Source organism: Drosophila persimilis, unplaced genomic scaffold (genome assembly GCF_003286085.1).
Source record: "Drosophila persimilis strain 14011-0111.01,24,50 unplaced genomic scaffold, DperRS2 tig00000232-arrow-arrow-pilon, whole genome shotgun sequence".
In the NCBI taxonomy this organism is placed as follows: Eukaryota; Metazoa; Arthropoda; class Insecta; order Diptera; family Drosophilidae; genus Drosophila; species Drosophila persimilis.
Window position 1 is genome coordinate 280515 of NW_020825307.1, and position 116598 is coordinate 397112.

General features: G+C 46.0%; 10 protein-coding genes and 1 pseudogene across 10 annotated transcripts; 4 read left to right on the forward strand and 7 right to left on the reverse strand.

Annotated features, from left to right (window-relative positions):
• The first annotated feature begins 8593 nt into the window (after window positions 1–8593).
• LOC6600077 (potassium voltage-gated channel protein eag) lies at window positions 8594–46039 on the forward strand. The gene is made up of 16 exons (XM_026989291.1): window positions 8594–8672; window positions 25809–25929; window positions 30318–30430; window positions 32585–32716; window positions 33245–33351; window positions 33409–33552; window positions 35469–35565; window positions 35639–35985; window positions 36055–36210; window positions 36309–36381; window positions 37361–37560; window positions 39969–40221; window positions 40304–40728; window positions 42761–43048; window positions 43484–43501; window positions 44780–46039. Exons 1-16 carry the CDS (start codon window positions 8594–8596, stop codon window positions 46037–46039), a joined length of 3813 nt encoding a protein of 1270 aa, XP_026845092.1.
• Window positions 46040–51024: 4985 nt separating this feature from the next.
• LOC6600075 lies at window positions 51025–52467 on the reverse strand (annotated as a pseudogene).
• A 3587-nt stretch (window positions 52468–56054) lies between these two features.
• On the forward strand, window positions 56055–57724 carry LOC6600073 (myosin heavy chain, embryonic smooth muscle isoform). The gene has a single exon (XM_026989332.1). The coding sequence runs from the start codon at window positions 56161–56163 to the stop codon at window positions 57646–57648; it is 1488 nt and encodes a 495-aa protein (XP_026845133.1). The 5' UTR covers window positions 56055–56160; the 3' UTR covers window positions 57649–57724.
• Window positions 57725–57959: 235 nt separating this feature from the next.
• Window positions 57960–62359, reverse strand: LOC6600072 (branched-chain-amino-acid aminotransferase, cytosolic). The gene is made up of 6 exons (XM_002025160.2): window positions 61988–62359; window positions 60210–60629; window positions 59673–59903; window positions 59297–59603; window positions 59075–59229; window positions 57960–59000 (listed from the first exon to the last, which is right to left on the reverse strand). Exons 1-6 carry the CDS (start codon window positions 62015–62017, stop codon window positions 58812–58814), a joined length of 1332 nt encoding a protein of 443 aa, XP_002025196.1. The 5' UTR covers window positions 62018–62359; the 3' UTR covers window positions 57960–58811.
• Window positions 62360–70784: 8425 nt separating this feature from the next.
• On the reverse strand, window positions 70785–71823 carry LOC6600071 (mpv17-like protein 2). Its single transcript, XM_002025159.2, has one exon. The coding sequence runs from the start codon at window positions 71622–71624 to the stop codon at window positions 70905–70907; it is 720 nt and encodes a 239-aa protein (XP_002025195.1). The 5' UTR covers window positions 71625–71823; the 3' UTR covers window positions 70785–70904.
• A 344-nt stretch (window positions 71824–72167) lies between these two features.
• Window positions 72168–73660, forward strand: LOC6600070 (protein yippee). Its single transcript, XM_002025158.2, has 4 exons — window positions 72168–72334; window positions 72503–72725; window positions 72816–72975; window positions 73043–73660. The coding sequence occupies exons 2-4, from the start codon at window positions 72608–72610 to the stop codon at window positions 73128–73130; spliced, it is 366 nt and encodes a 121-aa protein (XP_002025194.1). The 5' UTR covers window positions 72168–72334; window positions 72503–72607; the 3' UTR covers window positions 73131–73660.
• Window positions 73661–73688: 28 nt separating this feature from the next.
• On the reverse strand, window positions 73689–74343 carry LOC6600069 (mitochondrial import inner membrane translocase subunit Tim9). The gene is made up of 3 exons (XM_002025157.2): window positions 74240–74343; window positions 74018–74113; window positions 73689–73947 (listed from the first exon to the last, which is right to left on the reverse strand). The coding sequence occupies exons 1-3, from the start codon at window positions 74297–74299 to the stop codon at window positions 73819–73821; spliced, it is 285 nt and encodes a 94-aa protein (XP_002025193.1). The 5' UTR covers window positions 74300–74343; the 3' UTR covers window positions 73689–73818.
• An 834-nt stretch (window positions 74344–75177) lies between these two features.
• LOC6600067 (RNA-binding protein 1) lies at window positions 75178–79633 on the forward strand. The gene is made up of 2 exons (XM_026989316.1): window positions 75178–75700; window positions 79546–79633. The coding sequence occupies exons 1-2, from the start codon at window positions 75303–75305 to the stop codon at window positions 79631–79633; spliced, it is 486 nt and encodes a 161-aa protein (XP_026845117.1). The 5' UTR covers window positions 75178–75302.
• Window positions 79634–82705: 3072 nt separating this feature from the next.
• Window positions 82706–91325, reverse strand: LOC6604509 (alanine aminotransferase 1). Its single transcript, XM_026989325.1, has 7 exons — window positions 91138–91325; window positions 87698–88025; window positions 87466–87604; window positions 84175–84264; window positions 83832–84094; window positions 82947–83770; window positions 82706–82869 (listed from the first exon to the last, which is right to left on the reverse strand). The coding sequence occupies exons 2-7, from the start codon at window positions 88015–88017 to the stop codon at window positions 82721–82723; spliced, it is 1785 nt and encodes a 594-aa protein (XP_026845126.1). The 5' UTR covers window positions 88018–88025; window positions 91138–91325; the 3' UTR covers window positions 82706–82720.
• A 1800-nt stretch (window positions 91326–93125) lies between these two features.
• LOC113565934 (doublesex- and mab-3-related transcription factor 2) lies at window positions 93126–94589 on the reverse strand. The gene is made up of 2 exons (XM_026989293.1): window positions 94124–94589; window positions 93126–93427 (listed from the first exon to the last, which is right to left on the reverse strand). Exons 1-2 carry the CDS (start codon window positions 94587–94589, stop codon window positions 93126–93128), a joined length of 768 nt encoding a protein of 255 aa, XP_026845094.1.
• A 1499-nt stretch (window positions 94590–96088) lies between these two features.
• Window positions 96089–102839, reverse strand: LOC6600068. Its single transcript, XM_026989322.1, has 6 exons — window positions 102823–102839; window positions 100051–100316; window positions 98764–99992; window positions 98566–98710; window positions 97891–98235; window positions 96089–97837 (listed from the first exon to the last, which is right to left on the reverse strand). The coding sequence occupies exons 2-6, from the start codon at window positions 100252–100254 to the stop codon at window positions 97448–97450; spliced, it is 2313 nt and encodes a 770-aa protein (XP_026845123.1). The 5' UTR covers window positions 100255–100316; window positions 102823–102839; the 3' UTR covers window positions 96089–97447.
• Between the last annotated feature and the right edge of the window lie 13759 nt (window positions 102840–116598).

Consider the following 116598-nt stretch of genomic DNA (forward strand, 5'->3'; position numbering starts at 1 on the left):
AAAAAGAAAACAAGAAACAAAGAGAAAATCCATAAAGTGATAGGAATATGTAGCTTTTTAATTTGGAACTATAATTTGTATTCATATACCTATTTTTATGATCTATTGCTGAGCTGAATGTTTATTTTCTATCGGAACGATGCATCGTTTGCAGCATTCAATGAATCGATAGTTGCGATTATCGATGGTCGCTCATCGCGTTGCACATGCGCTCTTCATCTGGGCCTAGGCCTAGAGAGAGAATAGACTATCAAGGATTATACAGCATATACTCGCCTGTAGAGAGGTATATCCTCATGCAGCTGCGAGACAGTGCCAGTGACAGTGTGCATTCTCTTTGGGCCGAAATGCTCCTCTTCAAGGAATGTCGAAGCCGAAAATAGACATTCTTTTTTGCACTTGTCTCGGTTTGGCTCTGTTCTCTCTTGGGTCTTGGGCTAATGAAATGGCTGGGCTGCCCTACTTTGCCTGCCAGTCCAAGGCGCCAAGGCCCCAACTTGGCACGCAAAAGCCAGGCCCAAGAACAGAGCCCAGGGCATGGGCTGACGACTTGGCAAAATCAAGGTTAAGTATATGTATTTATGCGCATATACAAGTAAAGCTGTCTTCCATGCACACTCGCACAAACTCGGATACTTCCCCAGAAGTGGGTCTTTATAGAGCTACAGGAGACACCACTCAGGGCGGCTTGGGGCGGGTGTTCTTGCTGTTCTTTGCTCCAACAGGAAATGCCAATCAATTAGCCCAACCCAGGCCATTCCCATCCCAGTCCCCAGTCCCCAGTCCCCAGCCCAAGGCCTTCGCCTTCGTATTTTTGTATCTGGTCTGGGCCTGGATCCTGTCCTGATTTGGTTCCGACCTGACTTGGGTCTTTGACCACAGCTGATTGCACTCGCTTTGTCGCTTTGGCGACTCTTTAGCTTTTGGTATACATTTCCATTCGCGACCCTCTTTCGGCTGATGAAGTGGACACGAAAACAATTTATACGCCGGGCTTTGACGGCTCCGCCTGGTTTACTTACGAATCCTGTCCGTTTTCCCCCAAGAGAAAAGAAAGCCAGGTAGCCGCAGGAAATTCACTCAACAAAGGCCTAATGTCCTTTTCATTAGTTACAGTGGATTCAGTAATAGATTCGCACTGGCATTCATTCTTGAATATATTAATCAAGATATTCCATTTCCAAAAACATCTTCAAAGCTTTCGAAACGTTTTAATTTCCACAAACGATTCCTGATCCAAGAATCGAGCTACATATATATACATATATCTGTATGTTCCTTTGCATTTATTTCCATAATTTCGATTATAAGCATTATAATCCATTCATATCTCTGTCTCTGTCTCTGTCTCTGTCTCCCCCTGTCTCATAATATGAATCTTACATGATATAGACATCTTCTACAGGAAAAATTACAATATGATTTGTATTACGCTGCCCTCTCCCCGTCCCACTGCCACCCCTCCGATCCGGAACCCCATGCGAGTATTAGCCATCCCCCAAGAGAGGCGGCTCATCGTGCTTCTCCAGCCCAGAGTCCATTGTACTGTGCCCATCGAATCCTTGGTCTGTTCTTCGTCTGCCGAAGGGTCTGGGAAAGGTAGTGGATCCCACTCCCTTCTCTGATGCCACCCTCCGGTCGGTCGGGGGCCTATTGTCCCCCTGAGCTTTGTTTTCTGCTTGCTGTTTTTCTTTCCATTCTTTTCTATTCTCTGGTTTTTTTTTCGCCTATTTTTCCACCAATCTCCCCCTTTTGTTTGGTTTTCCTCTGCATTTGTGTTTGTGTAATTGTTGCAACAATTGTGCTTTCCGAATAGGATAGAAAACCAGAAGCAGAGCCACATGCATAGCCAACGTTGAATCGACGGGGGTTTTGGGAGCCGGGGGTGTGGGGGTTTGGGGGACGGGCGCACGGTTGTTATATGAGAGACAGCAGGGTGATGGCGGGGGCGTGCACGGTAATGTTTTTCCCACAGAGCGTAAAATTTGTTGTCAAAGCGAATATCGGGGAAAAATGCCAGGCAGGTCCCCGTCTATCCAGCTCTTTTATTTCATGGGAATGCCATGGAATGCAATACCCTGAACGGGTCGAATGGGTCCCGTTCGACCCTTCACGAAAAACGCATTTAATGATATGTCAAAAACATCAAGAGGGGCATCCCGGAACAGATCTGTCCCAGAGTGGAAACATGGCGATGACCACAAGTAATTGGCAGACTCAAACTGAACTTTTGTTGCACTGGAATTTTCCTGCCACTGCCCCCAGCAGCAGCAGCGGCATTTCCCGCTTAGATTTTCCTCCTTTTTCACATCCACAGGGCCCAAAAAATGGAGTGGATACGGATACGGTTACCAAAGCCAATGGCAAAAAGTTTATAAATTTTTTAAAAGTCCACAATGGTAGAAAGTATCCAAAGGTGAGACCAACACACACACACACACACACACACAGAGAGAGAGAGAGAGAAAAGGTAGGGGATGATCCGGGAAGGTGGGAGCTTCAGACTCTATGTGGTGGAGGGTGGATGGTGGCTGGTGGCTGGTGGATGGGGCGGCTTCATTTTCTTGATGACACCATCTCATTAATAATGCCAGAGCTCTATTAATATTTGAAGCCAAAACGCAGCACACCGGAAATTAAATCCAAATGATAGAAAGCATGATGGAAAGGGACAGCAGGATGCCTAAATTCCCTTCAATTCGCCCTTTATCCAGCTCTTAAAATTATGCAATCAGTATGAATCGTTGCTGTACCACTCGAGTGCGAGTATTACGGGTATAATCGTACTTCTACCTCCACTACAGTTATCTGTAAAATTGTAGCTACTAATTCTTGAAAATGCAAAAAGTCTCCTAAAAGAGAGGCGGGTCGAATTCTTCTACCAAATATTACTGAGTATTTCACTGATAATATTCATCATTTATTAAATTCATCTCGATCAGGAATGCCATTTGCTCTCACGAGTTCTCTGTGCCTGGGCCATTCGAAACGAAAGTGTCCTTTCACTTATGGGAATGCAAAGCAAATCGCATTACATGGAATGCGCCCCGCTTTACTCCTTCTGTATGTACACACCGTCTCATTCCGGTCTGATGAAAAACGATTCGATGGGATCAGCTGTCGGGGGCCCCAAGGGAGGCCAACCCGTAACGCAACCCTACCGTCGTGCAGCTGCCTCTTGCCCCCTGATACGTTCGTGTTAATTTTTATGACGTACTTGAAGCGAGCCATAAAAAGAGCTCCGCCAAACCAGATGGGAGGACTGGGGGCCGAGAGCTTAGAGCTGCAACATATTAAAATGTATAGTCGCCTCCAAGCCCCAGTCTCTGGTTCATCAGCGCTTTGTGGGGCAAGGTGAGCGTCATCCTGTGGCATCGTTTGTCCTGTTATGTTCTCCGCTCTCCCTGCCACCTTCCTGGCCCGTGTGCGGTCGGTCACTCGCTCGACAACGTCAGCAGTCCAAATCCAAAGTAGTTGCCGCTGCTGCACTGACGCTGGGGTCCTTAGTCCTTGGTCCTTGCCACACACACACCCATCAGAACTCCACTCGGAGGAGCAGGAGTACCAGGCCGACCCTACCCGACACCGGCACCGACCCCGACCCGGCCAGGCTTGTGGCAAGTGTGTCAAGCCCTTGGCGGGGGAGGCCACTGCCGTTATTAAGGGATGCTGCGGCTGAATGGGGGCAGGGGGCGAGGCGAGGCAATATGCCATTTGTTATACATTTTATATTTATTATAAAATAGGCGACTGCCGAGAGGCTCGACTCTTTTGCCCCTCTTCTATATCTTTGTTTATGTATACTTCTTTGCTCTCCACATTCGGGCCTGTGACGTCAGCAATAATGTCCCCCACTCTATGAAAAACGAGTGCCACTATTGCCGATCAATTTTCTCGTAGAAGAATGGAGGAGAAGAAGTCGAGAAGAACCCAGTCCCCGTACAGTGTCTCCCCCACAGAGAGTGTCATTCTTCATTTACAGTCGTCTCGGGGGAGGTACAGTGCGTTTCGAACATGAGTGCCAGTGCTGGTGGAGCCATGGAATGAGCTGCGAGGGCACAAGGAGAGTGTTTCAGCAGAGACGGAGGATGCAGTTGTTTAGCCCTTAGCTGGGGTTGGCCACTGCCACATTTGAATCGCACTCAACAAGCTAAAAATATCCGAGATTGACGTAGGGCTTTGGAAACATTACAACACACCAACACACCAACACAACAACACAACAACACAGCAACAAAACAATACTACAACGAGATGTGTGTGAATGTCCCTGACTATGACTGCTCAGATGCGTACACACCCGTACGAGTAGCCAAGGAGAGCCAGGAGAGTACAGGACCTGCACGATTCTAAACTGGCATGAATACGAGTATAAGTATTACGAAAGAGAAGATTACTTCGATTGGTGCCACACAAACACACACACACCAGCAGATGCCGATGTGGCTCTAAAAGATTCGTTCCACACATCCCCAATATTTTCTTTCGCCTTCGGACTTTGGACTCTGATAGTATATCCTTTTGCAGTTCATTAGTGCTCCATCAAGTAGAGAGGACTCTGGCTATGGCTCTGACTGTGGGTTAGCCATAAATTAGTCTCCATTATTGTGCATCCATGGAGCTGTAACTTGCAGTTAATTACGAGGATATGCATTACCAGAGGCAGAGAGAGAGGGAGAGGTTGATGTTTAGGTTGAGGGAAGACCAAGAGAACAAGGAAACTTGTGTCGGGATAAACCAAGGAATAAATGAATGCAGCAGCATTGTTCGGAAAGTTTCTACGGAAATTCACCCCATTCTACGAGTTCCGAGAACGCTGTCCTTCCATCCCCAACTGGGCCACTGGGGCAGCTCCTCGATCTACTGTCCCGCGTGCTGTGGTCCTTCTGCTTCCACTCCTACTCCTGCTGGTGCTGCTGTTCCTCCGTAGCCACGCATTAAAGCCGGAAAATTCATAAATGCCTGAGAGCGTTTCTCGTTTAGGTCGGAGTGTGCTGCCTCTAATAAGCACTTACTGCAGCAACATGGATGGCAGCATGGATGGCAGCCAGGACTCTGCAGCAGGCACAAAGAAGCTGTCTTGGCTGTAGCTAGAATTTTAATGAAATTAAAGATTACTGAGCTCAGCCATCTGAGGCGAGCGAGGCAAGCGACGCAGGCGAGTGGGGCAAGTGAGGCAACTGTCGAGTGGCAGCATCCAAAGGGGTTTCGCTTCTCCGCACAGAGCAACAGTTGGGGTGGCGGTGGGGGGAGCCAGTAGAGTTTTCCGAGGAAAACTTTTACAGCGTTCACTTTCGAAGAAGAAATTTAAAATGTCTAATGTTACCTCGGATAATTGCACTCGTACTATGGGTGGAATGATGGAATTCATGCAAGATTAAACCTTGCGCACACGAGTACTCCCCTCCAATGGATAGCCAAATTATTAATATTTTAACATACAATAAAATACAGTCATGCTCCCATGAATAATCGTTCCGTTTGCTGTAGATCTTAGAGCAGTTTCTGAGGAGAAAGCCGGATGACTTTTTTATAAATACCTTTGAAATGAAATGTGCTTCACTTGCAAGGATATCATTCGTTTGAATTATATTTCGAAGTGAATATTACATGGGATGTTTGGATGCCACAATTACGGACCATGGCACTAATATCCCAATTATGTTTTTAGTTCTGTTGACATTGGTGACCCCGACGTAATTCTGTTGAAGGCCAGGCTCTCAATGTGGGGACTATTTCTCAATAAATAACATAAATATCATATCAAAAACATAGTGGTGCAGTCTTACGTGAATCTTTTTAATTGTTTGCTATGGTGACCCCGACGTGATCCCGTCCAAGCCCTAGATTTAAGGCTGTGCTTGGATCTGCTTCTGCTCTAATACTTTAGGTGTCTTTTTTCTACTCCTCTTGAGGCTTGATGTAAATTCTAATTTACTCTCGTTCCCGTCTAAGGCTCTTCTAATTTGTAAGCCACCACTCTATCCATTCTATTCACTTACTGATCCTTCGCTTTCATTTCTTATCCTTCCCATCTATCCCTCTAATTATGCTTCTTCTGAAGCCTCATTTCTGTGCCACCTTCGTTTGCTGAATCTGCTTATTTGGTTCTCGTATATCTGGCTGATTCTGCTCCAGTTGCTTTTGAATCCTGCTCCTGCACCTTGCAATTAGTGCGTCTTACGCTTGGCTGCACCGTGCTTCATTGCTCGAAACTGACTTTGTTCTCGTGTCTTCGGTGCGTAGTGAATCTGTCGATGCAGTCTGTCATCCGTCCTCAGTTTTCAGTCCTCAGTCTTGTACTCAAGAGCTTCGCAGCTGCCATTAATAATTGCTGTGTATTCAGGCATTCCCAGAATGTAGCCCAAGCCCAACTCCAAACCAATGCCTCAGTGTAGATGGTACATTGATTGTTCAGTTAGGTTTCCTAATTGGCAATACGAGAGCTGGATAATTGACATCTCTAATTGCCGGCAGGTTGACTGCTGCCTATCCGCTTTCCATGTGCAGTTCACAAAGGTGGCATAAAGGAGTGTTCAATTGGGATTGTGATGGGTATGCGGGGGATTCCGAAGGTTCGAGTGGGAATAACCACTTGATAAGGCCAATTTATGCTTTATTGTTTTGTGCTTAAGCCAATCGTAAGCTCTTTTCGCTCTCTCTTTATCCAATATCCTGTATGGGTCTCAGTTACCTCTGATCCGTGCAGGAAATATTACGTATACGATACAGTGTACAGTGTACAGTGTACAAAGGAGTGTTTGCCATAATTAATTACAACAGTAGCCAGAATATCGCTAAAATCAATAGATTTACTGGTTACGGGGGCAGGAAAGGTTGAGTGGAATCAGGGACCGAATAAGCTTGTGGCTGCAACAATGCAGCATACAAACGTGCACTAAATGTTTACATAAATTGAATTATAAGCCCCATTTGACAGCACTTTGCGTTTTGCACTGCATTTCGACAACGAAAACCATAATGGCACAGGAACTTGAGCCGGACTTATCGCCAAATCCATTTAATGTCGCTCAATTAAAAAGGCAATATGATCAATTAGGCGATAACGATTGGGCCCCAGCCCCAGCTTCACATTAGCTTTAATTTTCCACTTGATTAAACTGCTTATATCACAATGTAATTAATTTTCCACTTGTGACAGTATCTGATGCTGTCCTAATGGGATTCAACTTTCATTAGAGTAGGATTTCTCCGTTCAAAGGCTTAAATATAGAAGGTCCAGGACTTAATAATTGGAGGGCGTGGCCGTAAAACCACGAGTAGTGTGTCAAACAATGCAGTACCTACTCGTACGTGTGTGTGCATGTATGCACTGAGAGCGTAATTGGGTTGAGCGCGACCGCAGATCATCTAAGAGCATTCGAATAGACGTTGTGAGAAGAGATTATGTTCTGAACAGCATCGGTTGTAGGCAGAACAAGGCATGCACGAGGTATCGAGCTTTCATCGATAGATATTCTGATTTGTTTACAAATCATATGTAATCATATCGCTTAATATATCCATCATTCAGTTAATACATATATGTACAATGGTGTCGAGTTTACTTAGCTCAAATCTTCCTCCCAGGCCAATGCCAGTCCGTCCGAAAGTGCCTCAGTAGAACAGGGATTCTCGTATTAAGGCGAGTAACGAGTAGCGAGTACCACGACGAGTACGAGTATTTCCGACTTCTCAGAGTTTTCCAAGATATGACCGAATCGGAATGCCACTTTCAGACATCACTGGCCCTGTTCCGCCTTTATTTCCGGGTGCGGCCACGAATCGAAAGCTCTCCGAAAACCATGCAGTAATATTAATATGAGTTCTTTCAGTAAATTCCGCTTGCCAGTCGTTTTCCCAACTTTTTTCAATTTTAATCTGGAAACATAATGAATTTTTCTAATGCTGTATCGTACCTCTTCTTTTCTCTCTCTGTTTTACTTGCAGTGCCATATGCAACCGATAAGACTGTGTGATTGGTCAAGTGGTGAACAGCTCCGACAGCGGCGGATTAAAGTTGCGGAGGTTCCCGTCCCCGTCGTCGTCGCCGCCCAGCGATTATCGAGTCATTGAGTGAGACGTGAGACGTAAGGAGCGAGAATTGGGAACGAGACCATCGAAATGGCGGTCGGCCGGGGCAGCAGTGTTGCGGCGATGCCCAGCGATGTCGTCGTTGCCCCCTCGGACAACTGCTGAAGCAGGAGCACAGAAGCTGATGAGGCGCCACACCGATCAATAGCAATCGAACATCAATTGATCCAGCTGACGAGCGGACGAGCGAGCGCACTGCGACGACCATCCTCCATCCAGCCATCGAGCCAAAGGATATCCGCACTCGCACTCGCATTCGCAGTCGCAGTCGGAGTCAGCGTCGCATCGGACCTTCTATCCATCAGCTGACAACTGTCACCCGTCATCCGTCATCCGTCAACTGTCAGAGCGACTCGCCGGGCGACTAGGCGACTCGGCGAAGACCAGTCCAACTGTCATCGGCCGAAGCGGAAGAGCAGCGGACCCGGCCAGCACGGGACAGGACAGTGTCGGTACAGTGTCGAGCAGTGCCGGCGCAGCGTAGCGTGTAGGCGGCAAAATGCCTGGCGGACGACGTGGACTGGTTGCGCCGCAAAACACATTCCTCGAGAACATCATCCGGCGCTCCAACTCGCAGCGTGAGTACCCCTAGGCTTTGGCCTTTAATTTCTCTACAAAATATTCCAGTTGGGAGACTTTATTTGCCAATCGATAAAGGCTAATTCACAATTAAATCACAAGGATGGCTGCTTCAACTACGAGTATACGAGAGTATAAGTGCTACCCGCTGTCGAATGCACAATGTTCTCGTACTCGTTGGGTGCCTAAGACTGGTTTCGGTTATCGAATAATGTCAATTATTCAAAAAAATACAATTCTGCACGCTTTCACGTATCCAATTATCGTTTCTCGGTTACCTGGCAATGCTGTTTCCATTGCCAGCCCGCAGGCAGGAGGACTGGGGAGGCAGCAGATAGCAGGGGGAGTGCCAGCAGGAGGCTGCAGGAGGAGTGAGAGCGGGTGGCGGAGATGTGTGAAATGAATTTTCCGTTAAGTTGTCAGTGCGAACAGGAAGCTTGGATTCTCTGGTACTGGAAGGGATGGGGCCAACAGCTGGTGTGGCATGCGTCCATGCATGTGCTGTGTGACGAGATGGGGGCAAAGACTCTCCGATTGCTATAAATAGAACAATCGCAAGCCCACCAAACCACCGAACCACTAACCACTGACTGACTGACTGACTGACTGACTGACTGACTGACTGGCAGACAATCAAAGGAATGTCCGTGCTGCAACATTGAATTTTCGGGTCTTTCGGCAATAGAGGCTAGGCTAGGTCTTTCAATTAGGGAAGGGGCAACCCGCTTTGGCCCAGTGAGTGGGTTCGCCTTTGAGGCCAATTGTGGCTTGGGTCCGGGACTGGGACTGGGTCTGGCAAATACCTAATTCGAATGCGATAGGCCCTCTGCATTCAATCAATCGGTTGGCTTGCACAGCTTTCACCGGGAAAACACGCAACAGGCAGAAGCAACATTACGGGGCAGAAGCAACATGAGCTCATACATTGTCCACGAGCACGGGCAAACAAGTCAGTGGACACATGCCAACCATGTCCTGCAGCACACATGGCCATGGACTGCCATGGAGTGCAGTAACTACGGGATAATTAACAAATCAGACTCCACCAACCTCTCCCATCTCCACTCTTTCGCTGCTCCTGCCCCATTTCGGGGTTTGGTCTGGGTCTGGCAACATTTTTCGGAACCAGACGACGGTCGAGTGCTCATACGGAAGCTAAAGAGCTTATTAGTCGAGGGACAGACAGGGTGACAAGTGAAAGGAATGCAATCGCACAGACGGCGGGAGAAGCAGATGCAGATACAGATGCAGATACAGATGCAGATACAGATGCAGATACAGATGCAGATACAGATGCCGTTAGAGAGAGAAACAGATAGGGAGACGGGCAGGCAACTGGATTGTCAAACAAATTGATGCATAAGTGTCGCCTGGCCAGCAAATAAACGGACCAAACTGCAACCAGTCAGAGCCAGTAGACCCCCAAAGGAGCCATCAAAAGTTGAAAGACAAATGGTTATGGGAGACTGGAATGGGAGGCTAAAGCTCCACCATCGATCACTTAATGAACCCCAATGATGGTCTGGGATCGACGGGACCTCCGGCTTCACCTCGTTTGATATTTAATCAGTATAGGCACTGCTGAACTGCTGCTAATAGTTTTAATTGAACTCGTTTCAAGGCAGGGTGTGGTGAAAGGCTTCCAGTTCGATTGAGTGGCTCTGTAAGCCCAGATCTGTGGTTCGATTCGGTTCATTTAGTTTCTTGAGCCTCCCATAAGCTCCTTTTGAGTCAATTCCCCTTCAACTCCCAGGGAACGGTGAACAATGGCCACAATACTCGATACTCGATCGATTGGGGTAGACCCAAATGAGGATTGCCAGCTGAGACTTGACAGTTGACAGTTGCCACTCTTTCTCTCATACTCTCTATACTCTAATGGGCATAGATTTCATATGCTCCTGCACGAGTCCTCCAGCTCGCTCGAGCTGTCGAAAGCGGATTACTCTGAACAGCAGCCGAATGAGAAGACATAAAGCCTTTTCCAAAAGGATTTCGTTTGGCAGGCAAAATGAAGGGAAAAGTAAAAGAACAGCAGGGACAGGGACATGGACAAGGACAGGGCCACAGCAGGGCAAGGGGAACTGAAATGAGCCAGCTTTTAGCTAGCTGCTGGGACTGGCCTGCTCCGCATGGAAATGTGAGAGCGTAAAGTGAAAATGCCATAAAGGAAATGCACACAGGCGGAGGAGAATGGAAAATGCCGAGTGCCGGGTACCGGGTACCGGGTACCGGGTGTCGGGTGTCGGGTGTCGGGACCTGAATGTGTAAGTGTATCATATTAAGGCGGGAAAATTGCGTTTATACTTTCAGGCCCAGGAACAGAATGCAAATGGTTGGGGGAATGGCAAAGGGAAGGGCAAAATGGGTCGTCAGGTGAAGCAATAGATTCTAATGTGATTTTCATGCCAAGCACAAATACAAAAGTCGAATGAAATGCGGGATACGGGCAGAGGCTGAAGTGGAACAGGTAAAAGCTGCGGGGGAAGCAGTAAAGTGGAGGCTGGAGCAGAGGATTGTAGAGCAGCCATAGACGGAGCTCAGGGAATGCCCAAAAAGTGCGGGGGCATCACTTAAATATTTATAGCCGTCTCTCGCTTGCTCCAAAACTCCCTCCCATATCGTCTCATACACCAGAATACCATCCCTCGGATACGGTCTCAAAGTCCGATGCGTCGATGGGCAGGGATATTTTTATTATTTCTATAACCGCACTAGCCTCTGCCTGTCGCATACGACTATCTTTAAGTCAACACAAATCCATGCTCTCATATACTTCTCAAATAATTTTTAAACAAGGTGCCGCAGCAGCAATTAGTAAAATCTAAAAAATGTGGTGAAGGAAACGAAGACTCAACTCGGCGTCCAGCATTTTGATGGCCTTGGATGCCATTGTATCCTGTAGATTCTGTAGTTAAGCAAACAGCCAACAGATAAATCTAAGATATAGCCACAACAGTGAATAAAGGCTAAACAACTAAATATACCCGATACTCAAAAAGAGTATAGGGGTATATTAGCTTTGTGGTGAAAATGTAACGTCCAGAAGGAAGCGTTTCCGACCCCATAAAGTAGCCTCATAAAAGTGAAGTCTACACAGACGACGAAAATCTGTGGCATCCACAATTTTGAAACGGATCGGATCGGATTTGACCAGATCGAAATATTATTATAGCCAAAAATAGCAAATCAATTTACAGTGGCCACGCAGTGCCCGTCGACACGTTCAGACTGATTTTCTGTCTCTCTCGCACGCACTCTTTGTCGTATCGTGCAATGTTAGCGCCGTCTGGCGGAGGAGAGCCATACTGACTATGTATCGGGTATAAATATAGAGCTGTTCCACGTCGTTTTTTTTTTTTTTTGGAAAATATATTTTTGGTGCTATTTTTTCGAATGATGTATCTTCAACATCGTTTAAAATTTTACCCAATTATTGTTTTTATTTTCTATATTTTATTTTATACTATTTAATATTTTATTCTTTTTTTACTTTTTATATTAAGCTCATTCGCACGGGACATGGATATGGCGCACGGGTTACTAAAAATATATTCATAAAAAATATTCATAAAAATATACCGTTAGCCAAGATTGAACAATTTTTCTGGTATTTTTGTACAGATGGTGGAAGAACTTTTACCATGTATCATCTTTCGATTAGAAGATTTATTATTATATACAAAGTTGAAAAATAAAAACACAGATAAGATAGTTAAGTTTCAAATTAATATCGGTACGAAATTATATGGAAATGTGTGTGTTTTATTGGGTTTTGTTACCCCGATTGTGATTCAAACTCGAGCACACGACCTGCCACAGGATGGATTCTGTATTCCAGATTCTGAATAGTGTTCAAGCGAGCGGAGGCACGTGGCAGATATTTTAGAATTTGGTCATCCTACAAGCCTACTTGTAGATTTCCTTCATATTTTCTCCCTCCAATTTTATCCGATTTGAGGCGAGGATTATCCTTCGCAAATGCGCAACTTTTCGACTCAAATATACGAGTAAGTGTGCGAGTATGTATGAGTACTTGCATTTATTTAAGGTAACACTTGAAATGAGAATGCTAGTGCATAATGGCTGCTAGCTTTCTGCCACCTGGTGGCCGGCTTTCTGTCGGATAAACTTCCAGTTAGCGTTACTTCGGACAATCGTTCATTGTCGAAATGCAATGCTACTCCTTTGGGGAGTGTATCTGTATCTGTATCTGTATCAGTATCCCATCCCATGCATACTTCCTGCATGGACATTGAGGAATGGGCCCATGGAATATTCAAGTATTTCCTCATTTATCTTCTGAGTTTCGCTATTTTCTCTCTTTTCACTGTCTGCTGTTCTGCTGCTCTGCTGTTCATTTGCATAAACCAATCGCATGCTGAAGGCAGCACGGGGCAGACACGAGACTCTGATAAGTAGACCCTCCAAAAAGGCCCCCATCTCGAGTCGTTTCGCTGTCCTATGGAGCCATACATTCCGGCCTGTTTGCTTTGCGTCGATGGGTCGATGGCTGCCTCGAAGTGTTTTCCCCCGCCCCACCGTTTTTCCCCAATTTGCGCCATTTCGTTAACCAAAAATTGACCAAAGACACTGGAAAGTGGCAAGCCAAGCCCGAATGGAAAGGGAAAGGGAAAAGGAAAAGGAAAGAACACGAAATGGAAGAATGGAAGGAAGGCAGGAAACGACTTGGGCAGATTTTTTAATTAGTTGACTTTAAGCCTGTCCTGTCCTGTCCTGTCCCCTGTCCCCTGTCGGGGCAACCCCTTTCGGCCCCCGATCGATTGGTCCGCAAGTTGCAAATAGGCAAAAATTTGTGTGTTGTCCTTGTTTGGCAACAAACTCATTAAAATTGAAGGAAAATCCCTCCCCTTCCGCCGTCGTAACAGAGGAAAACGACCGAAAGCCAAAATCCACAAAAATCCCGCCTGGTCCGATGGCAGGCACTTTTTTTTCCAGTAGCTTATCTGCGGCGGAGGCACACTGAGGGAGACGGCAAGAGATTGTCATCCCTCTCCGGCGCTTGTGGCTGTTGCTATGTTTTTCTGCCCTTGTTTGCCTTTTTTGGGGCTTGTCACTTTTGCGGTTTGCTTCGCACGTTTATCTCGAGTGCACATTGCTCTGCCGCTGCCTATGCCCCACTTTGGCCCACTCTGCTTTGACCTTTAGGCGCTCGCAGCAGCTCGACACTTGGCGTGTGCTGTTTGATCTTCGTCGGCAGGCCAGAGCCAGAGCCAGAGCCAAAGCCAAAGCCAAACAACATTAGCAAGAACAACACGAACAAGAGACAGCAGGACAACATGGCAGGAGGACATCACGGTGAGCCACTGGATGGATCGAAGCTTCAGATACCCCTCACGAGGCTAAAGGCTTTATCTTGATCTTAAGAGAACGTATATATGGATCTGCTTCGATCCAGCCCCAAGGGATAGGAGTCCCATCCTGACTGATGGGCGGGCCATGGATATCTCCATCCATTGATGCTGATTGGGATATTCATGGGTACCTACTTTCCAGGGTCGAATGGTCTTGCCTTTCTATGTGTGTGCGAGGTGCGAGGGTATCCAAAGTGGCCAAATACCAGGCCGTGGGCAGGCCACTCATCTTTTGGCTTTGAAGTTGACTTTCTGCTCCCTGCAAGGAGAGTGTTTTCCCTGTCGTTGACAATTGATTACGCATACGCCGCGTGGCCCGCAAAAAAAGTGCGTTCGATATCCATCATTGGATGGATGTGTTTGTCTAGGTCAACGCTGTGCGCTTTGGGATGGCTTTCGATAACTGAATAAGCGATGAATCAGCAATCAGCAGGAAGCCAAGGAAAGCCGAGGGAGCCCGACAGAAGCTGAATAGAAGTGGGATGAAAGCAGCGACAGCTGCCAGCGAAGAGAGCATCTGCTTCGTCGATTGGCTGCAGATAGTCGAAATACTTGAGAGACTGAGAGGCATGGAATGGCACTGAATACAGTTGGATAGATTGAAGGCATAAATGGAAGAGCACAAGAAGGATCCTCCGCGGAGGAACTGCCACAGGAAGAGTCTCGAATATACGAGTAGGCATTTACCGCATCAGAATCCCCGGAACAGCAATGTCAACCCAACAGGCATTATTATCCATTACACATACTGGTGTACACAGATGCGCAAGCCACGGAATTCCTGCCACATGCAACAAGCCACAACGCAGCATAATGGCCAGGTCGGGGCAGGGCATGGCAGGGAAAGGGCAGGCCAGGGCAGGCCAGGGCACGCCCCCGCAGGCCAATCGGTTAACAATTGCAATTATGCACAATCATAGTCTGCTGTCAGACGCCACCGACCCACCGCACCACCGACCCACCGCACCACCGACCCACTGAACCACGCTCGACGATTTTTCCCTGCTTTTCCGGCCGTGTTTATTATTGATTTTCATTTTTCATTTCATTCTTTTTTTGCCCTCCGTGTGCACACCCTTGCCCTTCCAGAGTGTGCGGGTATGCCGTTTCCGATCTGACACTTGGCCTCCGACCATGGCAAGCCAGTGTTTCAGTTTAAAGCCTAAAGGCCTTCAGTTCTTTGCGAAATGTGCACCGAATCGATTGATACAATGATTGATGCTCCAAAGTGCGTGTTTCGACTTAAGCTAGTAATCCGTGAATGAAGCCTTTGGAGAGTAATCCTTTGCAGGTCTTTTAGGCCACTGGGCACACGAAAAGGATGACCTACCTTCGCCTGGTCGAAGCTAAAGGCATATTTATACCTTGGAGTTGGAGGGAAATTGCAATAATAATTTCCATTTATATATTCTTGAAAGAACATTCGATTTCTATGAGTCCCAACCAGCCTTCGTTTTAGCAAGGGTATCAAAGGGTCGGCCATCGAGGCTATTCTTCCCTGATGTTTGTCGTTTGTTCGTGTAAATTAACGTCGAACAGGGGGCCAGGGGCAGGCGTGGGGGTGGTAAAAGGGCAAGGACGTGGGGAAGCGCGGAGGAAGTGGAATCCGGAGAGGGGGGTTTGTTTTGCCATTAAATTTATTGATTTTGGCCCAGTCCCCCCTCCTCGTTATCTGGCTCTGTTCCCATTTGTTACCTTTTGCCGCCTTTGCCTTTGCCTTTGCCTCTACCTTTTGCTTTTGCATTTGCTCTTGATTTTTCTCTGCTCTGCTTGCGTACTCAGTTCTGCGACACTTAACATTTGTCATTGTTTGCTGGGTTTCTGGTTGCTGGGTTGCTGTTTGTTGCTGCTCCAGTTTTGGATACCCTGGCAAGGGGCATTACTTGTTCGACTCGGACGCACAAGTGAGTGCTGCAGAACAGAATGCTCGAAATTCAAAGGGCCAGAGGTCTCTCCGTTGAGCAGGAGTTCCTCTTCGTAGTTCCAGAAGCTCTTCGCTGAATGGACTGGATCTAAGGTACTAGGCCGTGCTAACATCCCTTGGCGATCGCGTTTAAGGGAGGAGAAGAGTATAATCGAGGCCGGTTTTCCTTTCTGTTCGTCAAGCTCTGGCTCTGGCTGTTGTTGCGTCTTTGACCCGTTTTTTTGTGGCCGGAAATGCGCGAATGCACCCCATTACTCACCGGCCTCTGCGGCCTCTTCGCCTTAAGGTTGGGTGCCTTATCGCCGCTTGCCGCTTGCCGCTGGTCGGCGGCCACTTTTCGGGGACGGACAGCGAGAAGGTCAAAGTGGCGTGGCACCCTCAGAATTATCCAATGCAAAGCGAAAGCGAAAGGAAAGGCAATGGCAGTCATAAGAATAATCTGCCCTGACCTGCTGGAGGCGGCTCCACTCGAATCGACCTGGACTGTGTGGCCTGTTGACACCGACACGAACACGAACCTGTACTCGGACTCGGACTCGGATTCGGACTCTGACTTTGGCGTGCGGCATTAAATCAAAGCAAAAACAGAGGAAGAGAAGGGAAAAATAAACAAAGGGGGAGGCGGGAAAACTAAAATAAATATGAAAAGCAAACAATGTTGTTGTGGGAGGGAGGCGGAGGCGGAGATTTCGTGTCATTCGGCTATTGTGTGGCTCCCAGGTAAAGTGCGAGTATATTTCGCGCATTAATCATACGCCATGTTGTCGCAATGGGCTCTCGGGCTGTCGGGCTGTCGGAGCGGCCCTTCCAGCTCCAGGCCAAGCGTAATCATAACAATCAGGCCGCCAATCAACGCCCCACAAAAAGGAGTGAAGTGCTAGGATACCAAAGGACAGCGAGGAGAGTATACAACAGGCATATATAGCACCTAAGCAATGTTCCTCAATCGTGCAATAAATTTAATATATAGATATAATGTTCTCGGACATTTTTCGTTCTTTGGTGGAAACCAACGATTGATGGAAGCTCTCCTTATTGGTCCGCTCTCATAAACTAAAAGGTCTTTCGGCTAATGCGTGGTTCCCAGGTAAAGTGCGAGTATATTTCGCGCATTCATCATACGCCGTGTTGTCGCAATGGGCTCTCGGGCTCTATTCAATTAATGGGTACTCACAGGTCGAGGCCCTCTGCTCTGTGGGCTATTCTACGCCTCCTCTGATGCTTGGCCACCTCTTGGTTCTCCTTCTTGTTCTCCCTCTGCCTCTTCTTCTAGCTCTGAGCTACTTCTTGAATACTTTTTGGTGCTCGCGTGCAGCTCTGACCTTTGCGATGGAAATTCCACAGAAATCAATGCTCAACTCGAGGGGTTTCAATGCCATTGGACGCCGCCTGACCATCCCGACCAGCTGGCGATAATTGTAACCCCAATTTGGGCACCTGTGCCAGCCACCAGCCAGCAGCCCCTCCGGCTCAAAACTTGCGTAATACATGATTTTCCTCCATGATTTTCTCAGGCCATTCCTTCATCTTTGTGTCATCTTTACTCTCGGATATGCCATACACATATTTCCCAATATTATCAACATGTGAACAGAGCCAAAGCGTTTTAATTAGGCCCCAACGTGAAGCTACAGGCAAGAGAGGACGGAGACAGGGCAAGAAACACTGGGCAGAGACATAGACTAGTGGCACCAGTCAAACGACACTTAGCATTAAGTAAAAGGCCATTTAAGAATGGTCAGCGATTGGGGAATGGGTAAAGCGCAGGCCAGGGCAGGGCTGAGCACGGCAGGGCTGGGTCCAAGTCCAAGTTTCACTGTTGGCCCCAGTCAAATTGGATTAAGTTGTTGTACTCGTAGTTTCTCCTTTGTTCGCTGTGCTCCCACTGCACAATGTATGTATCTGTATCTGTATCTGTGTCTGTGTCTGTGTCTGTTGGTCTGCCTCTGGCCAGGTGGGGGATAGACCAGCATAAGAGCGACCTTTGGTGACCGAATGTTGTCGACCTACAGCTCCCATCTGCGGGGCAAACATCTGCAAACATGTTTTAAAATGATGTTGGCTTATCTGAAAATATCTGGTCTTATCTCTTCATCTTCTCTGAGTATTCCAACAAATCTTCTCATTAAATATTCATCTGTTTTTCCATTGTCTAATTTTAAGAGCAACTTATCAAATGGCAAGCTTGTAATATTGTTTAGATACAAAGATAGATATGGAGACTTATGAATAGAATAAGTCGTAGATAAATGGTGGGAAAAATGATTAAGTTTAAGACGGTAAAGCGATAAATGGATAGATATATAGGTAGATAAAAATAGCGATGGAAAAGAGGATTAATAACAAGAAACAAACAAAGATAAATCTCATCATAAAAGATACATTGTAAATGAGATATGTAGATATAGAGAGATGGATGATTTGTCCATTTCAGAAGGATAGATTCAAATTGGATTCATACATCGATATATCATCAGAAAGATATAGAGTTTGATGGATAGGTACATACTCGTTTATTGAGCGATACACAAGCCGAGATAGATGGACTTATGACTAGAAAAATAGAGTTCTAAACATCCGTGGATATCGTTAAAAGGGTGAAAGTTAATGCAAAAGATTTGCCAAGACTTTGGCAAGGGTGTTCGAGAAGACCCTCCACAGGGACAATGTTGCCAAGGAGCAAGCCAAGGGATTGTTGGGAATATATAGCGAAAGAAGCATTGGGAGCATTCGTTAGAACCGATGGATGCTCCATCGTTGGCTCAATTCAATCGCGTGCTAAGCAGCGTTCGCTTTCTTTCTGTCTCTATGTGTTCTCTCTTTTGCTACCCCACTAGTCGCTGTGTGGCTAATTTGCTTTTTTTATCAATAAAAAGTGTAGCACGCTTTTTGGGGCCACTCGCAGCACGCAACGCGTCCAAAATGCAAAAGAGAGGCGACAACAGAGAGAGAGAAGCACACACAAAAACGCACACACACACACATATGTACATGTGGATGTATGTTTTTATATGTGTATATTTTAAACTAAAACTCGATCTTGCACTTGGCGAGCCAAAAGAAAAGTTGGCAGCAGTTTTGGGGCCGACCGACTTTGTTGCTGGGCGGGGACCAAAAGTTTACGCAATCAACTTTTTCGCAATTTTTTCTCAAACCCCCCCCCCCCCCCCCCTTTCCCCAACACACATACACACACACGCAGAGACACAGGGAGAACGGAAGAGAGAGTTGGGAGAGGAAATGACGATGTCGACGAGCAAAACTTAAATGTGGCATCAGCAAAAGCGAGTCGTCGCTGCGAGGCGGAGCGTGGCAAACCAATGGCGCCAACAGCTCTTCAAGTGTGTGTCTGTGTGTGTGTGTGTGTGTGTGTTTGTGGGTTGACCAACTCTCACACATAGCGATACATATACATGTACAGATACAGATACAGATACAGTCAGGGTATGTGGAAAGGAAAGTCTACAAAATGCTGGAAACATTTTTAAGCAAAATAATATTGAAATGACTGAATCGGACCGCGCGGCATGCCCCGCGAGCAAAATTAAATCAACCGTCTGTGGTGTCAACGGAGATGGTGGGGACCGGTTTACTGGTGGGACTTGGCGGACTTGGCACGAACACACCATTGACCTTGAAGTCAAATGTCCACAAAGCAGTCGCAGAACATGGAAAACAATCAAAACAGGTGTGAGGGAGGAAATGGAAATGGAACGGAACGGAACGGAACGGAACAGGCAACGGAAATGGCACGGCGCATATCGAGGGATCTGGGGATATAATTTAACCTTAATGTGCCACTGATCCTGGGCTCAATTGATGGCTGAAACCGTTCTCGCCCTCTCCCTTTTTGGTTTCGTTCGAGTACGAGCCGAATATTGAATATTCCGCTCATCCGAAAGTGCTGATGGGTGCTTTGGGTAGAAGGTGTCACCATTGTCATGCGCTCATGAATCTCTGAAATGCAGACACCAGCAGAACCATTGATCGGCTTGTTCATTGGCACAGATCCAGAGGCAAACCTTTGCCAGAAGTCCATTCGTTCGGAATTGTTTGTCGGTTCAATCCGCAAAGACAGAAACATATACGTCTCTCTCTCTCTCTCTCTCTCTCTCTCTCTTTCCGTCCCTATCTCTCTGGTTCTCTGACTGTGGAGCTGTAAGGCGTGTGGTTCAGTGGTTCAGTGGTTGGATCGCTGCTTCACACTTAATTATGCAAATTTAATAACAAATGCCAAGTGGCGCACACAGAGCGAGAAAGGGAGACGCACGGGGAGGGCTCCATGAGGTATATTATAAATGCCATTATGCGACAAGTGGCAGCGAGGACGGAAGAGGGAGTGGAAGCGGGAGCGGGAGCGGGAGCGGTAGCGGGAGGGTTGGCCGTGGAGCGAGACTGAAGGATGCGAAAATAGGATGATTTGTATGAAACTTTGTTGCAATTCTTTTAAAGCATGCCCCAAGGAGTCGTAGCAGCACTAACAAGGCTGCCTAATCAACGCGGTTTGTCCCCAACTGCTCTCCGTGCCACCCTTTTCCCCTTTTGTCTCTGTCTCTGCCCGGTCTCTCGTTGTCTCCGTGCATTCTCCATTTTCCATCTGGCGCTAATGTAATTAAATCGCAATGCTGACAGGGCCGCGCCTCTTTTTCACTTTTCGGACAATGGAATTTATGCACTCGACTGTTCCTAAAAGGGCGGCTGTCTGATGGCTGTCGGGGGGGGGGGGGGAATGGTTGAAAGAGAAAGGATTAAAGGGGTGGGGGGTGGCAGGGTGGCCAGAGCGCAGAAAAATGACATTGGCCATCTGGCAATCTGTGGCCTAATAGCAGCCCCAAAGGGCAGGGCTGGAACGGGCAGGGAGGGGGCTGGGCCGGGAACATTAGGTGTGCATAAGGGATAATTGCAAGGACCGTTATGCCGCCTCAACCGTATAACGGTCGCCATTCACACTAATGTCATAAAAAGCCCCCTGTCGAGTGTGCCTAGTGTGCCTAGTGTGCTAGTGTGTGTGTGTGTGTGTGTGTGTGTATGTGTGGGACAAACTCCGAACAAAAGCAACGACAAAAACGACAACGAAAATGGCAAATGCAAAAACCACAAAACAATAATGGAAAAAATAGCCGGAGATAAAGACACAGGGCGAGAGCGACAGAGACAGAGACTGAGAGTGAGAGTGAGAGTGAGAGAGAGAGACAGAGCAGAGATTAGGGAGATTGAGGGGAAGGCAAAAGTAACCGAGCAGGAGAGGCCGTGCACAGTGGTTCCACCTGTGACAAAATCTCTCTCCTTCTCTTTTCTCTCTCTTGCGAATACGATAGCCTCCTACGCTGTGATAGGAGTGTGTAATAGACCCCAAAGAGAGGGGAATACAGCAATATGGGGTACCGAATTCGGGGCTTCTGAAGATAACATTTTTAGAGCTTGAGATCATAGTTTTTGGAGCAGAGATCTGGTCAAATTTGATAAAAGAAGCTAATAGTTGCTCACTTTCAGAGCTCTAATGGTTTTTTCTATCAGCTAAATGGCTTTAAAATCGAATTACCTGCAAGTGGCCCATGACTCGTTTTTAGAGAATTATTTGCAGGGGTTTCCAGGCGGTCCGAGATCCATTTAGTCCAAGGTCCAAAGTTGATAGCCCTTCCATCCCAATCCGTTTGATAGCCACCGCTTTGGTACCACTGTGCGGCGGCCAGGCGGAAATGAAAGTTTTGCAAAAATTGCAACCACATTTGCATGTGTATAAGTGGGTCCCGGGCCCTGTGTGTGTGAGTGTGAGGGTGCCAGTGCCAGTGCCAGAGGGGGCAGTGCCAGAGGGGGCAGTGCCATTGTGAGAGAGTGGTGGTTGCTTCATGGTGTATTTAGTTAATGGACTAGTTTCGTTCTATCCTTCGGAGGAGGTCCCCCTCCCCGTTCCCGTCTCCGCACCCACGGGCGCGCCCCACCCAGGCCAAGGCCTCTAGCAAATCCACTTAGGTGGACTCTTCTCGGGCTGCTGCGGTCTACCGCACACATCCAAATCAATCAACGACAGAAGAACAAAAACAGTAACTTTTCCATTTTTTGGTCAGCTTACAGCTGTAAATGTTGCACGGCTAATTGGCAATGGAGGAAGGAGGGGGGCCCAGGAGAAAGGCCACCATTCAGCGGTGCTGCGCCATCAATCATCGAGGAACATGGGGGACCGCCTGCCGCGCACACACCCCAGACGCCCCCAGAACCGAGAGCTGAGAACCCAGAACCCAGAACCCAGATTCCAAGTCCTTATTTTGTTTTCCACCTATTAATATTTTAGGTTGAGTTGTCGACTAGCCGCAAATTGCCAAAGGAAATGAGTGCTCGATACTCGATCCTGATTGTCTCTGGCTTGCCTTTTGCATTTTGGCTTTTGTCTGCTCGCAGCTGGGGCTCGGTTTTCAAATCAAATCAAACCCCAAGCCAAACCAAAAAATCATTAATTAAAATCTAGCTTTCCTTTGCCGTCCCTTACCCTGCGATGTGAGGGACGGTCGTAAGTGTCAACGTTGACATTTATAATACATCATCCATAATCGAGAGCTCATAAATGATTGGGCAATCAGGCAATCAGGGCGGTGGGGCGGTGGGGCGGTGGGGCGGCGGGGCAGTGGGGCGGCGGCAAGTGCTGCTGTCGGACATCCATCGGTATTCCGGCCACGGGAATGCTCGCTGGCGGTGTGGCTGTGGCTGGCTGTCAATCATCCACACACATATATGATATATGTTTACACAGGAATATATTGATGCTTGACTTCTCTGAGTTATGGACATATTCAAGCTCTAAAGGATGTTTTGGAACAGAAACGGTTTACTTAAATACGATGGTACATTTACTAGATTTGTTAGGTATGCTAAGGTATAACCGCCACTCAAGCAAAGAACATTATTCGCTTGCATTCGAGTATAGTTACTGCCATCTCATCCGCTGTGGAGGTGGCTTTCAATTGGATTTCCTCCTCGCCTGCCGCTGACACCGGAACAGATTCCGTTCGCCACATTCCACTCTCGTGGCTCCATAATCCGGTTACCGTTTCTCCACTTTGGGGACATATAACGGGCTGCGGTTGGCCTATAAGAATGTGCGGCTTAGAAAGAAATCGCGGCCCGGCAAATTGCAAAACTTTGTGCGCCAGCTTTGAATGCCATTAAGGGCTGTAGCCGCAGAGACTAGGCGAGAGACACACAGACGCATTGCCTGCCAAGTTGGCATATTTAGCCACGTCCCACGTCCCACACCCCACCCACAGCACCCACAGCACCCACACCGCATTCCCAAGTAAAACGCTGTGACGTTGACATAATGGCAAAATCAAACACGCACACAATGCCGACGCGTCGGCAGCTGGACGGGGGGGTTTATGCGTTGCCAGAGCAACATAATAGCAAGTCGTGATATCACTCATACGAGTATCACTTCCACTCGTGCTGCAGGGCGCTCCTTGGGGCTGGCCTCCAGGCATCTGTTCTCCTAGTTCCCAAGTGCAATTCTGTCTCATCTGCTAGCTGTCGTTCTATCATTAAATAGTTATCGGAAAAACTATGTCTCTAGATACAGCAATTGAACGTACCATTGAATACGAAATGGAATAACATACATAACAGTACGTTTTCTTGGAGCAATCAGGTGGCGAAATCAACTGGAAAAACATATGATCTGCTAAAACAACTTGCAGCCGCACAAAAATACTTACCAGATACATATGTACTTCCAAGCGAATGATGGCCAAGTAACTTGGAAGTTGTGAAGGACGAATAGATATTTCTAGCTGAGCAAAGCAAACATTCAAAATTGATTTCAGGACATGGTGAGGATACAGAACCATTCTATTTTTGTGCATCAATTATTTTAAAGCAGACAAACGAGCCACCGAGCATGGCTTCAAGATCTACTAACTGAATCACCGGCATACGAGTAGAGCCGCGGCCCCTGCCGCAAACTTCCCACTCGTTTGTATTTACAATATTTCTCCACGTATAAACGAGTTGAGAGCCTCTCGCCGCTCTCCTCTTTGGCCTGGTGCCTCTCCATCACCTTTTAGAGCGTAACGAGATTGCCGGCAAAGCCACCTGCTGCCCACTCCGTCGAGGGGCAAATGTTGACACTGCAAAGTAGCAAAAGCTGTTGTTGTTGTTGTTGTTGTTGTTGTTGTTGTTGATGTCCTTGTTGCTGTCATAGAACAGCAGATGTGTCCATGTGTGTGCGTCACATAAATATGCATTTCCATTTCCCAACAGCAGCCACCGAGCCATTGCATGTGCATATTTTTATACATATTCATTGGCTTGGCCATGTCCATGTCAATGTGGGTTAGTGTGTTCCTGCTGCAGCTCCTACTGTCACTCCCACTGCCACTCCCACTCTCTCGCCCGTGTCTGGCACCTGCAACACGCAACTCTGGCCATGCAATGGCTTCATGCCCATGCCCCATTTGCATACTCAGCGCCTACCGTCCCTCTCAACGCCTCCTCAGTCGCGCCTCCCTATACAATGTCAATAAAAAGTAACATCAACTGATTTTTACTCTGTTCTGCCGCTTATCGAATTATAGCACATTGCATGGTCCTGCACGAACAGAAACTAGACTCAAATATAGCTGGGACACAGCTAAAAATAGCATTCAAAACATTAGCCAAACATACAATATATCTTAAATCTGATGACTCTTTAGTGAAACTTTGAGGAAGGAAGCTGGAAATGGAGTCAGCTTGGAACCTGTTGATCATTTTGCGAAATGGACAGAGACGGGAACCCAAAGCCCTGAATTTCAACCTTATCAAAGGAGGAAACGGATATGAATATCAAAGAAACAAAAAACAAAAGAAATCATAGTTCCATGGGGAAACGAAAGTCGTCGATGCGAGACGGCACAGATATTCGTACGAACACGAATTTAAATACTAATAAATATGAAGAACAAAAAAGTGATGTAGTGAAACAACAAGCAATAAATGAATGGGGAGAAAGGGAGGTGTATACAAGGACAGGGAAAGAGAGTCCGCTCCAGGTCGATGCCATGTCCGTGTCCGTGTCCATGTTCATGCCGTGCGATGCCAGCGCGTGGTTTGCACACGTTACCTGCTTACAACCTACCCGTTCAACGTTCAGTAATAAAAACCACCATTAGTCGACTGACTGACTGACTCACTAACCGACTGAGAAGCAGACTGAATGACTGAGCAATTGAGTGCCATTCGTTTGATGTGTGGGGCATGGGACATTGGGCATGGGGCGGGTGCAGTCAATAAAACGATATTTATTATGAATGACAACATTTGAAATGTTCCAATTACGGGCAAAGTACGAGTACTCTGATAAACCTCCATGGATAGGATATGGGTATCCAACTAAATAACTTACATAGCGACTGACAGCAGCCACATTGTTATTGCAAGCTACATACGAGGACGAGTACGACGACGAGTACGTCGACGAGTACGAGTACGAGGACGAGTACTCGTACGAAAGGTATTCTTGAGTACGAGTTTGCAGGTGGGGTACACATAAAATTCTCGCTTTGCGGACTTAATTTATCAATAGGTTTCTTCCACCATCGACATGTATCCCATACTAAATGCTGGTTACAAATAAACAACATAACTCGTTTAAATACAGCAAGAACTTGTACTCATGTACCGCAAAGGGAACCAAGTCTTTGGAATCAAACGGTGGGAACGTTGTGGCTTTCGTATGGATAAAGTATATCTATTCTTGATCAGAATCAATAGTCTGTCCGTCTGTCCATCTGTCCATCTATTATAAGCCATGATAACTTATTTCGTATACACTCGTATAATATGATAAACCTTTATTTCTCTTCTAGCGGACAGCTCGTTTCTTTTGGCCAACGCACAAATCGTCGATTTTCCGATCGTCTACTGCAATGAGTCCTTCTGCAAGATCAGCGGCTACAACCGGGCCGAGGTCATGCAGAAGTCGTGCAGGTATGTGTACGTATTGCCGATTTATTCTCACTCCGAACTCGCTCTGTTCTCGTTGTTGTTTCTCGCTGTTTCTACCCGCTGTTTGTTCTCGTTGCTGTTTACATCACTTTTCTCTCATCTTATTACTGTTTTTAATGGTCTTACCACCCGTAAGACCCCTTATGTATTACATATGTAAGCGTATGTATGAAAATGGTTAATTTGTTCAATGTTCTAATTGAGATATTATTGGTTATTATTGTCACTTAATGCACGCATGAAAGAGTCAAAGAAATCTATCTACTTAGCTGAGAAATGCACTATTCTTATTTCTATATCCTCGTATTTGTATGTTTGCCATCTGTCTGATAGCCATTAGATAGACCATCTGTCGGTCATCCTGGCAAATAAAAATCTTTAGCCATGTACATACGTATATAAGACGGAACCGCCATGATCGTCTAAGCACCATCGATCTGCAGGGGTTTCAAGTCCGAAGCCTTTCCTTTCCCCAATTATTTTCTTTCGCTTTACACATACTACCTCTATCGTTCTGTCTCTATCGTTTCTCCCTGAATATCCCTTTCGTTTTGCCTTTATCGCTATAAGCCTTCATGTACAAATATTAGCTTTCTAGCAGTGCTGCTCAAACTGTAAGCTGCATAATCCTACAGAAAGTGGGGAAACGGACAGAGGGACAGAAAGTCAGAGTCAGATTCCGGAAAGAGTGGAAGGAGACGGATGGGGGTAGGGGATGTGCAGCTGCCAGCTAAGAGGATTGCCAGAGATTGTAAGAGATTTCTGCTGCGACGCGTCGCCTCTTGCACCCCCACCAGCTCCCACTGCCAACCACATCCACATCCACATCCACACTGTCTATCCTGTCATTAACAGCATTCTTACGCACCTGCCCTATGCCCTGCCCCCGGATCCCATTAGAGCAGAGCCCCATCCATCTCTGGCCGTGTTCATCTGCTTAACGGCTTATCCCCAGCTGTTTCTGGCGAACAGTGAATGCGAAGACTGAATTTCATTTATTGTTGTTCCTTTTCCATTTAATTAATTTACCTTTTATTCTCAGCCAGTTCAGCCATCGGCGGCGACCATTAAAAAACCATTCTCGAACCTTAATGCACTCTGCTGCTTAATGCAAATGGACAGCTCTTTCATTGTACTCCATTTACTATCGTATCTCGCGAATTGGCAGTGTGCAACAATTAAGGCAGCTGCAACTCGACGACTCGCTGCCCCCCGAGTGTGGCTGCGAGTATCCTAGCAGCCTAGTTAAAGGTTTTAGCCCTCTCATAGCAAGTTTGGGTCTTATATACATATGTATATATTTTTGTTCATTCCCCAGTCCCATTCCCATTCCCGACTGCTTTTCAAATTGCCTTCCGGTCCGGTTCCACACACACAAATGCACGAGTACCATGCAGACTGGGGATGGGCACTGTGGAGAGACAGACACATGCACAAGTGTTAACTGCATTTGTTTGCTTTAATTTGCGAAGAACTTTCCCCGCCACGCTCTGACCTCAAACAGGGCCCTCATAAATCAACAAGAGGCAGCCCCCCCTCCATAGGCCCATGGATGCCGTGAATCTCTCGAGAATTGTTTTTAATTTGCAGGCCAACAGAATTGCCACAGCGACTCGGGCAAACACACACAAAGAGAGTGGAGTGAAGTGCCCCTATTCCGCCACTACTCAAACCACCCCACGCCACTCCACGCCACCCCACCCCACCTCACACCACACTCTCTATCATACTTGCAGCATCAGCGGGTGATTCCCCAGTTGCTTGGCCCCGAAAAAACCATAAACTTTTTAATGCCAATCTACCGTTTAGCTAGAGATATGCATACACCTCTCCACCTCCACCTCCACCTCTCCCTCACCCTCTCTCTCTATCTCTCTCTCGCTTTCTCCCTCTTTCTCTTTAAGTGCCAGTGTGTGCTCCTTTGACCTAGTTTTTTTTGTTGTTTCTGCTGTTGCTCTGCACTGCTCTGTGGTCGAGTGTGAGAAAAAAGAAAAAGATTAGCGAAAAATAAGCAAAAAGAAAACGAAACTCAAACGAAAACCAACGCTGACCAACGAAAACCAAACTTAAGCAGAAGATAAAAAGACAGAGAGAGAGAGAGAGAGAGAGAGAGAGAGAGAGAGAGAGAGAGAGAGAGAGAGAGAGAGAGAGAGAGAGAGGGAAAGAGAAGGAGGTGGAAATATAAAGCAGAAAAGAAGGAAGGAACATATATAGTATAAGCGGCTAAGTAATCGTTCACTGATTCTTTTGATGTTTCCCGAACTGCGTTCTCTTTCAATGCAACTTGGAAGCATTCCACCATCACCTCCACCTATACTGGGCGGTAATCCCCTCTACACAGTGAAAGCGCTCTCTCTCTGGGGCAGACGTCAGCCGTACAAAAGATAGATGTCAGACTGAGAGAGACTAGAGACATGTGTACATGTGCCAGGGGTCCTATCTGCCCAAGAGAGCTGTACTCCAATAGACTCTCTAATACAACCTTCGCGCTCATCCCAAATTGAAAACCAGTTGCCAAGTTTTTACTTTTGGTATGGTATCGGATATCCTAAAACAAAATGTATTTTTTATAACCGGTTTGATATACATAAGAGTATATCACGTTTAATTCTTACGATTCTGACAAGAAAGGAACATCGTTCAGAGGGACAAGTTTACTTAGAACCAAACTGATGTCTCGGTCGAGAAGACTAATACACTTAGTGGGATCTGATCGGATCGGAAATCCTTTCTTCTGTTCATTAGAAACATGTGAACAAGTGTATCATACGCTCTTTAAGGGTCACCTCCAGACAGAGGTCTAATAAGGCCACGTACACATACATATGCAGTGCAGCAGATCATCCAAATGTAGTAAGATGTAAAACCATGAATTATTTGTGGGAAAAAGTGCCATGTTGCTTCTCCTGGTGGAGCCGTCTTATGGGATACAGTATTTAACATGCACAGCTTTATTTCGATCCAGTGAGATATCTGCCGCTGTGGAGCTTCCACTGCAAATGCACGCTTTTCACTGCTTTTCACATATCCATGTACCGGGGGACCCAAGCTAGAAATGTTTGCTTTTGTAACCCAATTTTATGTTTTTTTGTCTGGGCTTAAGCACACACCCACATGCACCCACATGCACCCACATACAGACAAACTCTGCACTGGGATAAAAAATAGTTTTCGAGCTGAGCGGAAATGAGTCGGCCGCTGCTCTCTGCAGCACTGCCCGTGACGGCGTCGTCGCCGATTCGCTCGAACATAGTTTGTTGAACTTTTGTCAAGGCACACACACACACACACACACACACACAAACACAAAGAATAGAAATTAACTGTTCCACGCGCTCTGTGTTGTTCCCCGTTTCAGCGTTGTTCCGTTTTTGTTTCATTACCGATTCGTTTCGTTGCCGTTTCTGCTGACGTCATGGCGTCATGCGATTCGAACGAGTGCCCCGAAGTATGCAACGCTTTTTTGACTGCAACTGTTCCCCCTCATTCATCAGATCACGTGGAGGGGGATGTGGACGATGATGATGCCATCGGAGGGATGATGGCAGTATCGGAATTCCAAGCATGTTGCCAACTTTCCCAAGCAATCAACATGAAAAGAAGCAAAAGTTTCGCCCCAAACTTCTGCCGAAAACATTGAGCATTAAATATTTACTTTTCATGGGAAATTATCCCAAAACGAACACCAGCGGTCGGCCAGGACACCTAAAGTTCGGCCTACAGTTTGGCCTTTGCCTCGAAATGAATTCTGCATTGAGGACTCTCTCTATCTCTCTCTCTCTCTCTCTCTCTCTCTCTCTCTCTCGGGAGGCCAAATGTATTAGTCATTCCATTGTATTGTGGATTCCTGGCATTGCCAGCTTTCTAGAAGATGTTTCGTTCGGACATTCTAGTATTTATGAATCCCAAAGATATTGCTGTCCGTCCAATTGACATTTCACTCTAACATATATAAAGAACATTCTCCGAATCTGGACTAAACTCAGGCCAGGTTCACCTGGATGAACCGTAATCGTATCCGTACTTCTTAGCCGCACTTTCAGAGATGGCCTTAATGGGGGAATATATTTTCGATATTTTATATGCTCTGAAATGGAAATGTATCGCCATCTAGCTTCTTTTGTCCATTCTGGTTTGTTCTGAGTTTCTCTGAATGATTTCTGTTTTCAGTTTTCAGTTATCAGTTTTCGGTTTTTATTTTTGCATGTGCATGTATCTGTTAAATCTGTGTGTGTGTGTGTTTTTTCCCTATGTGGCATGCATCGGGCTTAAAGCTAACCAAGAATAATACCTCGTTTTTTCTTTCCATCTCTCTCTCTCTCTCTTCCTCTCTCTGTTTTTGCTCCCACACTCCCGAAACTCCCATCCAGATGCGGCTTCATGTACGGCGAGCTGACAGACAAGGAGACGGTGGGACGGCTGGAGTACACGCTGGAGAACCAGCAGCAGGATCAATTCGAAATATTGCTCTACAAGAAAAACAGTGAGTACCGGAGCACCGGAGCACCGGAGCACCTCTAGCCCCAGAATCCCAGCCACCCAGCCACCCAGCATCCCAGCATCCCAACATCCCAGAATCCAGCCGTAAATCTAGTCCGGCTCCCATTCGATTTGTGCGTATGCTTAATGACTTGTGTCGGATCTCCTGATGGTAGAAGGTAGTCCCAGGCAGTCCCAAGTTGAACCCAAATCAAAGTCTCCCCAACACCTCCCCCCCACCACCCCACTGGTTGGGCCATACATTATTTGGATTTTAGCTCGTTGGCGTAAATGGCTGCAGTTCGTAGACTTCGTCTCCGGGTCGGGACCATTCATAATTCATTCGTGTCCGGGCTCCCACCGCATCCCACCCCCGTAATTTAATTCGTGTGCCGCACCAACCCCACCCCACACCGCTCTAATGCCAACAAATTGGGTCTGAGTGTGGGCCATCAATCAACCCGAGGAGACCCCCATCCCCATGCCCCGACCGTGACCCCACCCACCTGTAAGCCTGTAGCCGACCGCCCAGCCAAATCAAGTGGAATCAAGTGTAGGCCCCCCACCTCGTATTGCCAGAGAGCGGCCTGGAATTGGCCAACTAATGAAATAACGCCTTCGAGTATCAATTTTCAGATGTGCAGTGTGGCTGCGCCCTCTCCCAATTTGGCAAGGCGCAAACACAAGGTAAACCTTCATCAAGCTTATGGCAATCCTTGGCAGTCCTTGGCAATCCTTGGCAATCCGCCCGCACCTATACGAGCGTTCGCAGTCGTGTTCGTATTCGGGCTTCCTGTTGCATGTTGCATACGGGGGCTCAGTGGGCGAATAGAACGGAGCATTAACTATGCATAAATCAAGTGCAGCCACTGGAGCATCAACAGATGGAGAAACAACAGCCACAGATGGACCAGACCAAGTGCTGTCGCCGCACCAAATCAGGTCTCCGTTGAAATTGAACTCGATTCGGAACTAAAATGAGTTTTCAATCGAGCGGCAGCAGCAGATCTTAGCAAAATATTTGCTTTGTGCCTTCCTGGGTGCCTGCCAGTTCTATGGACATATATATTGGATTCGGGCCAAGTCAGGTCTGGGGCTGGGGCTGGGGCTGGGACTGGGACTGGTTGTGGTGCTGGCCCGACAATAGCAAAACTCAGCCGTACAAACAATAGGCGGAAGCTGCGGGAAATCGAACAAATTGAATATCACTGACAGGTGTCTCTGGGGGGAGAATGCGCTGGGATTCCTACGGATAGGAATGGGTATGAGGATGAGATTGGACAGCTGACAGTCGAATCAGGGCGGGTGGATTGTTGAATAAACAATAGCAATATCCGCAGAAACATAAACATTAACCGGAAACGAATACCGGATGAGGAAACGGAAACGGAAGCAGCAAATTGCGATTGCAATTAGAGAATAATTATGAATTCCCCTACACACTCTCACCTACGCACAGACACGGACACGGACACGGATACGGACACGGACACCAGAGGCAGAGTCCTGCCCCCATGCAAATCGAACTGCAATTATTTCAGATGCCAGTCACGCCAGCGAAAGGCGGGGCTCAGGCGCAGACAGTGCCTCACATAACCATCAAACCCTGCCACCAGTACAGTGAAAATATTTTGTAAAGTGGAGGATTGAACAGGGGTCTTGCTTGGCTAATCTGTGGAAACTGGGTCCATTAAAACCACAACAAACGAGTGATTACTGATTCAGCCATCGGCCATCAGCAGCTGTCCACTGGCCTACGATACGACTATTCAACGCACTGTACTGTACACGCATGCAATTTTCATGGCACCCTCTGCATTCTGCATTCTGCATTCTGCATTCGGTCTTCGGTATTCAGCACCCAGCATACATTATCGAACGTTCCATATCAATAATTGCAATCCAATTGCAGTCCGTCTGTGGGTCGTGGTCCATCTGTGTGGCTTGGCAGAGGGGGGGTAGGGGTGGTTTGTTTCTGGGGGCCTGTTGTGACCTGAATTCGAATGGGATTATCTATCGTTTGGAAAACGCAATCGACTGTGGCAGAGCCCAGAACGAGTATTATCATCATTATCCCCCATCATCATTTTCCCGTCCCCATCGGGACTGGGATTAAGGACAATTTTTATTAATTTCGCCTTTGTTCCGTCCACGGCAGAGACCCCACTATGGCTGCTGCTGCAGGTTGCGCCCATACGGAACGAAAGGGATCTGGTTGTGCTGTTCCTGTTGACGTTCCGGGATATAACGGCCCTCAAGCAGCCCATCGACAGCGAGGATACCAAGGGAGGTAAGTGCATATCGTCCATTCGTACAGTAGCATCCGATCTGTTCAATCCAATATCCAAGCCAATCCAATCTCTCACTCTGAGGGACTTGGGTATCCATTCCGCACTCTCTTATCACTCTACTGTTCTGCTCTTTCTTTCCATGTCTACACACGCACACACACACTTGCACCCCGCACACTTACACAAACACACACACACACAACACACACACACACACACACAACACACACACACATGTATATAAACGCTTACACAAATTGAACAATTTCAACAACAATTCAACAACAAAAACTCAACGAAAACTCAACAACAAACCCAATTCGATCTGCAAACAATATATGTATCGTATCGTATCGTATCGTATATGTTCTCTTCTAACTCTATCGTTAACTCTGCCGTTATTTTTTGGTTCGTCTCGCTCCGTTCCGTTACGTTTCGTTACGTTTCGTTACGTTACGTCTGTTTCTTGGTGTCTGTGTCGGTGTTGTCATCCATTGTAGCGGTTAATCTATTTTTACCAGTTTTAGGTCTCTCGAAGTTCGCCAAGTTGGCCCGCTCGGTGACGCGGAGCCGCCAGTTCAGCGCCCATCTGCCCACGCTGAAGGACCCCACGAAGCAGTCCAACCTGGCGCATGTGAGTGTCTAATGCCACATATGCCACATATATATATATCCCCTTAATCCACCGTAGATGATGTCACTGAGCGCGGATATTATGCCACAGTACCGACAGGAAGCGCCGAAGACGCCGCCACACATACTCTTGCATTATTGTGCATTTAAAGCAATTTGGGACTGGGTGATATTGTGTTTAACATTTTATACCGCCATCATGGTGAGTGATTCTCCACCGCAAGGTCTCCTCTTCAGCTGTCTTCTCCCTTAAGGCTGGCCCTCCAAAATATCCTGAAACATTCCCTATCATTTGGCTATACATCTGGTCTGTTCCTAGATCTCTCCCTAGAACCTCTTTCCTTACCGTATTTCTTTCCTTTTTATCTTCTGTATCCTTTATTTCCGTTACTCTTCCTTTTTGTTCTCTAAAAATTTCCTTTCTTTTCGGTACTCCTCGAACAACGCCCAAGACTCGGCTGAAACTCCCTGCCATCCAGCACTTGCATAGTCCTCAAACACAAAAAACTGGAACTTTTTGTACCCCCCCTGCTCTCCTACCTTGCCACACCACCAACATTTTGTCAGACGGCGACTTGAACATATATTTTTGACGAGAAAGAGGAGGACTTTGCCAGGCCTTAGAGTGCCCATCACTCAATGCGTGGGGCATATATGGCATATGGAATGCCCCATGCCACACAAAGCAGTTGCCGTCGTCGTCGTCGTCGTCGCTTGTCTGCTCAAATTGTGCCTATTTCCGTCAAGAAGATGTTAAAATTTTCGCGTAAATTGCGCTCAGCCCAAGTTGCCTCATATGTGGCCTCTGGGTGCCTCTCTGTTTTCTTCCAAACCAATGTTGCTATTTCTTGTTCCGTTCTTGTTTTAGTTTTCAGGTTGAGGCACAGTTTTCGTTCTCTTATTGTTTAATGATATTCTGCCGTAGGAGGACGAGTACTCGTATTTTTTGCAAGTCCTCTTTAGTTGTCACAACTTTAAGATTAACATTGCAGAGAGCTCCTCTGGGGCACAAACAATGGAGTTCGAATATTCACAGAAGAGTGCTGAAACAAAGGAGGGAATTTCTCAGAGGTAGAAGAAACCAAAGCAACGAAAACTTGTTGGATTGATCAAGGGATACTCTGATATTATTGAATATTATCGATTACTTCGAATCGATAATTTAAACTAATTATATAGTCTATAGTCTAAGGTCGAATAGTTCACGATCTTGAGACATGCTGCTGGAACCGGCAACATCTGACTCAATGCTTTTGGTATATAATAATAAGCATATAATAAGCTTTTTTCATGTAGCAACATCTGAGGTCTTCCCGATGGAAGAGTCCCATCCAAAACACCTCTTTTAATGGCTCTGTTGCTTAAAGCAAACGCCTCGCAAAGCCACACTTGCACTTGTCCGGGATCGTATGAGGCTCGAGTGCAAGTCAAGAAATCAGACAATGCTATTTGCCAGAAATTAACGTTAAGACTGGGAGGTAAAGAGACAGGCAGGTGGCAGTTGGAAGCAGGAAGGAGGCAGAGGCAGAGGCAGACAAGTGCACACACATTTACATGACCAAGTGGCTTCTCAGACAGAGGCTGCTCTCCAGCCCTCCTTTGAACACCATTCTACCCTTAGCCGTATTCGAGCCTGAGCTTTATGGGGACTGGGGCTGGAACTGGGGCGGGGCGAGAGGCTGCTATGTTTTATGTGCTTAAATTAATATGCTCAGCTTCGTAGCAGAGGCAGAACACACAGGAAGGGAGGCAGGATGGCAGAATGGCAGGGCAGACAGACGTGTGTAATACAAGCAGCCCCCCACCCAAGCCCCGCCATGATAAGAGGCTTGTAACTGCCACTTGGGGCAACTGTTGAGAAAGCAACAATGGGCCAACTGTTGCTCCTGCAACGAAGATTCAGTGCTGCGAATTACAGCGAAAATCTTCCGTGACAAAATCTACAGGAGCCCGTTCCCGTTCCCATTCCCTTCCCAGACTATAGACAATCCAATCTTCAATCCATACTTTTCCTATGACAAAAATACGAGTAGTACGGCTAACCTTAGCCCCGCCCTTGTGTGGAAATCTTTCACTGTAAGAACTTGATCGATATGTCTCTGTTGATATGTCTTACAGGTGCCATACAATGTAGCGTTTAAAAATAAAACCTCAGAGGATGTTTCCCTTCTCGTGGTCGATTCCATAGTCGATGTTATATTCTTTATAGATATTGGTAAGTTGCGGCTCTCTACAGGTATGGAAATCCTTTGGCAATAACTGGTTCCTTCCCCCTCAATTATGTTCAGTTTTAAACTTCCACACCACGTTTGTGGGCCCGGGCGGAGAGGTGGTCAGCGATCCGAAGGTGATACGGATGAACTACCTCAAGTCGTGGTTCATCATCGACCTGCTCAGCTGCCTGCCATATGACGTCTTCAATGCGTTCGACCGGGACGAGGACGGCATCGGGTCCCTGTTCAGTGCCCTCAAGGTGGTGCGCCTCCTGCGGCTGGGTCGGGTTGTGCGGAAGCTCGACCGCTACCTGGAGTACGGGGCTGCCATGCTGATCTTGTTGCTCTGCTTCTACATGCTGGTGGCGCACTGGCTGGCCTGTATTTGGTACTCGATTGGGCGCAGCGATGCGGACAATGGGGTAAGGCCCCTTGCCATCTGTATCTCTGAAGGATAATCTCTATTTTTCTTGAATGTTGCCCCATCAAAGATCCAATACAGCTGGCTGTGGAAGCTGGCGAATGTAACGCAATCTCCGTACTCTTACATCTGGAGTAATGACACGGGGCCGGAGCTGGTGAACGGGCCGTCGAGGAAGAGCATGTATGTGACGGCCCTGTACTTCACCATGACCTGCATGACCTCGGTGAGCGGGGCACAGCCCTGAACCAGACTCAAGCTAACCTCAAATGGATTCCTCAACTCTCTCTCTCTCTCTCTTTGTATTTCTCTACCCATCCACAGGTTGGCTTTGGCAATGTCGCCGCGGAGACAGACAACGAGAAGGTGTTCACCATCTGCATGATGATCATTGCAGGTGCTGTGTCCTTAACACGTTCCGTTGCCGCGTCCAAGTTTCTGAATACCCCGCACACGCGTCACGCTTTTAAATAGAACTCGATACCGATACCAATCTCGATTCTGATTCCGATTCTCGCAATCATTATTTAAAAGCTAAGCAATCAATTTGCGCCGCTAGAACTAATAAACTGCTCCAGTTGGTATAGCCTCATTTAGCCAATCACAGTTCGACACACTCTGTAGCCATTTCGATGTCCATGTATCGCTCTTTCAGCATTTATCTACATACCTCGAATGACTGAACTGTCCTGTCCATCCCGTTCCTTCATCGGCTCTGTCGTCATCCAGTTGCACACCGTTCTTCGTCATGTGTTAACTCTATACTCGTTACATGTACACGTTACTCGTTACACGTTACACGTTACACGTTAGTGTAATCTGTGCTGTTACTCTTGGCTCATTCTAGGCAAACGCAATATCTGTTTCCTCATTCCTTCACCTCTCACTCTGCCTGAGATACTGCGCAGGCTCAGCATTCGATCAGCCAAAGGGGGGCTACGACCTCAGAGAATGCTGCGCCTATACAGTCCCTTGCAGACTTCCACCTCATTTGTGCCCATATTCCGGCTCTTTTCATCCCATTTGCGTGCTAGTCCAATCTGTGGCATTTATTAACGTTCTAGTTGCGCACCTGTGCGTCTATATTTTTTCACAGCGAGTAGTGGAATCGGCGAGTATCAGCGCACACTGATACATACATATATACTGCCTATATTTGTCCTTCCCATAGCACACTTACACCTAACACCTTACATCGACACATCCAGTCCAGTTTTATCTAGCTGTGTGTCTAAAATGTATCTACAACAAGAAAGAAACTATTCAAATCGAGCTCTCTGTACACACCCAGCTTAATCTTAATTATCACACTGTCTCTCTCTCTCTCTCTCTCCCTCTATCTCTCTATATATAAATAAATTTGGTTGCGTTTATAGCTCTGCTGTATGCCACAATCTTTGGTCATGTGACCACCATCATACAGCAGATGACCTCAGCGACGGCCAAGTACCACGACATGCTCAACAACGTGAGGGAGTTCATGAAGTTGCACGAGGTGCCCAAGGCCCTCAGTGAGCGCGTGATGGACTATGTTGTCTCTACGTGGGCCATGACCAAGGGTCTGGACACCGAGAAGGTGAGTAGTTCGTAGTGGGTTCACATCCAGACGTATCCGAGGCATGCCTTTCTGATGGCTGTCTATACGGGAGATCCCGATCCCCCAGAGCAATGACTCCATTAGATCAAACAGATCTTAGTCTCAGGGGCTGCTTGAGCCTTTCATATTGCCAGCCAGCTTTTTGCTACAAGCTTCATTCCCAATGCATAGAATCATGGTGAGAGAAGGGACTTACTTTCTACATTCATAATCATTTAGTTAGTCCCAAATTTTTGGGAGCTCCTAAGAATGGTAGAAATACCTACCCAATTACTTTAGGTAGCTAAATTCTATAGCCTATAGCACTTCAGCCTATCACTCTTTCTATCGCAACCTTGGCATATATACACACGCTAATGAATACATTATTCATGCACTCACTACTTTTACTCACTCACTCACTCGCTACTTATTACTGACGAATCGTCGCTATCATCCATTTCTCATACTTTCTCACAGTTCTTCACACCTTTTTCCCCCTTTACTCGACACATAAGGCACTTGACTTTTTACTTTCCATGTCCATACTTTTTCATCTTTCAGTTGAACTACTCGCTAACTTACGGCTAGTGACGATTCGCCAGCGAACATGCCACTCGTCGTAAGTTTTGTTTCTTCTCTGGTTTTGACCACCAACATCTGCCACATCTGTCGTATTCCGCTAGTGTATATGTAACATTCACTCACAGTTTTATTACTCGCTACTCGCTAGCCTATCACTCGCATCTCGCCCTCGCTAGTCTTCATAGCCCGATGTACAGATACACCAAACATACATAGAAACACACTACACATATTATCTCTCTCTCTCCTTACCTCTCTGTACTCTGTCCAGTCCTCTCGACAAATCCGCTTTGGGCGCTGCTTTTCCGCTTTGCTTTCCTTTTGCTTTTATTTTGAAGCCGCTTCTCGCATTATTAGGCCTAAGATCAGAAACGCTTTGCCAGGGTGCCAGGGTGTCAGGGTGCCACGGAAAGTGCTTTTCCCGAAAAAACAGAGAAAGCCCACTCGTACTCCTACTTATTCGTATTCATAAACTGTTCGAGAACCCATGCAGCCCACCCACCCACAGATGCAGGTCCGAGGTAAGCTGTCTGTGGGTTCATATAAAGTGTGTACATATGTATCTGGAAACTGTCTAAGTATCCCTCGCATAATTTAAGCTCTCTCTCTCTCTCTTTTAAACTAACAACAATTTTTGACTAAAACTTTAGCTAATCGATCGAAATCTGTGTGTTCTCCACGTGTTTGTGTTTGCCCGCGAGCGAAATCCGGGCCAAAACGAAAAGCGTCCGTCAAATTCATGCCTTTAGATGAACTTGAACCAAACAGCGCAGCGCCCCCTCCTTGTCTCCTTTCCTCCACTCCCTCTTCCCAGTTCCTTGCCTTACCACCACCCACCCATCATCTGGAAGGGGGTGCGTGCGCACCCATCAATCTGATATAAAAACGTGTTTGGTTCAACTGATAACGAGAGTTTACCCAACCAATCGAATGCCAAATAAACTGACCTTTATACCTATTTCGTTGACTGTAGTTTGTGCCGCAATTAAGTTTCCCCAACTAGGCCCCTCCCCCTTGCCCCTTCACTAGTCCCAAAAGCACGGCTGCTTCCGTGGGGGGAATCTCCACGAAGCAGCCCCCAAGCACTCAACACACACACTCACACAACGACACAGACAGTCACAGCAACACACACATGGAAAGACAGATAGACAGACACACCCACACGCACAAACTTGTTCAATATTGTATGTGTCTATGTGTTGTACGTGTCCGTGTGTGTCTCGATAGCCACTCGAGAGCGAATCAACTCTCCAAAGACACATCCCGACAATAAGAGACCGCCGGGCTGCCACACTGCTGATAAAATGTACCCAAGAAGATGTCCATTATTTATTAATATCTTAATAGGAATTTGAATAAGAATACACTCGATAGAAGCACACGGTACTTATTCGTTGGCGACTACTCGTTCGTTGTCATTTTCAAAAAGGATGTCAGTTATCAGTACATGTATTTATGGTACACCCGATTCGATTCTAAATGCATAGAGTTCTAGTAAAGGTTTAATTCCTGGATTACTTGCCTGGGATACCCAATAGAATAGTCTGGTCATTTCGGGCAACAACTAATTGATTCAGGTGGCAACCGTGGCTGGTCCTGGTCCGTACATAAAGCACATGTGTATGTCCTAGTCAAATTTCTTCAGCTGAATCTGAACTACCACCGATATAGGGTTGAGGCCCACCCAAAGCCAAGTCAGAGCCCCCTAGAGACGGTTGGTTAACACAGTCCACACTCAGACCCAGACCAATCCAATCCAATTCGAAACCAATTCGAACCCAATGAGAGAATGCCACTCGCAACTCATTCACAATTCGCAGGTACTAAACTATTGTCCGAAAGATATGAAGGCTGACATATGTGTTCATCTAAATCGCAAAGTATTTAACGAGCATCCGGCATTTCGTCTGGCCTCGGATGGTTGTCTCCGCGCTTTAGCGATGCACTTCATGATGTCCCATTCGGCGCCCGGAGATCTGCTCTACCACACCGGCGAGAGCATCGACAGTCTCTGCTTCATTGTGACAGGAAGCCTGGAAGTGATACAGGACGATGAGGTTGTGGCAATATTGGGTAAGCTATATCTCCAATTCTATACCAGTTTGCTTCCCCCCGATTCCACCTCCACTTTCGATTCGTTTCGATTCCATTACAGGCAAAGGCGACGTCTTCGGCGATCAATTCTGGAAGGACTCGGCCGTTGGCCAGAGCGCGGCCAATGTGCGCGCTCTGACCTATTGTGATTTGCATGCCATCAAACGTGATAAATTGCTCGAAGTCCTCGATTTCTATTCGGCATTTGCGAATAGCTTTGCACGCAATCTGGTGCTCACCTACAATCTCAGACATCGACTGATTTTTCGCAAGGTGGCCGATGTGAAGCGCGAAAAAGAATTGGCCGAACGGCGTAAGAACGAGCCGCAATTGCCCCAGAATCAGGACCATCTCGTTCGCAAGATCTTCTCCAAGTTCCGGCGCACCCCCCAGGTGCAAGCCGGCAGCAAAGACCTTGTCGGTGGCGGCACGGGCTCTGGTCAGAGCGATGTCGAGAAAGGCGACGGCGAGGTGGAACGCGTTAAGGTTGGTACAAGAGCATATTCGCCTCTCTCTCTCTCTCTCTCTCTCTCTGTCTCGCTGTGCATTCTGCTTTCGATGTGTTCCGTTATATGCTTTCCGTTATCGTTATTGTTATCGTTATCGTTATCGTTATTGTGTAGCGCGCTCTTTGTGTTTCACCTTTAGTTTACGTAATTTCTTGTTGTTGTTCACAGATTTACTTTCTTTGTATCCTTCTGCAGAGGTTGTATCCTAAAAAGATCCTCATATAGAGTTTCTGCCAGCATGTCCGATAGTTTAACTATACATATGTATGCCTTGTAAAGCGCTTATATTGATCAAATGCGGCTTATCTGTCGAGACCAACAGGATCTCCTTTTCATGTATCTATAATAGAGCCCTGCCTGAGTCCAGAGTATTCGTAAATTCACGGCTATATTCATGCCTTTAATGTCTTTAATGCTTTCGATCATTGCCTCCCCTCAGTCAGATTCACATCCCCTCGGATCACTAGAAACTGAGTTCTCCTTAATTATTCTAAGCATACTACAGAGTTCAATGCGAATATTGTTCTTTTATTTGGCGTAAAACATTTTCCAGCTGTATCTCAATTACATTTTCATCAGTGTAAAGTAAGACACACACAAATAGGTACATATTTTTAGGCAGAGGACAAAACAAATAACAAAGAGAGTGAGCGAGAAAGAAAAAAACGAAATTTTTGGATCTAACACAGTGGAAAGCACGTACAGTCAGTTTTGGGCGATTCGATATAACGCTGTCAGTCGATAAATTCGTATTGAAGAGAATGCATTGAACATTTGGAAGATTAATAGCCCTGCCACAGAAAGTTTAGTTAAAAATGTCTCTTCAGCATTTTGAAATTTCGATGAATCTTCAAGGCTATTTATGACTTCGGTCCCCGAAGAGACATGTATGTATCCTGATGTTTGTTTCCTTTTACTTTACTTTCGTTTAGTTTGGTTTTTTTGAAGCTCACACTGAGAGTACACATCCCGAAGCTATGCCTTATTTTGTTTGTATTCTGTTTCCGGCCCTGTTTGTGTTCGTGCTAAACCGCATATCCAGTTAACCAAGTAATCAAACTAACATTTCTTTCGAAGCATTGTCGTTAGCTATGTAACTATCCACAATTACACAAAGCTCCAGCCACAGCCACAGCCACACTGCCCCCAGGCGATCCGCAGGCACAGGCGGAACCACCAGACGTGGCCAAGTGGAAGGTGAAAGGTGGAAGGTGGTAGATGGAAGGTGGCAGCCACCGCTGTGGCTGGTGTGTTAGTTCTAGTTGATAATAGTTTTTCTTGAATCGTTGAATTGCTTAACCGATTAATTATTTACCAATGATACCAATGTGATATCTGTATTAAAAGTGACTTATGCTCGTTGTGTGTTTTTCTTTGTCTTTGTCTTTGTCTTTCTTGACCATGCTTTCGCATAACTGTTTCCATAACTCACCACTCAACCACCTCACTGGATATAACTCACCACCACCCAACACACACCCACACCCACACCCACACCCACACATACACATGCTTTGCCACACAACTGTACCGTGCCGCGGTCTCAAACTATCTCCATCTCTGTTCTTTACATGTTGTATTTGGTTTTTGCTTACTTTTCAATTATGTTCTCTTCTGCTGTACAAAATTGACTGTGAATTTGGCTGAATTGAAATCGCCTTAACCTCAAATTGAACCAAAATCAAAATACTAACGGAAAATTCTATATTATTTCCCTTCTCCCAACACACACACACACACATACAAAACTTTGCCAAATGAAACCGCAACTCCTTTGAAACTCCTTTCCCATTCGGCGATTTCCAACACACAATTTTTCCCTCTCTCTCTCTCTCTCTTTCTCTCTCTCTCTCTATCTATCTATCTATGTATCTTCTTTCTCATGTCTTCCTGCTTTTGTCAAAATATCTTGCGCTCGACCATCCCACCAAACAAATGCTCGTTAAATCTAAACAAAACCAACAACAATCTACAACCTACAACCAACAATCAACAACATATACAAGAAGCTACCAGCCAAATTGACATTAACCGAGGACTCACGCATCCTAACGACCGCCGCCGTACCATCACCATCGCCATCACCCTCGCCCTCATCGGGTCCACCATCTGCGCGGAGTACCCGTGCCAGCAAGTGGGGACGCCTTCTGGGCAGTTCAAGCGTCGATTCAGCTAGCGACACTAGCGCCAAGGTAGCCGTCTCGAGAAGTTTGAGCGCCCGCGAGAGTCTCCGTGAGAGCACTGCCCAGGCGCGGCAGAGTAGTACTTCGAGTAGCAATGGTGGACAAGGCAACAAAGTAATTACCGTTAATCGCTAACACTTAACTGCTCAAGGCTCAACATAAACAACACATAGAAACATGAAACAGTTCGAAGATTAATTTTACAATTACATATCTATACTTTGGATTTTTAATTTGATTTGATAATTTGATAATTCATAACAATCTAAACACACACACACAAAAATACCCCCACTAAAACACACATACACAGATATACGTAAATATTAATTCGATTGTCTATCTTGGGTTTCCATTTTTAATAATAACTCTGTCTGTCTTTTTTTTGCCATTCGTTTGCTCTTCCCCCGTTTTGAAATCCGTTAATAAAAACGAATCCGATTGCGCGACTCGCTACTCGCCACTCTTTACTCGCTCATTTTGCGTACCATTTCGTTAATTCTTATTTCTGATCAACCATTGATAATTGTTCAACATCCAATTGAAAAGCATTTACAATTAAGCAAAGTAAGTTCTCGAACAATTAGTTTGGTTTACTGTTATGTTAGTTGGCTTTCCCACACTCCAGCACAAGATTGACTGCGATCGATTAGCGATAAGCGAAAGGGCGGGCATAAACAATCGTTGGCGGTCCTTGGAAATAGATATTCCGATAACCGATATGTATTTATGACTTTTTCGATTGCTCTCGAACTGTTATGTGGTTGAATCGGTGACGATCTTTCGAAATGCATCAACCTACTTCGATAACAGTAGAAATTAATCGTAGTTAACGTATCTAGCTTCGATGTATGACCATATGGCGCTATATTTCGAACTTAAAGGATACGTGTCTTAAGTGATGTTATTGCCGTTGCTAAGCAATGTATAAAATATCAGCCACAGTATCGCTAACTGGCCCGCCCCGCTAATCGGCCAATTGTAATGTAGTGCGCACCACGCCCACCCAAATACGCCCTCACACACACACACACACACACACACACACACACACACACGCATACACAGACACCTGCCTTTAGAATGATGACTGCCGATTGCTGATTCTGAAACCAATTGATATGTTTTCTATTCTTCCGTTTATCGTTGACTCTTTTTCTCGTGCAACACAAAAAACAATAAATAACAAAAATCAAATTTTGAACAACCCACAAACATTGCTTGCCTTGCAACAACAACAACAACAACAATAACAACAACTGCAATTAACAAACCAAACAAAAAAACTTCAACAACAATTCAAAAATGATTCCGAATTGGGCTGCAAATCGAACGAACTACTTGCTACTCTGAAACCCTGCCACACAACCGATTGGAAACCAAATTGCACCATCCGCCTTTCGCACTGCAACAATCGAAACATCTGCAACAACAACTCTGAACAACCAACAACAAACTGAATGAATGCTTCAACAAAAACCAACCCGAAACCAACTTTTGCAACTAACCCAAAACAAAAAAACAACAACAAAATCAAAATCAAATCTAAACCGAAAAACAACCTTAACACTTTTCTCACTTTTCTCCCCCAACCGAACACAACTGTACCTCAATCTCAACCTCAACCTCAACCTGCTGCCTCGACCTGAACCTGAACCTCTGCCTCTGCCTGTAACCTCAACCTCAACCTCTTTCTGCCTGAATCTGAATCTGAATCTTTACCTGTCCAATGCCCACGCCTTCGCCTTCGCCTACGCCTCCGCCTCTACCTCCGCATCTGCATCTGCATTGGCATTGCCACCTGCATCCATCCTGCCACATCGTTCCATTAAACGTCACCTTCAGGTTTTCCCAAAGGCGCCCAAGCTGCAGGCGAGCCAGGCGACGCTCGCCCGCCAGGACACCATCGACGAGGGCGGCGAGGTGGACTCCTCTCCACCCAGTCGCGACAGCCGTATAGTCATCGATGGAGGGGCGGCCTCGGCTACCGTGGCGGCCACTGCAGCAGGAACGGCAGCGGCAGCGGCAGCGGCAGCGTCAGGAGGTGCGGCAGTCACAGGCCCTGGCTCATCTGGTTCTGGAGGAGGGGCCGGAGCAGTGACGGCGCTGGTGAAGGGAGAGCGCAACCTGGCCCTGGAGCGAGAACGCCAGATTGAGATGGCCAGCTCGCGGGCCACCACCTCGGACACGTACGACACGGGCCTGCGCGAGACGCCGCCCACGCTGGCGCAGCGAGATCTCATCGCCACCGTCCTGGACATGAAGGTGGATGTGCGGCTGGAGCTGCAGCGCATGCAGCAGCGGATAGGCCGCATCGAGGACCTGCTGGGCGAGCTGGTGAAGCGGCTCGGACCGCAGCAGGGGGGGGACAACAGCAGCGGCCAGACGACGCCCGGCGACGAGATCTGTGCGGGCTGCGGCGCGAGCGGCGTCGCGGCAGGTCCAGGAGCAGGACCAGGGCCAGGACCGGGGACAGGGACAGGGCCTGGGCCGGGCACGCCCACGACCCCGGCCACAGTTACGGTCACCACGCCCGTAGACACTGTGATAACAATCTCATCCCCCACGTCAGCAGCGGCACCAGGGGCTGGGGCTGGGGCTGGGGCTGGGGCTGGCGCTGGCAGCGGTCTACTAAATCCAGGCGTCCCAGTTGTGTCGAGCGCGGGAGGCAACGGCCTGGGGCCACTGATGCTCAAGAAGCGACGCTCGAAGAGCAGGAAAGCACCGGCGCCTCCTAAGCAGACACTCGCCTTGGCCGGCGCGGCCTCAACGACCACAACTCTGACGGGCGCCGCTGGATCTGGTACGACGAGCGTGGCAGCGTCAGCGTCACCTGCAGCGGCAGCGGCAGCAGGGGCAGGCTCTCCCAGCGGTGCTTCTCCAACGGAACTGCTGCACCTGCGGCTGCTCGAGGAGGACTTTACGGCGGCCCAGCTGCCGCCCTCGACACCAACAGCCACGACCCCGACATCATTGGCCACGCCTCCGGCCAGCGGCACGCCAGCGGCGGGAAGTGCCACCACCTCGCCCACGGGCCCGCCACCCACGCTACCAACGACCACAGGCAGCAGCGGTCCAAGGAGCGGCAAACGGGAGTTCCTCTAGCCCAAGATTCTGTTGCGGCATCAGTCTTCGGCTCCGGCTCCGGCTTCGGGTTCAGCTTCGGCTTTGGCTTCAGCTTCCGCGGAGAACATGGAGAGCATGGAGCAATAAAATAAGCCACTAGGGGGAGAGGGATGCTCCCGGCCATGCCCATGCCCACGCCCACGCCTATGCTAGTTAGACTAAATATATATTAAGATAATTAATGCTGTAACCTGTAACCTCAAGAGCTAGACTTACCTCCAAAAAGCTCACTGCTCCAACATGTATCTCTCTCTCTATCTTGCTCTGAATCTATCTCTCTCTCTCTCTATCTCTCTCTATGTCTCGATGTAAGAATACCTTTCCATAACTCGTATCTCGCTTTTCTCTCACCGAACTAAACACACACACACACACACACACTGAATGGAAGTGCTCGATACTTGATATTCGATACTTTAGCCCATTAGCCGATCCGCGATGATTAGCGATAGCGATAGAGATAACGATTACGATTAAGGCAGAGCATATTGCTTACGATTTTGCTACATTTACTGCAATTATTTACCTTTATACATGTACACGGATATACTAAAGGGGATAGGGATATTACGTAGATAACGTCACAGATGGACAGACAAGGATGATACGCAGATACGGTTAGTTGTATATACATGGATAACTTTGTGATAACTGCTGAAGTGCGAAGGGAGGCGAACAAAACAGAAAGAAAGAAACGAGGAAAGCTAACGACAGAGATCGATCAATGCCCGTGAATTGTAAATAGCATATAGCATAGCCTATACTCATCCTGCGAATAGCCTAGGATTCGGATTCACACACACACACGCCCAAACCCTCCCCCCCCCCCAAGAGAGAGCTGGAGGAGAAGATCCCAATGGGGATTGATATGTACATACATGCAGACATACTCGTATGGGTATCTGGCCCGTCCTATTACTTAACGAAAACTCGAATGAAGAGAGAAACTCGGATTGAAGAGCACCAACCACTCTCGCAGCACTCGCACTACTCGCTTGGCTCTCCTGTAGGCTTAGGCTCGTAGGTAACTCAACGAAGATACTCAAGAATGGAGGACGAAGCTCCGCTCCCAGTACGAGATATACTCACCAACACACAAGACACACACTAACAAAAAGTTGCGACAATCGACAGACCTAAGAAAAGAAAATAAGAAACTAAGAAAAAGAAACAGAATAGGAAACTACCTTTTAAAGAAAACCTCTTCAAATAAAAGAGCAAACAGAAAAACTAAAATTTGTATAGAGCTTGTAAATATTTGAATTACGAATACTATTTGAAAACCATACAGACATACACTCACTCTCAGACCTACACATATTTTGTGATACAAAAATTAGCTGAAAATAGTACCCAAAAATAACATAAATATTTGTTAACGCTTATACCCGAAGCAAAAGCAAGAGGAGGGCGCAAAGAACATTTGTTAGATAACTATGCTCTATGTAGCATAGATCAAACTAGAATATATTGTATAATGGTACGGATATCGCAAAGATGCAAGTATACAATTACTAATTGAGATGTGTCCTGAGCAGTTGAAAAGTTTAAAGGCAAGGTTTCATTACGTTTAAGTCGCCAGAGTCGCAGTCCACTCGAAGTTCGTTCTGTTCCTGTTTGGGGTTCGATTTTGCCGTACATATACTCCTACTGTTGAGGTCGGTAGCAGACTTCCCATTCCCTCCCAAAGCAATACGAATACGAACTGTCTTCCTGCCATTGCTGGAGGTGTGGGGGTGGGTGTCTGGGGATATGGGTTGGGTTGGGTTGGGTTGGGTTGGGTTGGGTTGGGGCTGCTGCAGATACTCGTGCTAGTTACTTAGTTTTAGTGCGATTAGTAGTTTTGTTCGATTCGATTCGACAGCATTTTCATTCTGAAATCGGAAATCACACAAACACACACACACACACATATATATATATATATAAATCCAATACTCCAAAATGAATCAAAAAATTTAAATAGGAATAGCGAAAAACCAATTTGTTGCATACGCTTAGGCGCTCATTTCTAGTCGAAAGTTGAACGAATGTAGGACTCAGCGGGGTCAAACTGTATATAGATTTTTTTTTAAATATAAATATAGCTATTAGTTATTTATTACTAGGCGAACCGAACTAACCAGAAGAAGGAATGAGCCACAGACTCGGTCTGACTGGTGAGCCCAGCAATATGTATTAGTATTTCGAGGGCCCTTGTTGAGTCGGGTCTGATGGTAGACACTTTATATACATCTTAGACTGGGATTTTAAACTCATTAAAGGCTTCCTCTACATCCACCTCTTTACCTTTCGCCCGATCGCTTCTGGCCCTTTGTTGGTTTTCTTATGGGTGTCTTTTAGATCTAAACTACACAGAGCCTTATACATTTATGAAACAAGCAACTAACCAAAAGCAACTAAAGCAAACAGCAAGAATGAATTCAACAAGCTAGAAACATGAACCTATACTAACATTAACATTAACATTAACATTAGCATTAGCATTAACTTTAATATAAAAAAAACAGACATGAAACAGACGTAAAACTAATACCGAATGTAGGTAAGAAAGGTGCAATTACAATTTTTAGATCAAGCTAAGCGAAAACGCGAGCAATTTAGTCGAAATTTATATTGAAAAATTTATATATGTACGAGTATGCATACCCATACAGACGACGAATTGCGAGTACACACACATTCAGACAGAGATGTACATATATACTCCCAAGCCGGCACACAACACTACACACACACACACACACACAGAAATGTCTAATGGTGATGTTCTTGCCTTCACTTTCGCCTAAAAAACGCCCCAATTCAGTCTGATATATATATAAAGAAGAAGGAGAGAAGGCAGACGAAGGTCCGTTCGGTTAGAAGAGCCAAAGAAACTGATGTAGTCGTATGAATATATAGATAACATACACGTATATATGCTTATACATACATACATATGTGTATATATGTGTGTACGAGTATTTTCAAGATTACCTCTAGTTACACCTAGAACGAGAACGAGAACAACCTAACAAAATTAAGCTTTTATACGCCAGAATTTTTTTCTAAGAAAAATACAAACAAACAAAATACTCAAGAATATACATAAAAAATACAAAATAAAAAATCAAATAAAAGCCAGAGAAGAGAGAACACGCCACTCAATTAAACAAGAATACCGTAAATGAAATTTATTTAATTATACAATACAAACAAAATAGGTCAGGAATGATATACATACATAGACGAAAGCCTTAACCCAAAAAAAGAAAAAGAAAAAGAAAAAAAAAGAAAACAGAGAAAAATAATTAGTCGCGCCTCGTTTTTGTTTTTTATTTTGTAAGTTCCACAGCAAAGCTAAGCAAAGAAAACCAAAAGTACGAGTACTATATACTAAATATGTACCGAAAAAATACCAAACCAAACAAGCAACTAACTTAGCATTATGCTCTAGATTCTAGAACAAAGAACCAAAATTTTACAACAACAAAAAACAACAACAACAAAAACAAGAACAAAAGCGAGAAAGCAATGTCAAACCTTTTCCACCAATTTGAGAAGCATAGTTGTTAAAATACCTTTAAAATACCTATAAAATACTGAAAACGATTTCGTACACGCGCCCTTTTGTTTTTAAAACGTCGTAAAGCTGCCTATTTATATATTTACAAACAAACGAAGAGAAAAACCAAAATACACTTAACTACAAATTAAACAAAGAACAACCAACAAAAAAAAAAAAAACAAATAAAAAATAAAAAACAAAAAACGAGAAAAAGGTACATATTAAAATAGCTAAATTGCAAGTAAAGTGAGGCAAAACAAAGCAAAAAAAAAACAAAACGAAAACAATTAAAAATAGTTTGAAATCAATTGAGTTTTTATTAAATTACGCCCGAACTTAGTGAATCCAGAAAAAAGGCTTTGCTGATCAGATTTACAGCTGTATACACACTCAGATTTATATATACAATATATACCTACCTACATATACATATGTATGCATAGTGGGTATGTTTATCCCAATTGAAGCTTTCTAGGGAGTCAGAGAACAAGCCCAAAATCGAGAACATAAATAGTTGTAATGTTTATTTGAGAATCGATGGATTAATTCCTGTAATTAGTATATGTACAGTTACATACTTGATTATTGCCCTACATTATTCGAGCCCCCCACACACACACACACACTCACACACAAACACTCATATTTGAGGTTAGTAAAGATCGAGCGAATCTTAAAAGTAACAACCCCCTAAAAAAGAAGAAGCAAAAAACAAATAATTTGCAACATTTGCAGAAAGCTAAAACACAATACGCGAATGAAACAAAGACAAGAAAAGAGAAATACATACATAAATGTTTTTTAAAAAAAACCCCAAAATATTGTTCTCTATCACGGGCGAATCATTTCACTTACGGTAAGTTTTAACCTCAAGAAGGTCATCGATCAAGCTCAAATTTTTGCTTTTCTTACCATTGAAACCATTAGGTAAAATATAGGTAGATGGGCATGCTCATGCTCACGACAAGTTGTCTTTTGCTTGCTTTCCTTCCTTTCCAGAGTTGGAAAGGGAAATGGAGATTAATAATCGCCCCCTCAAAAGGATCAACTCTAGGATATCTGTATGTATATCTGTATATCTGATATGTATTTTGTGAGCTGAGTGCAGACTGACAGACCAAAAACAGATACCACTCACCGAAGACATCACCCATTAGAGCGGATTCCAAACAGATTACGAACCCGTGTGGGAACCGTCGTGCTCCAGTCCCCATTTCAGATTCAGATCAGTTCACATTTCTGTTCTTTCCGGGCTCTGTCCTCTATTTTTACAATAACTCACGGGGTTCAATTAGGCCCGCTCAATATGCGATCGGTGATTCCCCGTCAAAGTCAAAGCTCCTCCGCCATTCAATTAGGTCGGGTCAGGGCTTATCTGAATCCTCCACAGTGGGATTTGTAAGTACAATTAACATTACGCATACCGTATCGTATCGTTTATTTGGAAAAAAAAAAAAAAAAGACTATGGGCCACCGATATTCGTGTTATCTACAATTCATGACTAATGTTCCACTTTGGGCTGTAAGTCCCCATTGTACTTTTAAGTAATTCATAGCTCGGAGGCGTTTAGTTCTGCAGATTGAACAGCTTCCACAGTCCACAAAGAGCGGCTAGGGAGAGGATCTTCCACAGTGAGAGGGCTCCCAGAACACGCCCGGAGTTCACTGAGGCGAATCCCAAGCGATTGTTGCCCAAATCGAACTCCGTGTAGTGTCGGCCGATGAAAACGTCGCCCAGAATCCAGAAATCAATGTCCTCTATATACGTGATGCCCAGGGTACATCCGCCATCCAATTCCACGAAGTACGCACTGGGCGGGATCTGGAAGGGTACACCGCTGATGGTGATGGTCAGGGTGGGCAAGTATGAAACGGATGCGCAGTCAATCTCTTGATTGACTAACGATACGATCTTCAGATAAGTGGAGTACGGAGCAATGAGCAGTGAGGTGCCCGTATCGGCGACTGCCTGGCAGTTCGTGCACAAAGTAGTGCCGTCAAGAGTGACGCCGTCCATTTGGAACTGCCAGTAGTTCTGGTTGGAGACGGGAGCATAGACGAGTTTGCCGGCATACAGCGAGGCATCGGAGCCGCCCAGGATGAGCTCTCCTCCATAGCTCGCCACCGAGGTGCCATTGGTCTCGAGGTAGAAGGAGAACACGGGCGTATCCACCAGATGATCGGTCAACAAATTGTAGAAGGGCGGCTGAACACCGTCCACGGCATCACTGTTGTAGGCCATGCCAAAGATGCCGTCGAACGAGGAATCCTGCATGCCAGCGCCCGTCTCTGTGATGGCCTCCCCGAAGGTTTGGTTCCGAATTTTCAGTCCAGCCACGGTCACCACATCCGTAGAGAGGATGCCCGCAACGCTGCCCGAGCCATAGCTGATGGAGAAGGGGGTCCCATTGATCTGATACGTGGTGGAATTCGCGGAGGAGTACTGCGAGTGGTTGTAGCAGTCCAGGCTGTAGCAATTCACGCTGGGAATCCACAGATTGGCAGACCCCGTGTCGAACTGCACCATGAAATTCTGAGGCGGCGTTCCTATGCTGATCTCGCCGTAGTACTGAAAATTCATCAGGTTTGAAAGCGTCTCCACAGAGTAGTTTCCAGCGGGCGTAGTACTGGTGCTGTTGATGCTGGTGCTGGTGCTGGTATTGCTCTGCACTAGATTGTATTTCCTCGACACATGCTCGCGTTCGGCCATGAGACTTTGGCGGGTCCGCACATATTTATCCGAGCGGCGCACGGGTATACGATGCAGGGCGGAACATGCTCCTGCCACCAAGCCCAGAAGGGCCAACAGGACCATAGCCTTGCCGTGGGTGTGACCGCTGGTCATGGTCATGTTGCTTCCCCGAATGTCTTCGACTAACTGTTGTGCCGCCATATGTTTGGGCTTTTATAGCGTCGTGGACAAACACTGGCCACAGGATTTTCGTTATCGACTGCGATTGCGGGAATCAATCAAATAGTTTTACGAATGTTCTTCAGATAACGTTTCGTTAATAGTTCAAGACTCCCTATTGAGTCATATGCCATCTAATGCATATGTTCGCAACTCGATCAGTGAGTCAATTAAATTATTTGATGGATTTAGATAGCTGGCAAATAGATAGAGAGTTGGTCAATCATAAGCGAAACCTTGTAAAAAAAAAACCGAGCAATATCGAATGGAACCCAATGGAATGTCTTATAGAAATATCGATCTAAAGAACAGCCTTTTAAAGAAGTCGTTTATCGAACTAGAAGCTATAACTGATCGAGCACTCAGCATCAGAGCGTCAGAGAAATATAAAATGAGGAATCTACGAATCTTTTGATGATGTCGCGTCCCGCTGGGGGCGCCACTGGACGAGAGTACTGCTGTGTACATCTGTAGTTCTGAAGAAGAAAATAAAGTGTTCTTAAAGTGTAACTCTGTGCAAGCATTTCTAAGACCATCATCTGAATATGACCCGCATGGACGCAGAGTGGTTCTGGGACCCTCAGTACATCCAGTTCAAGAGCAACGGCAGTTAGGTAAAGAGGCAGATGATGGGCAAGTGCGTGGATTCCCTGGGAACCAATTCGCATGATCAATGATCAACCCAAAAACCAGAGTTTGTTACCTGCGAAGGAAACAACCCCTAACCGTTGCTCACCCCCAAGCCGGTCAAGCAGGTCATCCCTTTCAAATGAAACCTGCTGTGAAGGTGTCGTGATTGACTCTGTACTTTCTTCGTTCATTTTTTATTGTTTCCGCTGGTCCTTAGACGAGAAGTCGGTCCTCGTCCCATATACGAGTACTATTACCTGCCATTCCCTTCATTCTGCCATAGAGTTAAAAAGAAAGCAGGTTTTAAGTGGATAAATAGAGAGTCATTTAGAAAAAACCCTTAGTCCTACTCTAATGGTGAAAGTGGTTGGTCAAGACAAATCAAAACAACAATCGTGCGGCAGCAAAATGGCAGCAGACATAGTGTGTGACCTCTGTGCTGAAACTGTGAAAAGCAATCAGTTTGTATCTCATTACGAGAGATGCATGGGTCCCCGAAATGCCTTTGAGACTCTCATGAGCAATGGGACATCCAACAAACACTCTGAGACTCCAAGCATTCTCTGCACAGTTTGCGGAGAGAGTTACCGTCCCACTCGGGAAATCCGGCATCTAATTTCTGAAGGGCATAAGAGTGCTGGAGCCGCTCAACTGAAGGACAATGAAAATGTTACTTTAATTTCAACGAGGTCGCGATTCGCATTGAAAACGTATCGCGTTCACTCCAATAAAGGCGACCAGATTGATTTAAAAGAGTTTTATAGTCAATGTAAGGAGGATATAGTACAAGTATTGCTCTGCTGTCTCAGTGAGTACGTAGCAGTAAAGCTGAATCTAAAAGTACTTGGACCCTACGTCAAGCAAACGGATGGCGACTCTGGAATACTGGAAACAAGGCAGCACTTCGTGACGGCCTACATGTCTGTATATGAAAGTGAACTGACGATCAACAAACTGGATCAAGCTGTCGAGCATTTAATAAATTTGAGCAGTAGCTTCCACGACAGAGATTTGGTTTGGGCAGTGCAGATTTTCAAGTATTTTGAGCTCACGATAATCAGGTTGGACAATGTACCTGGAAATGGACACGTTCGGGCACCACCAACAATAAAATCCCGAAATGCCATAATTAATGTTAAAAGTGCGGATGCTTTTTGTTTCAAATGGTGTGTCTTAGCATCTTTGGCCTATAGCAGACACCTAATCACTGCATTTAAGACATCAAAGCAAAAGGTATTTGCCCGAAAGAAACTAAGCGACCCATGGTACTACATACTGGACATCAGCCGAGACATCATTTACTATGCAGGCCTTAGAGTCGATTTTTCAGGGATTGAGTTTCCAATAACACGCAAAGGAATCAAGCGCTTCGAACTGAACAATTCGGACTTCAGCGTCAATATATTTGAGGTGGATGCCACTGGCAAATTTGTGTTTGGCCCCACAGTACGCACAAGCGAGATTCGGAGCCGACACATTAACCTATTGGGCATAAATAATCAAAATAAACAGATTACCCACTATGCCCTTGTGACGTGCATGAAGAAGTTGCTGTTTTCACAACATAGCAAATCGCATAATTCGGCATATTATTGCCAGTATTGTCTAAAATTGTATTATACCACAAATATACACCATAGCCCTACGAAGTGTGGAGAAAATGCTGCTTCTAGCCGGAAATAAATCCTGAAACTGTTCTAGCTATGAAATGGAAAGCAAATTCTGACATGACAATAATAAAATAAAAACTACAGAAAACTTTAGACTATAACTTAACCATGACCGCTTTAAAATTAGATATAATTTAGATAATGCTAACAGTACATACATAGGTACATAAATATTATAAATTTGCTTTATACATAAATTAATAAAAAAAAAAAAAAGTGGCGGTGGCGGTGGCGGTGGCCGAACACCAGAGCCGAAGACCCTGGGAACCCTATTGAAAACCGAAGATCCCAGCTTCCCATAGAGATATATATAATATATATATAATATATAATATAATATATGTTTATCCGGATAAGCGACCCAAGACTTTCACCTTCACTTTTCCGTGTCCGGGCGAACCAATCAGTCAGCTTTACCAGATTGGATGTTGCCGGAGCGGTGCATCGCGCCTGGTACTGGCAGCTGGTACTGTTATGCCGCAATCCCCTCCACTTACTGCGCCATATTCCACTCTTCCTTTCATATTAGCAGGGGCTTACCGAGGGCTTCATCCTTCTTGACTTCCGGTTCTTATGAGCGAGTGTGGCTCGCTCGTGTGACGGGGCCACGATGCCGTGCGCTCCTCGGGACACGTTTCCTGTCCCGCGAGGCTGATGCCTTTGGCCTGGGCGACCTTGCCGTTCGGCCACTGCAGTGGCTGTTTCTCCACCTTACCGCCGTAGCTTCTCGTCCTCTCTGGAGGTCCAAGGGATGTGCTCCTGGCTGGACTGTGGCAACCACTGGCTATCCCGCCGCGGGCCATAGCCATAAATCCGCTGAGTCGACAATGTGGTGTCCGCTGCAGCAAGGCCCAGTGATCGGCGGCGGAATAGTTGGTTCACGCCCGCGGGAAATAATATCAGCTACCATATATATACATATAAACCGTGAAATATCATTCGTCGGCGCCCCATTACTCATAGGAGAAAGGGTCAAGCAAGGCCTGGAGCGCTCTCTTCTGGCTTTTCAACAACATTTTAAGAGAGCCTCAACATAAATGGTAGGGTCCGTGGTAGTCGTGCTACTAATTACATATTGGATAGGTGGGATTAGTGGGATATATGGGTTAATAGTAGCCTGAAATGAGCAGGAAACACCAAAACAAGCTGGCGTGTATATCTTACGTCCAATCCAATCCAATCCGATCAGATCTGGCCATTCGAAAGCTGTCGCTGGACGCCCGACTCGGTTGCAACACACATTTTTAGCCTAGGAACACTCCATAGAACACTCTCTCGTAGCACATTGGGGAGACCAAATCACACTCAAAAACTAGTTTACATAGAAGCTACAGCTACAATGCTGCCAGCCATCAAAGGCGATAAATGGCAGCAGCAGCGACGCAGCCGGTATGGGGCATGGGACGACCCTGGCGTCTCGATGTTTGCGGTCGTCGGCCAGGAGCCCCTCGACAATATGCTGACCATGATGACGCCGCTGCCGCTCGGGACCAGCGACCTTGACAAGGAGGCCTATCCAATGATTCACAAGACGTCGGATGCCGACGACGCGGTCTTTCGCACTGTCAAGTTCCAGGTGGAGCAACTGGCACTCAATCGCACATTGCAGATGCGTCCGAAGGAGGAGCAGAAGCGCATTGACACCGAAATCATACGGGCCCTTGTGAAAGAGCGCAGAAGCGAGATGGTCGCGGCCAGTCGGCGCATACAGCTCCAGCGGAACGTGCCCGAGCTGCGCGACCTGCAGCTGGAGATAAACGTGGCCAAGACGGCCCTGAGCGTCAGGAAGAGCATGCTCTCGGATCAGAAGCAGAGGTGCCTCAACAAAAAGGCTGAGCTGGACGAGGCCCGTGCCCATCAGAAGCAGCTGGAACTGCAGCTGGGCAAGGAGAAGTTGGTGGCGGAAAAGAAGACCAAAGCCTTCCGTGAAGCACTGATGAGCCAGCTTGCGGAGACAACCAAGAATCGCCTCCAGGAGCAGCAAGAAACCCAGGCAAGGGAGCGACGGGAGCTACTCGAGTTACAGAAGAACTACGCTCTAGAGCAGTCGCAGGAGGCTGAGAAATTGGCGCTGCGGCGCAAAGAGCTCCAAGAATCCCTGAAGAAGACCACCGCCCAGAAGCAAGCCGCCCTCGAAATCGAGGCAAGAAAGAATGTGGGCCGCCCCCAGCGTGGGATCCTCGACTCGTTCGGCCCGAGAACGGCCGCGTTCGTGGCCAAGGACATGAAGCGCCGCGCGGACGAGATCCAGGCCAGAGAGATCAACAGCGCCCGGCTGGGCGCTGAACTCAGTCAGATCCGACGCGATCGGGAGACGAATGACGAGCTGTTCATCGACCTGCTCGAGCGCGAGTACCATGCCAAGGACAGCAAGAAGTTCTTGGAGAAGATTGCGGCCCAGCAGGCCGCGAGCTATGCGAACCGCGAGCAGGTGTGTCTGCAGCGCACAGCAGCCAAGTACTTCCGGGAGCAATGGGCTGCCATCGGGAACAACATCCCACGCGACTCGACCTCCTTTGGCGAGCGTCAGCACCGCCTGAACACCGGCCGCAACGCAATGATGCACGAGAAGAATATGCAGTGCCACCATGAAATGGTTGAGCTGGCCATTGCCAACAAGCACCGCCGTAAGGCCGACGCCGAGGCGACTTGTGGCATTACCTCGGCATTGGCCCAGCTCCAGAACGCAGAGGATCTTGCCGTGAAGGAGGAGCGACTCCGTATGCTCCGCAGCGAGCCCCGGGAGGTGCTCAACGCCATTCGACCCTTCGCCCTCACCGCCAGCGAGCACACGGTCCTCAATCTGGAAACCAGCAAACGTATCTGATTTACACATTCTGCATATTACCCATTCAATGCCAACGTATGCTAAGGCCCAACGAAATCTATTAAAGAAGTTCCTTTCTTCCCCCTTAGGGAATTCAATAATTTATGTTATATTTCAGTTAGCTCTCCACCTATTCCTTGCCATTTCAGGATCTATGAGTCTTGAAAACACAGTGAGAACAGAGCATCGCAGGGAAATGCTGATGCGGCCAGGGCCGCGGCTCTTCTCTTATAGCCGATACTCAGTCAAGTTATTCCATATATTTTAAACCTTCCAATCCATTTCGGAAACGGAAACACTTGCTCCTCCGATTTCGGTTTGGCTTTGTTCAGTTTTTCTTGTTTATTCATCGATTGATTCGCTTAACAACTACATCATAGTATACTAGTATACATCTCGATTCAGATATGGTTGTGTCCTATTATAAGAGGGTCCTTAGAAGGTCTCCTTGCAGAGTTGGGTTGGGGGCTTAGGTATAGGTAGACGGGTTAGCTTTAGCCACAGCTCCTCTCGCGCTGCTTTTACCTCCAAGAAGACTTGTCTTAGCAATCAGTTCCTATTCGCGATCCACGATCCTTGACAGCTTACAGACTAATAAATGCATTTCGCCTCCGGTACGTTTTCAACTTGTTCCAAAGTTTTGGTTTCGGTTTTGTTTTGGTTTTTTTTTTTAGTTTTAGTTTTTTTTTAGTTGGTAAAATTTGAATTGATTTCGATGCTGCTTGGAAGTAAAAGCGCAAAAAGTTGATCCAAAGCCTCAAAAAACAAGCAAAAATTATAAAACAAAAAGCACTCACTCACATAACAAGAGATTAGAGAACAGAGTGAAAAAAAAGGTTCTATAAATACCATTCAACCGGTTGGAATATGTACAATAAACAAATTAAATGGAAATCTATTCCATAATATAAATAAATAAATATACAACTAAATGCAACTTAATCGAATGACATATAGACATCTATATAGCGACCCTCAACTTATCTATAGGGATCTATTTATAGTATACAATAGGCGGATAAATGCACGCAGCGCAACAAACGAAACAAAATTCGAGCACCCACAGAACACACGCACACTATCTTCAACTAAATCCTACTAATACACAGTATAGGGGAAGGGGATAAGGATAGGGGGAAAGGATCAAAGGACAGCTAAAGTGCTTAGTCAATCACCATCGACCAGGGATGATCCACCCTGCCGTACTGGATGTCGGTTAGCGTCTCGCGGATCAGCTCGTGGACAGGCTTCTCCTGCTCCATGGTGGGGACATAGAGGTCCTGGCCAAGGTAGTTGATTCGATTGACGGGACTAACAACGCACGCAGTGCCCGCACCGAACAGCTCCAGCAACTGAAAGCACAAGGATCGAAGAAAAACTCAATTAGAACAGAAGTCAGGGCCAATGCAATCATCAGTTCGCTTACCCTTCCTTGGTTGAGCAGCTCACAGACCATGGGCATGGTGATATTGGCTTCGCGCACCTTAAACTTGCCCCACTGGCGGGTCATGTTCAGGATGGAGTCGCGTGTAATGCCCGGCAGGATCAGGCCACTCAGTGGCGGCGTTATCAGTTCTTGTTCTGAAATGGAAATGGAAACGGAAATGAAAACCAAATTTATGGTATGCTAGTGCCACTCGCTACTCACCTCCTTGATCGTTCACGTAGAACATGAAGATGTTCATGGTGCCCACCTCCGTCAGCTGGTGATCTTCACCGTACAGCCAGAGCACCTGCTGGAGGCCCCGTGCAGCCGCCTCCTTCTGCACATTGATGGTGGGAGCATAGTTGGAGCCCATCTTGCGATTACCGACGCCGCCGGGCCAGGCGCGTGTATAGGCGGGATCGGCCAGCAGGGAGACGGCACCCGAGGAGCCAGTCTTAAAGTAGCTGCCCACCGGACTGAGAATGGCGTAGAGCAGGGCCGAGTCTGAGGACGCCACACCCAACGTGGGCTGAGCGAGGATCATCAGAGATTAGTTGACTAGATCAGGGATCAGGGACCAGGGATCAGGAATACTCACATCGATGCCAATGAGGGTAGGGCGGATGTACAGGCTGGCGGTGTCCGTGTGCGGCACCCACTCAGAGTCGATGGTTAGCAGGCGGGACAGGCACTGAACGAACTCCTTACCTTCGAAGGTGGGAAGGCCGGAGCGCTGGGCGGCCAGGTTCATGCGGGCCATGTTCATGTCCGGACGGAAGATGCGGATCTTTCCATCGACCCCCCGGTACGCCTTCATGCCCTCGAAGAGCTGCAACGAATCGATCGATCAGTCAGTCGCCTGATAAGACACCATTTGGCAACAGCCAGCAGCCGCTACAGCGATCGGATGAGATGAGATGAGATGGTATGCCGATGACGATGGTGATGGCAATGACTCGACATCAGCATATATCACACGTGTCGTAGCGTGCCGTCTGCCTTGTCTACAGTTACTGCTGGGTCATCCAAAGATTACGATACGGATGGTTGATGGTGTGTGGCGGGTGGCGGGTGATCGGGTGAACGAAGGGTGAGTGGCAGAGCTGAGCCTGGAGTGGAGAGCGGTTGAGCTTACCTCTACGGCGTAGTGCAGGACCTTGGCAGCGGGATGCATGACCAGGTTCTCCAGCGGCGTGATCTCTGGCTTTTGCCAGCCGCCTAGGCTCTTGTGGTAGTAGATCTTCAGCATGTGGTCGGTGAAGAGGCGGCCAAAGCCAAGCTCCTCGTCGTTGTCCGGCTTCGGCTGTAGCTGTTGGGGCGTGGCCAGGCGCACCGTCAACTGTGAGGCCTTGAATAGATGGCCCAGATCCTTGTCGTGCTTGACGGGCTCCGGGGCATGTGTGTACTGTGTGTTCACCGAGGCGGTGATCTCAAAGTCCACCGAGGACTTTTGCAGCTGCTGGGCCGCCTGGGCTGCCTTCAGCGACTGGTTGCTGCACAGGCGAATGGACTGGGCGATGAACTTGATCATTCGATGCTGGTTGCGGAAGATGTCCTGCAATGAAAAGAACGTATACGGCACACGGTCAGAATGTACGCTCCACCAAGTTGAGTGACTCTAAAGAGTTCATGATTGTATGCTAATTTTGGTCTAAACCCAAAATTCGATTTCCGAAACATCAAATCAATTTGCACTCTAATTAAAATCCACTTTCGATTTGCATGACAGTCCGTCGCCGTTCACCCAGAGGAGTGGGAATGGGAAGGGAATGGGAATGGGAATGGGCTTCAGCAGGAGCCTTACCCGTCTAAATTCTGGGTCAGATCTGGGTCGCTAATCAGCAGAGTTCGGCGGAGACTTGTTTTGCTGATGCCTGCCCTGCGCTAAGCTGATCTTAAAGCTGATGAAATACCCCAAACTATAGACTAAGCCTTAGCCCCAGTCAATGTTAAAACTAGTCCAAAACTGCCATCATATGTCGCTGACATTGCATCAGCCGAAATATTTGTACAAAACAACAACGACTCGTTAGTATGTATGTATAAACATAAAAAATAGAGTTCAAAAACTGGTCGACTAAATGTCTGCCAGATCCGAGCTTATCTCTCCCTCCGCCACCAGCCGTAGCCTACGATCTAGCGCCATAGATTACGAGTACGCCCGAGAGGGCAGTAGATAACATGTCTCCATAAATTCCCAAAATAAAACATAATGTGTTCTATTTTTAATGGATCAGAGAGTGGGCACTGGGCACTGGGCACTGGGCACTGGGCACTGGGCACTGCTTCTCTCCAAATGCTCGCACAATAGCTGATGAATCAATCAGTATTAATGACTGGAAATACTATCTACTGGGTTTAACAGGATTTAATGAAGTGGACTCCAGTACGAATACGTTTCACCATTTTTTTAATGGATTGTCTCCAGATTCTTCGAGAAATTCGATGGAAGACAATCATTTTAAATAATTGCCAGTACAATGTTCTCCCATTTCGGCTAGAAGACTTCCAGTTCATTCACTTTAAAGATTTAAAGTGTTTCTGGATGAGTTTGCTGTTGTTGCTTTGGACATTGATAAACAGCGTCGTGATTTCCATTTAGTAATACAGATACAGGCAAATACAGATTTTGAGACTGTTGCCAACTTATTAAAAATTGTTTAATTAGGCTGCGCGAAGGGAAACATAATTTATGACCTGTCTGAATTTAGATAGGAATATTAATAGATTTAGATGAGACGTCGATTGGGGCTGGAGAGTTCGATTTCGCGGATGGTAGCATAATGTCTTGGAATTCGATTTCGACTGGATTTCTTTTATACATAAATCGGTTCAAGTTTGGACGGAGCTCGCTTAGATATTTGACGGTATTTCTATTGATTTGCGGTGTAGGCTATTCAACAGGGTACAAACCTTTGCGTTTATTGCCATTTTGGTAGTCATGTTGCTGCCTATAAACTTTCTTTCCCGTTTTCTCCGATCTCGCAGACTCTCTTCGGTTCTTCTCTTCGCTTCCCGCTCTTTTGGCAAAGTGTCTTTCGGTGTTTGGGTTTGCTTAAACGTTCACGTTCTCGTTCTCACTTGGGCCTGGGCCTGTCCTTTGCACTTTGTCTCACTTGAATTGATTTATTGTTTCGCGTTCAGGGAATTGCACTCTACCGCACTCGAACACAGCAAAAAAAACACTGATATATCATAAAGTTTAAATATTTAATTGGGTTTCGATTTGCTTCTGCTTTGCTTCTCTTCAGGTATCAGGTATTCTTCTCGCACATGTGTGTCTGAACGAGTCGCTGCACGAAATGAGCTGCTGTCGCGTTGCGCTCCTCTATCTATAGCCGCCGCGGCGGTGGTCAGCACTTGGGTGTGTGTGTGTGAGCAGGTCGTACGATTATCAGAGAATCGGAAGAATTGCTTTCGAAGAGACGGCGCTCGGCGGCAGAGCGCCCTGTTTACCGTTGAAACCTAGCCGCAGATTAAGAGAATTTGCGCAGAAAGCGCGAAAGAGAGGCAGCCAATACACTGTACACTGCACTCCCAAAGTCGAATAAAATCAGTTCGGTTTTCAAAGCGCTCCTCCTCCTCCTTTGGCACAGCAAAGTTTTCACGAGTGGCCAATTTTCGTGTTGGTCAGTGTAGCCCACAAGACACACAGCACAGCATATCAAATCGAATGTTTTTACTCCCTCTCTCGCTCTGGCTCTCGCGTCGGCTCCCGTACGACTCGTGTTTTTGAAAACACGATTGACGGCCCCCTTGGTGGGGGGTCAGTAACAGTACCCCCCATGGGCTGTACGTACTTATTTGGACGCACCAATCCGACGACGATCTTTGGTAGGCAACGATATTTTTTTTTCTTTCATGTTTTTTCAGCGATTTTTTTTTTGCTTTTTACTTTTTGTTGCTTTTTGGGACTCGGCGCAGAAACCAATTTCAGGCCATTATTTTCAGCTGATTTTGGGTGACATATTTGTTCGAGTTGAATTTTGGGCGGCTTCTGGTAGTCTCTTCTAGTTTCTAGTTTCTCTAGTTCTTTCTTTGTTTACTCGGTTTGGTGCCCGTGTACTTTTCCATTAAATGTGAGAACATAAATAAATAAGTACTATATGCCCAGGTACATACGATATGTATGTACATATGTACATACATATGTGTATACTTGTGGAAATATCCGTTTTTTTCCTACATATGTATGTTCCATGGGGGTTTTTCCAGTAAAACACATACATAGATAATGCTCCGCCAGTAATGAAATCGTTCATTAAGTTCAGTTTCTTTACTGCTACCACTATCTGCGCCCGTTTGCCCTAGGAAAGCTACGGAAATGATCGAGATCGTGGTGGTATGGAAAATCGCTGTCTAAATGACGCACACATGTTATCGCCTCTTCCTCTCCTACTACCTGGCTAAGGAGCAGCTCCGTTTTTTTTTCTTTTTTTTTGTCGCGTTTCTCCTTTTATTGTGCGAAAAAAATTATTTTGGGAAATATATGAAGGAAAATTGTTTTTCCACTCAGCCGAACAACATGATGTGCACATTTCGCTTTGTTTTTTGTATTTGTAGTTTCCCAAACTGATAAGGCACGTTCGTTCCCCGTTTTGTGTTGTTTTCCAAGCAACAGATTGTGCAAAAAACACACTCGTGAAAGGTTACATATGTACATACCTAGAGCAGACACCAATTTGAATCCTGGCTGATGCAATATCTAAATCGAGAACATCATGATCATAGCTTTTATGCTGCCCACTGCCATGTGCTTTGGGTGTAACTTAAGAGAGCAGAGAGCATAGCTTACAGCAGTGCGCTAAGAGCAAGCATTACATGGCGCTCTCTGTACGTGTCTCTTTCTGTGTTTGTTTCTCTTTGGCTGCTGCGCTGCTGCTGCGCTGCTGCTGCGCTGCTGCTGCTGCTGCTGCTGGTTGATAAACAAATAAATTATCGTTGTCCTCATCGTCTTCATCGCTTCATGCCTATCGCGCGATACAAATACGAATAATTTCAATGTCAATGTACTGGACAGACTGTGTCTCTGTCTTTGTCTCTGTCTCTGTCTCTGTCCCTCGCACTCGCACTGACCCTGCCCTGTTGTAATGTGTGTCTGTGGGTTAGCTCTGAGATAGCTCTCTCTCCGTCTGTCCATCTCCTTAGTGGGTCACAGTGGCTGTGGCTGACCTTCGACTGGCTTCTTTCCTTTTCCTTTTCCTTTTCCTTTCGCTCTAGCATTCTCTCGCCCTATCTTTGTCGTTCTTTAGTATGGGGTGTTATTGTTATTAATAATATGTTAAGGCGAAGATCAACAAATTTGCACGAAAACAACTTGATAAACGATTCCCACGTGCATGCGTATGTATGTATATTCCGACGTAACTGAAAGATAAACAAACAATAAACGTGCACTGAGCGAAAGTGTAACGGGAATGGGAATGGGAGGCGCAGGTTATCCGATAGACGGGAACGATTAACGAGTGCACCGCACATCGAGAGCAAAAGTCACTGAACTGCTTACACTGCTTACATTCGAAGGCATGATCAAGGACGCCCACATTTGTGTGAATGACTGTACATACCATACGTACGTACGTATGGGGGGGTGTGTCCGTGTATGTATACAATATCTCACTATCTGCATGTGTGTGTGTGTGTGTGTGTACATGAGTGAGTGTTTTTTGGAGGCGCGTTCGCTTCAAACGGGCCCACTTTTCTCATGTATGTGTGTATAGATATACATATATGTACATACATATGTACATATATTCAACGTCGCCACATGAGGCGTATGCGTAATATGCTGCCTTAACCTCCCCCCACTGCCCTTCCCCACTCGCATCGACTGACATGTTTTTTCCCCTGAATCTTTACAATCATTTTTTTATTGTTTTGATGACTTATTTTCGATCCGTTTTCCTTACCTTGATAACCAAACGCGTCATCGGAGAAGCACAGCATTCGGACTCGATCTCATTTGCATATACGAGTATACCCGTATAGCCCCAGAGTGTATTGGATTCTTGAAGAGGCAAAAAGGGAACCCAGAGGTCAGCAGCATCCTATGCACACTGCGTAGGTTAGGAAAGTGGTTTGCCTGCACTGGAATGTATGCGTGGCGAGCCCTGATACAAACCTATCCCAAACAGATATTACGTGCAAATTCATCCCTGAATAAAATCTATTGCCCACACACCTAGAGATATGCACACTGCCATTTGATTGGTATAATTCGTACTTCCTATTTCAATCATTACAATGCAAACTAGGAAGTTCGAGTGTATATCTTTTCTATCTTGTCGAATCATCGTAGGAGTATCTCTTTCTCTGGTTGTTTTTGTTTCGTTCTGTAAAAATATTCACTATGTTTTCACCGGAAATGTATCACCTTGCTGTTGTTAACCCAAAATTGGGCTTGAGCTCTTGCTAATTCGAAAACGAAATCGAATTTGCAAATTACGCACTTGATGGGCACGAAACGGTGGCAGCAGCAGGGTGAGATGGTGGCGGAGGGTGGTGGCGGTGGTGGTGCATATGTACAATGACGTAAAATCGGATTGGGGTTCAGCGGAGATCGAGCTACTTTAATCGCAGCCAAGAGCCAACTATGTCGAGGCAATTGGAACTGCGGCACCCCGCTTAGGCATGCGCTGCCCCTTCCGCCCGACTCTCGAGTCCCGAGTGATCCAATTCAATGCGATTCACAAATTCAAATATCGCTTTGTTCGTAATGCTAGGGGGCTATAGGGTTTTACGGACGACGCAGTATCAATCGTATGATATGGCTACGATATAGGCAGTTAAAGGTATTTGCTGCCGCTTAAAAAACTGATCAACTGATCATCTGGCTCTTTTTTTTTTTTTGCGCCTTATCAATCCTCTGACGCAAGGCCCTGGCACACGCCCTCCCCAAAAACGAAAGAAAGAACCACTCATGCTCAGTTATCACCTCCACGCCCACTGTTTTCCCCGGTCCCCGCCTTCCGTCGGTCCCCGCGATCACAAGATACACGTTTCCGGAGCTTTGGCTGTCAGGGAGTGCGGAGAGATAAAACTGTCCCAAGCACAGATACAAAGACAGATACAGAGCACCACATGATCCCGATCGGCTAGCTGGGTTGATGAATGCGGCTTTATCGCAGAAGCCCCATCTCCTGCCCCATCCCCTGCACCACACGACACCACACCACACCACACCACACCACGCACCCGGTGACAAATCATTCAAGAAGCAAAAAATAATGTAGATAGCACTTTAGTCAGCAGACCATCATTGGGTTGGGAATCCGCAAGTCATTTTCAGTGCGGATATGGGCACGTATATATGTACATATATCCTGTGTATATAGGATACATATAGGATACATATGTACATATATGCTCTGGCTTTTTCTACTTATTTTCCGAATTTATTCAGACAGTTATAGGAAATTTATGAGTCGCTTGATCATGTGAATGAATCCATTGGATCGGTATAAATTCAATGGAAATTATTTGCGGTTCTCCTACAAGAAACGACATGAACCTTACCCTGAACTTGATTTATTCCTTTAAAGATCTGCTCTAATACACGTACTATCCCGTCTACTGGGATAACTTTAACATTGGTACAATATAAATATACATATGTACATATATACATATATGCGATGGATGTTTATTATGGCCAAGAATCGTGGGCGGTGGAGCTAAGTGATTTATTTGCTTACGCGAGAGCTTTCTTTATTTTCTTGTTCGGCTGTCGGTGCTCCCCTGCTCTCCTCGCTCTCATCCCACAATCCACAATCTATATACTCGCACATTTTTTACTGCTCAAGGTCTTGTCCCGCCCTGCCACATGCCTGCCAACTCCCCCGTACCCATGGTAGCCTCCAATTTTCACTGTCGATCTTTGGCATTCAAATATAGCACTTATGAAAACAGAACAAAATGGAGAAAATAAAACAATCGTATTTTTTGTCGGTGTTTACCAGCTGCGTTGATACTATCTCTCTAATTGATTCTTTTCGGGAATTCTTTTCAAGGTTAGGGATAGTCGTGGGGGTATATGTAGTATGTACACAGATTCGCAAGCAGTGGATAGATAGATAGAGCGAGAGAGAGAGAGAGAGAGAGAGAGAGCAAGTTGGAGGATCATAACGTTTTACGATATTTTTAACGATCGCTCTTTATGAGCGGTGCCTGATCTCGTGTCCAGATCGCGTGCGGCCATCGGTAGAGGTCCATAGAAAAAAATCCCAAATTTAATGGAACCGACAAAATACCCACTATATTCCTATGGAGAGTCAATGACACGTGGGGCGCTCAAAAGAAGAACAAGACCTGAAAAAGTAATGTACGAGAATGTTTGTGCTTTGTTGTATACACTCAGATCAACAATTATTCGTACACCCGACTCACCCGATAAGTACAAAGGTCCGCCGAAAGGTCCGATTTCCATTGTATGTATGTATGTATGTACCTTTGTGCAGAGAGTATTTTCTGAATTTATTGAATTTAACCAATTGACATATATTTTCATTAGCTTGGATCTAAAAACATATTAACTTAACCAACAATTTTTGTATGGTCATGTTTTCCTTTACTATTACCTCCCATAAGAAAGTATTGAAGTATTGAAGTATCCCATAAGAAAATATTGAACTATCCAACCTTTTATTACCACGGAATCTGGTAACGTAATGATAGATGCCTTCGCGGATTTATAGCAAAAGGAAAACAAGAAAGGAAAACAGGAAAAGAAATAAAAGGTCTTTAAGACCTTACATTCGATTGTTGTGATTTTTCTGGTGAATATACATAGGGCTTCCTTTCGTATTATTCAACTATGAAATGCCCACATATGTTAAAGATGTTGAGGAATACACAAAAATATGATCTCTGGGATAGAAGATTCTTCTGATTGTACTGCACTGTGTACTGGATTTATATAAAGTTTGTGCTTTGCTATTGGGAAAAGTGTTAACTGTATGTTAACTGTTGAAATTCTCAACTTTTGCTACCATTCGATACTGGCAGGGTATGAGAGAGCGTATAAGGCCAACCAGAGCGAGAGAGGGGGCGAGGGCCCGTCTACATAGGGGGGTGGGCATGTTTAAGGGTGGAATGGAAATACTTGAGTGGAAATCTGATCTTATACTTTGCCCTGCAGCTAGCATACTTTTGGGTGAGCCAACCATCGATGAGCATCAGCTAGTTGATCAGTTGTTTATCGTTTTTTCGTTAGAATCTATGCTAAATGCTAAATGGTTACACACACACACACACACACACACACACACACACACACACACACATGGAGACGATCACCCACCATTTACATAGGAGCTCGCAATTTACCTGCGCGTGGCCGGGTCGAAAACGCAAAACTTGATTCGGCAAAACGACAAAAAAAAAACGGCACACAAAGAAATACGAGAAATAAGACGAACAAATATGTGTCTAGTTGGCAAGTCAATCAGTCAGAAAACAGAGGCAGAAAGACAGACAGACCGACAGGGCGACACAGCGACAGACAGACAGCAAGTGTCCAAATGAAATACTTTGTATCGTACACACACACATGCACACTCGCCACTGTGCGTGTGTGAGTGGCACCTGTTCGAATCTGGCTGCCTACATTATACGCGCTCTTTGCCCGCCGGCGCGCGACTCTTTGGCTCTTTTTGCAAACATTTTGGCTGTCTCTATGCTGCGCGTGTGTCGCGCTCTTCGGCACCGCCTGCGGCTTACCACATTCTTCTCTGCTCTATCAGTCTTGTCTTATATAATAAACGTACACTTGTACACATCTTTTGGCCGGAATTGCGAGACGAGCCCTGAAATCTGACCAATCCGCAAGCGCTGGCCGATGACTGTGGATTATCTCACACACACACACATGACAGGTGACGCAGTGCGTCAGCAGATATGCTACATACATTCATACATATATCTGTTCTTAATGGGTAAATAGTGTCTTTGCTGGGAAAACGAGGGGGGGGAATAACCAGATGGGTCTAGATGGGAAGTCTATTTATGTAAAAACTAACACACACGTAGGTATGTGTGTTTGCATGTGCATATATATGTACATGTGAAGTAAAGATCCATCTTGGATCATAATTATAACTAATTCTTTTCCCTTATAATAACTATCACCATTATATGTTCATATATGTATGTACATAACATATTTATGTATGTATGCATGTATATCTTTTGACAAGAGCGATAAAACAATAGTCTGTTTGTTCTATAGATTGTTATATCACTAATGTACGATATATCGATGAATGTTTTAAAAATTCTTTACCCAAACAAAAATTTAAAGCAATACAAAATTAGGGTATTGCCTATAATATGGTCCCTGATATGATTTAATATATTTATACCATATGTACGTACACATGTGTATGTATGTACATTCTGACCGAGATACCTATCTCAGCCCAATCGGAATACATATTTCTAACGACATTCTGTTGCTACCTGGCTGCTCGCCGAAACTCGTCGACAATATATGTACATATGTATACAACAAATGTCTGGAAAAGGCCCCCAAACTGGTCTCTGATCAGACACAAATCCAAATCAAAATACATAAATAAATGCAAAAAACAATACAACAAGAAAGCTCCAAATAAATTGAACGCAAATACATTCAAATTGATGCCAAACCAGAGACCAGACAAAGGCGAAACAGTTCGCCATTTACTTTCGAGTAGCCTCAAAGAAACTTCGATTTGTGAGACCCATCAAATGGCATTTAATTACGAGTCTCTCGCTTATTTTTTATAATTTGGGAACTTTCATTATCAATGTCAAGCACGATTCTAATTAAACGCTTTCGAAATAAAAAAACAAAAAAAAAGCGAACTCTGAAAGTGATAAGGTTTGACGGCTGTTCGTTCCATTAATGGCTATGGATATGAGGAGAAAATGTACATATGTATGTATGTATTTATGTTGAGCAGGGAGAGAGCGTCAAAGGACTTTTTAAAGGATGATGTTCTCATCCCATAATTGATACCAAGGAATTTTTTAATTGCAAAATACTCGTTCAGCTATTGATCTATACATAGTACATGGTAGGTAGGTATATTTTTGTATGCTTCGTACATTCTCGTCCATAATCAGCCTCCTATCGGTTAATGGGATGGGTTTCGTGATTTATTTTTAAAGTCGCTGGCAACCAAAGCTTATCAATCTATTGGGTAATGTCAGGGGGAAGCATGTGCGGAAGGAGAAGGAGAAGGAGGGCAATGGGGAAGCTGAGGAGGTGGGCCTGGCATCGCGTGTTTGGGACTGTTGCTAGAGGGTCTCTTATCGCCATCCACTGAGATCGATGTGCGTCATCGCGTTGGGATCTGAAGGCTGAAGGGCTTCCCACTGGCACAGATCCTGCTCTATATAGTACTCCAGTTTCAGCTCCATTGGTCATTGTACCCGAAAGTCCATTGCAGTTACTGACATATGGCAGATCGGTATTCGGTTACGCTAGTGATTTGAACCGGTTCGGACAGCCATTCACCAAGCATTCACGCATTACATCCGCCGAGATCTAATTGCACAGTCCCCGTACTTATGTGTATGCATATAAACCACATGAACATGTGGATCAAACTGGTTGGTTCGACGCCAGATTAATCAGTCTTCAGCCCGCACGAGGCTTTCCTACATGGCCCGCATCGGGGTGCACTTACTTCAGACATACATAGATACATAGATACATAGATCAACAAAATCTTTGGCGTGGCCGAGTGTACCGTACATAGACTCGTCTGTATTTACAAGGTTTTCGAAATAAATAGTTACAATACAATGCTTCGTTTGCTGAGGTAGGGGCGCTCGCAGACAGTGCCTGTTAGGGAATTTTTTTGATGTGCGACTTTGTGTGCTTCACCTTCGACGTGAGCACGTCGTAGCCGAGGCTGATGATGTTGTCGTAGAAGATGCGGTAGTGGGTGGGTATCCAGTAGAAGTTTATGAACTGCGCCGCCGGCCACACTGTCCACTCGGCCGCGTACAACTTCCAGGCCTTGTCCTTGATCTCATCCCACACCTCGTGCTTGTCCTTCTGCTCGAGTAGTCCTAGGGTGACAAAGAAGACGCTGATGTAGACGGGCGAACAGATCAGCTGGTCGAGCACAATTTTCTTGGCCACCACGCGCATGCTGCGGCCGGGCATCCGCTTGTCTAGCATCTTGTACCAGAAGTGGCAGATGATGCCCACGGTGACACCGCTGGTGGCCATGTGGCTGGTGCGCAGGCTGTCAAACCGTTCGATCTCCCCACTGTAGATCTCCAGGTGTTGCTCCATCACATCGCCGAGGCAGCTGAGCGTCAGCGAGATGCCCACGTTGGTGAACAGCAGGAACCTATTACTGAACGCTCTGGCGTGCCACTCACGCAGCTTCTGCATTAGTTTGGCGCGAGAGCGGAAGCCGGAGCCGGACCCAGTGCCAGAGCCGGTGCCAGTGCCACTGTCGGTGGCAACATTCCGCAAGAGGTTCAGTCTGATCAGGCGCCCGCTGCTCGCCGCCGTTGAGAAGAGGATCCGGGCCTGGCAGCGAAGGGATTGCATATTGTTTGTTTGTAATGTGCGAATAGTTTGGAGGAGTGTGGACGTAACAGAATACGGTTTCACGGGTCGGTTGGGTTGAAACGAAATTTACATGGTCGCCAATGCAGTGCGTTGCAGCCACAGGTCGGTCCAAAGGTTGCACTGTTGATGTTTAATTTATTCTAAACCTAATTTAAACCGTTTTGTACATGATTTTCCTAAATATTTAATAGACTTGACTTTTAAAAGGCCAAAAGGCCAGAAAAACAGGCCAACAACAATCACGTGTAGTAGCAGCTGTTCAACCAGGGCTGGACATGTTATCGACCCATCAACCGATACGTACAATGTCACTGTAACTCAAAACGCAGCTAAAATGTCTCGAAACTATATATATTCTTAATGGAGATATCGTTATAAATCATTATATTCACCTAAAATAATCGTAGTAGCAAGTAAATATTTACTTGATGCTTTATTATATCGATGGCTCATTCGATACTGATATCGATAGTAGAATATAGCGACAACTCTAGAAAGCATTCCATTGCGTTTTGTTTTATTTTTTTTGCAAGCGTCGCAATAAACAAGTTGTGAATCTTAATCGGTGATTGTCAGTAGCTGCCTTGAACCCGCCCCCCACATCAGTTGTTAAATCTGTAATCGTCCGTCTCCTGGGTGTCCACTGCTGAGCGATCGCAGTCAAGAGTCCACCCAACAGCTGGGGTGAGGTATGTATGTACATATCATAAGTATGTATGTATGTGTAGCTTTTTGTTGTGCAAAGTAAGGCAATTAATGTACTCCAAAACAAAAGCACAGCAGATAAGCATTACAACGATTGCATCGCGCACTGTCATAGCGTCTGGGAATAGCACTTTAACCATTTTTCCGCCTAGATTCCAAGGCAAACAAAGGAACGCTGCTACACACAAACACGGCCGCAATCACACCAATCTCTAGCATACACACACTAGCGCACTGGGGGAAAGAGTGAGAGAGAAATGGGACGCGTATTTCTGGAGCACCTGGGAGGCCTGAAGCTATTCAACTGCGCCCAGTGCCACACAAACCTGACCAACCGCAGCCAACTGATCAGCACGAGATTCACTGGAGCGACGGGTAAGGCACATCCCTCCATAACCCATCGAGGAGTTATGCAACGGATGGCAGCTGGAACTGCATTATTATTATATCTCATCGCTCCCACAGGCCGTGCATACCTGTTCAAACGCGTGGTCAACCTGACCTTCAGCAACATCCAGGAGCGTGTCATGCTCACCGGGCGGCACATGGTGCGCGACGTCATGTGCAAGAACTGCGGTGCCAAACTGGGCTGGATGTACGAGTTCGCCACCGAAGAGTCCCAAAAGTGAGTATCCCGATCGCACTGATAAGATCCGCACCCTAGCTCCTTCACTCCGCTCCTCTCGCTTTAGATACAAAGAGGGACGCGTCATCCTGGAGTATGCATTGATTAATGAGGCCGAGGGCTTTCCCGCAGAGGCGCCCACCACGAGTCACTGAATCTGAGCAAGAACAGTGCTAGCCGCTGGCATACCAGTCCAGCCCGCACCAATTCGCACCCTGAAGAAAGCATAAGCATGCATAAGGCGAACCGAACCGCGCATAACCCTTAGTATTGAATAGCAAGCCGAAGGCGAGGGCTTTTATAAATTAAGCCTAATTTAGAGAACAGATCGCCGTAGTCAATGATTGAGCTCCGTGTCCGTGTCGTGTCTGTGCCCAAAGCGGGGAGCATGATCATCTCATCCCGACAGAAGACGAGCCTATGGCACTGTCTTAACGATACTTAAACGTAGTTTTAGGCATTTAGCACATAAGCAGCTGCGGATCCGCTCCCCTATTGTAAAATACGTCATGAGGCTGAACTGCTAAAAGGTTCGGTTCCGGTCGCTGTGGAAACTCACAAAAGGCGAGCCAACCAAACGATTGATCCGAACAGATTACCCTTAAATAATCACATTTGTGTCTTTTTTTAAACGAGATCTCTAGCCCGTAAATAAATCAACAATAAAGCACACTGATCCATCGAATATTACAACAATTTAGGGCGCTTAGCTGTTTGTTCTTTGGTTCTTTAGTTGTCATCTCTTTATTTTTGGTCACAAATGCATCAAAAATGCATTCATTTCTATAATTATTGGTGTGTGTCCATTGTGTTTCTTTTCGTCTAAAAGTAATATCTCTAGTTTTATTTCCGAAGCTTTTTCTCCATGGCCAAAGCATTCTCGTTGGCAAGCATTTGGAATTCCTGGAAGCGCTGTGACACCCGCTGGTTCATCTTCAGGTACTTTTCCATACAGTTCAGCGAGCATGTCTTCTGCAAAAAACACAAATGCCGGATGGATACTGGTCAATTGACTGAGCGAATCTCATCTCATCTGACTTACCTCGCTATCCTTTACGTCACGGGATGTGAAGTCGCGAACGCAGTCTGTGAAGCACATCTCGGATAGACGGTTGTAGGACAACAGAAAGTCGGAGAACTACATGGGTGGATCAGCGGTTAGGTTAGTGAATTTTTCCACAATGTGTATAGACCATCGGCTGCATTGCATCACGTTGGGAATGATGTTGCGGAAATCAGGCGCGAATAATGCCTTTGCACTCACCGTCTTCATCTGCTCCTTGTCCAGCTCACTCAAAGCAATTCTTTCCGGCGTTTTATCCATGTTCTTTTGTTATGTTTAATTGAAGTTTTCTCAATAATTAGTTATTCAAGGGGAATTGAATTGAATATATAGTAGGGACAGCAGTGCAATGTGACCTTATCGATATGACATACGGTCTGACCCTCAGAAATATACCAGAACTATGTCATATATTTCAAAACAAACCGTAAATGTACTGACGAATTTTTTGTATTCAAGTTGCATCATATTCCTCGTTTTGGATATTGCGTGGAATATAACTAGCTAGCTAATACCTGACGGTCTGAACTCCTAATTGTATCCGATTAAAACATCAATTTCCTACTAGACTAGTTAACTTTATCTCATCAGTTCTCATCTCTATTGGATTGTTTATAAAATAAGGTTTAAGCAAAAGCGGTCAACCCTAGAAAAGTTACCATGGATCTACATCGGCTATTTATTTTAATAAATATAAGCAGGTCCTATCTACAAGAAGAATTTGCAAACAGTATTATTTTCCGCGGTTTGATTTAAGTTGTTACCCAGTTTCAATAAAGGGGGCTTAAGTGGGCTAAGTTTTTTCATCGGTATATTTACGGTATATTGTCGCAACGATTCAGTATATTTTGGTATTTTCGCAGGTGGAAATTTACGCAGAAACCGAAATAAAAATAGCATCGACCGCCGGAAAACTACTGCACAAAGGTACGCAACCCTTGCACGGTGGAGGCCAACATAGCAGATAAGAGGAAACAGCAGCAGCAGAAGGAGGAAGAAGAAAATTCGTCAGTGTATTTGTAGTATATTTTTAAAGTGACGCGGTATATCTAGGTATATTTTGGTATATTTCAGAGGGTGCTAATCCGGCAGCCATCTTTTTTTTCAATACAATCAAAAATTTTCTGCTGGGTGGCTGGGCGTGTCTTTCGAGTGCTGGAAATCAAAAATTTTCAGCAACGCAATTGCAAGTGATTTAAAAAAAAAAAGTAGAAGCATTAAGTATTTACAAACCGGAATAAACCCACTAACACACATCGCGAAAATGCCACGATACCGGGAATGGGACCTGGCCTGCAAAGTCTACGTGGGAAACCTGGGCTCATCTGCCTCCAAATACGAGATTGAGAATGCGTTCAGCAAGTATGGACCCTTGCGCAACGTTTGGGTGGCCCGCAACCCGCCAGGCTTTGCATTTGTGGAGTTTGAGGACCGTCGTGATGCAGAGGATGCAACCCGTGGCCTGGACGGAACCCGTTGCTGTGGCACACGCATTCGCGTGGAAATGTCTTCTGGTCGGTCACGCGAAGGACGAGGCGGTGGCGGCGGCGGTGGTGGTGGCGGCGGAGGAGGTGGCGGTGGACCGCGTCGTGGCGCCCGAAGCGGTAGTGGGGGCGGCGGCGGCGGTGGTGCCCGTGCTGGGGACGGCGGTGGACGATATAGGTGAGTCTCGGCAATAGGTTATGAAATTATTAATATGTTCGTTTACATGTGTAGGTGCTTACACACACACAGAGCGCGCGCACACACGCATGCAGATGTGCATGCAGAATATTTATGGTGCCATCGGGCCGTGCATGTGTGCGTGCGTGTGGTTTCGAAAAAATCGATTTTAGTATACATACACAAGAGAAAGAAAAGAAAAAAAAAGAAAGAAACATTGATTACATGTACATGTCCATGCCTGGTGCGCGCCGCGCACAGCGGCGTCTGCACAGTGGGGAACGGAACAGTCGATTGCGCACAAGTCGTCCGAGGTGCCACTGTCGTACACTGAGGGTCAGCAGCCGTGACGTCAGCGTCAACGTCCCGTCCTCCTACGCCCACAGGCAGATGCTAGGCCTCTTTTGCATGCAAACTTTTAACCTCATCCGCATCCGCATCGCTGTGCACCGATGCATCATACTATTCTTATGCTTTTCACATTCATATCGCACAGACTCGGCCTGGCCGAGGGTGGGGTAGAGGTTAGGGGAAGGGGGAGTGGTTGAACAAAACCCAAAAACAAAAAGAAAAAACTTTGAAAATTATGTTGTGTTTTTGTAACTTGCAATGAAAAATGGAACGAATGGAGCCAGTTTTAATGTGGTTTCACAATCATTTTGCAGGATCAAGTCTTCTACTACTACAAGCACAACAACAACAACAACTACAACAATAAGAACAACAACAACAGCTACTACTACTAGAACTTCTACTACTCCTCTTCCTTCAACAAGAACTACTACTACAACAACAACAACCACCACCACCACCAGAACAAGTTCACGTCTCACAACTACTACAGCTCCTGCTCCTCCTCAGACACACATTTCACCACCAACTCCAACAAGAACACCAACAATACCATACACCACATCCAACTGCAAACGAAAGTTGTGTGGCTTTAGTATGATATTTGCCGATTTCTGCTACTTCAACAAGTTCGATATATTCCGTTGACAGCAACAAATGACGATTACAGCAACACTAAATGCACACATGCTCCCTTCCACCACCACCACAAAAACAAAACACCACACCACACAGCTACCACTACCCCCACCACCACCCACAGGATGGGATGGGATGGGATACCTGGGTGCAGTCAGTCCAGTCCAGTCCACACCATCATCAACAACAACCAACAACTAGAGGCTATGGCTATGGCTGCAACAGCAACAGCGACAACCAAAAATCAGCACACCCACCCACCCAACCCCCCACGACATCACCAGACATCAGTCATAGTTCATTTTGTTTTCTTTTGTTTCTTCTGATTTATGTTCTGTTGCAAGCAAATCAAATATTGTTGACTGCAGCAATCAGCAAACGCGTGCAACTGTAACCACATTAAAAACAGAAGCAGCACAGCAGCAAGTGCGACAACAAGAACAGCAACAAAGCCAGCAACACTCTAACCATAACTGTTCCAGAGAATCCATCCGAATCCAAGTCAAACTCCAATTATAACTCTGTACAGAAGCACACACACACACACGCTCAAAACCAAACACAAACGAAACGAAACCCAGATACAGACACCAATTCAACCCGATCCAATCCAAGCCCCATCCCAATGCAATCGAATCCAGCAACGCTTCATTCAGGCAACTTGGTCCAACGTCAACGTTCTTAGGCCTCGACTACTTCTCTCCAGAGCTTCAAGTCGATCGAATTGTCCCCAACCTCAGCCACCATCATCACCAATCAATCAGCCAATCAACCAACCAAACAACCACCACATCATTTGTCATCTTCAGCGCAGCCTACCAGCAACAAAGGCTACAGCTACAATTACAACAGCTAATACTACTACTACTATTTACTTCTACTATTACAACAAAAATTCAACAACAACAGCAACAAGAATCAAAAGAAAACACCAACAAGATTTGAGAGCCGGCAATGGAAGTCGATCCGATCCGATCAGATCCGATACATTCCTTTGAGATTGGCTCCCCTTCCCGTTGCTGGCTCTTGTTGGTACTGGTACTGCGCCAACTCAACCTCCCAGTAATTGCACCTGTTCCTCTGCTCACCTCTGCTCAAAGCTCAAAGATCAATCAATCAAATCAATGAATGAATCCAATCCAATCAAATCGATAAGCTCTTGGGGCTGCTTGAGGCCTTCACGCTAATGCCATTGCAAAGCAACCCCTCTTCAATCGCAGCAAGTATGAAACCTTTCTTGGCCGCCAAGCAGAAGCGCAGCTTAACCCAAAACCAGCAACCACAACGACTGCAGCGAAGATGCAATGTTTGGTCTTAGAATACTCGTATTAACAGCATTAACCAAATGATCTATTCTGTATTTTGTTATTTAACTATTTTTTTTTTCTTTTTGTATAGTTTTTGTGGTACGGTTTCGGTCTCTGTTTCTGTTTCCGTTTCCTGTTCTTTTTTTTTTTTGTTTCTGTTCTTTTTTGTGTCTTGCGATAAATGTTGTTCACGCTAATGGTCTGCTCTATATATCTGTATATATGTATGTGTGTGCATGCAAAAACCCGATCAACTCAAAGCAAACCTCTTCACCCACAATGCAACAACCACCCAGGGCAACCAAGCAATCAAATCAATCAATCAAGCAAACACCAGGAGCTAGAAGGCCCTCGACTTACTCGTCGTCGTCGTCGTCTCTACTCGTCTCTGCTCGTCTCGTCTCGCCCTGCTCTGGTCTGGTCTGGTCTCGTCTCGTCTCGTATCTCCATCTCAAGCATCGCGGATGGCGGCGTCTTCAGCTCTTTGGGAGCGCACCACCACCACCACCACTACCACCACCAACCAATCATTCCTCCACAGTTGCCGCTTCTACTGATGCTGCTTCCACTACTGCTTCTCCATCCAACTCCGACCAACTTCTTCAGCTGCAGCCGGAAGGCGATAAAATAAGCAAAAAAAAAAAAAATTTTCTATATATATATATATATATATATATATGAAAAGAAAAGAACGAAAGAACAGTCATCACCAAAACCACCAAAAACAACACAAAAAAACCACCACAGTACCACCAATCCACAACCACAGACACTTAATCAATCGAAATCAGAATATCAGTATCAGAATCGTATCAACTGTCCTACAACTACAACTACAACTACAACTACAACAACAACTCAAGTACAACTCAACTAAAACTCAACAACAACAGCTACTATTACTACAACTACAACTACAACTACAGTCTTCTCAGTCTGCTCTGATCATCAACCAACCAATCAATCAGCCAACTAAGCAACCAACCAACCAATCAACCAGTCAATCAACCACCAACCAACCAACCAACCACCACCACCACCACCAACTACTTATGTAAAGTCACACCACCACCAACGCTTTCGTAACGGGGCCCAAAAGTCTGCCACAAAATCTGCCACCTCAACTCAAATCTCGACCACCTCAACCAAGCTCAAGCCAGCTCTCAGCTCTGCTCAGCTCCAATCAGCAGTCCGCTCCAATCAACTCCGCTCAGCTCAGCTCTGCCTCCGTTCAGATCAGATCAACTCAACCTCCAACTCGACCTCGACCTCAACCTCAGCTCTGCTCAGCTCAACCCACAGTCCAGCCCAGCCCGACTCTGTTCAAGTTGTGTGTGTTGTTTGATCGAGACTACATTCTCAACTATCAACTTTACCTAAATATTAAGGAATTGCTAATTATTACATTCATTTTCAGTCAGCAACAGTACAAAAACTATTAATTTTTATTTCTCTCTCTCTCTCTCTCTCTCTTTCCTCTTTCTCTTTTTCCCGCTCTTTCTATCTCCATCTATGGTGCCCCCCCTCCTCATATCCATATAATTTCAGATCAAGGTCCCCAAGAAGGTCAAGGACACGCAGTCGCAGCTTCTCAAGGGATCGTCGCAGCCGTTCCGACTCCCGGGATCGGCACTAGGAGGCGAGGGATACCGTTGCAGCAGATTAAACCTATACATATATATATAAATATATATATATATATATATATATATATATATGTATATACACATACATATATATATATACACTTACACAGGCTCACCACACCTCCTTCCCCTTTAAAAAATAAAATAAAAACACAGTCACATAGAGATAGTAGAGCGCGCTACAGTTGTGGCCGTAAAGTTATTGATTCACCAGACAGCCGCAGACAGCAGCTACGAAATTCCTTTAATCATGGAGTAATAGCCATCCCTATGTGGATGTAAGTTTAAATAATTGTAAATTTTATCAGTTTATTGGATGCCCCCCTAGGGGCGGATTAAGTAGAGTTTGATCGTAACAGTAAGACCCACAACGTAATTTCCTCCTTCCCGAACCCTACGCGCATCATGGCCAATTGGTAAGGAGGGAAGCGGTACGTACAGTACGGTACACATTGGTATATAGGAGCTGAGCACATGTTAGATTCTAATCGTCAGATCAGGTCAGCATGCAACAGCAACAAACAACAACAACAGAAACAGCACACGGAAGAAGAACAATGAACAGAACAAAAGGTAAATGCGATTTAACATTCATGGACGCATTTTATTGTTATTTTTTTGTTGTGTTGTTTATTTCAAAATCTGTCGTAACACAAAATGTCTACAAAAAAATAAAAATACAAAAAAATACTGAAAATTAAAGCGAGTTTCTATTAAACGAGGATTGGTCATTTATATCCTTAGCCATGGTTATGATCCAGAATGATTGGAAAAAAGTATCAGCCCGGTTTTGATTATGTAAGCCTAATCAAATCAGAAAGAGACGGACTCTGTTCTCCACGGAACAGAGCAGGACAGCAAGCTGTTCAGATGTATGTACATAAATGTGTAGATGCATGTACTACACTTGAAAAAGATTTAAAATTGGTCAGAAGAGTGAAACGCACAGAACTCAGACCCTATAGATATTTATATACATACATAGATACATATGTATGTCTCCATATTTATGCATATATATGTTTTTAATATATATAGGACCACTATATATCATCATAAAGCAGCCATGGTAATGATTTATGCACCCTTGGGTGTATTATATTCACCGAATTCAGTTCATCGAAAAATCGAACTTTGCTATATGCTGTAACCCATTAAGGGAAAATTGGCATCTAAATACCCATGAAAACTATAAAAATTGAAGAATTTTAGAGCCAAATTAGTGAGAGATATCGTAATACATTTTTTTTAATGTAAAGACTAGACCAAATACTTCATACAGCATAATTTTTTGTGGGTTACCTTAAAAATATCAGTTGTAAATATACAGGTTTCTTAGTAGTCCGAAAAATTTTAATCGCGCAATCTTTTTGTACAGTTTCTTTGTGCAATAGAAATATAATGAACAGCGATATTTTAACATAGATTTTAAGACTTTGTGAAAAACAGTAACATGTTTCCAAAAAAGAGCATTTTGGTATTTAAATAGCCAGGCTATATCTTAGGTGCTTGCACAGGTGCTACTATTGTCTCCAAAGCAAACATCAAAATTTCATCAAAACCGCACGAGCCGTTTAGGAGCGGTCTATAATGGGTTAACGCTATTAAACTCTTTAAGCTGGCTGCTGTCGAACCATTAAAGCTGGCTGCTATACAACTATTAAAGATGGTGTCTATAGAACTATTAAGGCTAGATGCTATGAACACACAAGCCCGTCAGGCTGTAGGAAAAAAACTATTAAAAAACATTGATATGCAATTGTAAACCCAAAATGAACTTATGTATCGATTTCGCAGTGATGCGGCGAAGGTGAATATCGAATATAATCGATAATACCCTCGATTGAAATTTCGTGATTTATACAAAATGTACCTGCAGAAATTTCTAAAATGAATAAAAGATTTTATTTTATTCAAAATTATATTCAAATTTCCGTATGCTTTCGAATAAAAATATCGGATATGACCGATTATATTTAAACAGTTGGTCCGTCCTATCACTTGGCGCAAAGTTGTCATCCAATAAATTAAAATCATCCTCTTTCAGTTCCAGTAAAGTTCCCAGAAAAGGTTTAACAATAGTAATGTTTATATATTTCATAGTTTCATGTTTTGGTTTTCTTGTCTTTTAACGAATAGTAATGACTTTTAAGGACATGTACATAATGTGCATTCGTGATCGAATCGGGGGATAAACACATACGTATATGAACGAGTATGCACGTATAGGATAAATATATGATAAACAACTTTTCTATAGAACAATATCCGGATGCTTCTCCGCTCGGCCAACGAAAGTAATAAAAAACTTTTTGGCTCCAACAAAATTATTGTCACTCCCCTCAAACCACTTGGATTTGTTTCCATTCCACGATCAAGGATCGGCGCACTTGTCTTTTCTATAAACGAACGATTGGCTACAGCAAATTCAACACTTTAGTTAACGACTACTTAAAATGGTGAAAACAGCGATGCCGAAACCTGAACAAGATCCAAGGATAGAACAGAGTAAATCGTTATGGAAGGGAAGTCTGTAGAGTATAGAGTATTACTAGATATAGCATCTATCAGAGACCTGAATGAATCCACAGTAAACATCTTTCTTTTCCTTTGAGGCTAAAACGTATTACAATATTCTGATAATATACGAGTAATATATACGAGTATGTATGTGTAAAAAGGCAGTGCAACTGCTCCTACATTATTTAAATATATCGCAAGAATCAATGAACCAAAGAATCAATCTGAAGAAACATTTTGTTTGAAAATAAAAAGTTTCACTTTCTGTGGATTCATGCAGTTCCGCAGTACAGACATATCATATCGTATGTATGTACATATTTCACACGTTTATATATTTGATATATAAAATACAAAATAATGAAGAGCAGAGACACAGTAGAAGTCTATGGCAAATAATAAGCAATTATAATAGTAACAAAAAACAAAAAAAAACTAGATAATCCTTAGCGTGGGGGGATCAGACACTCTTAACACAGGCAGGCGGCAGGAGGAGGAGGAGGAGGAGGAAGGATCTAGGGAAGGGCTACAAGCAGTGTGTCCATCTCCATCTCCATCTACTTGTACTTCTTCATGAAATCAGCGTGGAATACACGGAACTTCTCCATCATCAGTTTCAGCTTGTCCGTCTGCGGCAGGATCGTGCTGCGGAAGTGATAGGTGCCGGGCTTTTGCCCGAATCCGCTGCCAGGAACGATGCAAATGCCTATAAAAGAGGGAAAGAAATTAGATAAGCTCGGATCCCAATCGATGCGATGCCATCATCAGTAGTGCACCACTCACCGCTCGTCTCGAGGAGCTCGAATGCGTAGAAAACATCGGGAGCCATGCCCTTGGCCTTGGCTGCTTCGATCGCTTTGGGTGGGATCTCGATCTGGGGAAACACGTACATTGCCCCCTGGACGGGATTCACCTTGTAGCCCTCGAAACTACTGAGAGTCTTGTGGACGAGCTCTGCGCGCTCCTTGAGGGCCGCCAGGGTGGCGTTCTTCTCTTTTTGGAATAGGTCGTACGAGGGCTCGCCGGGCTTAGGTGGATTGACCAGAGCACTGACGGCCACCTGACCGGCGGTGGTGCTGCAGAGGGCAGCCGTAATCGACTTGGTAAGCATGGCCTTGACCTGGGGGCATAGGTTGACCACCTCCATGTATCCGCCACGAATGCCGCACTCGCCGAGGAAACCCTTCGATGTGGAAAGGAAGCTGACCAGCTCTTGGCTGCGGTAGGGCTCACCCATCTCGTAGGCGACCTTCTTGAACGAGTAGAACTTGGAGTTTTTGTCGTAAACGTTGTCCTGGTACACCTCATCGGCCAGCAGTATCAGCCCGTTATCATTGGCAAACTTGATGATCTCGACAATGTTATCGCGGGTCAACACCTGACCGGTGGGATTGCCCGGATTGATGACGACCAGAGCGCGTGGATTGCACGTCTTCTTGGCCTCATCGAAGGAGCGCTGCAGCTCCTTGCGGCTCAGACTCCAGCCGGAATCCTCCTCTAAATAGTAGTCCACCTTGTCCATGCCATACTCGGCAATGGTGGCAGAGTACAGTGGATACTGAGGAATGGGCACCATCACGCCAGGTGGCTTGCCTCCCACCTCAGCGCTGCAACGCAAGTAAGAGGTTTGATTGGAAAAGGTTTTGCCTGGAATGTGGCACCACTTACTGGATCAGCGAGAGAATGCTCTTGATACCGGGCGAGGCACCGCCTGTCAGATAGACATTCTGCCAATCGCTGGGCACTCCGCCGTCGCGCTTCTCAATATAGTCGACCACCTGGCGACGCACCACCTCCAGTCCAGCCGAGTCCGTGTACGAGCCCACGGAGTGACCCTGGCAGTTGGCAAGAATGGCGCGGGCCCGTTTCTTCACATCCTCGGGATAATCGGGCGAGTCCAGCAGTCGGGGCTCGAATGTCAAGGCCAGCAACTGTAGCGAGGAATGAACAGATAACCAACCATATTAAGGACTGGATGCCTGGGAAAGTTTTCTCCGAGTCTGATCCTCACCTGACGCAGAAACGTCACCGGCTGCTGTCCCATGGCATGGCAATCACCGATATTGGCCCGAATCACCTGGTCGAACGGCTTCTTTGCACCCTGCAATCAAATTCAATCAAACGAAAGGGAAATTATACGTATTATGGTATTATTGTTTGCTGAGTGAATGAATGTTGGATCAGCCCGAGCCACAGCCCGTGCACGAGGCGTATCAAATGAGCTTTTAATTTGTGCTCTCTTCGCCATGCAAATTACGTTCAATTGGTGGACAGACACACACAATCACAATCCAAATTGGCTCACCCCGTAATTGCAGATGATTTGTGTTTATTCATTGATTATTTATGATACGATTCCCCCCATCCATGGAACTGCAATGCGTTTCTAATTAACGTTTCATCGAGTGCCTGGGACTAATCGGTATACGATATCAAATTATCGTGTGAAGAGTGGAGTGCCTTTTGCAGATAATTATCAGCGGATACAATAATCGCATTATTAAATAACCTTGAAATGAAAGCAAAGCTTGTTCTCTTTTGGATTCCCATCAAGTCTTATCTATGTACATAAAATGTTTATATATACATATATCTTTAACCTGTTACTTAATAGCGACATATGACAACGCTTCTGTTGGTTCTGCCCTGACACACAGGGTGGAATAATTTGCCAAGACATTGTCAACAATCTAACACACAATTTGCAGGGCATTTGCCGGGGCCTGCATTCATTATATTTATATGCATGTAGATGGCGGCTTGGGTTGCTTCACTCCGCTCGAATGGACAATTTACCACACAATTGCTGGGAAGGGGCTTTCAAATGAGTGACCCAGTAATGGATATGTAAAATGATGGCCAGGGGGGGGGGGGGGGGGGGGGGGGGGGGGGGGCATTGTGGGGCTGCAAGTGAGCGTTGACGTCATCCAGCAGTACATGTCAGTGTAAATATTGAATAATTGAGGAATTCGCAGCACATCACGACGACCCACAACAAGTTCCCCATGAAGGGAATGCTCTGGCTCTGGCTCTGGCTCTGGCTCTGGCTATATATTTTCTAAATTCCTCACCGTAAACACTCGCCCAGTGTAAACGTACGCTCGTGTGGAGATCTCTGCCTCTCCTTATCGAACCTTATTTTTGTTTTCAATTTCGTTAAATTGCTGATAAAGGTGTTGCCAAGTAGCCAGAGTTCAATATAGGTAGATGGCTCGAATACGTTGGGGATGTGTATGTGTCCACGACTGTCGTGCGATTCCAATGGCGTCACAAATGAGGGGGATTTTAGAAATAAAAGTTTGTTTATAGCTAGAGTTGCAGTGCGTCTACCATATCAATATAAATATTAGAGTAAAGTGCATATACATTATATATTTGGTGTACATACTAAATAATGTGCTGTCTCTCATTGTAAATGTTCTGCTGCCTCTCTAAAACCTATAGGATTTGGTGTGTAATTGCACGTAGCACAGTCTCCCCACCTGCGGCCTCTCTCCACTCTCGAGTTTCAGGCGTATTCCATCAATCAATTTGCACTAGTTTGTTGGGTTTTAAGTGGCTGCTATATAATTGATAAGTATTATGTGCTGTCGTATATAGCAGGTATATTGTATATGGCGTAAGGCAGAGTCATATAATCGTACAGGCTATTGCGATCGGCGATCTTATCGCATCGCACCGAGCCATAACAATAATAATATGTAATAACAATTAGCCAAATGTCAAATGGAAGTGAAAGCAAGTACGATACGAACGATAGCCGATAATCCGACATTCCGAATGTGGGATACCTAAAACACCTGAAGTCGCGAAAAAGTCAAGACAGCTACAATGTACATATGTACATACCCTTGTGCCCTATTCGGCACAGGGTATTATGACCTTGACAGAGGGAATAGGGAATGGGGAGACTCCCCCCATCCGTCACATAATCCACTCAATGCACTCAAGACGCATAGCAGAATACAAACTGACAAAATGATAAGAATGTCGGCTATTACCATCTCCTCCCCTGGGCCATGCCGCCGCATGGTTTTGGCAAGTGGCCAAAGCGTTCTGCTTCATCCTGCAGCAGGCCGAAAGGAATTTGATAGAAGCACAAAGAACAAAAAACAAGGCGAATCGAAGCAGATCAGTTAGGCGGCGTATAAGGAAATCAATCGCAACGTGGGCGGAGCGGGGGGAACGGGAACGTGAACAAGCTGTCAGCGACATTAAAATACAAATTCTGAAAAGTCAGCGCGGGGCAAACAATGGATCTTATAGTACATAAGCGTATAAGTGTGCATATACATACATACAAATGTATGCATATGTACATACATATGTTGTGGGTCAATGTGCGCCGTCGCTTGGGCATATTTCGAAGAGAATTTTGCTTAAAGTATCCAAAACAAACGGTACAAGTTTACAAAGAGAAGGGAATAGCATAATGGGTGGGGAGGCATGAAGCACACACACACTGTCAAAGCTTATGCGCATGTTTTGTCTCTGTTTTGATATTTCTTGCTCTTTTCGCACTGATAACAGCATCGCAGCCCTTCCCCGCCTACGCACACTCTTAGCTTGTTATGTAAGCACAAGCTAAGGGAGTTGAAGGCCGTTCTATTGAGCCTGCACTTAATTGAAAGCGGCACAATGGGTATAGCAATAATTAAAAACTTCCCATACATGCATACGGACGTACATACACATGTAACACAAAATCCACAGAAACGCGACTTGAAAGCAAAAGCGGGGATTAGGCAAGCTCTTCATCGTCAATCATTCACACGTACTACATAGCACATACGTTTAGATATAAAACGATATATCTTATTCTCCGAGTCTCCTTATGCCACTCCAAAGTTCATTCTAATTTTGGTACTACTTTTATCACCCATAAAAGCATACCTCTTTGAGATAAAGAACATTTAGTTACGACTTTATCAATTTGGTGCTTACTTTTGAGGGGCCTCCAAGCGAAAAAGTCACATCCTCTTTTCCAATTTCGACAAATGAACGAACCCCCACCTCTAACAGGTGGGCGCAATGCAGACAGTTGCTCGTGAATGATTCGGTAGCGAATTCCCGCCCACTAAAGCGTAACGAAAAGGGCGGCAAAGCGAACAAACGCAAACGCACTAATACACTAACACTTTGGATAGACAATAAATGCGGGCTTTTGACGGCCATTAAATTGGAAGACACGGCGCGGCGCGGTGCGGTGCGGTGCGGTGCGGTGCGGTGCGGCGCGGCGCATTTAACGTGGTGGTGTTCAATTACTATATACACGCTTGCCCCAGGCGCCTAGCTCACTCACCTTTTCAAGCTCCTTTTCGATTTCGCCGGCTCGTATCACCAGAGGTCCACGCACAGCATACTCCATGGTGATGAAGTTCGGATTGATGTTCTCCAGTTGCAGACATTTCGCTGGCATCTTGGTGCTGGTTGAGAACGAACTATGGAGCGGAAGGTGGAGGAGTTCTCACTTTCGTTATTAAAATGTATTTCACTTCTCAGACACGGCCCAAACAACAAGAGGGACAACTAACCGACGGGCGTCAAACGGTGAATGTCTACCCCCAAAAGCTTCGGATTGAATGCGGCTGCGATGCGACGTCGCTGTCGTTGTAGTCATGCTTGCTGCTGCTGCTGCCGCTGCCGCTGGCTCTGCCGACGCTGCTGTTGTGGATTTTTGAACGCTATGTATAAACGATTTCCAGCGTCGAATGACGACACTGGGCGTCAATTTTGATTGTTGCTGCTGCTGGGGATAGGGCTGGCGAAGTGGCAAGGCGGCGGCGGCCCTGCCAGACATTGTGGCTGCCGCACGTTGCATGGCGCTGGGTTTGTTAATTAACAGACGGCTCATTCTATTCTCTGAAATTATTCGAAAATGTTATGTTGAATATATATCGATATATCGATGTATTGATATACATATATTTTTTTGTTTTTGTTTTTGTTCTTTCTTAAATACGGTTTGAGGTTTTCTCGGCACATGCAAAAGTGCTGACTGTGGAAGGGTGTGTATGTATAAGAGTATAACACACTCGCATAAATTATAAGAGTCGGCATTCCGGCTCTCTCTCTCTCTCTCTGTGCTATCGGCAGAAGCTGCCCAATAAAATTGTATGCTTATCAATATAAAATAAGTAGATTATATATTTATTGGCCTCTCTTTATTGGTGCCTTTGTTTGCCAAGTCCGTAGTTTATATAATTCAGAGATACAAATTACACGCTTATTACAACTTCCGTTAACAGTTCAGTTAAATTTGCCGCTCTTCGGCAGTGACGCGCTGGCAGTGCGTATGCACATTTAGCGGAGACGCGAACCCCAACTGACAGCTGCATTCGGGCGCGTAATTTTACAACTGATATTCAAATTTGAATCATTTTCTTATCACACTGTTACAATCGTAAAGCCCATTATCGCTGTGGAAGTTTTTAGTTGTTCAGAGGCACCACTTTATTTTGGATTTTGTTTGAATAGGAATTACGTACGAATAGGATTTATGGTATACACGCTTTAATTCAGACGATATTTCGCGTGCTACTATACTCGCACGATCCCCTATCAGTAGCCTGTACTTTTGACTTTGAGCCAGAGCGGGGGACTCTTATCAGTGACGTCCCTAGGCCGAGCTTGTTCATATACCGATTTCCACAGATCCATAAATGTGGCAAAGTTCTTCACATCTCAGAATTTTTGCACTTTGAAACGGCAGTTACGTAATGCAAGCTGGCAAAAAACAAGCAAAAACCAAAGGCAAAGACAAAGAATCATTAAAAACATGACAATGGCCAGATATCGCACGGTATACGGCTGAATATTGGTGTGGATGTTTTCAAAATGTGGCACAACTGATGCGCACTCAAATCAAGCGTCAATCAGCCATCCCACAAAATGTTTGCTTTCGTATTAGCGATTATATATCTGTATATGGCACAAAACATATGTGTTTTCTTTACATATATGTATGTATATACACGTACCTCTTGCGGGAGGGGTGTTGTTGTTTTCTTTAGGAACAAGCCAGTCGAAGCCGGCTGAACCTTAGAACTTGTTTCGGCGAAGATTTGTTTTTTGAGGAGCGGAACGCACTTGAAACCGGTTAGGGATTGATGGGCGCACAGCAGAGCCAAAAATAGTGTATATATGTATGTTTCTTTAATGTGAAATGCAAATTTATATATATCACCAGCCATAGGGGACGATACTGGCAATGCGAACCCAGAGAAAGCTCCCAAAACGATTGCCTGGAACAGGAACACAGCAGAAGGATCATTCCAAGTGTCAGTCAGAGTGGAAACAGCTGAAATATGGGACATTTTTCCAAGAAAAACAGTGGGGGCTGGGCTCCGATATAGTGAAAACTAGTAAGGGATAGCAACAGATTCAGAGCTGAACCAAAACAGAGAGGCCTGGTTAAATATAATTGTAGATAGTATCGAAATAATATATATATAATCTATCATTTTACATATGTATGAAAGACACATGAAGACACCCAAAGGGAGGGTTGGAAATAATGGGGATTATCTGGAATCCATTATATGCCATTTGGAAAACCATGAATTTGATTAAATCTGTAAGAAGTATATATTTAAAAGAACAAAAATTTCAATGTCTGATTTTGTAAAGAAAAGCCAACAAAAGCTAACAATTTTCCGTTTCAAAGAAGGGATTTTCGGTCTGGAAGGGGTCTAGATCTTTCTTTCCTCTTGCAGATTGATTTGTTTTGGGTCGCTCGGCACACACATTCTTATGCAATGGTGTTCCAAAATATTTGTGGACTTTGATGCAGCCACATGCCACAGTGCCACCACACCCACACCCTAACAATCTCTGGGAATTTAGAGGGTTTAGAGCGTATATGTACATATATCAAAACTGGATAAGATAGGGATGATAACAATTGAAACTAATCCGCGGCGAGAGTGGAGAGTGGAGAGAGGAGAGAGGAGAGGACGTGGCAGCTGGCACTTTGATTGAAATGTCAGAACAGGAGGTGGGGAAAATGGAAGTGGCAATGGCAGGGTCGGAGCATCGCTAATTACATGCTAAACAGCTGCTAACGCCTTACGCACACGCACACAAACACACACACATGCTCAAGCAAAGCAAGACACAAATCTCTACTGAGCAACAATTGTCGGCTTTTCACAATGTCGCGCATGGTGGAATAACATGGGGTGAGGCATATTGCAGGTCTTCAAGTCACATAGCATACATATGTATTTAAATCTCCCTTTCGTTCCGCTCCCCGTCTGTTCCCTCGGGCACTGGAAAATAATAACAAAACGCGGCACCCGGAGATTGCCACTTCACCTGACATTTGACACACTTTGGTAAACGTGCACGCAAATCAATTAAGGGCGTCACGCAAAACGATAAACGGTGTACGGTGTGCGGTGAACCGTTGTTAGGCAGTAAACAAAACCACAGTTAGGCGGAAATTGGCGATAATTGAACGTGCCACACACAAATCACTTTCACTAAACAGCGTCGCACTGTGAGGTGGATAATTGGGAGCGGCGGGGGGTGGGTGGCTCGATTTTTGGCCCAATAAGAATGTTGTCGCCTGTATGTGTCCGTGTGTGTGTGTATGTAGTTCAAGAGCAGAGCGTCCGTCAGCCTCCAAGTTGGCAGAGCTCGATCGATTTTTCTTTGCCGAATGCAACACCATTCCTCCTCGTCTCGGATGTTGCAACTCACCTTGAAGATGGGGCTAGTTTGGGGGGTTTATTGTCTTCCCTCCCGATTATCTAATGATCCCAAATGCTGCGGATGCGAACCGCGGACTGCTCTGGTGAGACGGACACACAAGATTGACCCTCAAAAATCAAGAGAGAAACGCTCGCATGCACACAACCAATGTGGAAAACTTAAACTTATTAATAAACTTATCTACACCATCCCTATATGTGCAATATATGTATATACATGTACATAATAAATATTAGGTTTGGTTGTGTGCGTGTCGTACCTGGCGCGCGCTCGCGTATATATGGGTGTGTTTATGGTCGGTAGAATGTGTTCCAATAAGAAAATCAAAGCTTGGCCCGTTCTGCCTCTCGCTACAATTCCGCTGTAGCAACTGCGGCGGCGGTAATGGCAATCGCTTGCTCGACAAATTCTTCGACAACAGCGTGTACAGTTGTTGTTTTTGTTATTGCTGTGTTTGCTTTTGTTGCATTTATCAATATAACGGCATTGGCCGTCCGTGCGAAAAATGGTGCGCCAAGCGATAAATTTGTATTGGCCACAGTGCGACCGCGGAACATATATACGGTCTTACCCTCAGAAATATACCGAAACTACGTCACAAATTTCAAAATATACCGCAAATATACTGACGAACTATTTGTATTCTAGTTCGATTAGATTCCATCGTTTTTGATATTCGGTTGAATGTTACCAGCTAGCCAAGACCCTCAGCTCTGAGCTCATAGTTTTATCCGCTTATTAAATCAATTTCCTACAAGACTGGTTAAATTTTAGTTTTCTTCTTTATAGCATTGCGAATAAAATAAGGTTTAAGCAAAACCTGTAAACAACAATTTCGACTAAATTAATTTTCTTACATGGCAACTACACGCTACCTACACATATGCTACATATTAACTACATTTTAATGTAATTAGCACTTGATGGTGAATTAACTGAATGCTTAACCTGAAGGAAATACAATGAAAAGTATCAAATTTGCAAGTTTTGTGAGCTTGAAATGGTGGCAAGAAATCAGAAAACCCGATAAATACGGTCGGACCCTCAGAAATATACCGAAATAAACCGTTTCATTTTAAAAATATACCGTAAATATTATGACGAATCCAAGTTCTATTATACATATTCCTCGTTTTTGATATTCCGGCGAATTTTACTGGGGATATTGATCTTTCAGCACTGCCCATATAAGTTTATACGATAAATTTACCTATTTTCTAAAAAAAAGGTTTTAGCGAAAAAGGTCAATCAAAAAAAAACGTAAGCAAATAATCGTTCCTATTTTTCAATTTTGATATTGCGTTGGCTTTCCTAAACCCTCAGCCCTGCCCACATAGTTGTATCCCATTGATGAATAAATTTTATGCAAGACTAACTACTTTTAAATACTCCCATTTATTGTATTTTGACTAAAACACGGTTTAAGCATAAGGGGTCAACAAATAGTCGCAATGTTGTTATGTCAATGCTGCTGGTAATGAAGATTTGTGCTTATCAACCGGAGTATGGGCATTTTTTGTATACCCTTTTTCTTTAATTTAAAAGTAAGATATTTTATAAAGAAATTTTCTCAAATTGATTTGTTTTAGACGTATTCATGCATTTGATTACCTTCAAAATATCGCTGAAATATCTTTTAAACAGAGACTGACTAGTTTCTGCATTAACTAGAGTCTGGGATGACAAACTTTCCCGCAATTCTCTAATATCCATTTCCCTAGGGTAAGCAGAATGTTGCCCATGTTGCGGGACACTCTGCTCGTTTTCACGGCACTTAAAGCTAGCCCATAAAAATTAATGCCGCAACTTTTGTGCATGGAATGATACTCATTGTTTCTACCGACTCATACACGATTCAAAAAGAGCAAGAAAGAGATCCTTAACCGATTTGAAGAGAGAAAAAGAGCCGAGTGGTACGCGCCATATAGAAATTGCTTGAAAGTGAATGAGCGAAACGGATTTAAATGCAATCCAGTGGAATAAATGATGCAGGGCAGCACGAATTTCGATGTTAAAATGTACAGAAAAGTATCATATTTCAAAGTTTCGCGGGCATACTCCCAAGCAGCTTTGACGAGTGGCGAGTGGACAGTGCTGGTAAGTTTGCAAGTTTGCCAGCACCAAAAATGGGGCGCGTAGATTCAATTCGTTGGTTGGTTTTATTTCCTAAGAAACTTAGTTATAATCAAAAAAAAGTACTTCTTAACTATTAAATATGTACAAAGGACGCCTGGCTTTAAGAATTAGCTACGTGCTAATGCCCATTATTGACTCAATTGAAAAGCTCAGCTTAGGCTTCTTCGCCGAGGCGTGTGCGGGCGGCATGGGCGTTGTCGTGACGGCGGCTGCGATGGTGTTGGAGGCTGTGAATGGCGGCGGCCCCGATTGATGCATGGCAGCAGCAGCAGCAGCAGCGGCAGCGGCATAGAGGGCGTTACCGCCCAGCGTCGCCTCCATGGCGTAGTTGAGTTCCGGATCAGCGAACGCGCGTCGCTTGCGCATTCGCTCCATCAGCGGAGAACTGAACGTGGGAAACCTTTGCTTGTACTCTAGAAAGAGACAAATAAGAAGCGAAGCCGAATAAGTAACGGTGCAATGGGGCGTTATCAGTGACGGACGGAGTACAAATTGCCGTAATTCGTTCAGCCGCCCGGATTCTATTGGGTCGGGGTTTTTTTTGGGTAATTTGAGCGGCCCTCGGCCCAGACACACTGCCCAGACAGCCTGGCACCGAATCGGGAGACTGGAGACTGCAGTTACTCGGAAACCAGATGGTGGTGGACTGCAGGACGGAATAACAGTACGGTACGGTACGAAGTGAAGTCATTTGTTGGTGTTGCCACATTGTGTTTTTGTCTCAAGAGGTTTTTCCGTTTTGGTCGCGTATCCACTTACAGAATGTGACTTTTTCGGACGGACAGCTCAAGTGATTGAAAATGTGCGTACGCGTACACACTTCGGGGCATCCAATTTCCAATTTCCAATTTCCATTGTTTCTTTTCTCGAGTTTTAATAACTTGCTCTTGCTGTTGTCATTGCCATTGTTGTTGTTGCAGGGAATCAGTCATTTCCTGTGCCCCGACAGACAGGAGAGGATCTCCAATTACTCGTCGCCGAGCCAGACAGTCTGGCACCGCATGGCACCGATGGCCGATGGCCGATGGGCAAGTGGATGGGATGGGTGAAATGGGGTGGGGTGGGGAGTGGAGGGGAGGGGTTCGATCGTACGGGGATCTCTTACTAACCTTCCATGGCTGCTGTTATGTGCAACGTGGACTGTTGCAGGTTGCGCAGTCGCTGCTTGTAGATCCTTTTCTGGGTAATCAGTGCCTGGCGCGTGGCTGACGAGGAAGTGGATGTGGAGGATGTGGAGGATGTGGAGGCTGCTGCTGAAGGTAGCGCTCGTACAGGTGGTGGCGACGTTGAAGCTAAGGAATCCTCGCCCTCGCTGCTGGATGCGGTGGCTGGATGCGAATGCTGGACCTGGGCGGACGCCTCCAGGGCCTCCATTGTCTGCTGGCGGCGCAGGGCCACCTGGGCGGCCATCACCCGCTGGCGATCGACGACCAGCTGGCAGTTGGGGCAGCAGCACTCGCGCCAGCGGCACAGCTTCTTGTGGCCCTTGACGCACGAGATGACGCCGTGGTTGCGGCAGCGGGCGCACTTGGGTGTGCGCAGGAGGCGGCGTTCCTTCAGCGATATCTGGCTCATCCTTGCTACCACGGTCGCGGCTAACGATCGACTGAAAGGATCGCGGCAGAGTGGCGAACATTTAAACCCAATCCAAAGCAAACGCAAACGCAAACGCATACGATGACAGCGACCGCAACTACTTGACTACCAGATCCGACTCCTCCGTGGCAGACAGACTGTCTGGCAGTCTGCTCGGGCTGGCTGCTCCGGCAGCGTCAAGTGGTCTGGTCTAGTCTGGTCTGCCCTGCCTGGCCTGCCCGGCCTGCCATTGGCTGCTAATCGCTGCCCCTAAAAATAGACGCTCCAATGGCGGCCCAGATGTCTCGCATCAGCATCAGCATCCGCATCAGCATCAGCATCAGTATTGTATCTTTATCTGTAGTCGGCACATCTGTGTTTGGACAAAGGCGATCATCAAATTGCATATTGATTTGCTTTCCACAAATATCTTTAGATTGCTACAAGTCGATACGACCACGGATACGAGTGCGAGTACGAGTATATTTGATTCAATTGTGGTTTATTTGTATAACAATTTGTAGCATTCATTAGCTTATATAGTTGCCCCTATACATATGTATATATAATCGGTCTATATAAATACAAATTCAACACGATTTCAACTAGTTTTGTAACATTAGTTTAGTTTAAGCAATCAATCAAATCAAAAATTATAAAAAAAAAACAAACAAAAAAAAATTCTTTATATTTACTTTTGTGTACTTCGCTGATTCGGATTCTTCAGTTGATTACGAGTATATATGTTTATTGGACTTGCCCTTCCCATAATGGTATATATGCATACAGTGCGTTTCACATCTATAACGGCATGATTTTAATGGAATTTGTTTCTCAGATTGGATTGTCGAATTCTATCACTCAAAGAATGATAAATATACTATCGAATACATATGGAAAAAGCTCGAAAGGATTATCGGAATTGAGCTATGGTGTAATTCGATTAATTTACAATTTACAATAAATTGTAATCAATAATTGTCTGAATAATTGTCCGACTTACAGTCTCATAGTCAGGAAACGCACTGTTCTGCTCTGCTCTGCTCTGCTCTTTCGGTATGTATGTATTGTATACGTATGTATATTATACGTGTGATTTAAAAAATGATTTATGTAAGAAGAGTTTTAAAGCTTCAGCTAGTCTAAGAAGTGTGCCAGGTTCTCGATTGGTTGGTCGGTTAAAGGGGAATCGACTGGAAAAGGATGCTCTGGGGATGCACATGCTTTTCCACATAATTTAATAGAGGAAAAGGGATCGCAAGGACTTTGATTATTGTTTGATAATGACGCGATATAAATACATGTAATTATAAATGCTTGCAAAGTTATTGTCCTTTACCGTTCTAAAAACTCGATTCTAAATGGAAATCCGTACATGTTGTGTGTCTGGTTATGTAAGACTAAATGTAGATCCCCTGACTGTACTGTTTCAACTAAAGTCAAAACTAATTGCAGAACTAATTGCAGAAAATGCAAATCACATAAGAAATCTTGCTCCCTTTAACGACTACAAATATCTAGCATAATAATACTCGTACATTTCGTTTGGTTATGGATTGCTATAATCGTAAATACATGCATACTTTGGTTTGGTTTGGTTTGTTTCTCTATGGAATCCATTTCGTATCATATCATCATATTATATCACAATGCTTAAGGGGTTTAACGCTTCTCGATTGAGTTTCAAATTCAACAACGATTGATTGCCAAGTGACGATCTATCTATAGAGTTGTACGAGTAATATATAGGTATGGGTGTATGTATATAACAGGCTCACAGGTCGCTTGGCTAGCTCATACAGCCCACGGAGATAATCATACATATTTTGCTGTCATTGTTCTGTAACGTCACTCCTTGCCAACTCACTCTGTCTTCGGTTTAAGGGATTACAAATCTCTGAGTATATTTTCAGAATCGGGCAATGGCGAAAATATTTTACATATTAGAGCCCCACAGTATTCATAAAATCACAGCTAAGTATACTCAGGCCTCTTCAATGCTTTCGATAAGGAAATTTGTGTGGTGTTTGTGTTTTCTCGTTCTCTCTACCACAAAATCAAATGGCAAGTGAGCGAGAAAAAAAAAACGGAAATTAAAATTAAACGATTCATGCTTCGTTCAGTTCGATTTAAGCGAGTGTTTAGATGGAATGATCAAGCTGACGCCGAATTCTGTTCATGCAGGACTCCAATATATACTTATGTCAATGGATCATCAATGGAATACACAACCATCCAGATATATGTATATATGTATAATTACTTCCCCGGCTGTATGCGACGATGAACGCAAATCTCAACAAGTGCGGGAACTCTCTGACTCTGACTCTAGTCTGGTATATCAAAATGCATACATATGTATAATAAATCTTACATTCGATAACAGTTAGTGCGCGACAATGTTAATAGAACTAGTTAATAGGCTCGTTTGTCCTTTGGTGCGGGTTTAGGTTCTCGATTAGATTATCTCTATTAATACTTTGAGTATATTTGTTTCTAGTCCTATGCTAAGACCCTCCTAAGACTGGACTTGGGGATACGCGTGTACATAGGTAGGGGAAAGCAGTAGAAAAGTAAGAAAGTTTCATAGCTAGGATTTAGTAAATGCAATTTAGAGGAGGGTTCCATCCATCCATCCATCCATCCATCCCAGACGGCACTCTGTCTCTCTCTCTCTTTCTGTTTGCATATCAAAGGGTTCACCAAACAACGGAGTAGGAGTTGGAGTGGGATTGGGAGAAGGGTTTTCCAACTAAATACGCTAAATTTAATGCCTCAGCGCACATCAGCGGTGGAGCGAGAAATCTATCCCATACGATCCCATACGATCCGATCCGATCAGAGGCACCGCACCGGCCTTAAACGATGCTGTTCCGCTTGGCGCTGGCCCGTTGCAGAGTGCTCTGCATGGCGGCGACCACAGCCTCGGCGCCGCCCGTGAAAATCGGCTGATTGACGGCCCGACGGAGGACATGCCACATGGCAACAGGTTTGCGCAGCGAGGAGAGCATCTGATGCCAGTGCCGCAGTCCCTTGCCCACCGCACAGCTGCCGGCAATGACATGGCCCAGCGGCAGAATACCGCCTTCGGTGGTCACGCCGAACACGGTGAGCCTCAATTGGGCCGTCGTCAGGCTCTGGGGTGGCACACTGAAGATCATTGACTCGTTAAAGATGGGGCACCGATCCTTGCGCTTCAGCGAGGTGCGCTTCTTCAGCACCTTCTTCTCGTTGTTCATCAGGTAAACCTGAGACCAGAAAGGGTTGCATTAAGGGCTCACTAAGCAATGATCATCCATACCTTCACGAACACATTCTGCACGATGTCCGCGCTGGGCTGTTCCACATCCAGCTTCAGGTTGCGCGCCTTCACTACCACAATGGTCAGCCGCTCCGCCGTCGGCAGGTAGCTCAGCGAGAACATCAGCTCTCCCCAGCGGGCGTTGCACTTTCGCGAGTCCGACAGTGGTATCCAGGTGGTGATGGGCCGTGGCAGCTCCCCGATCTCCATCTCCGCCTCCCCAATCAGCGTGTGGGCGGGCCCGTTGTGGTACAGATGGAACCAGAGCGAGTGCCGCACCTGTTTCTTCTGCAGCCAGAAGTTGAAGCTCTCGTTGTAGCTGGGCGTCAGCGTCGAGTCGACCACCTGAATGGTTGGCAAAGCGGAAGTTGCAATGGGAGTAAGTGTCAGTGTACTCGAAAAGTCTAGGAATAAAATAGCTTTGTTTGTAACACCCAGAAGGAAGCGTTTACGACCCCATGAAGTATATATATTCTTGATCAGCATCCATAGCCGAGTCAATATAGTCATGTCTGTCTGCCCGTCTGCCCGTCTGTCCGTCTGGGTTGCATATAAGCTCATTTTTGTGATGATTCATGTTACTTCAAGAGAAGGAAAAAGACTAGAACCAAAGAGCTTTCAGCTATCGTAAGGTGGCTCTAAACAAGTAACTCTACATACATAAAATGTACTCACTTTGGTCTGCATGGCGCCAGGGTGATCGGGCACCAGATAGATCCGCACAAACGTATCCAACGACTCAACACTAAAGGGACAAATGAGTCCCTTGGCCTCCAGCACACTCACAGTCAGCTCCATGCCCACGCTGCTGATGCTGCTTCTGCAGGCAAAAAGAGAATGAGTTCCAGTTGGGAATTGGGGAATCTTGCCTACTTGTCATAGTGCAGGCCAATGCAAAGATATCCAGTGATCTGGGTGTAGGGCTGATCCAGCTGGTCCAGGAAGAGGGTGGAGTCCGAGTTGACCGAGTCGCAGGAGATGGCCCGCTCCAGGTTGATGCCCTCAAGGGATCCCGATGCGGAGCTCGCGTCCAGCGACATCTGCGAGCTGTTGCGCCTGCCCAGGCCCAGGCTGAGTGTCGAGTCCTGTCGCATCAGAGAGCGGCCAAAGCTCCAAGTGCCATTTCCGTTCCCGTTGGCCTGGCTATGGCCATTGACGTGAGGCCCGTTCTTGCCCAGCTTGCGGAAGAGATAGTCCTCAGAGATGGTTTTCTGCAGCATGTGGGGGCCCTTGACGCGCTGCCCCAGACCCGTAAATGGATTCGTTGTGTTGTGGAACTTGAGCAGCCGACTGGAGAGGCTCTGCGACTCCACGAAGGGATTCCCATTGTGCTGGGGCTGCGTAATGGCTGGTGTAGCTGCAGCGGGAGTTGGGGCTGGACTAGTGGTAGGTGCTTGAGCTTCAGTTGCGCCTGGCTGCACGTGCTCAATCGACTCGCAGAGGAAGGGATTTGTGCTGGAGTTGCGGCGCTTTAACGCCGGCGTGCGCCTCTCCACGCCGACTTGCACCTGGGGCTCCACTTGATTCGCCGGCGCCATCTCACCGCTCCGGTTGATGCCCTGCTGTAGGGACACCTGCCGCTTCGCAATTGGACGTGGAATGGCAGTGGCCGACAGGTTCACGGAGGCGGAGGTTGTGAGTCGGGGGGGCGGTGCTTCCAGAGGCTGTGGCACCACAGTTCCGCCTGCCCCACCGCTGGAGCGGAGGGGCGAGCGCAGACAGGAGCGGCGATCCGGCTCCGGGCCGGCTGTCTCCGCTGTCTCGGCTGTGGGAGAAGCCAGCTCGTTGACTTGGCTAAAGGAGAACGTCACGGTCTTACTGCTGGGTCCGGCACTATTCGGTGCCGGAGCCGGGCGCAGCGGTTGCGGCGGAATCCCAACATCCCCTTGGGGCAGGTTCCACAGCGGCGTGGTGGCCTCTAATGTGGAGGAGGAGGCCCCAGACCCGGCCACGTTGCCCGTGCTCCCACCCCCGCCAGCAGCTGCCCCACCACCGTTCAGCAAGAGCAGATGCTGGGAGCGATTGTGGTCGTCCTTGTCGATGGTATCGAAGCGCTTGAAGCTGCCGCTGGTGCTCAGCAGGAACTCCGAGCCCGATTGGATCTGTGGTGAGCATTGGTCAATCGATAACAGTCGGTCAGGCGATCGGGCGACAACTTACACTGGCCATATAGCCATTGGCATGGAAGAGCTTGTGCTTGTGGTTGGAGAGGCCGATCTTCTCCTCCTTGCTGGACCGCATCCGCATCCAGCTGGCCGCCCGGTGCCCCAGGCAGTGGCAGGCGAACAGCAGGCCCATGATCAGCACCAGGAGCAGCAGGGCCAGGCTGGTGAAGGTCATTGTCAGGGACGGCACCCTATCCATGCTGAGTGGCTCTTCCTCTCTGCTGCTTGGATGGATATCCTCTACCAGTAGCTGGTCATTTCCTGAAAAATGGGTAAATCGCAAGGTGGGGAAACTCGGAAATGAGTCAGTTTCATCACCATCAAAAAATAGAAACGAAAATAAAACCCAAATGTTTTCATTGGAAAATTATGTGTGGAATAGTAGGGGTTGGGGTGGGGTGGGGTGGGGTGGGTTGGGGTGGGCTGAAAACACTTTCATCTCGCATCGCTTTACCGTCGATACAGACGATTTGCCTCATCAGCGAGGTGTGCGCGTGGGCGTGGGCAGGTGCCCGTGCTCTGGTTCTCAATCTCAAATATTGACAGTTTTCCGAATTGAATTTGTAACCGAAGACGCAGCATTGCCACATCAAAGCGAAGCGGCGAAAGAGGTGTCAAGAAGGGCTAGCGGGCGGTCGACAAACGCTGACAATGGATCACTGTCGCTTGGCAGCAGATTGCCTGCCGGCTCTCCCACACCTAGAACTCTCTGCCCTACCTCTCGTTGCCAAGCACAGCAGAGGCACTCAAGAGTTAAGGCAACGGGACTTAGGCGAGAGTGTTAGCGGGAGTCGTGAGAGGATGCGATGCCGTGTGAGGAGGGAGAAGCAAACACTGACAATGCATTGCACTCTCCCCACTCTCTCCCCCCCTCTCTCTCCTTTTTGTAGCTGGCGCTGCCAGGCACTCAACGGGATTTAAGCAACGGGGCTTAAGCGGGGATTATTTCTCCGGCCGAATGAAATTGCTTTTAGAGCTGCGAAGTGAATGGTTCATTAAAACGTTGTATTAAGTATAATCTATTTATGCAGGAAGGGGGTGCCCTGCCCAGCCCCATCTCTTGTTCAGTTCATTGAGCTTTTGTTTAATTATTCACGGTAATAAATACGTGCATTATAGCCCATCGCCCGATCGAGTACGTACCCTATAATGCACAGTGTGCGGATTATGTTCCATCCCATGTTCCATGGACGCTCCCACATACTCCCCCCTCCACATTAATGCCAGCATAGACATTCCCCACATACCCTCTCCTTTCATTGTGCGATTCCTGCCCATGAGAATCGTCTCTGGCATACTCCGTATAGAGATTCCTTTCTGGAGCCCCCACTAAATGCGCTGCGAATCCCGTCCGCAGGACTTTCGCTGCAATCAGCTCTATCTACCCCCGACTACCCTCTAATTAGGGGGTGTAATAATCGGTTAATCAGCCTTTTCCAATCTTCCGCTCACTCACACACATGCATGCTTCTACTACTACTACTACTACTACTACTACTACTACTCTGACAGCTTAGTAGAACTTTTGCAGCAATTGAGGTACAGGCAGGCAGCAGTGGCAGCAGTGGCAGCAGCATCAGCACAGTGCCACTTTTCATTAACCTACTGCGAGGTCATTCCACTGGCTCTGTCTTTTGTTGCCGCTGCAGTACGGTATTTGTACACATGTGCATATCTGTTACACACATACATATGTACATATGTACATATGTACTATCGCATAGGCCTGAAAAGTGTCACCACATAAGCCAATAAGCGAATATGCGGAAGAGGAAGAAGATGTGGATGTGTACTGCCGGATGGTGACCCCTTTTTCGCGGCTGCTCAAAAATGGGACACTGTGGAGAGCAGACCGTTGGGGGGGTGGGGGGTGTTGGCACAACAAAAGGCACCCAGCAGAAGTAAAAATAAAAATGAACTCTAGTCACGTCACAAGACAACTGTAATCGGTCTCTCTATCCTCCTCTCCCGCTCGCCCTCCGCGGACAGAACCGTCCTTCAACGCTTCGCTCGTCATCTCTCTACCGCCTTCCCACTTCTCACTTCCCACTTCCCACTTCCCTCCGTCACTTTCGTTTGTACTTTTTTGTGGCTCTCGCAACGGCGAATGATGAAAACAAAAGAGGAAGGAAATCAGAAAAGAAATGTTTTTTATGGTGAAATGAAGAGTGTAAAGCAAACGAAAGTCAAAGTAATCAAAAAGTGGCAGAGCCAGAGGTTTGGGCAGAGGTAAAGGCAGCGACAGGGACAGCGGCAGCGGCAGATGAAGATGAAGATGAAGAGGTGCCGTGCCGGCAGAGAAAGAGGTCTACTCATAGAAATAGCAGAAGGCAGAAGCGAAATCAGCGGCAGCGCAAGATTTGCTGGCAGAGACAGAGACAGAGGCAGCGGCAGAGGCAACGGCAGCAACAGAGCAAGATAAACCGCAAGAGGAGGGAGCGGAGCGGTTGGGGTCGGGTCGGGTCGGGTCGGGTCGGTCCAAAATCTAGAGCAAGTTGGCGGAATTGCAAACACATACGCACGGTCACCCACATTTGTACACACACACACACACACACACAACTGCCAACTGCCACAATTACAGTTCATTTTCGGCTTACTAATTTTCGAAGGCAGCAAAAACCAGTAAAGATAACACCTCTTCCGAGAGTGCTCCCTGTCCACAACCACAACAACAACAACAACAACAACGGCACCAGCAACAACAACTACATAAAACAAAAGACAACAACAAAAGAGTACAGCAGCAGCAGCACATATCGCTTACCTTTTTGCTTGGCTTTTCTTATACACAGGGTGCCCCTGTCCCGGCACGGGTAACTGCCATTAACAGTTGTTCATCATTTCACACTTTTAACAATAACTGATTTCGCGGCTGCACCAATAACAGGAATCACACGAAAGCGGAGCACCAGCAGCAGCAGCAGCAGCAACGAGGAAGCAATACGCTGAACATTTTCGCTAAACCGTTTGTGCAAAAAGTCGCGGCCAACTGAGAGGCGAAACAGAGCAAAACAGGAAGGGACAGTAGTAACAACAAAACTTTGGTCTACTTTTTGGGTGACCCACAAGCTTTCTCTTTCTCACACCACTCACACTCGCACGCAACCGATAAGCCGCAATCGATAGGCAGGACCGCCAGGGTTTGTGTCTTGTCCTGTCCCAAAATGAACTTAATTTCGACCTAAATTGAGCTTTGGGACAAGAGATGACTATAAAACGTTTAACCATACCATTTTATACCATACCATAAGCCATTATGGCGGCCATTATGCCAAAGTTATACTATTATGCCATTCCATTATGGCTGGTCAAATCCAAAAAATGTACCATAAAACGCTAAGCCATACCATTATGGCTAGTCGCATCCATGAAAATGTACCTCAAAATACTATAAACCATAGCTGAACGACCGAATAATACATGCATGGAACAATAATACATAGCATGCTTTTTAGGGCTAGGGGTTCGGAGAGTCTGTCTTTTCATGAGCTTAAATAGCTTTTACAAGCCGCCCTTTGTTTTGGAACGATTTTGTTTAACTTCAGAAGGTTATGGATGTTACGATGATTCTATCTATACCTTATACAGGTGAAATTCCTGATAGTCTTAGTTCAATTTTGCTATACTGTGCCCAAGTCGTGTGTCGTGGCACGAGAGCAATACTTGGTCTCTACTCTACCGAAGGGGTAGATTTAATGTGGACTGCAAGCTCCACTTGCCGCTGAAAACAGGGGACTTGGTACAGCTTTTAAGAGCTGAATAAGCACTGTCAAGTGTTTTGCAGAGATGTAACGACTGCGCATACGTAAAAGCTACATATGTATTAGACGAGAGGGTAGATACAAGCCGACTGTTATACACAACAGAACAGGGGATTTAGCTGTGCTTTTAAGGTTAACAGAGCTGTTCAGGGCCTTAGAATAGCTGTTACGAAGTTTAGCAGCGCAGCGCAACTGCAGCGCTGTTACATATATATTGGAGTGTATGGCTGTTAGGCGGCATCCAAGCTAAATCTTCACTTTTCAGCAGTGCCTATACGTGCCAATCTATACATGAGCTGGGTGTCTCTTCGCCACTGCCCCGCAACTCGCTGCATAGCTGTGATGCCATAAGCGTCGCTGTTGAAGTATTAGCCAGGCTATTGCGGCTATTCCTATTTCTGCCGAACTGTTAACGCTTCACGAGTGGTTGGGCTAGCAGTTATATAACGGAGTTAACAGAGCTGTTATAGAGTCAGAACAGCTCTTCCCCAAGATGTTAGACCTTTAGCAGAGCTGTTGACGCTGACACCCCGGCAGTGCTGTTGTTGGGGCATTCCCCTGATCTGTTAAACATTTAGCATAGCTTCTAAGGCGTTGCCGCCACTGTTAAGACCTTGGAATGCCATTACGAGGCTGCATATCTGCTGCTTCGGCCCCGTCAAGGACTCTTACCACCAGCATAACGATGACAAGGCAACACCTCACCTCCCTGCATCCTGGAGCGTGCAACTTGCCCCCAGCATCTAGCTGCAGCCATGACAGCCACTGCCACAGCCACAGCCACTGCCACAGCCACTGCCACAGCCATTGCCGTGTGCAGGTCATGTGGATCCCAAGTAGTAGCACAGTTTGACCTTACGCAATGTTGTTGTTGTTACGCTGCCTAATCCCGGAGCCGAGCAAGGCTGAGCCCTTGCTGGCAGCCCTAATGGGGTTAGATAAATACGAGAAGAACGGTTAGGGGATAAGGGGGATATGGGCTTGGGATTAGGCACATTAAAACTTTGTGCAAGTTCTCCATCGGGCTCATTTCATTGGGCTCTGTGTGTGCAAAGTGAAATTGTTTGTGGCCCACTTCTGGGCCCCAAAAAGCATGCTTTATTAATTTGTTGCAAATGTTTTTCAGCGCAATATTTGAAGGGAAAATGCGATGCATTTTAATTTGGCAATTTGCGGTTTTCATTTGCACGACTGGTCGGACAGGAGAGGGGGGTTTGCTGGATGGGGGATGGGGATGGGGGCTGGGTGGAGACCTATTTCGGGCATTTCAAATGAAAATTCTCTAATGAAAAGCGATTCGTATTGATATCCTTTTGACGCGCCCGGCCAGTTGATTGTCGGCAAATCAAATTGATTATGGCCAACACTTTGGCTCCACTGGTCAGGGCCAGGTCCAAATCGAGGTGGCCAGCCAGCAGCGACCAGCGACCACAGCAGATAAAACAACAATAAAAAGGAATTAAAACAAGCAATGTACATGCCTTTGGGACAGAACAAAAAAAAGTTAGCATCGCATTGCGATGCACAAAAAAATGCAATGCAATGCAATGCAATGAAATGAAATGAAATGAAATAAGGCTGGGAATTGTTTACGGTTTCTATGAAATGTGGCATATTGTGGGGCACGGTACGGTCACGTGGGGCAGGCTCGGTTCTGCTGCTGCTGGGGCTGCTGGGGCTGCTGGGGCTGGCCCGGGGTTGAAGAGTCAAAGTCAAAGCAAATAAATTGTGCAAATTGTGGTAAATTGAAACTGACACAAGCACAACAATTTCCATATCGGTAGCTGTATCTTTGGCTGTATCTGTATCTGTATCTGTATCTGTATCTGTGTGCCGGCATTTGTGTGCCTAACAATATGTATAATAATGCTAAATGCCAAAATGATTTCAAATTCAATTCCAATTGAATTCGCCAACAAAACTTGCATCTACTTGCAACCCCTGGCCCCAGCATCCCCTCCACCCCCACCTCCACCTCCACCTCCGCCCATGCTCTTGCTCTGTACATTGATCAGGGCATTACGAAAAAGTTTTAGGCCATACAAATAATGGCAGCCCTTCAGCCACTGCTGCCCCAGCCGCAGCCCCGTCCACCGCCGAGCCCCACCAGCGACACAGCAGCCCCAAAACTCCTGCCATTCCAGGCCGAAGCCTATCAACCGGGCACGTCAATTCATGAGAAAATATTGCACAAATGCCGAGAGAAACGAAACGAGAGCTACATACAGCACAAACACAAACACACACACACACAAACACACAAAAACAAACACACACACACACACACACACACAAACACAGTCACTCAGTCACAATCACAGTCACAGTCAGAGAGAGAGAAAGCGAGAGAGGGAGCGGGAGCGGGAGAGGGAGAGGGAGAGACAGGCCAACTCGTTGGCCAACAAAGTTTCTTCCCTCAAATCGGGCAGTGCACCCTGGGAAATGTTGCCACTTTTTGTGGCAATTAATAACTTCCAACAATATTTTTGTTTTGTTTTTGAAGGTGGGGGCGTGGCAATTCCTTTTTTTTTTAAGGGGAAAACGCATCCAAATTTTTGACTAAACTTTCCCTCCTAGTAACGAGGGACTTTTTCTTTGCACTTGCATGCGCGATTCGCTTTTTGCGACTTCTTTCTTCTGCTCTAATGTGCTCTCCTTCTGCCGTTGCTGTTTATCTGCTGTTACTCTGCTGTTGATCCGATGTTACTCCACTGCCGATCTTCTGTTACTCTGCTGTTATTCTTCTCTTGATCTGCTGTTACTGCTGTAACGCAGCTGTAACTGCAGTTGATCTTCTGTTACTCTGCTGGTTGTCTGCTGTTGCTGCTGTTACGCAGCTGTAACTGCAGTTGATCTTCTGTTACTCTGCTGGTTGTCTGCTGTTGCTGCTGTTACGCAGCTATAACTGCAGTTGATCTTCTGTTACTCTGCTGCTCGTCTGCTGTTGATCTTCTGTTGATCTGCTGTTACTCTGCCGTTACTCTGCCGTTACTCTGCTGTTACTCTGCCGTTACTCTGCCGTTACTCTGCTGTTACTCTGCTGCTGATCTGCTGTTACTGCTGTTCCCCGTTGCTAGCTTGTGCATTCTGGAACACTTCCGTGAAATTATCTTCTCGGCTGTTCCCTCATCGGCCACAGAACAACAACAACAACTGTTCAGTCTGTAATACAATTCAATATGGAGTCATTTTTGAATGTTAAATGGAGAAGACTTGAATATTCCCCAATATGCATTAAATCTTATGGTTGGAATAGGTGGGACTCATTGCGTAGGCCTCCTCAGAGACTCGTTTTTGTCACAAAATGATACTCGTTAAACGATTAATAATTACACAAAATATAAGTGAAAGTCAAAGTTCAAAGTCACAAATACATATTACATAACACACTGATTTGAATCCATTGTAAAAAATCTCCTTGAATTGTTCAATTTATCTCTTCAACTTGCAAAAACCCTCGCTACTCGCTATTAAACAGCTATTTTTGACATCTGTTAACTTAACAGTGGTGCGCTCACTGGAGATTGATGATCGGCTAAAAATATATTCTTTTAATGAGTTTTGAAGAATGGTTTGTGGCCACAAAAAGTTGTACAATTTCCCATAGTGCAGTGGCAGCAGCCCTGTTCCCAATTCCGTTCTTGCTCCTCCATTCTCTCTCTCTCGCTCTCTCTCTCTCTCTCTCTCGGTCTTGCTCTCTGTCTCTCTCCTCTCCCATCAATTGACAACCCAATTAACTTAGAATTACGGGATTTATATGGGGAAGCATTTCAACGCTTTGTGAACCGAAACTCTTTTCAAGTTGCTCCTCTGAATGAAAAGTAGTTCCCCTCCGTGTGCCAGTCGATCAGGCTTTCTGGTGGCGCTTCTGGTGGCTCCATCAAGAACACTCACAAAACTGATAGGTCCGGCCCATCCTTATCCCATATAGTGCGAGAAACGGAAAGGTATACTGCAATAAGCTGCAATATATTTTGAGAGTGGGAGGAGCTATGTATATGTACAGTCTATACACTCCCCCGACCCCCACAAAAGTTAATTTTCTTTTGTTTAAAATATTCTTTTATGGTCTATTATTTCGTGGTCCAAGCCAAATGCCAATCTTAATTATTTGCAATCTATAAATGTGGTTTCTTAATTGGCAGTGCTCTGAAGCTGTCTATCAATTAGCCCAGATTTGGGGATTGAAAGGTCAAAGAACCTGCTCCAATTTTCGTGAACTTTCGAGGTCCGCGAGGATAGGCAACCAAACCGCAAACACTTTGGCTGTATCGGAGTGCCTGATCTTTTTTGTTGGCGCAGTGTACCACGTACCACGTACCAGTCGCAATCCTATGGTTCGCAATCCCATTGTTTCCACCACAGACGGACAGATGGACGGATGGACAGAGCGAGAGGCGGGCCCCTACCGCCTACCGCCTACCGCCTACCGCCTACCGCCAGGCGAGGCCTTCACTCTAATGAGCATAATCTTGTCGTAGTTGCCTCAAACTGACCCATTGATGCAGGGACTCTTTGTGGGGCATATACTTACATATAGCCACCATTCCCTCCACAAACACACACACACATAGTCGTCTGTGGGAAATATTTGGGCGAGTGCATTCTGAAGCGCCAGATGACGTTGCCTCGACATCGGCGTATCCGTTGCCCAGCTGAATGAATGATATGCCAGTTGCCTCGGACAATGGACCACCTGACTGCTCTGCCCTCTGCCCTATGCCCTCTGTCCTCTGTCCTCTGTCCACTGTCCTCTTTCGTCTGTCCTCTGCACTGTGCACTGTACACTGTGCCCTTTGCCACCGCACAGCACCGCCCCGACATTCCTCCATTGCTATCCACCCGCAGCACACGCATAGAATGATTTGTCAACAAAAACCGAAAACGAGTGACAACGGAAACAAAAAGAGCAGAAAAAGCCCGTCAAATAAAAAACGAAAAAACGACGCAAAAAAAGATTCACCGGAAAGGTAAGGAAGTCCCATTGAAAAGTCCGTGCTTTTGTGGCCGGAATGGCGACTATGACAGGGACGGGACAGGAACAGGGACAGGGCCAGAGACAGGGCCAGAGACAGAGACAGGGACAGAGACAGGGACAGGGACAGAGACAGGGATAAAGATGTGAATGAGGATGTGGCTGTAGATGAGGACGGGGATGGGGGATGAGAGCTGGTACTATTTGTCAGAGCTCCATCTATCCACAGACATGTGTACTCGATGCCCATAGATGTCAGCCAGATGGACTCTTTCTGCGCCTTCCCATCGGCCAGCGCTGTTCGAGTACGAGTATATATATCGTTGGTCGGATCACTGGCGACAGCTGGGCTGACTTTTGTGGCGGTGTATCCATTACTAATGACGGCTGTGACTGATTTGCCCTCACTCGAACTCGCTCGGATGCTGTATCTACGACTCTGCTCTCCGGTGTGACAAAGTTGTTTGCCATTGATTAGAGAGTGTGACTTGACTTGAATAGTACCTTGACTCTATCTCTGCCACCTCGAAATCTGACTGCGACGACTGACAAGTCAAGACTGTGAATGGAAATTGATTTGCATGTGATTGGAACTTGACTAAATGGCTGTGACTAGAATCGATCGATTCAGTAAATAAAACCTATTCTATATCGTTTGCCAGACTTCAAATGAGGACAAGCTTTGCACTTACTTACTTATACATTAACTGGATAGGAGTGGATCATCTTGTTCGCTCATTCCAGTGCCCACTGTACCGTACCGAAACCTTAGCTCGCGCTTTACATTGCTTCGCTGCCGCTTCCGACAAGCAGCATCATCGAAGCCGAAGCAAAGATGAATTTAGTAATGACGCCGTCACCACATCTGCTCTCTTTCAAGGACCATCCTTTTGTCAGTATGCATGCAAACGTGCAGAAGGTACAACATTTGCTCTCTCTCTCTCTCTCTCTTTTCTCTCTGAGAGCCGCGAGAGAGACTGTTGAAAAAGTGGATGGTCCTCAGCACAGCGGACGACGTCACCTCATTACGAGTACTAAATTCATAGTGATCCAAGCTGGTCTCGCACTCTATCTCTCACGATCCCTAATGATTTTCGGGTCCAAAGAGTATAGACAACCAAACAGAGCATAAAGAAAGACCCGAAAGAGAGGGAATCCTCCGCCTGGAATACAAACTTTCATCATGATCCAAGCTGCTCTCGCACTCTATCTCTCCCGATTGGAGATCGCATTTGGTCTTAAACAAGCACTAGTCTTCCAGGGAATCGTCACACATCTTGAATCCTATATCCTATATGAGTCTTGGAATGTCACAGTGATTGTGATTAATCCTTCGAATGGGAATGCGATGAGACTTGATTTCGAATATGATTAGATGAGAAAACTTGAGGTGACTCAGCAGTGATACAGTTGTGAATACAGTGGGTTTAGTCTGAAGAAACATATGATTAGCTCGGACTATGCCAGTGACAGTGATCCAGAATCGAATCGAACTAAAGCCATGGCCACAAATTGTCGGTGCATCTGTGAACGGGAATTTCTCCCAATTTTAAATCGGACTTTAAATTAAAGCGGAACTCGTGTGAGCTGGTCGTCTGCCCTCTGCACGTCCACGTCCACGTCCTCCCACTGGATTGTTCCAATTTCCAACAGTCATTCCCTTTATCCGCCGCCCCACGCCCATTCCGACAGTCCATTGATAAGAGAAGGCAAAGAAAAACAGGGCATACTTATGTGGGCGGGGGCCAAGTTATTAAAATCAACAGCCATAAATTAGCATATTTTATGTTTGTCTAAATATGAGCATCCCATTCGAGGCAGCCGTACAGACCCCACCCGGGTCCCGGGACCCGGAACCCGGAACCCGGAGCCCGGGGACCAGCGACCGGGGCCCACACCCAAAAGCTGAGCGAATGTGTGAAGTTTCGGCCTGTCGCATGTCCGAGGATGTCCTGCGATGTCCTTTCTGGGGAATGCAGGCCCTGCCAGACCCGAAAACGAGACTTCAGTCGAATCCAGAGCAAAGCAGAGCAGAGCAGAGCAGGCCAGAGACTGGACACCGAATACGAGTGCCATAAGCACATAAATCAGGACAAAGCAAAGACAAGAGTTGCACCACCATCCCCATCCGCCCCAGCAGTACAGCATCATGCACCCTCTCTTCCATCTGACCAGCAGCACCCACCCAAGGGAAATGGCAATGTGGGGAGCAAAGGGGGAGACTGGAGAGTGGAGAATAAATGGGGGACTCTGCCAATGGACAAACAAGTGAGAATTTTACATTTTCCTAGCCAAAAAAGAATTTATGCAAAACAAATGTCAACAATGAGGAAAGGAGCTGCAGAGAGGGGGTGAGGCTGGGGAATGGGGAATGGGGCTGCAACTGCATCTTTGTGCTTATTCGAAATCACTTGCAAATAGCATTGTCGATAATCCCCAAAAACATACAATACAACATATATAATATATCTCGAATGTTATTTTGGTATTCTAGGCGATGGCAATGCTGGAAGATTTCTGCAAATTGTACATAAATATAAACATTGTTTGTCTTTTGCAATCCATTGCGCCACCATTCGATACTTTGATATACAGCCGGCTAATCCTTCTTGAGCCATGAGGAAATTTGGAAAAATATCTGGCAAAAACAGCAATCGATTCTTGAAAACAAATTCAATTTGAACTTGGACTTTCAAAGACCGGCTTAAAACTTTATATATCGATACATCCCTGGCTGAAAATGCATCCCAAATCACCCACGCCCCACAGCAGGAGAGTCCAGTCAACAGTCCACCCCAAGCCGCGCACTTTGCGGGTCCACAATGCGACATTATCTGTTTTAATTGCATAATAAAGCACTTTTAATGAGGTTTTTATATAAGACCCAGCGACCCAGGCACGGCCACGCCCACGCCCACGCCCACGCCCAGGCCCGTGCCCATGTCAGCGGCCACGCCCCTGCCGCCTAACAACCGCAAAAGTCGTAAAGTGTGAGATGTGCATGAGAGCAGTGCCGTTGGAGGAGGAGGAGGAGTGCCGCAGATGTGTTCAGATGGAATTCGGTTATACCAGATCAGCGGGAAGAGGGGGTGGGTGGGTGGGAGTGGTACTGGTTGTGGGGGGGGGAAACGAGACGCGCCAAACATAAAACAGAATCTCATTTAACAAGAAAGAAAGAATCGCCTCAGGGGCCGAAGCTCTTTATACCCTTTCAGATCTATCGCATGCACTCATCGTATCCTATTTGGGTTCTAAAACATACAAAAAACTTTCGTGTAATAAATTATGCAATCCAATAGAGTAGATTTCAGTTCCAGATCTACGATTTTGTAGCTACTTCCTGGGATATACTGCGCTTTACATAGGAATGGGGGGAAATTGTATATCGTTTATCGTTTATCGTTTATCGCTTATAACGAACAGATAATATAACAGAGGATTTTTCTGTCTGGCTTCCGAAGATTTCTGCGACCCTCTGCAAGGGTATACAAAAACATCTCGTGAAAGAGGGTACGGTACCAGAAAGGCGAGAAAGGGGTAAGGGGTGATGATGATAATGGGGTGTGGAGGGGGGGGAGGGGCGGATGAGGCGGGTGACAAAAACTTTGGCTGTCTATAAGCTGCCCATACACACTGAAAGACACACACACACACACACACACGCACAAGCAGCAGAAAAAGAGCGAAAAACAAAAAAGGAAAGGAAAGAGTTCAGAGAGCGGGTGAAAAAGTGTAAAACTTAATCCAAGTCCAGCGAAGCTGCAGGCACGCAATGTTAACTTTGGCTTAGGGATGGCCTCAGCAGAATGCAGGGGGGGGTAGGGAGGGGCATCGCAATAGTGTGTGTGTGTGTGTGTGTGTGTGTTATGAGAGCATATAAACGACCTTCAGCCTTCAGCAACGGAAGCAGCGGGAGCTCTGGCGCTGTGTTTGTGCTTCAATTATGCCAAAAATGCGCACTGACACGTAAAAATAATGCATACTTGAAGGCGCGCCACCAAACCGCACACTACGACACACACACACACACACACACACACGAACACAGAGAGAGAGAGGCGACAGAGTTGACAATGCCCGAGGAGAGGCTTGCCAGATGAACGGACGAACGGACGAACGGACGAACGGACGGCTGAGCAACCATGGCAATGCATATAACATTTTAATTTCCTGCTTATTAGCCAGGCCACGCCCGCAAAAGGCAAACTAAAGCAGGGCCCCGTTACCACACCTCGTCTCACCTTACCACATCACACCACAGCATACCAGCACACCATCCACTGCCACTCCCACTGCCACCACACACGCAAACAACGAACGCCCGCAGCAACCGCAACCACACAGTACGGGGTTAAAGGAAGTCCAGGGGAAGACCTGCAGGAAGACCTAGAAATGCAAAAGTTTCGACTCGCAGATTACCATTACCACCCAGCTCTGAAACTGAGATTCTTGACCAGCACATGATTGCGGGGTCGGGGTAGGCTTTCCACATCCACCACATAACTAATATGCATATCCCTAAGCTCTTTGGGTACCTATCGGGTAAGAAAATGGACAACCGCATGACAGCCGATTACCGAACCATTCAAGAAACTATAATTTACTAGAAAAAAGAGCATTCAGCTCGAGTAATCAGCTTCGGTGGAGGGAGGGAGGGACTCGGTGTTTCCAATTGTCATTCCATCAAAATGCTTAATTCCCATAACGGACTGTATCCCGAAATTTCGGTTTTTTCTCTCGCTCACTCTCCATTTGATTTACCGGTAGAGAGAACAAGAAAAACAAGAATTCGATTGAAGACAGCCATGAGAGCCTTCAACAAAGAAATTCTGCATTCTGATGACTGCATTTTGGTTCTTGATTAAAACGGACAAGAAACTCGGTTCAAGAAATATGTATATATAAAAAATACATAGTTTTCACACACAAAAGCTAGTGTGTATTTTGCAACCCATCATTGCGTCATAAACTATCCATAATTGTAGTTGCATACATATGTATGTATGGTATGTATATTGATAAAGAACCATGTTAATCCGAAAAAGTGCAGTTCCTGATGGAAAACAAAAAGAACAAAAGCCTCCCGCAACCGTGCACAGAAATCTCACAGCTTGCAGCATATGGAACACCCTACTGTAAAGGATTATACATAAGTACACCTTGGAACTGCAGTGGCGAGGGGGCAGTGCAGGGCACGGGAAAAACATAATGAAAGCAGACGAAAATGGCGTATTTATGCAAGGTGCGGTTTTCCTAGAGAAAATTCTCACAGAAGTTGCCCAATTTGTTTCACTGGCGTTTGTGCGGGGGCCACAAAGGAAGCTGGAGCGAGAGATGGTGAGTGTGAGTGTGAGAGAGCCGGAGTGCTTCACCTCGTATTACTACACTTTGCGGCAGAGCTTAATCTGAAAAGTAAAGTAAAATAAAGCAAAAGTAGAGCATTTAAAGCAGAGGAAATGGCACTGGCAGTGGCAGCGGCAGCGGCAGCGGCTTAAAGCAGCGGCAGAGCTCAGGCAGCGGCAGCGGCAGCGGCTTAAGGCAGTGGCAGTGGCAGTGGCAGTTGCAGCGGCAGCGGCAGCGGCATGGCAACAGAGTTGCCAGCGAAACGAATCTACCCCGTGACCCAAGCGACTAACGGTATATGCGAAGATGCAATGGCAAAGATACAAGAGGCTGACAGAGCGAACGCTCTATATATGTACATATGTACACATGTCTGTGGTGTGTGTGTGTGTGTGTGTGTGTGTTTGTGCACGGTCGTGTGCACATGTGTGTGTGTGGGATGCGTTTTGTTTGTCATGAGCGCGGTTGGCATCTAGCCTACTACCCCACCCTTCAACACCACACCCCACCCCAGCCAGTTTTTCATTACACTCTCTGTCCAATGCAGCAAACGAAATTTTTTTGGATGCGCCTCACCGCGCCGCGCATTGCTTCTTGCCAAAAGGCGGCTCGGCTTTTTCTACTTTACCCACACATACACACGCACACAATGCACACACGATATAAATCACCAGCGCACACACACACACACACACACACACACACTCAGTCTGTCAGTGTCGTCGTGGCTAGAGCGGTCGAGTAAGTGGAACGGGAGAGCAGGAGAGGGACCTAAATGTGCTGAGCAAGTCTCAACTCTTGGCCCCCACTCGTCTACGGCTCTGTCGACTCTGGATAAGACTAACTGCCGCTGCCTGCTGGCTCTCCCGCTCCCCCGCCCCGCCACTCCTTTGCGATGAATTTACCCCTATAGCCACTAAAATGTTGATAATTGAATTTACACGTGAATGATCACAATCTTGAAGCCTTTACTAGGTTCTACCAACCCCCTCCCCCCCCGTTCGCAGCCCCTGCCCACAACACCCACACACCAGCGGAGCAGAGCCCGTAGAGGAGGGAAAGGAGAGTCAGATTGCAGTGCAATTTGGCAGAGGCCAAAGCGAAAAGCCAGAGCCAAAAGCAGCCAAACCATGTCCTGCACCGCCGCCACAGGCCCAAGTAATTATGATCGTAAATTGATTAAGCAACGAGGAGCAGCAAGCCAAAGAGAGAGAGAGAGAGAGAGAGAGAGAGAGAGAGAGCAGCACAGCCAAAAGAGGTACAGAGCGCATAACGAACGAACAACGGGGTTAATGGAATTACAGTTATGTAAGCGCTGTCCTCTTGTTCTCGCTCTCCCACAGCCGCAACTGCACTGCCGCTGAAAGAGATTTGCATATTCGTGGATCAGCTTAATGACCAGACCCAGAGAGAGAGAGAGAGAGAGAGAGAGAGAGGGGGAGAGAGTTACAATGTCTACAAGAGAAAGCTAAATTCAAGACGGTATACGGTATGAGCTTCGCTCCTCAATTATGAAATTTTAATGCGTTTTAGTGATTAAGGGATTTGCTCTAAGATTCGTAGGCACTTGTGAATTCCTGCCTATTCCCCCAATCTGTTCCCGAATACGGTTCCTGCAAAAACAGAACTGGGTCATTCCAGCAACTGAATACCCCCAAAAAACAATCAATTAGAAAGGGCGAAATAATGACACCCCACTGCTCTGATCACAGCCATCAATCAGACAGAGATAGCCATGCATGTGTGCATGTGTAAGTGTGCGAATGCCCGCACTCTTCCAACCGATACGATCCGTTATGCGGCAGCAAACTTGACGGAACGGAACGGAACGGAGCGGAGCGGAATGCTCATTTCATATCAAATTAATTTGCCTAAAATGTAGAACACAAATCTCGACTGCAGCACAGACAACAACAAGGGCAGGAACAGGAAGAATAATGAGAAGGAGAAGTAGCGGCAGTGCCAGGAAATGATGAAGAGGAATGTAATGAAGGAGCTGTAACAACAACAACAACAACAACAACAGCCGCAGCAGCGGCAGTAAAAGAAGACATGTGAGATTGATGACACAATCAAACAGGTATGAGGGAGAGAATCACATTCATAAAAGCAGGCAAGAGTTGAGTGTGCAAGCGAGAGGGCCAGAGCCGCGATGCAGTTGTTATGCGGCGCGGTGGAGTGTAGTAGTGCGGGGCACAGGGCCTTGCCAAATGGAAAATGGATTTCACTATTAATTTCGCTGACGACGACGACGACTAGGACGAGGCCGACGACAAGGACGGAGAGCACGTTGACGACATCAAAAGCGAAGCATCCGACTTGACAGCCAGGATGCAGATGCAGATGAGGACGCTGCCGTTGCTCCTGCTCCTGCTCCTGCTCCTGCTTCTGGTCTACTATGTCTGCAATGCGCCGGACCCGCTTCCTAACCATGTCAGCTATGCTCATAGCCCATGCCCGG

Bases quoted from the DNA above. Each gene is read 5' to 3' on its own strand.
- LOC6600077 (XM_026989291.1), top strand. From the start codon at position 8,594: ATGCCTGGCGGACGACGTGGACTGGTTGCGCCGCAAAACACATTCCTC. The intron at 30,431-32,584 runs GTGAGTACCGGA...CGTCCACGGCAG, and splicing joins ATTGCTCTACAAGAAAAACA to AGACCCCACTATGGCTGCTG. The intron at 33,352-33,408 runs GTGAGTGTCTAA...AATCCACCGTAG, and splicing joins AGCAGTCCAACCTGGCGCAT to ATGATGTCACTGAGCGCGGA.
- LOC6600073 (XM_026989332.1), top strand. From the start codon at position 56,161: ATGCTGCCAGCCATCAAAGGCGATAAATGGCAGCAGCAGCGACGCAGC.
- LOC6600072 (XM_002025160.2), bottom strand. From the start codon at position 62,017: ATGACTACCAAAATGGCAATAAACGCAAAG. The intron at 60,630-61,987 runs GTTTGTACCCTG...TTTTCATTGCAG, and splicing joins AAATGGCAATAAACGCAAAG to GACATCTTCCGCAACCAGCA. The intron at 59,604-59,672 runs GTGAGTATTCCT...ATCCTCGCTCAG, and splicing joins CTACCCTCATTGGCATCGAT to CCCACGTTGGGTGTGGCGTC.
- LOC6600071 (XM_002025159.2), bottom strand. From the start codon at position 71,624: ATGCAATCCCTTCGCTGCCAGGCCCGGATCCTCTTCTCAACGGCGGCG.
- LOC6600070 (XM_002025158.2), top strand. From the start codon at position 72,608: ATGGGACGCGTATTTCTGGAGCACCTGGGAGGCCTGAAGCTATTCAAC. The intron at 72,726-72,815 runs GTAAGGCACATC...TCGCTCCCACAG, and splicing joins GAGATTCACTGGAGCGACGG to GCCGTGCATACCTGTTCAAA. The intron at 72,976-73,042 runs GTGAGTATCCCG...CTCTCGCTTTAG, and splicing joins GCCACCGAAGAGTCCCAAAA to ATACAAAGAGGGACGCGTCA.
- LOC6600069 (XM_002025157.2), bottom strand. From the start codon at position 74,299: ATGGATAAAACGCCGGAAAGAATTGCTTTGAGTGAGCTGGACAAGGAG. The intron at 74,114-74,239 runs GTGAGTGCAAAG...CCACCCATGTAG, and splicing joins ACAAGGAGCAGATGAAGACG to TTCTCCGACTTTCTGTTGTC. The intron at 73,948-74,017 runs GTAAGTCAGATG...TGTTTTTTGCAG, and splicing joins GTGACGTAAAGGATAGCGAG to AAGACATGCTCGCTGAACTG.
- LOC6600067 (XM_026989316.1), top strand. From the start codon at position 75,303: ATGCCACGATACCGGGAATGGGACCTGGCCTGCAAAGTCTACGTGGGA. The intron at 75,701-79,545 runs GTGAGTCTCGGC...ATATAATTTCAG, and splicing joins GACGGCGGTGGACGATATAG to ATCAAGGTCCCCAAGAAGGT.
- LOC6604509 (XM_026989325.1), bottom strand. From the start codon at position 88,017: ATGAGCCGTCTGTTAATTAACAAACCCAGCGCCATGCAACGTGCGGCA. The intron at 83,771-83,831 runs GTAAGTGGTGCC...CTTGCGTTGCAG, and splicing joins AGCATTCTCTCGCTGATCCA to CGCTGAGGTGGGAGGCAAGC. The intron at 82,870-82,946 runs GTGAGTGGTGCA...CCTCTTTTATAG, and splicing joins CGAGCTCCTCGAGACGAGCG to GCATTTGCATCGTTCCTGGC.
- LOC113565934 (XM_026989293.1), bottom strand. From the start codon at position 94,589: ATGAGCCAGATATCGCTGAAGGAACGCCGCCTCCTGCGCACACCCAAG. The intron at 93,428-94,123 runs GTTAGTAAGAGA...GTCTCTTTCTAG, and splicing joins CATAACAGCAGCCATGGAAG to AGTACAAGCAAAGGTTTCCC.
- LOC6600068 (XM_026989322.1), bottom strand. From the start codon at position 100,254: ATGGATAGGGTGCCGTCCCTGACAATGACCTTCACCAGCCTGGCCCTG. The intron at 99,993-100,050 runs GTAAGTTGTCGC...TGCTCACCACAG, and splicing joins CCAATGGCTATATGGCCAGT to ATCCAATCGGGCTCGGAGTT. The intron at 97,838-97,890 runs GTATGGATGATC...TTCTGGTCTCAG, and splicing joins TGCAGAATGTGTTCGTGAAG to GTTTACCTGATGAACAACGA.